The sequence below is a fragment of the Strix aluco genome, chromosome 16 (assembly GCF_031877795.1).
Source record: "Strix aluco isolate bStrAlu1 chromosome 16, bStrAlu1.hap1, whole genome shotgun sequence".
NCBI lineage: Eukaryota > Metazoa > Chordata > Aves > Strigiformes > Strigidae > Strix > Strix aluco.
Window position 1 is genome coordinate 2226914 of NC_133946.1, and position 131645 is coordinate 2358558.

The window sequence follows — 131645 nt, forward strand, 5'->3', positions numbered from 1 at the left end:
TCCTCGAGAAATCTGTAGCACTCAGAGCAAGCCATAACCGTCTGCTTAGACTCTACCATCTGCATTGCCCTGAGCCTGTGAGGCAGCACACACCCCTTATCCATCTGGCAACAATGAACATTTTAGTCATGCTCCCTCCACTCGCTCTGACTGACTCCATGTTCAAGCTCCATTACCACACCTTCAAGAAGCTTCAACAGGACTGACTTAAGAACACCATGAATATTATCCAGACTAGAGCTCCTATTCCCTTCTTTGCCTGTCTCCAAACACATGTTCATGGATAAGTGGATAGGTCTATGCTATGTCTAGATGAACAACAGGTCACTTTCTGATCCCACAGTGTTGAAAGATATCTTTTTGCTGTTCATGGCTGTCCGAGAACCAGTGTTTTTTTCAGAAGTTAAAAGAAAAAATAATTGCTCGCAAAGAATAGAAAAATAATTTATATTAGTAGAAATCATTCTATAAAGGCCCTAATATTCAGGTTTGTGGCCACATATGGAAATAAAAGATGAGATGGATATCAAGGAAGTGCAATATACAATAACAGTTAAAATTTATGCCACTCCCAGTGACATGCACATAATTAATAATCAGATTTCTGAAGTCACTGAAGTGGGTGTGGAGAGGGTGGGACCCATATCAGATGTGGTAGCTTTGCTTCAAGTACAAATTTACTGCAACACAGTAAGGTCAAGACTCATGGCAAACCATTTTATAAGCCTTGCAGACTCAGAAGCACATATTACACACAGTAAAAAGCAAGCTGGAACTCTGGGCTCCCTCTTCAAGATCAGTCAGTCCAGATTGTTCTGGGGCTGCGGTTGTTTGGGCAACTGCAGGAGAAACAAGTGGCCAATGCAAGTCCAGCACGAAAGCGGAGCTGAACGACTGTGTGAACACACTGTGAGTCACATGATGCAGAACCTTCTGGCTACCACTAAAGCTGAAGAAATGGAGATTAAAGTCCCCTTGTTTTCCTTCATTAAATCCCTCCCATTAAAACCCAAGAGATTGTAGCAACAGTCCTGGTGCAAATCCATTTAGTATGACACTGGCGCTTAAGATTTCAACAACCGAGGTCAGCTAAATGTACAAAACACAAGCCAGTTCACTCATGCGAGAAATAAAATGTGCAAAGAAAAGTAGCCTTCTACCTTTCCTAGCCAAGTTTTACTGCTGAGAAAAGAGTCAAATTACCCTTACAGCACCTGAACTCAACAGTGTGACATTCTGGTACCTCCCAGCTTCAGTTCCTGCTCTTCACACACCCCAGTGCGTAGCTCCTGAGTGTGCAGGTCAGGCAACTACATAAGGGCTCAAGGGCTGGTGGGGCCCAGGAATGCTCTGTGAAGATGGGGGAAGACGGGGAAAAGCACTGCAAGATGACTGGACCGATACCTCCACTTCATATTGTGTACAAGGGCCCAATGCCTGCCAAACCTCAAGAGTGCCCATATTTTGTCCTTTCTTCTCATCAATCTTTTTCCCAAGCATCTTCAGGAACAGGAGTCTTTAGCTTCTGTCATGACTATTTTGTCATTTCTTTAGAGCTGACTGGGATTTAAAATCCACCAAGATGGAAAAGACTTTCCTCTTTGCGTGAACAGATAGATGAAGTCCTGGGATTTTATGGCAATAGGCAAACTACTTGATAACTGCTAGATTTTGGAATTAGGTTGCAACTTGGCATCCATTTCATACTTATGCAACGTAAATATTTCCAAGTGAATCTAAATCATATATGTAGCTTGTCTTTGTATATAATTAATTAACACGTACTGTGTTTTCTGTTATTTGTGCTAGTCACTGGAATTTATCCCCAACATATGTTACTATGGATTCCTTTTTGTTGCCTTTTTCAGTCACTGAAATGGCACATCCATTTTATGGCATATGCTGTATATATATATTTTGATTACATCACAGCAAAACATTACTGTCAACTTTAATGCTGTTGATACATTGACCTTGTTTTTAACATGAAATGGACAGAACATGTACATGGGAAAAGACAACACACTAGGATGGAATATGAGTGACTGAGCACAACTATGAGAATAGATTTTACAGGATTATGTTAAGTATCCTTTAGATTGTAAAGATGTCAGCTAACATAAAACTCTAATGTACCAGCTGCTGTCCAAATAGATCACAAAATGAAAGTCCCCATGCTGAGCAGGGCTTAAAATAGAGCAGCTGATGAGTAAGATGGCATCTCTTATATAAACTTCACATTTCATGCACAAAGACTTTTCATTGTCAAATATTCCTGGGGTTGCTATTTTCCATGAAAAATCTGCAGCAGAACAAAAGCAGCAAATCGTTTGACTTTTGAGGCTTTAAAATGCAGTTGTTATTTTCATGCCACACAGAAACTCCCTTCTAGTCTGCTTTGTGATTCATGTGTTTGGCTGAATAACTTTCCTGGAACTCAGAAAGAGGGAAACCTTCCCTAAGTACTTCCTGTCTTTCTACATGTACTAATAACAAGACAGAGTCCTCCCACCTTTCCCGTTTACAATACACCAGGCACACCTACTGGTTGATATACCCATAAACCTCAGAAATAGTCTGCTTTTGCTCTGTTTTAAAAATAGCATGCATTTTCTCTGGCAACAAAAATGTTGTTTGTCGAGCATTAATATGTATTAAAGCAATATTAATAGACTACTTAACCAATTGTAGACCAGGGAGAAATCATAGCTCACTGTGAACATAAAACATGCATTGCTCTTTCTCTTTAAAAGATGGTTCCTTCTAGAGCTCATCACCACTTTGAGAGCATGTTACCTTAGAACACTATCAGGAGTACAGAAACATGTAATCTTGAGGGGAAGTACAACCTATGTCATGTGCTTAACGCTGAAGGCCTTACTCCAAATGCTTAAAGGAATCAGTATGAAATCAGTGCCGAATTTTGACTGTGTAAGAATTAAGTTAAAATTGTAACACTCTCTACAAAGAAAAGGCAGTAAAGATCTATCCTGAATCTTAGTGTCCTCAACAAATCTTGAAGAAAAGCAGCCAACAATTTCAAGAGTCTCTTTGGTGTAATTATCTTTCAACAAAATGGCTTCTCGAATTTTTTATTTTTTTCTGGGACGAAGCAAGAATCTCATGCAAGCTAACTCTAGGTTTATACACAATATGTAAAAAAAAGGAAGTAATATGGTGTTGAATCAAAATTACTCCAAGAATGGATACAGATTTTTTTTTTATTAACAAAAATGGTAAATAAAACTTTAGTAAACGTTTTAGTAACATTTTAGAAAAATGCAAAAAAAAAGTAGGAAGACAAGCCCCTAATGGAAAAATGTTGTTATTTGAAAAGGCTGTAGGCTTCAAGATTTTTAATTTAAAGTATTATATTCACTAAAATTTTATTAACATATTTAAAATTTACCATCTCTCCTTCAAGTTCAGACTTCCACTCTGAAAAACTACTTAAATTCCATATATTTTTAATGAAGTAAAAACTCTGAAAGTGTTTCAACCTCCATTCAGTTTGAATCCAGATAAAAACAGAAATTCTTTATGCTGAGCCTTCCATAAAGATTGAAAAAATATTGCAGAGAATTACTTAGAATTTAACTCCCTGGCTTTAGCCTCATTTTCCTCATTAGATTCTTCTTCCTGTTCTTGTTATCCTGCCAGATATTGGATTGCCAACTCTTGTGAGTTCCTATTGAGTCGCAGAATATTAATTGGTGTTCTTAGAGACCACAGGGCTGAAATCAATGGATTGTATAAGAATCTTCTCCTTTTGTCTGACACAAGCTTCTAGCCCTTGAAATTATGACAAAGGTCAGGAGGATGAAGAATGGATTTTAAGAAGCTCAGAAGGAAGCAAGCACATGAAAAAGTCAACATTTTGTTTTATATTTATGACTTTTAATGCCTAAATTTGGAAATATTTTGGTAGGAAGTACACTCTGTAAAGTAACAAGTGTTTATACAAACAAAAGCAAAACAACCTAATATTCCCGTGGCTTAGGTGCTGTAATAACTCAAGAATTTGAAGAATCGTGAAAAGAACGAGTAAGCAATAGCTCATTAAGACAAAACGTTTGTTTTAGAGGTTTGAGCCAGCCACACATGAGCTTTGACAGGCTATAGTAAATAGACCACCACTGTGAGGTTTTCTGCATCAGTCTGCAAACAGTCCAAGCCATAGTTTCCAGTTTCTTCTGCCCTCGTAACTGGGTTGAAGCACTGGTAAATGATTCCCTGAAACAGTTAAAAAGTGATTGGACTGCTGCAGTATCTGCAGCCGAGGCCAGGTCACCTAGTGGATCCGAGTCTCGGACAGATCCTATAGTTGTGGTTGAGACACCCCCAGAAATTGCTGCTGTAATGTATGAACTAGGACGTCAGCCACATTGGGAAGGGCTTTATTTTTCTGTTAGAGAAGAACTGCAAAGGAGCATTCATGAGGACGGACTTGGGGATTCATTCCCCCCTACCTGCAAGCACGGAGGCGGCGTTCAATGAGGAGCTGCCTGTGTGGTGAAAAAAAATGGCGGCACTCAATGAGGGGCTGCCTGTGTGGTGAAGAAAATGGCGGTGCCCAATGGGGGACTGTCTGGGCGGTGCAGGAAATGGCGGCGCCCAATGGGGGACTGCCTGGGCGGTGCAGAAATGGCGGCGCCCAATGGAGGACTGCCTGGGCGGTGCAGAAAATGGCGGTGCCCAATGGGGGACTGCCTGGGCGGTGCAGAAAATGGCGGCGTCCAATGGGGGACTGCCTGGGCGGTGCAGAAAATGGCGGCGCCCAATGGGGGATTGCCTGGGCGGTGCAGAAAATGGCGGTGCCCAATGGGGGACTGCCTGGGCGATGCAGAAAATGCCGGCGCCCAATGGGGGAGTGCCTGTGTGGTGAATCTGGTAGCCACAGTGTGATGGAGGTGTCCTGCAGCTCAGGTGAGTGTATCCCCATCAGTGGTGCTGGCAGTGATGGCGGTGTGAGAGACTGGCTGGCTGGCTCGGGTGAAGCCAGTTGTCACAGTGTCATTCAGTGCTCTGGACCTGGCAAATTCAAGTGCAGAAGTGGCAAATGCATGGATGTTAATAAAGTGTGTAACCCGCAGAGAGACTGCTTGTGTGACTGTGGAGTGATGAGCCCCTCAAGGAGTTATCTTCCTTATTTTGTAATTGTTTTATGTATATTGTGTTTTCTGAAGTTTGTCTAAACCTTAATTGATAAAACCTTTGCAGGTGCAGTTGTAAAACAAAGCAGGAGGAGATGTGGGAGTGTCAGCCCTGCGCAGCTGTGGGAGATTCAGTAATTTAAGAGCCAAGTCAAGATTGGCTGCAGAGCTCTGCTCAGGTCAGCTCTGTCCTGTGCTGGCTTGGAGAAGCACCAGCTCTGCTCTGGGCAGGCCTGGAGAAGGAGAAAGGCTTTGAGGAGGAACAGGCCTTGGAAGAGAGGTAAGAAACTGCCAGGTTGTGCTAAGGTGGATGGAACTGTCTGAGGGGAGAGAGGCTTGATGACTGTCTAGTTGTTGACTTGCTTATTATGAAGTAAGAGCTTGGATGAGAGCATAAGTATGTATTATTGCATGAGTATGTATTAATGTAAGAAGAGAAAAAGAGAGGTTAAAGAAAATAAATGGCCCCTGCCCTGCAGAAAGAAAGAAGAACACTGTGAGTCGTTTATTTTGGCTGCTACAACTTACTACAACTTACTATAAAGACAGAACAAGAAATCCAGGTATTCAAGTTATTAAATCTTGCTAATCTTCTATGAGCCATGACTTCTGCTGCAGGTAAGATCATAGCTTGTATGTCAAGAGACAGGTGGAGGAAGAGACTGGATAAAAGGGTAAGACAGGCAAGTTAATTTTGCATGTCTGAAAACCTGTAAACAAAAAGCAGCTCTTTCAAATGCTGTAAAGTAGCTGGATCCACAGCTAGGTGCTAAAATACACAGCACATCTTGGACATATTTTGGAAGACATAACAAAATAAACACATAAAATACTATTTCCAAACTATTTTACAAAATCTCATGCTCCAAAGACTCAGAGATCTGTGTTCCTCTTTATCTCTAATTGGGGTCATGAATCGTTTCAGGAAAACATAACTAAAACATTAAAGGACTAATTTGACAGGTTACTTCTGAACATTGGTTGTTGTTCCAGATATATCAGGGTCTCTTTGAAGGCAACCCCTGCCCCCAAAAAACCCAACCAAATCCTATCTGGTTTTGGGTTATTGTTTGAGAAACTAGAGATCTAGATTAAAAAGATTAATGAAAAATTGCAGATGCTAAAGTGAAACCACTGATACATAGCCTTATTACACCTTAGGTAGGCTGCATTTAATGATCGTACCCACTACTCTTCTTGACACAAAATCAAACCAGGAGAGTGGTTACTGTAGTGTTCAAATGTGAATACAGTAAAGAAAATCAATTGGGTGGAACACAGGCTAGTTCATCTAATACTCTATTGATAAAACACAATTTTCACCACAATCACCACACAGCACTCTCTCTTCCTGTTTTTAAACCATAATTTTAAGCCAGAAATTAGTCTAAATTCTGTTGTTTAAACATTGTGTAACCATTAACAGAGAGGCAGCTAAATTTCTGCTGAAGACCTAACTTCCTACCTTCTTTCAAAAAGCATAAAATCTGAAAATTAATCAGGTCAGAGTTGATTGGATGAGGAAATGCTTTTGCTATTGTATCAGACACACCTGCGCACAGTGCCCCGAGCAGAGCACACAAGTGAGCCGGTCTTTCTAGCAGGTTGGACAATTTGGGGTGTGATCTCAGTTTTAAGTGCTCCTTGAAGTACTACCCCTCAAGGAGAAAGTATTCTACCTCTGCTCAAGCCTTACCTCTTCTACTTGCTTTTTGTGTTTAGAAATGTGTGGTAGAAGGGTGATGCAAACTCTTTTCTGGCAACAGTAGCTGAACTCAGGTCTTCTTAAACTTAAAACTCATTTCTTAGCTCTTCAGTGATAAGCTTTGCACCCTTAAAATTTTAAATTACAATAGTCACCTATAAGATGCCATACTAACTGCCAGAGAGAAATTCCCTGAACTGAACTTAGAAAAAATCTGTTTTAAAGAAAGTCACAGAATAGGATTGATATATATCATCATATGCTGAAAATCAGAATTTGATTAACCAGATGCTGTTATTTTCTTTAATATCTCATGAATGGAAACTACAGCATAAAAACAATTCAAAACAATCATTTACTGGGAAATATGACATATGGCCAGCTAAGCTGCTTTCCTACAGAAATAGCTAAAGATCATTACTCTTGGCATTATTCTCTACAACAGTCACTGGGCTCATTAAAACAGTATGTGATGGAGTCCATAAGGAAGATTATTTCTACAGGTGGGTAGAAACAATTATGAAAACTACAAAGACTTGTAGAAAGAAGTAGTCAAGGAGACTTCTCCACCTCCAGAACTTCTGTGCACTAAACTAAATCAAAGCAGCACCACTAAAACAGTTGGAAAAAAAAGGATGCATTTTCTCCTTTTTCTTCACAGTCACCTTTTTCTTCACAGTGTACATTTCCATTTTGTTAATGCACAGTATTTCATTTTGCATGTTCTGCTGGAGGGTTTTTCCTTGAGTAGGCACATCCTGATGTGAACAGGAAGTTTGCATCCAGCAGGGGCCACTTGTTGCCTGTGTTTATTCCCAATTCAATTAGGTGGAAACCAAACCTTAATGCTGTCATAGGATGAGTTCACATTCTGTGATAGTGGATTGGAACAACCACAGCCATGCTGTGATGTGATAATGCTGCAATCCAAGCCTCTCTGATGTTATACTAGTAAATGTAAACCAAACATTTGTGATGTGGCATCACAGGACAGGAAATGTTAAGACAATTACAATGTGGCAATGATAATCTGATGTAGCAATAATACAATCACATTTAGCAAATGTTTGTATTTGAAAGCAGCTATGCTGTGATTATGTTCTTGCGACACATCCCCTTTACATGCCAGCACTGTTGCGTGGATTATCTAAATTTAGACTACAACATGGTGTGGTAGATGGCTTTACTGTATTCTATCACTGGCCTTTTTCATATGCTAAATAAATTAACTGCTGCGTACAGCATTGGCATTATACGGTCACATTGGGAGCTGACAGAGCATTTATGGTAGTGAAACTAATGGCAGCATCACACATGTGCTTCCGAGACATTCTGAAGGGCGCTGTAAGGCAAGCGTGCGAGGACTCACAAAACACGGCGCGTGATGGAACATCAGTTTACTGACATGCTATGGTGTACAGGCACACAGACATACAACACGTGAGGCAGACCCAAGGCCAGGATTTACCAAGGCTGGTTGCCAACATCTGGAGCAACGCCAGCCCGTGGGTGCAGATGAGGCTGTGGTGGGCTAAAAGATGGGTGCCATCACACGGCGACGATGGTGACCCCACAGCAGGGAAGAGCGAGGGCAGAGCGCACACCGAGGGGGCAAGGCCAGGCCCCGGGCCCTCGGAGGGCAGTCCCTGGCTCCTCGCGGCCACCGGGGAGGCTGGCAGGGCTGCGGCCCAGAGCCAGAGGAAAGGCTTTGCCCTGAGGGAGGGCCGGCGAGGAGAGGCCTGGGCGCAGGCTGACCTTAACGCCTCAAGAAGTGACGTCACGGCCCAGGCCGATGTCACAGGAATGACGCAAAGGGCGGGCGAGCCCCAGCGCCGGCACTGAGGCAGGGCAAGGAGCGAGAGGGGGCTGCTGACGGTGCTCTGCCCGCCGCACCACCGAGGGAAGCCCCAGGCAAACCAGCCACCACCGATCCCGCCACATCCGGGGCCCGGGTGCTGATTAACGGCGGCCCCGCCACCGCGCACGCGCCCCTCCCTCAGCCCTCGCCGGGGAGGCGGGACCAAAACTCCCACCCGCCTTTCTGATTGGCTCCCACTCCGGGGGCGCCCGGGGATTAGCTGCTGTTCAGGAGGGCGGGCGTTGCCCGCATGCTGGCCGGCCATTGGGCAAGGCCGCCGGGGAGCCGCTCGCCCGTTGGCGGGCGGGCGCGTCCGGTCTGGGGCCGGAGGAGGGTGCTATTGGCTGGAAAGTAGGTTAGTGGTGCGCCGTTGGGTGGCAAGCCAGGCGGAAAGTAGGTCAGGGACGGGGGCTGCCTGCGCCGGGCGCCGCTCCGGGCGTGCAGCGCGCTGCCGAGGGACGGCGACCCCCTCCCACCCGGGGCGCGGCGCGGCGCGGGGGTGCGCGGAGCTCGCGGTGAGCCGCTAACGGGCAGCGGGCGGCCGTTGGGGGGGGCGCTAACGGGCGGTGGGTTGCTGGGTGAGGGCGGCCCGCGTCCCCGGCTGAGGAGGCGGCGCCCCCCCGGGGGGTGAGGGGAGGCCGGTGAGTGGCCGCCCCGGGCCGCCACCCCGCCGGAGCTGCCTCCTCTGGCAGGCCGTGGGGAGCTGCCTGCCCCGGGAGGGGCTGGGGGCTTGCCGCTTCCGCGGCGGGAGGAGGCTGGACCGGGAGAGAGGGGGACGGTGGGACCCCCCACCACCACCCCGGCACCCGCGGCGGCAGTGCTGGGCTGTGTCTCTCGGAACTGGGGTGGGGGCCGCGAACGGAGCGGCCCCGGTCTGGGCTGTCTCGACGGTGTGACAGGACCCGGAGGTGACGGGGCGGAGGCGAGTCGCGGCCGTTTGCAGCCGGCCCCGGGCCCGCGGCCGCCGCGGCGGCTCGTCCGGACGCCGCGGGCGGAGCTGCGGCCGGGGGTCCCGCTCTCGGTGCATCCTCGGCTCGGTGGAGGGCGAGGAAAGGGGCAAAGCCGGGGGGCCGGGAGCTCAGGGGAGGCAATGCCGGGTCTGAGTTAACCTCCTCGAGGGTGTGGAGGCTGAGGTAAGTCACCGAGCAGAGATGGTGGTGCCCCTTTCCCTGCAACAGGGATGGGTCCCTTCGACCTCTGTCCCGTAGCTGATCCCTTGGACCTTTTTCAGTAAATCAGGTGCCTTGTGATAATTCAGCTTTAGGTGAGGCCCGAGGAGTGTGTTAAACCCCAACGTGACGGTCGGAGTTGGCCGTTTCTGTGGGTTGTGACTCCGCAGCAGGAGGCCGGTCCCACCTGTGGGCAGCCGTGGGCTGCTTCGCCTCTGACCCGCGCAGCTGGGGTCCCCAGGAGGGTTTGGGGGAGCCCCGGGGTGCCGGGGCAGCCCTCCCCGCTGCTCTTACTTCTCGGGCTGTTTCTGACAGCTGTGGGTGCGTCTTCGCTGTCAACAGGAGAATGAACGTTTTTCTTCACCAGTCCATGCGGATTACTGGGAACGTTGAGGTGGCTTCCCAAGAGCAGGATTTTGCGCTTGGGGAGGCAGGGGAATCGGTTTGCATTTTTAATTGCTGAGGTTTCTGTTACTCCAGTGCCTCAATTATAACAGTTGTGGAAAGATTTTAGAACTTGAAAATAACGGTGAAGAAACAAGTGGGTGTGTTTTCTTGCTTTTGAAGCAAATATGCTTACAGCAATTTTTAAGTATTTTCTTAGTACCCAAGGTAGAAGGGGTCAACTGCAGAGAACAATCATCTTTTTAAACAATTTTGAATCTAATCTCTTTGCAAAATTATCCAGTCTTTAAGTAGAATTTTTTTCAAAATGCTGGTTCTTGAACATTCAAAATAAAACTACATTTTTTTTTAATAGGTTAAATTAAAAGTGCCTGTCCTGCCTGTTTAGTATATATTATCAAAAAGACTTTTTAGATGGGAGTGACTGATAATACACAGACTGCAGCTAAGTTTGTAGAGGGAAAAAGAAAGGTTTTTTGTTTTAATTAACTATTAATACTGGCTGTCTCTGTACATGGTCTTGCAGAAGGCTGAGGTTAAACTCTGCCCTAGAGGCTGTTTTGTATGCTCTAGGAATATGCAAATGTAAATAGCTGTTTGAAGTGTCAGAAACTATAGACCTCTCATCTGAATATTCTGAACCACAGTTCCGTATTAAGGGGAAAGTCTTTGCTACTTCTGAGTCGTGTGGGTTTGTATTTCTCATGACCATTCATGGTTTTTTATGCCTACTTGCAGAAATGGAGTGTGTAAAATAACCCAATAAAATACTGTGGTTATAGATTAATATGCTGTGTTATCTCCTATTCTCTTCCACACGGCGCATTTCCATTGTCTGTCTGCATGACAGCTGTGGTGTATGGTGCTGTGTAGACCCAAAGACTGTAAAAGAAGGTATGTTGGGACACTGCCTGGGCAAGAAGGAAGTACCACAGAGAACCTAAGGATAGCTGTTTTGTTTTGTTCTTCCCTACAAGGCCCTTTGTGGGGAACACAGGGGTGTTAGTTTACTCACTTAGCTGTAGTTGGGATTTCACAAAGCCAGAGCTGAAGCTAGGGCCTAGTACCACCTCACTGTTACCCCCTGCTGCTGAGAGACCTGCTGTGTTTGGAGACCATTGCTAAGGATGTGTTAAGAAGGTGATGTTTGTAGGGGGAGTTTATTGAAGACTTTTTTTTTTTTCCCCTTCCAATACCTGCTCCAGAAGATTCTTTTGGGAAACCAAGAATGTGAACAAGTGAACGTTCCTTGGATTTGTTTGGTAGAGCTTAAAGTTACTCACAGTTCCTTAACACTATGCAACACTATGATGACAAAGCTGAGACCTAATGTGATAGGTGCAGCCTGTGTGCTGCAGATGAGTAAGACCATTTCTCAAAATGAATTGATATCAAGCACGCTGGAAATATCAAGAGATGTGTAGGTTAATTAGTTTAGATGAATATAGAAGCACTGTTTTCATGCTCACACTGAATATTTTAAGCTGTTTTCAGTACAGAGCCAATTGTCCGTGTGATTCCACTTTGACAGGAGGTACAGGGAAACCTGCAGGAATACATTGTTAAGTAAAACAAAGTGAATATGGTGCATCCCTTAGTGACTTTCTTCTTTAGTTCTGTAACTTGTATGCTTTTCATTTCTAACCTTTAATACCAGTTTTGTCCATAGTCCTGTTTTTGAAAGACAGCAGAAAAGTAGTAAAAAGCAGCTACCTATATCCCCAAGTATTAGAAAGTTCTCTGGTTAGTTGTCTTAAATAAAAGATGTGTAAAGGCATATAATATGCAAATGACTGCAAAGAGAAGCCCAAAATAAATACATACTTTTAAGCTTGCGTAGCTTCCTTGTTCTCAGTACGTTTACAGAACACAAAGAATGCTTAAGGTTCCTCTATTTACTTTAAGACACTAAACATGGTTTGAAACTTTCATTTTTGGCTTTCATCATACTTAGAAAACTTCAGACTAAAATAATTGGTTTTGTAGTAGCTGATGTAGATGATACTGCTGACTGGAACTCAGCATCAACTTTTGCACTTAGTTGTTGAAAGCTCTGCTTGATCAGCCTATAGAAATTATGGTCTATGTTTTTGGAGGTGCTTGAAGATGTAAATAAGGTGTTTTATGGCATTTTTCAAAAGCAGTGACAGCTTTCAGTCTGGGTCTTTCAGTCTTTTTAAGAGTTGTGGTAGATAGGTTTTAGATGATGGGCTAAAGTAAAGCAGAGGTATACTCTATGTGTTTGTGTGTATATGTATGTATGCATATACATATATGTATGTGGTAGTCTTGCACTGCAGTAGTAAATATGTTCCAGGTTTAGTTAGAGCAATGCAAACTGATGACTTTTGTGTATTCTCGTGGTGTTACATAGGTGAAACTCAAGACACTGAAATGGAGCAAAAAATACGGACTTTAAAAATGAGAATGGTTTTCTTTTTAAGAGTTAGTTTATTGAGTTATTTAGAAAGCATATTTAAGTTTAGGTTATGATTTTTTTTTTTTTTTTGTGGGAGGAAGAGATCCCACTTGTAATTATCAAATTGTTTTTATTTGTATTTAATCACTTTGAATACTGTCAGGTAATCTGTGGTGTATATTTAATTGAACTTTACATTGAATGAGGTGGATATTGAGGTGAATAGCTCGCTGACAAGAACTGCATATTGCACCTGCTTTTTTTACCTCAATTTGCTGGAAAAATGCAGTAAGGCTACTTATCCAAGGCCCAGACTTCATCTCCTTGGAAACCTGATCTTTCACCAGATGTTGAGAAATGTAATTTCTTTTTTAATCCATTCTGCAGAAGAACACAGATCAAAACAGCATCTTCAGGTTTTGTTAGTCTGATATATTCATTAACTAAAAAAAATAGTCTGACATGTCAGTCTTTGTCCCAAAGATTATTGATAGTTTCTGTTGCATTTGATATTATTTCAAATTTATTTTAGCTGTTGCTAAAATCCCTGTAGTGGTTGTAGTTTAATTCAGTTCAAAAACTGGCTGATAATGTCTTCATGTGGTCATGTGGTCCCTGCCACTTCCGTCCCTGCAAGGATTTCTTCTTCTTTCTTCTCTATGTTCAGGTCATCTTTTCTCCTTTGCAGCTGCAAAAAGATATTTCTTAGCCACCGCATACAGAATTTGTAACCTTTTCAGTCTCCTGCCATTTGAGAAGCTGTTATTCAGTGTCTCTTATGTTAGACACACTTCTAGGTCAGCTGCTGGTGTCAGAACAACTTGTGACCCTGAGCTGAAGCCATGCTGTAGTTTAGTAGGTTGGTGTTGTGTAGGAATGGTGCCAGTAGGCTACTTATAGAGCAAGAAATATTGCTGGCAGGATTTTAGAATGGTGAAATAACAAGCCACATTTCTTGTGGTCTAAGGTGTTGATGTTCTCTACTAACTTTAAAGAAATCCTTTCATATGAATATAAGCAGTTGAGGAAGGTAGTTGTAGTTTTCATGTTTGTTTTGACAGTATTTTCCTTGAAAATGTAAGCAGGCTCTATTTTCCGCAGGTACGAGGCAATTTAGTGGCACCTTGTATAAAGGAAGCAGCGAACATATTGCTAAATCCTTAACAGTCCTTACTTGGTGTCGCTGTGATGGAAATACATCTTCCAATGAAGATGTTGCTCTAACGCTGGATAGGATATGTTTGGCAGTTCCCAAGTGGTGTGTGTTGGCATCATGTCTCTCAAATCACTTTAATAGGAAGGCATTTCATAGTAAGTCAGATATGCTTATTCAACTGCAGCCGTTTGCTTTAATTCCTTTCTGTGTCAGCTAAAAATAAGTAATTCCATGTATTTTAAAGATCTGATGTGGTCTTGATACAATACTACTCGGAAAATTCTAAAGTTAGTCTTACCTCTTTGGGATTGGTGTAGGTTTTAGAGGGAGAATGAAATACAACTGTTGGAGAACTCAGAAATGAGTATTATTCTTGATCTGATGTTCTTTTTATCTTGGAAACTTCCTTAAAGTGGCTTTGCCTTTTCTAGTTTGTCTAAGAAAAAAGGACAAGATGAGAAAGACTTTGGTAGAAATTGCTAAGTAATGCTGTACTGCAGAATATTAATGGAGTGAAGTAAGAAGGAAAAGCTACTTCCTAGAACAAACAGAAGAAAATAAAATACTTCTGTTTTGACTTTTTTTTTAAAAACTGTTTTTTCTGTCTTTAAAACTTAGTTTTATAGTTTCCTTGAACTGCTTTGGTTGTTTTTTTATTTTTCTTGACTTGCTATGAATGGATTTCTCTTTGTTATCTATGTTTGTTGTTTTTTCTTGAAGCATTACAAAATTTAGGAAATCTGTTCCAATTTGAAGCATAACTATGTATTAAAAAGTAATAAGACTTTTATCCTTTATGTTGCATGTATGCATTGTAGTTGTGTTGAGAGTGACAGCAAAATGGCTATAATCCGAGTTCTACTTTTATTTTTACCCTTTACTCAAGGACCTCTGATAATTGTATTTTAAATCCCCCTGAGATTTGGGCTTTATGCTGCAGTTTGGCTACTGGCATATTAGTTTTAGTATAACCTTTTAAAATAGTATTTATTTTGCCCATAGACTTGAATGGCCTAGTACTTTTTCAGGGATAAATTCTGGGGTCCAGAATACATTGCAAAAAAATCAATGTTAGTCTTTGAGGTTTATGTTAGAATGTGTTTTCTGACCTTGTCTTGACCATGTTGGGTTTTCCAGTTTGCAGTTCTAGAATTGTTGACTGAGAAATGGGATGCCTATTTATTACTCTGTTCCCTTTCCCAGTGTGTTTTGTTGCCAAGCCATTTCATGTAATCTTTGCATTTGTGTTTACAAATCGGTTTGTTATAAATGAAATGAATTCAATGAGTTAATGAAAAAAAGTCAGTATTAACACTGTGCTGTCAAGATACTTGATAGTATTTTTGTGTTATACTTGGGATAAGGCCCAGATTCATAAATTCAGGAATTTACTTAAGTTTGACCTTAGAAGGCTCTGGTATCTAGATATTTTTTCTTCTTAATGATCAGATAAGGCTTCAGAACATTAGGCAAACTTGCTGTCCTAGAGTAACATTATACTGTAATTTTAATCTATACCCAGTTTACTATGGCTCTGAGTTTTGAAGAGTCTTTATCACCTTAATTTTTAAAATTTAAGTGAAATTTTATGATGTTAGAAGCTGTCAAAAATTTACATTTACAGAACTGTTATTTCAATTGACAGTTTTTACATAGTATTTAATTTCTAGTGATCTTATGTGAAATTAGGAGATTTTAAGTGATGTGTGTTACAGCCCTTCATTCTCACAGTGCCATTTTTAATGAAAAATCATGTGTGAAGTATGTCTATACACTAGAAGTTGTGCATTAACTTGCAAGTTTTTTATTACAAATGGTGTTGTTTCCTCCCTATTTTTTTAGTTTGTCCTGTTTCTCTTATTCGAAAATATTCTTTCATTGCGATGACCAAACTAGCCTCTGAATGTTACAGTTTATTTTAGAAACCTGGCAAGTCAGTTCAGTGATTTCTTAGAAGAACTTGTCACATTAGAGACTTGCTGAAGTGCTCTCTAATAGTTAAAGAATAATCTGTTCAAAATATTCTCTAATGCTTGCTATGCAGTTTGGGTTCAAATTCTAGAAGTTCTAGAAGTTATTTGTATTTTATAAATACAAGGCCAGCAATTGTATATTCCTATGTTTAATAGGAAGAGAGAAATAAGAGCAATGAGTTTATTCTAGTTTGGGGTTATGATGGAATTTTCTGTTTCACCTCTGTAAGAAATTCTTGGGCTTTTTATATAAATACTTTTTTCCACGTCTGAGACATGTGCAACTTGGTCAGCTTGTCTGGCGGGGGAACAGTCTGAAGAAGAATGGGTATTTCCCTATTATAGCATTTAAAAATCTAGTTCAGTCTGTTTAAGATATCCCAGCTGGCAGTAAAGAGTTCTCAATTACTGTACTTGGCATTATTTCTTGAATGAAGTAATTCCTGTCCTAATTTATCTGACTTGACCATGAGACTCTTCCGTAGCAAATGCCTGCTTTATTTTCTTAGCTGGAGTAGCATTTCATTTGTCTTACTCTAATGCTTTTGTCATCATCAAGAATAAGATGATGGGGGGGGGGAATAGAGGAGAACATTACAGCAGTTGGCTGTTGTAGGAACTGATGTTTCTATATTCCCATTCCCAGTAGAGATTATCAACTAACCAGCTCAGAGCAAAGTTTAACAGTTTTATGTACTGCTGATGCCACCCTGAGAGTTTTCTGACTGTCCTATATGTTCCTCCCAAGAATTCTAATCTGAGTGATGAATTTTTGCAGACCTGATGAATTGATGAATTTTTTCACACCTGTGGGGGAAAGGCTACTGTTCAGGCAGTATGCTCAGGTACTTGGACAGGACAAAAAGGAAAAAACCATCTCCGATTTTGGTGCCCAGCAGTTTGTCCTATAGTGATACATGAATCCTTTGCAACATCCATGGGCAGTTGGATGAATTTGGGCAGTTGGATGAATTTGGACAGTAGTTTTCATGATCACTTGAACTGGTCTGCTGTGGACAATGTAGCCCCCATCAACAGTCTAACTCCTTCCTGGCTAACCATTTCCATCCCATGTATCCTGTCCCTCTGCTCTGTGGTGGCATATGTGTTTGGGCAAAGGTACTGGACTGGGGAATCTGCTGTGGCTCAAGGATAACTTATTTTCCCCTGGGGATTGATTTGAGATTACTGAGTTCGCTGATACCATACAACCTGTGGCTTCATAAACATTTTTGCTTTTGTAGGTTAGGAAACAGCACAGCTCACAAAATGAGTAGTCCCGAAGGAGAGGTGGGAGAGGCAGTAAGTGTGAAAAGTGCTGTTTTAAATATGTTACACTGCAGCCTTGACATGGAAGAAGAGGATTTATGGCAGAATATTTTTGGATTAAGCTGTGTTGGGTCATTTCTTTCATAACTCTACATAAAAAATTGTTGAAAAAAATCTGGTTTTGATACTGATATCCAGAAGCTAGAAAAATAAGCAACTCTTTACTTTCATCTCTGGAGCTATACAATGGAGCTTTTCACTATTTATTATGCCATTTTTTAAAAATTCTTTTTCATAACAAGAAAGAGTAACTCAGCTAGACATCTGACTCTCTTTCCCTTACTGGCCCATGTGCTTCGGGGTTTCCAGATGAACAAATACAGAAGTGTGTCAGATACTCAAATCTTTCGGGAGCTCATTCACCATGATCACCTGACTACCAGAGCTGAACACTTACATGTCCAAGTTATTGTCAAACTGATAATTTATCTAAAAATGGCAGAGACCCAGCAAAGTCTCCAGTTAGGTTTGCCAGGAAATCTGGAGGAAATGGAATATAGGAAGGAGACTGAAAGGAAGAAGATGTTCTTTTCCACCAAGACAATACATGGTTTGGACTTCAGTCCACTAGTTGCATCTTGAGTTGCATCTTGAATTGCTGCTTAATGGCATAGGTCTCATCTTGCTGTCAGTTTGTCTACATACTCTGTTTTATGGAAGCAAAACTCCAAAACCTACTCAGGCTTCCCTTTAGAGAAATATTGGCACCCTGGTTTATTCTTGATGTTCTCATCAAATAGCCATTCAGAAGAATTGTCTTTGTGACAGTGACATGAAAATCTGTTTTCTGTATGGCTGTGATGTACTTATTGAAAAAAGATTGACTAAAACTGTTGAACTTAATTTGGAATATAAATGGAAAGTATGAAAAGGTTTAAGTCAGCAGATAACAGGAGAATCTGTGCCTTCTACTTAAAATGTATTAATAAATTTATTTTTTTTTCCTAGAGCATATGAATGCTAGTGAGGACCAAATAGTTGCACATCTCAGAAGCAGGATGAAAAAGAAATTCTCCATGTAACAAAAATCAAGGAAAAAAAGTGCCTATTGGTATCTCATTAGAGAACTAGATAGTGTTGTAGCATATCTACAATCTTTTGTCTCTAGGTGAACTGATCATTATTCAACCTTACAAAGACTTTAGAGTTTCTTTTAAATGCTTAAATTAGTCTAGGAGAGTTCTGGGTGCTTTTTAGGCAAAATTAATGTGCCTTTTAGAACGGGATTTGCTCAGGCAAGTAGTTAAGCCTCCATGGATTCATTGGATTCATTCATGGTGTGCTGTAAAACTTGTGTAATATACTTCCTTTGGCACAGCTTTCAGATGCATGCTTCTTGTTTTTTAACAAATACTTTGTCATGTACTTAAATGATGGCGTCCCTTGAGAAACCTGGAAAAGTACTGGTTTCTGTTATTTGTCAATGAAACATACTTTTCCATTTTTCTACTGAATTTTGTTTGGTGACTTTGGAAAACGTGGTAACTGGTCTCTGACTTTATTTACACACCAAAAAAAAAAGTTTCCCCCTTAAAATTGCTTCTGTGTGGCTTTTTGTTATCCTCTTGTCTCAGTTCTGTGAGTGCTTTGTTTGCTTTTTTTTGTGTGTTTGTGTGTTATGGCAATGTTTTGGAATGATGCTGTGTTGGTAAGAGTTTTGTGCAAATTCTCATGTTTGTCTGTAGGAGCAGCTGGCAGGTGGATTTCAGCGGCTTTCAGGAAGCAGAAAAAGGAACTTTCCAGGACTTCCAACGCCTGGAAGAATCTTGATGGACTAGCAGGTTTCTTCTTAAAGAAGAAACATGAGGGATAAATACAGTTAACTTTAGTTGCCCTTTCTAGCAAACCTAATTTCATGTTGTAGTGAAGTACCGTAGTTTTCCACCTTCAAATGCAACACAGCATATCCTCTCTAACTCCTCCCTGTGATGTAATTTGGCTGAGTCTTTGTTTGGCAACAGCATGCAAGTTTCTCTTCAATTATTCTTTATGGTGTCGTTCTGTATTTTCCACACATCCTTCCAGAAGTGTACTCATCAGAATCATTTCCACATGTGAGCTAATCATTTTCTTCCACTCTTAAAAGGGGCAATCGGTTAGTTCCTGCTGGCTTTCTGTACTGTTTTGTTCTGCTTATCTTCATAGTTCTCACATTCCTTCTTTTCAGTCTGTTTTTATGTATCATTCTAATACAGAACAGTTTTTCTTAAGCCTAACTTACCTGGATGTTGAATACCATTAATTCAGGTCCTTTCTTGACTGTGTTCCTATGTATTGGAGATTGATTTAACTCGGGTGTTGATAAAAAGGCTTTCTATAAAAGGAGTAAATTTATTCAAAGCGGCAGCTCACAAAATAAATAACACTTTTCAGACTGTTTCTTGAATAATTCTATTACACTGGAGGCTTTGTAGGCTTATTCTTGCTATAATATCCCTATAGAAGTTAACCTGTGTGTTCTCATGTTCAGGTATGTGTTTGCTAGGCAAGTTATATGTACACTTAGCATTGAGCTTATCATCTCTTCCCCTTTGTACAGTGCTGGTACTTGTTTGACTCCCTGAATCACCTTACTGTGATCTACTCAGACTTGTAGCAGGATTAGTTTTAATCTAGTTCGTATCTCTGAACAGTTCACTGTGGGGTTAGATAAGTGCCAGTGCTATATGGAAGTACACAGCTGAAAGATGAAGCTAGAAGGTTAACAACTCTTGCAGTCAGGCTTCAGTTACAAAGCGTTAGATGTTTAGATTTACAGCTTCTCTTCTAATAAAAAAATGTAGTAATTCTGTCTCATGAATCTCCCAAAGAGAGGTCTGTGCTGCACTGTAAAAATCCAGGTAGCCCCATATTAGATAAACTAGCCAACTGATTCATACAGTTACTGTTTGTAATCAAAGCAAGGATTGATAGCATTGTTTCTGGCAGTTTCCACTCAGCTTTGTCTCTGTTAGACTAGTCAGGGACTGTATCAATTATATGATGGCAGAAGAGACTCTTACTGGTGAGAGCCAAGTGGTGCAGGTTGGTCTGTTTAGTTATCACTCCAAAAGTCTGTTGCTTGGGAAGATCTTGCTTAAGAAATATACGTGTGCCATTTCTAACTAGCTGCTAAACAGTTGTGTATCTGTGTATCACACTTAACGAAGGTTTGAAGTGACTGAGGGTGGGAGGACTTTATTGACTGGCACTTCCCAGTGCAGTGTTACAGAGAGGTGGACAAATGAATTTTTGGCTTGATGAATAAGGATATCAAGCTGGGTTCAAAGGTAGTTTGATCTATGTATGATGTTAATTATGTAATAACTAAAACTTTCCCAGACTACTTAAAGTGTTTATAGAAAACTGAAAAGAGTTAAAGGAATGAACTATGTTTTGCAAACAACCTGACAGTGTGAGATCAAAGAAATGCAACTAAACTTAGTTAAAGGAGGAAAAAGCAATTCACTGGATTCATCCTTCAGTTAAAGACCTGATAAGGTTGCCTGGTAGGAGAAAATGAAATGAGGTTTAGTAGCTGATAGGTGACCTACTCAAATTCAGACCAGAAAAGTTTGAAGTTTTGAACAAGAGGAACTAAGCTTTGGAACAAAGAAGATAGGAGGAGGGTAATAGATTCTTGCAACATATCAGTTCATCCAGGATATCTTTCCAAAATAAACTTTGGCCTGAATTACAGCATATCTGTTTGTTGTATAAAATAGTAGATGAGGTTGCCTCCTATTGCAGAGGTGATGAGAATACATGATTGTACAAGGGAACAAATCTGAATGAATCTGGGATCAGTATTAAGATTCTTAATAGATCGGTATTTATCTCTCTGCTACCCTGTGCTTGAGTAGAAGGAAGCTGGAGGACATACAGCTTTAACTGCCCTGTGAAGGAGAGGGAGGGCCAGAAAGCCTTGTAGCAGAGAGGAGGGGACCATCTATACAGACTTGCAACCTTTCTTCAAAACAACTTAAAAGCTTAGAAATACTACTGGGGATTCTCATATTGTTTTTCTGTAAGGCATAGACAAAATGTAATACCTAAGTTTTGTTCAGCAATACTAAAAAGGAAAGCAAACCTCGCCTTTGGTCTGTAATCTTACTAATTAAAGGGAGCAAATTACAATGCTTCTCTATTTTGAAATTTCAAGTTTTAATACAGACAATTTGTACAAGAACAAGCACTGTACAAGCACTGATAATGGAGGTAAAAAGAGGGAGAGAAACCTGAGGAGCTGATATTCATATTCAGGAAAACAAAGATGTAGTGATATAACATGAAGATAAAGAAAGGACGCTTACATTTGCCCGTTAAGTTACTCAAGGCAAATATTTTCTCTTTAGTCAGTTATTTCAGAATTTATTGAATGGAAACTTAAGCTTGTACCTCTAGGGACAAAGAATAAATTTGGCACATATGGAATAGGAGACAGAACCCTTGAAGACAGCTGAAGGGGCTTTAGCAGATATCCTTAAAAAACATTTCAGTTGAACACCAGATGAGTGACTGAGGTAAACACACTTACAAAAAGGGTATCTATTTCTCTGTTAAAGACAGGGCAAAATAGTGCATGAGACTCTAGATTATATATTCTGAAGTGAACATTGCAGAAAAATAGGACTCAGAAATATTTATATCTAGTGATTAGTATATGATCCTCTGAAATATGTGATTCTTTTCTATTCTAAGCATGTTTGTCTGGTTGGTATTTTCCCCATGTGTTATCAGTAACAGTTTCCCTGGTTTGCTGGCTCTTTTGGCCTTTTTAAGAGAATTGTGAGCTCTACTTGATTTGAAATTTCATTTCATACTGTAGGCAAGACTTCAGGTGACTGGAGAACGGTGTGCATTAACGTGGTTCCCTGCTCAGTGCTATTGTTTCTAGGCGCTGCATAGGAATTTAGTTGTTTAAACTGGGTTTGAAATTACACTTATGAAAGCAGATACCTAGCTTATAAATCCTATTTCCTGTATTAGACTATTTTTTTCTGATAAGCTAAGCTTTTGTTTGCCTTGCTAAACTCAGTGTAATGTGTACTGACTGAATTTAAATCTTCCACCTGGTGTTAAGTGATGTTATGGTGATAACTGCAGGTTAGTTGACTCAAACCAGAGGTAACCTGGGAAGGTTTTTTTGAGGATGTTGCATACTTTACACTTTCACTATGGGAATTTCATGTATGTCATACTTGTAAGTAGAAGTTACCTCAATTTCTAAGTATTTAAAGGTAGTGTTCTTTTGCTAACACTGAAAGAAGGTCACAGTGACCATTGCATGCTATAACAAAAACCCAGTTCCTGTAGAGTCCTGTCTTGAGCAATGGCTGTAAGTGGCTGCTTGTGAAGAGTAAAATTAGGGCAAGCATATGTCCTCTGATACTGGCCCACAGTTACTTTCAGCTCAGGGACTTTGCAAGCCAGATGTGGTGGTAACCCTCAGCAGAATTCTTTTCCATGAACTGGTCCTACCTCTGTTTGGAAAGCACATGACATTCTAGCCTTCCTGTTATTTGGCAGAGAGTTTCCACAGCCTACCACCTTATGTGTGAAGAGATGTGTTGTTTTCAACCTTTCAACCAAGCTTTGTTTCATGCTCCTGTGACATTTGATGATTCTGTAGACCTTGGTCCTTCCAGTTTTCTGAGCTGAAGAGCACTAGCTTACTTCATTGTTCCTTTTGCAGAACGCATTGCCTGTCTTGTTCCACTGAGTGAAACTAGAAAGTTTTCCATTTTCTAATAAATTTAATTGCTGTGGATTTGTTGAATGTTATCCAAGTCATCCTCCGTACTGTTCAGAAGCTGTAAATAATTACGAGCATTTGTAAGTGGTAACTAAGGGACCGCATTATTAATATTTGGCACAAGTCTGCTACTTGCGGAAATAAGATCATCTAAACCTACTTAAACTTTTTGTGGAGGAATGTGAACTGTCTAGTGATCCTTCCTAGGCCCTTTGGGATTGGACTGCGTAGGTTGTGGAATGTTCTCTTTTGGAATAAAACAATGGGTTGGAAAAACTTCTGCTTGCAACTGTTAGTCAGATGTCCCTTTGCTCTGTATTGTATCTCCTCTTCGTTTGGAGGGGGAGGGTGTTGTTTCATGGGTGGATCTTTGATCCAAGCAAAAAAAAATCATTAAAAAAAAATGCAGCCTTCAGTTTTACCAAGAGTCCTTTTGAGGTGTGTGTGGCTGTGTTTTGTTGTGTTTTTTTTTTTTTTTTTTCTGAACAAGCTTTCGTTCTCTTTTGCCCATGTTTGGTGTTGGCAGGATTTTTTTATCTGTGGGTTTTTTGGTGGTTTTTTTGTGTGAGGATGACACACTGTTCCTCCCCACTTGCTGTATTTTATTTTATTTTTTTTTGTAACAGTCAAGATGTCTGCAAAGCATAAGGGCCCTATTAAGTGAATTGCTGCTGTTCCCTGATCATTCCTCTGCCTTTATTAAGGGCTGTCATGGTTTGGTAATGTGAGATTTTGTTCTAAAATACAACAGCAATTTTAGAACACTTTTTCAGTTTCAGTTGTAATGTAAAAGTACACATTCAAACTTGACTGTTGATTTAAATTAGAAATCATAGATTTAAAAGCCTGTCTGGAAAAATGCAAGTCTGAGGCTTGCATCCAGATCTGTCTCTGGCAGCTCAATGTCACAGGTTTGGAAACTTGGTGGTTCTCAACGTCAGCATTAATGTATAGATGCACAAAAAAGGAATATGTTTATCAGCCATTTCTGTGAAGGGCTTTCGTATTGCTGTAGGCCTTTCTCAAGAAAATAAAGCTTATACTCCCACTGAAGCAATGCGTACAGAGTGGATAGATGTACTCCTATACTGTTCCTGTATATTCATAACTTGTCATTCACAAAAGAACAAACCCCTGAGAAGAGAAAATGTCATGGTGAAGGTGTGGATCAGTAGAAAGGTTTCAGCACACTTTTCCGTGCTCAAACCACGCGGAGATTTGCACATTAGAAACAAATACTGCCAGAGTGCTGTGAATAAGCTGAAGGTGCAGTTAAAGGATGTAACAGCAATATGTTAGCCACTTGCTGCTGTTGAAAGGGACAGTTCTGCGCTTACCCCTCCTCTGGCATGTCTCACCCTCTTGGTTTGCGCTGGTTCTGGGTATCATCTGACCCTTCAGTAAGACGGTTGAGCTTGCTAACCCCCTAGAAGACTGTGCTTTCTCTCAAGTTATTATTATTCAGCCTGATGAGCAGATTGATTCAACACACAGTACAGACAGGCTCTGGGGACTGTATAAAGTCTGTGCTGGAGTACTGGAAGGGAAATCTGGGGGAAGGGTGACAAGGAAGAGAAGAAAAAACAGAGTGAAGCCATCCCTTTGGTGGCACTAAGGGTGTTATATCAGCTGTTCTGTGGAACTTTGCTGTGAGGTTTCAGTATCTCATGCTTATCCTGAGCTAGACAAATATGACTCTTCCCAAGCCATATAGCTGTTATCAAGGTACTTACCACTCTGGACATTAATTCAAAAGACAGGAAATACTCTGCATGGTTTCTCCCTAATCTATCATGTGGTTTGCTCCTCCAAGTCTTACTTAGAATGCTGTGATTTACAAAGCCTCAGAAGCAAAAATTTCCTAGATGCTGGCTTTAGTGAAGTGCACATTGTGTGGTATTTGGGGCTTACCTTGGAGATGTCACACTACATAGAAATTCCAGTTTATCCAAGTAAGAGAGGAAACACAAAGAGTAGATGGTGTTGTGGCAGAAGACGACAAGAGTATGTCACGTACGCATTCAGTACATGGTATGATGACACAACTAGCTTTAGTTTCAGTGTCCTGTTAAAGAATTCTGTTGGTTATCATTTTGGTTTCGCAGTCACTTGAAACTGGTGAAAGGGTGATGTGAGACTGGAAGAAGCTGTACTGTCTTGCTTGCCTTGTCCTGTAGCAGTACTAAGCACTGTTGTTGGTTGGGCGCTGAATGGATAGTCTTCAGCTATAGTAATGCGGCTCATAATTCACTGTATCAATATTAGTGCTGGCCCTAGGGGGTGTTGGGAACTTGCCCTACTTCTCAGTGTTCACTATTGTTGCGGTTCCCAGCTGCTTTATGTGAATCTCTCTGGAGAGCAGAGGATCAGATAATGCCACAGTATGAGCTGTCATAACTCTGAAATGCTGCCTTTCTCAGTGTTAGCAGCAGATCACTCATTTAAACAGGGTTTCAGAAATGGGGAGGTTAGTATTTCTGAAACATTGAACAAGACTGAAAATGGCACGTGTATCTTTTTTTGATGTTTTTGTCTTTGGATGTTTTACGGAAAACATGCAAATGCTAAATTGTTCCGGTGTCTCAGATTTCACTAGTTTCATTGGATTTAAATGGCAAATAGTGTGACTTCAGGAAACCAAACTGCTGAGCTTATTTATGTTAGTGTTTATTGTTACTGCACATATATCAAAGGCACTCCAGGTGCAGAGACAGGTAGCTGAGGCTATTTGCATGAGTGTGTGTGTGGAGGGGTTATTTCCTTAAAACTGGAAATTTGTAAATCTAGGTAGTAATTTCTCCATTTCCACACATAAACTTTGTTAGCTTAATACGTACAGTAGCTATGCCATCATTGTATGTTCTTCTGCAGCTTTTTTTTAACAGACTACCTACTCATATAGTTAACAAAAAGCTGTGATGCTTTCCTATCCAAAAACTAGTGGTACAGTGGGAGAACAAAAATTAAGTTCAGCCTCTAATATAGTACTGAGATAGTCTGAAGGAAGAAATATTGATGTTCATATGGATGTGATACATATGTATTTGACAGCTTATTTCGTGTAAAGTTAAGTCAAAAAGAGCTTTTAAGAAATCGGGGGGAAGAATGAACTTGTCAGGGATATGTGTGCTAGAAGAAACAGTGGAGAGGCAGCTGAGTGGGGAATACCCCAGCTTGTTTCCAGGCAGGCTGTGACTATCTTCCTTTCCCAAGGCTTACTTCAGGGTCCAAGCGAAGCTGACAGCCTGTCAACTTTTCTTTGTCAGGCTGTCAGAGTGGTGAGAGCAGGGACAGCTTCTTCCAGCCAGAGATGGAATTCAGCAGGACCAGAGGGAGTGCACAAAAACTGGAAATGAAAGTGTAAGGTATAAATATAACCCCCTGTGTCTACACTCCTTTTTGTGATATTTTTGCCCTTTTGTTTCTATGCTTTGTTCCCTGAAGATATAAAGTCTTTAGCTATAGTTTGTTGGGCAATAGATCTCTGAATGAAAGGTCTTGCATGCCAAATGCATTTGGGTTTGTTGTAGTAATAATGTGACTGAAAAACAGATTCAACTGTATGCAGTATGTCTAACAATATTTGGACCAGGTGATTCAGCCCAAAGGAAAATGTGGGAAACTAGGTTTGTCACCTTAATAAATGCACTTCAGAGACTAGAAGTGTGTAGTGGTTCAACCTATTAAACTGAAAAATGTCTAACACCCTATAATATATAAACTTTAAAAGTCAAGTGAGGAAATATTACTTGAGGAGTATTAGTCATGCCAGAGCTTGAATGTATTGTCTAGTTTTGATGCCTACAATGCTCCAGTATGAGGACGGGTGAAAAAAATGAAAAGCTGACAAAAGCACAGAAGGATTTGGTGACTGGAAGGTGGAGTAACTAACAGTACTAAAATGGTTCTCTTGTCAGTGAGTGGATTGAGGTAAAGCTTGTTCTCAGTTGAAATCTTTAAAACAAGACATCCTATTGCAAGTTATATTAAAGCACAAGCAGTAGTTACAAGCTTGAGGAATAAATCCTAGAATGGGTTCCATGGTGTGCCAACTCACTGATTAGACTGGATAAGTGTGAGAGTGGGATCTGACATACAGCTTCTACCTTTCAAGTAAATGAGGAAGTGTTTTGCTAGACTGGTATTTCGTATGCATACCTTTTAGAAGATGCATTTGTTAGAACTTCTTGTGAGAGGATTTTGCCTTCCTGCCACTGAAAGACAACTTTAGAGATTATGAACCACAGGAAGAGTATTAGCCAAATTGTGATGATACAGGAGCTTTACTTACCTACAGTAAGGAAATGAAACTTGCCCAGAGCATATCACGGCCATGATACTGACAATGAACAGTTAGGCTTTTGGACATTTGTTCATAAGCTCTAAATTAGAAGATGTATATTTAACTGCATGAAACTTTACTTGTTTGGTTTGGGTAATTGAAGGATTAAGATATCACTAAAACTTGTATCTAAAGCATCTGTCTGCTATAAACTAGTGTTTGTATTTAGGAGTCAGATGAAATCTTGGAACAGAAAGCTGCATCTTTCGGACTGCAAGTGCAAAGGGTAGGCATTCCCAGGTGTGAGTTAAAGCACTGATTTGTAAATTCCCATTGCTTGTGTAAACATGAGGAATGAGTTAACTGGCTACCTACCTGTTATCTGTCTGCTTTTCCTGCTCTGGAAATGTCAGTCCAGGTTGTGTACAGTACTCTTAAGGAGAAATTTCTAATTTTCTAAAAATTTTTGCTTTGAAGTTGACTACAGTGCAGCACAAGATGAGACATCTTATTTTCTTGACAGATCAGAAGCAGCATGTACAACTGGGGAGACTTCACAGAACCACTACCTCCTCAGTTGAGAGGGTTTTTGTGGTTTTTTGGTTTTCTCTTGGTTTTCTTGTTTGTTTGTGTTTTTAAGGTTTCTGATCAAAGCAGTCTGGAAGTACATAAGCTACTAAAGTAGTCAACAATAGCTTTGATTAGGTTTTTACTTAAAGGATATTAATGCTGGATAATTGATTTACCCACACAGTATGATGGATCTCTCTGTCTTTTACACCCCACCTCATACACATCCCCCCCTCTTCCCTCCAAATTGCTTGGATGGCCTAGGGTTGATGAACAAGGATTGCATTCAGTGGTTGTGAAACAGTACATCCTTTACACACTGAAGGCTGGACCTGGCTTGGAAACTCAGTTTGAGAACTTCAACTAAGTATATGTTTCAAAAGTTGAGGGAGTAGATTGTTGTTGTTTACTTTAACTGTGTATGGGTCTGTCATTACGAAAAGATTTTCGTAATGGTGGTTTGCTTCATGTGTAGGTAACAGCCATGTTTGGTAGGTGTGCTGCAGAAATCCCTTGAAACCTGGTCTTCCAAAAAAAAGGAGGTCCATTTCCCTGTGGAAGCAGCTTCTGGATACCTATAAGAAACTGATTTTGTTGTTAAATGAGTAGAGTTAGATATCTGCCCCAAAGAACTTAAAGTTTCTGTTGTCTATTAATTTTAAGTCTTTCCCACCCCCTCTCCAACGTTGAAAAAATAATACTTTGTTCCTTCCCACACAAACAGAGTTTTCTGAAGGGTTGGAATAAATGAATGCTAAATATTACATCTTAACACAGATTTTGTGAACTTACTTTACCAGCATTTAACATTGGTGGACCCTATTTTTAAATGTAAAATATAATTGTTTTGTTGATAACTTACACTACAGAAATTCTGGGGTGCTCTGCTGAACAAAATGTGTGTAGCATTGTCTTTAAGTTGGTTTGGGTTTTTTGTTTGTTTTTTGTTTGTTGGGGTTTTTTTGAAATAAAACACTTATATTAAGCTCAGTCGTCTTCTTACAAGCAGCTGTTCTCAGAATAACTAATTTTTATTCCATTTCAGTTTTATCCATTTCCAGTGAAATCGAACTGGTTGTTTTTGATCAGCAGGACCTGTTGAAAAAAGGTCTCCAAAGGCATGAAGGAGTGTGCTAATTGAGAGTGGATCTTGCATCAATAGTTATACCTGGGTGTAATTTTTAGTGTAATTTCTTACTCTGTAGAGGATCAGCTGTTATCTTACAGATTTTGTATGACAGCTATACTTTTTTGTAAAAGCCTCCTTAAAATATCCATCATCTTGACATTTGAGATGAAATCTGAAAATATGTTCCTAGAATACCTGTGGGGATCTTGGTGTGGTTGTAAAATGTCATAAGGCACCCAGTAAAATGTTTGCGCAGCTCTGAGGCAGAATTCACTGGTTCCTGCTCTAAGTAGAGACATCTGAGCTGGTTACTCTTGTTCTGGCCACTGTGGCTGAGCTTAGGAATTACTTCAGCACTGATATAGTTATACTCAGTATCTAGTGATGTGAGGACTGGTACTTGTTGCTTCCAGAAGTCTATAGAGAGGCTGTGGTTTGCTTCATGTGTAGGTAACAGCCATGTTTGGTAGGTGTGCTGCAGAAATCCCTTGAAACCTGGTCTTCCAAAAAAAGGAGGTCCATTTTGTTTTCCCTGTTGAAGCAGCTTCTGGATACCTATAAGGAGTACTGTACTGGAGGATTGATTATTAAAGCAGGCCAGGTTCCTTTGGTAACAGCAGCATGTTAGTACTGGTTTCCAATAGTGTGCATCACCATCTTTTCACAAGGGCTTCATTAGGTCCCTTGTGATGTTTCCTTTTGATGGCTGCCCAAAGTCATATATCCAAACAGGCCGACATAAGCGTACTTCAAAGAATAAGAGCTCAAAGAGTCTAATCTTGGCTGATGAGAAGCTTATACTAGATCAAGCTTTCAATAATGATTGCAAACTAGCAAACTTTGTTGAAACACTCTTTTAGCTGGGATTCACTAGTAGAGAGGCAAATGGTCTTGAGACATGAGAGGAAATGAAACCTCCTGTGTCTGAGGCCAACCAATCAGTCAGGATGCTGCTTCTGACGATGATACAGTTTCCAGACCCTGTGGCTGTTCTGTAGAACTGTATGATACTTTTAGCTATATCACTAGAGGTATGCACCAGTCCCCTACTAGGGAGGGAAATAATTCATCCATAGCACAGACAGACCCCTTTTGGTCTAAACAGGTTTGGTTCCTGGAAATGGCACGGGTTGGCTTTGTTTGGAGATGGTCCATATCTCCATCCATAAGGCCTTCCCATGGGACTGCACCAGCCTTGAAGCAAAGGTTTGTTTGCTTCACTGAGAGAAGAACATGAGCTAGGATTTTGAGAGGTTGTTAAATCTGTTCAGTTCTCTTTCAAGAACCAGCCTCTTTTCCTTTCTTTCCATGCTGTCTAGAGCTTCATACTTAGAGATGTAGACAATATAAAACACGGAGGAGTGACTGATACACCCCATGGGTGTGCTACCAATCAGAGGAATCTCTAGAGGCCAGAGAAGAGGGTCGACAAGAACCTTATCAAGAACCTTATAAAGTTCAGCAAAGGGAGATTTCAAGTCCTGCACCTGGAGAGAAAAAAACCTCATGCCCCAGTACAGACTAGGGGCTGATCAGCTTGGCAGAAAAGATCTTGGGGGTGCATGAGCCAGTAATGGTGCCCTTGCAGGAAAGAGGGCCAGCAGCCTCCTGGATTGTGTTAGGAGTAACGTTGCCAGCAGGCTGAGGGAAGTGATCCTTCCCGTTTACTGAGCACTGGTGAGACACTGCTGTGTTCCTGGGTCTGATTCTGAGCTCTGCAGTGCAAGAGAAAGTTATTTTAGTTACCACTTATTCTTTTGGTTTTGGAGCCACAGAGAAGTCCTTTGTTAAAATACATGGAAGTAAAGTTTTAAGTACTTACCCTTTTAAGCAAGGAGAGGTGGGCTCTGAGGCCCCTCTTGAACTGGAAGTCTTAAGTGCTCTATGAACAAGATAAAATTCAGAATATTGTCCCCTGGCTCCGTTACTACTATGGCAGTCTGGAAAACTGTGAGGTGACTGTGAGCCATGATATGACTCGTTCTGTCTTTTCTCAGAGACGCTAGTGATGAACAGACTTGGTTTCAGTAGGGGAGTTCATGTGGACAGGATATTAAGAAACTGCCTTTACATTAACTTCCTAGAGCTGAAAGATGTTCTTTGTGCCTGTGGAGCTTTTCTTCTGTTTATTGGAGACTTCTTTTTTTTCGCTATGTCAAAATGATTAATCTTGTAGCTTTGTGGCTGGTTTAAATTCATGGGCTGCTTCCCTCCAGCCTGCTACTTTTTCCTTAGGAAAGATGGGGAGCAGCTGCTGTGGCAGTAAGTCACTTGAGTGGGTGAAGGCTGCGCCTCTGCCCTCCCCAGAGCAGGGGCCACTCGTGCCCTGTTGTGAGGGGCTGGGCAGCCACAGAGGCTGACGTGAGAGGTGCAGGAGGCTGCTGGATCACTGCTGCTCTGTCTGTGTAGTTAAGGACGGGGTCGAAACATGAGCTACTGATGTTGCTAAGAGCTTGGGTGGGGAAGAGTTCCAAAACTCAGACATGGATCACCGGCTGCCAGGGGTTGGCGAACACGCTGATGTGTGAGTGGTAGAAGGATGACCTCAACAAGCAAACCAGGGTAGAATTGCTTCTTTGCTCCAGGGGGTGCGGTGAGATGCATCTGCATGTGAGAGGAAGCCACAGGGCTTTTTATCTTCTGGGAGTACAGAGTGTTCTTGCAAATAATATTAGGGAGTTCAGGGAACACAAATGTGCCATTAAAACAACACAGTATCAATATATCAGGCAAATACGAAGTATTCTGACAGCTGCTCCTTAACTACTGAAGGAAAAGGAAAATACCGCTGCTTTAGTTCAAAGATCTTCCTTTGATTCCTACAGAGTATATCATAGTAAAGATTTTGATGTAGGAACGGCTTGTTTCTTGCAGCAACCATGCCCATGTGTGCCAGTATGCATCTTGAAATCATCTTAGGGATGCTTGCAGTCCTTGTGCTGCTGAGCAGAAATCTCCCACCATTGCTGACTGTGTGCGCACCTGGAGTATCCGTACATCTACACCACCTCTTGGAGAAATACAGATAGTGAAGATACATAATCCTGTTCTGTTTCTTACTAGTTCGTACTGTGACAGTTACCATTGGAGGTGGAATACTGCTGTGAAGGGAAGTAGATGATTTCCATTTTGTAGCTGGTTTTGGTTCAGTCATTACGCATAGGGACAGTGAGTATCTTTTCAATTACTTCTTAGGGAAACCACACCACAGTTTTCCTCTGTCATTGTGAAATAGTGCTTTTAAGATATGAGACACTTCTGATTCATAAAGTTATGAATTGCGTTTCTTTTAGAATAAATATGTATGTATGTTGGAGATAGTTGACTCTTGCCTGGGGGTAACTGAAACTGCTGGTGCTTGTATAAAGAGGTCTTGACTCCCGGATGGGTGCTTGGCAGACATAGTTGACCTACTTTAGCTCTGACCTTGATTTGCTCAGAGGTGTTTATGTACTCGTGATCAGCTTTGCTGCATGATTAAGCCAGTCACGTGTCATCTAACTTTTTTTTTAAGGGATGAACAGTAAGATTTGTTTTTACTGTCTCATTAGCCTTGTTACAGGGGGTTGGAAAAAAATTGAATGCAAGGGAGGGGAAGCCTGAAGGAAGTAGTCCCAAACAGGCTGTGACATGAGACACTGTCATGCGATACAATGATAAAATATTTGATTCTCACCTACAGGAGAATTTAATCAGGAAGTGGACTACATGGCATTTTTTCAAGTAGATCCTTGGAGTACTTTGGCAATAGGCTGGGCATCATAAATGGAAGATTTGAACTTTGCTTATATACATGGGTAACTTTTGTGTTCCTTCTCATAGAGAGGTTTTTTTGAGCCATTAAACAGCTGGCAGCTGGAGCGTGAAAAGATAGTAAAATATTCAGTTTTTCAGAACTTTAAGAAAGCCTTGCAACAAGACATTTCTCTGAACTGTTCACTATTTATTATACGTTTATTATTAAAACATGCTGATTTTTGCTCTGATCATTGGGTTGACATTTTCTTAAATTTAAACCTCATTTCAAGAGACATGCGTGATTCATAACTCATAATGCTAAAATGTAGGACTGTGGTTGTTAGAACTGGGATGAGCATTTGGGACATGATACAGAAGTGGCTGACTTGAAAGGACATTGAGAATTCTGATTTTTATGTAATTTCATTCTGCTTAAATGGTGAAGACACTTAAAATGACTGCTTTGAAACTATCAAATATAGATACTTGGTTATCATTTAAAATAGCAGCACAGTTGAATGGATACTTGATTTCAAGATTTTTTTTTTTTCTCTAAAACTGCTTTGAAATTTTTGTTTTCAGATGAACAACAGAGCAGTTCGGGGTTTTTTTTGCGTTAAAGCATACAAGTGACTTGTACAGCATTCTGATTATGAAGTTCAAATGCTGTTGTAGGCATTCTTAAAGGGAAAGGACAGTGTTAAACTTGTGAACCCTTTTTTTTCCATGTTTGCTTTTTTAAATTCTAGCTCATCCCAACCTTCTGTCTGAGGTCATCATAAGTGGTCCATGAAATTATATTAGGCAGTAAAATATGAGTTCAACAAGTACGCTCACATATAGAGGTGTTCAGGCACTTTTGAAAGTTAATTGTGGGTGGGTTGGGCCAGAAATTTTAGAAAATACTTGTACAGTGCTTGGGTTTTATATTAGGTTCCAAGACTGAATCATGGATGCACACTAATTGGACAGCATGAAAAAGAGGCATTGTAGGTAGTTTGATGTGACAGTACTTTTATCACTGGATCCATAGGGCTTAGCAACAGACCACACAGTTTAGCTGTAACTTCTACACATCAACTGAGGCTGCAGATAGTGTTTTTGGATCTGAACCAAGCACAGAGAAATGGTCAGTGACTGTGGTTTAACTGGTGGCTTGTAAATTAAGCTGCAGTAATCTCATAAACCACAGTAACATAATCGAGTTTGTAGTTGTTGGACTACTTTGAGTAAGAGAAACAGCAGATAACTAGGAAAATGCTGATATAGGAAGAAAATAAGGCCTGATCTACAAGTAACCATAGTAGTGTGAACGAAAGCTTTGTAAAGTAAACTGTGGGTATATTCAATAGCAATTTATAATTTGACTTAAATTTGTACTGATTTTGCTTTGGTCAGTGACCTTTCGATGCCAGCTGGCCTCTTAACTTGCCTGTACCAGTTCATCCACACATTTGCAAATACTTGGCTCCTTTTTCATTTTTGAGAAGGGACCACAGAGAAGTTGTCGTGTGGATGGACAGTGAGCCCTCAGCAGCAGTTTGGAAGCTCTGCTTCTAGAACAATGATCCTCTGTTCAGAAGTTGGTGGTATTAAGGCAATGACTTGCCTGACCTGAGATTTAACAGCTGTGATCCTGACTTATTACTGTAACAGGACCAGCGATTTAGGTTATTTAAACTTCTGAAATAAATTCTGAATTTGATATTCTGGCAGAGCTGATGAAAATTATACCATTGACTTTAGATTTTGTGAGGTTTCTGTTGGCTTATAACTCTTTAACATGTCTATGTATGCAATTTAGTATATCAGTTATAATGTGATCATGTTGACAGAATACTAGTTGGTTGACTTGCGAACTTCTGAGTGTGTTGTGGGAGCTTGCTGATGTGTGTAATTGGGAAGTTTGATGTCATCACAGGTTGGAAAGGCAGTCATGATGTTCACAGATGCATTAACCAGAAAACTGTGTATCCAAAAAACCTTCAGAGATTTTTGCAAGAGGCAGACTTAGAACAGTTTTTAAGTCTTGCGTAATAAGTTTTGCTGGAAAAACATGTTTTGTGTCAGCAGTCTGGAAGGGAAGGACATCCACGTGCAGACCTGCCACTAAGTTTACAGTGTAGTTGAGAGACACAGTTGAGGATCTGAGTTACAGTATGGGGTATGGATTTTATTTAAAACTTGAATCATGCAGGATAGAAAAATGTTTAATTCCCTTTCCTTTGAAATGCCAGTTGCTGTTACAAGGGAAATAAAATAGTAAGCCAAGCCCAAACTGTCTTACTTCTATGGACATGTTAAAAGTGAGGCAGCCAGGAGTGAAGGAATAAATCTGTCTTTTGCACTGTAACAGCAGTTTGACTCATTCTGGTCACATCTGACAGCAAATGTGTTCAGGTCTGATCGTTGTCTGTGAGCAAAGGGGTTGTAGGCAAAGACCAAAGAATGATAAGCAGTGCCCAAAAGGAAGTGATGCTGAAGAGATTCCTTCTGTTCCAAAGCTCGCTCCACTGGAGCTGCACATCCCAACATCTAACCCTTCTGATGATGGATCAAATTTCTATACTTTATAAGGAAATTAAAATTTGATCCTTTTGTAGAAAATATCTATTTGCTGTTGTAAACTGTGTCTGAAGCAATTGTTCTAAACAGAATTGTTTTGAAAGTGTTTTTTAACCTTGCTGGTTTTCTTCCCATTCAGTTTTTTGAAAGTACTTGACTAACAGAATATGAGGCATGGAAGAGTTTTAAGGTGATTAGCTGCCTCAGGCTGAGCATCATCATCTTTCCCCCGGTGGATCTAGGCTTCCAAGACAGACTTTCAGGTAAAAAATCTGTTTCACAGTTGATGCCATCTAGTAATGAATAAACTTTTCACAGGGTTTCTTCCAACAATATAGTTATTTGCAGTCTAGAGGATTAAAATGTGTATGTTTTGGATGAAAAAGCTAATTAGATTTGTTTGTACCTTTATCTAGTAGTCTTAGACCATCACTGGGTTATTAGTTTTTTATTTGTGGGGTCTGCTGTGGTGGAGGTGTTTGTTTAACCTGATTTTCTATGGAAATCTGAATTCTGTTCCATGAAATTCAGTGGAATTAGAACTCTCAAAGCTTATGAACTTTGATAATATGATCTTCAAATGGAGAGACACACTAAAACTACTGTTCCCTGTCAGGGAAAGACAGACAGAACTTGCTCTTTGTGTTAGGTAGAAACAGTTGGCTGGCCAGTTAACATAAGAGTAAACCTGGTTTAGTTAAAGATTGCGCTGACAGTCCTTTAAAACAATTGCATTAGGTGACGTGTTTTGAGAATGGTCATGGTTGGTGTGCAATATTCAACACGCCAGTAATTGGAAAAGGAGATTTTGCCTGTTACATGAAAACACAGAATTGTGATTTTTTTGCAGTTTTTAAGAATATTAAGTTTTGAGATTTGTTTTTTGGTTAAAAATATGTAAGCTTCTGCTTCTATTAACGCAGTGGGGTTTTGGTGGTTTTCTTTTGGTTTTCTTTTTTTCCTAATGTTAGGCAATCCAATGGCAGACCAAAGGATGGACATATCTTCTACAATTAGTGACTTTATGTCACCAGACCCTGCTGACTTGATCTCCAGTTCCCTTAGCACTTCAGGAATGGATTGTAATAGGAAGAGAAAGGGAAGCTCTACTGATTATCAGTAAGTTGGATTTCTCTTGACTTAACACTGCTAAAAAGAGGTTGTTAACACACAATACAGTGGAGGAGATGGTAGAAATCTTTATAGCATTTTTAAAATAACCTTTTCTTGACAACCTGTCGTAAAGGTTTTAATAAAGAAAAAAACTACTATGCATTAATATTTAATAATAAAAATAAAGCCTTCATCTTGGTGCAGCTAGAATTGAGGGCTATCGGATGACGCAGGGCTGAAGAAAGAAACCTTTGGCTGATGGGGGGCGGAAATTAATACTGATGAAGTGTACAGTGTGAAGGTTGAATATATTGCCCATTTAGATATAGAAAATAGAATGTCTGACTAGCGGGAGGGAAGATAATAAAGTCATTAAAAAGCAGAAGTAAAACTGGGAATAGTTCCTTTTCTTCACCTATTTTTTTGCCTTTTTAGTCACTTCCTATCAGTGTGATGCCAACCTTTGCCTGATGAAGCTATTTTAGTCTCCCAGTTGAACATGAATCTGAATAGCCTCTGGTTTGAGGCAGTAGATCTGCCTTTCATTTAATCAACTGATTTAATCTTATATTGGTCCTTGACTGTAGGCTATTATTCCTGACAAAATAAAAACTTCGTTTCTTCTGAATCAGTGCTAGAATGTGATTTTTGTTTCAAGGAAGCTGCTTCTCTTTAAGGGAAGCTTGCTGAATAGTTTCTCTCTTGGGGCAGGTATTTGAAATAGAAAGAAATCACATAGTCATAGTGAAGTTTGCTAAATTTCCAAACGTGTAAGGTCTTCTACACTAGGTACATCAAGACCAACCTACTTACTCTAAGTAACTATGCAAACCTCGTATGTAGTGTAACTTTACAAAGTCTAGCTGCAGGGTAACTCGTGAGTGGGTCCCATCCCTTATTAATACAGCTACATAGTCCATTTTTATGTCACTTAGCACAAACTTTATCATTGTGGGCCTTTGGATTGTTGGCAGTTCTTTTTACAGGGAGGGGTGGAATTTTTAATCCATGCTGAGCATGACAATTAAGAATTAGGTTCCCTGTGCATAGCACTTCTTTTTAGGAGAACTTATGCACAAAACTTTTAAGTACTATTTAAAGACCACAAACATACTGCATACGTACCTTCTCTAATATGCATTTGGTCTTCCCGAAAAGTACATGACCCTCTAGTTGAATTGACTACTACAAAATTCAGTGAACAGCCTCAATCTTACCAACTTCCTCTTCTCTAGAAAGGATTTCTCCATCTTTATTCTTCTGGGTAGGAAGCATTGCTCAAGTCCTCTTTTCCAAAAGACAGCTTGCTCTTGTAAGTTATAATTCTGCCCTTTAGGTTGTGTGTGCATTTTTTTTAAAATATGTGAAAACAGTTTCCTTGAATCCTAAGTAAAATAAGTTTACAACAGCTGTCCACATACCACAGTTCATGTTGTATTGCAAAGGAAATGGTGGCTAGTGAATATTCCTATTTTAAAATAGAACTTAAGGTAGACTTCCTTGATACCTCCTTCTATATGTATGTATTGGTAAATGTTCAGAAATGCTACTGTTCAGCTTTTGCTGCCTGTTAACAATTTGTTTTTTACATAAATTGTCTGAGTGTCCAGTTTTACGCTTCATTTACCAGTGAAGTCAGGGAATAAGGAAGGCAGAACCTGACTGTTTTAGTGTGGTTCTTCGTTCACCTCTCAAGTACAAGCAAGCATACTGATCAGCTGTGCTTTCAGCTCTCCACACCAGCTTCTGTTTAATTCTTTCTGCTGCCACTTCTCCAGGAGATTCCTGTCCAACCTATTGCTGTCACTTCAGCAAAGGTTGTCTGTTCTCCACTACGATCTGTTTTAGTCAAATGCTGGAATCCAAGACTTCATGCACAGGTCTATAAATAGTTCATTTATTTTTTGGGAGTAGTGTTTTCAGTCAAAATAGTGCACGATAAGAAAACGAACGATCCTGAAGCATTTGTAACTTACCTTGTACCTCTTTTAGATTTTTGCTTTCTGGGTTTTTCGAAGGCTAAAATGAATTACGTCACAACAAGCATCGTGTAGCTGAAGGTGGCATCACAAATGGAAAACTGATGCCTTGTTTCTAAGTCTTATTCTAGACCTGCATGCTATTTCTTTGTGAGCATCAGCAGTGCTGTGAGACATTGACTAAGATAGCAACTCAAATGTGCAAATTGAGTCATGAAGAAAACTTTTTTAGCATTATTCAAACTACTTAAAAAAACTAATCACAAAGATAATTGATTTAAAAGTGGAAGGAATAATATATGAAAGACTACCATGTTTATTTTTAAGAAGGCTAATATCCAGTGTTGAACAGGAATAACTAGTATGTTAATAGCTAATATGAGATTTTTCATAAGGCTTTTATAAAATGTAGCCTCTTAACATGTTAAAGCTAAGTGGTGTTTCAGATCACTTTACAGTCTTAAAGTGATGCCAGCAGTTAGCTTGCATGTAGAAATTCTGTTTAATTTCCTTATATGATAAAGTCTGTATAAAGTTAAGAATTAGGACTCTAGTACTGACTACCAGAAAATGCTCATCTGTCCTGCAGGGCAGAATCAAAACCAGAGAAACTTGGGATACAATTTTTTTTATTATTATTACTTCTGGCCTTAAGAGTCCTCTGAAATCCCCTTTATCAAACTACAAGGGCTACATGCATAAAGCACAGATCTTTCATTTCTGAAGATGAAACAGTATCTCAGGGATTTGCATAACATACTTTAGGTTAGTTGTTTTACTAGTTTTTCACATTAAATGTAATGAACTATGCCATCTTTTTTTTAAAAAGCAGAATTATTCTTTGGGGAAGTAGATTAAATTAAGCTTGTTTTCTTAGAATACGTTCACTGCTATTGTCTGGTTTTCATCATGCTTTTCATTTCAAATAGAATATAAATTAGCTTGAGAATTTCAACCGAAAATACAAGACATTATTCTTATTTCCTGTATGTGGTGTACTTTATTTTTCTTTCTTTTCAGACTTGATGGCTTTCCTTTTGAGTAAGTATATGTATTTTAATAATTGGTTTAACTTGAAAAGGCAAGTAAAAACATCTTTTTCCTCCCATTTACTTAAAATTTGCAAGTGAAAATTAAACCAGAATAAGCCAGGCTTAAGAGTGTCTGTTTAAGCACAGTTGTACAGATTTATATATATCAAAACATTCTCGTCCAATTTTTTTTGTCTCACAGTGCTGTAGTCCTAGACTTTCAACTTTTTTTACCAGATACAGCTATGAAAACTTATGCTTTCCTCTCCTCCTTATTTCAGTAGTTATGGTTAGAATATTAAAATGTAATAAGGGGGATCTTTTTTATTCTTCGTGCCTCCTTCCTTTTTTTTTTTTTTTTTTCATGTTGAGACAAAAGTAGGCCATGTATCCATGCTGAAAGTTGTACTAATTCAGAATGTGCCTGGTTAGTTTCATACAGTCTCTCATTCTGCCCATGCATTTGGCCGTCTCCAGTGATTTGTTGGTCTAGATTATTACCATCTCTTACCCCAAAATCAACTATCATAAGGCAAACTAAAGTGTAGAGCACACAGGCATCTGCACAAAGTAATTCAGGGTCATTTGTGAATTTTACGGTGGGCACTTTGATAAGCGCCTCTGGTTGAACTTTATAGTAAATGCAAGTTAGTAGCCCTATTTCTGATGAAGGCATGAAAAATATCTGCTTTGATATGTCCTTTTTTTTTCCTCTAGTTAACTGAAAGACATTTTTATAACAGATGATATCTTTGAACTGCAGCATGTTTTGCTGTCAAACACATCAAACTGTTCCATTTTGTTAGCTCTGAAGGAGACACAACTAATTTAAGAAAATGCTTTAATACTACAAAACCCGTACAACTTCTTTAGTCCTTCCAGGTTCTCACTTTTATATTCTTACTTCTGTATTTCTGATTTAAAGATAACAGGAATACTTAATTCTAATTTTATGGTAGTTTGATAACAGTTTTGCTAATCCTGCTTAATTTGTGATATATTCCTTTATTCTGTTTCTGCAGGGAAGGTATGGATACAGATAAGGATGATCAACATGGAAGGTACTATTGATACAGTCACTAAATGTTAGTTCTGCAGTAGTGACACAGGATCCTGTGTGTAGATACCCGTTTTCAGTGCCACTGTGGTCATGTGTCCCAAATTGTTTATTTGCTGGGACAAAGGCTTAAGACTGTTTAACAAATTAAAACAGACAAACAAAAAACCCCACAGTTTGAGTAGTATAAACAATGGTATTTTCTGAAGAAAAGTTAAATGAATATTCAAATTTTTTAAAAATTATTTTAATGAGGATCAGTAGGTGTGTAAGTTGCATTATAAGAATTGGTTTTACTTTTTTCAACACTGTAACTTTGTGATACCATTTTCCAACAGATTGGAGTATACAGACCAACAAGGCAGAATAAAAAATGCAAGGTAATACTCTAAACAAACATATTGAAAAGAATTGTCTCTTGCCTTTTGCCATATATGAACTATTTGCATGTGTTTCTTATCCTGAAAATAATTTCTAGCTTTGACCTCTTATTTTTCCATATCTTTGCACTGTTAACATTTTTCATGCATAAAATGCATATAGTTTTGTGAAAATACTAATTTGGTAGGTAACTGGGGTTTAGTCACTTCATTAATTGAGTCAATTGAAATTGAAGTCTGCATGTACCTGATAAGGTGTAACATTCTTCTTGTTTCTTTAAAAACTCAATAGTGGGTTGTAAAAGTCTTAACAGTGATTCCTTAATATGAGAAAATACAAAACAAAAATTAAATTATTTAGCGTTTATCATAATTTTTCCTGATTAGGAAGAGTTTAGTTCAGAGGTATCTCAAATACTTCAGGTGGAGAGCTATAAGGATGAGTGGAAGACATTGCCACAGCAAAAGGTAGTTGTAAATACTTAGTACCTTCAAATAGTATACTGATTACAAATTCTTAATTGAATGCTTTATTCAGTATTCATTTGCACTGGAATTTGCTTATCTGTGACCTTTATGATTCTAGATATGTTTCAGGGTACATGCTAAGAACAGAAGTGATGTACAGTAGAAATACCTAGATAATTTTGTACAGTTCAGTGGATTGTTTCAGAACTGAGGATCCAGTACACTATATGGCCAACATTATATGTGTTTTCTGGTAAATTAGGACCATGTGCTGTAGCCTTTCCTATTGCTTATAACTGTTACTCACCCAAATAATGAACATAAAATGTCTGAATAATTCTGTATGTGGATGTCCTTTTCATGAGGGTAGGAAGGTAACAATTACAAGGAGGAGGTTATTTTTTGTGGGGTTTTTTATACTGTATTTGGGGATTTTTTAATATGATTTATTTTCTCATGCTTTTCTGTTTTTTCTTACCACCTTCACTTGTTTAGGGAGGCTCATAGTCAAATTGAAAAAAGGCGTAGAGACAAAATGAACAGTTTCATAGATGAACTGGCATCTTTGGTACCAACGTGCAACGCTATGTCTCGAAAGCTGGATAAGCTCACTGTGCTGAGAATGGCTGTCCAGCATATGAAGACATTACGTGGTAAGTTGATTGGGGGTAGAGGGGGAGAGGGACAGGACAGGACAGGACTGGAGGAGGACGGCAAAATGGAATTTCCCCCAAGCCATACTTTTTCACTCCCTTTCTTGCCCTTTTGCCAAAAAGGAGTAAGTTAATACATTTTGGGAGGACTTCTCCCCTTTATTTAGCATTTGATACTGCGTGTTCCTTTATAGCTTACTTGTTCATAGTCCAGTATCCTGATCCAGCTAGGAAATTTGTGGATGAGAAGAGAAGAATTTTTCATCATCAGACCTGATTGATCATCATTGCTAGATTCAACAAAAGCAAGGCAGCTGAGGCAGGTGGGAGGAGGGAACAAAGGGCTTTAGTGGCTGTGCACAGTTCGATCTTGTGTAGCACTGAGCAGTGATCTTAAGCAGGCAATGTGCAAAACTTGTTGGATAGAGAGGTTAGATTTGAGGTGTAAGTAATATTCCTACAGGACTGCTGAGGTTTTGTGTTCATACCTTTAGCTCTGTGTGAAAGACTGGAGAGTACTTTCAAACTTCAGTTTTAGTCTTTCTAACCAGTTTCTGTTACAAGCCCCTGAAGGGAAGCATGGAGGTTTGGAAGAGTTGGGGTTGTTACAAGTTTCTGTATGTCCTAAAGCTTCATATAAGGGTGAATCAGTGCTTGGGTACAATCAGTGATGATGGTGAAAGCTTGAGCCTTCAAGAAATACGCCCTTGAGAAAAGATAGTGATGCAGCTAACTTAAAGAAAGAGTCACTGTTCAAGTTTTCATAAATCATATTTATCCTAGTGTTTTTGAAATGTTTTTTTCTGCCACTGTCATTTGATTAGGTTAGTCCTTCGTAGCACTTCAGTGGTTACTAATTTGACTCTCTTTTGTCTTTATGAAGCGAATAGAATAAGAAGAATTAATCTTTGATAAATACCTGCTTCATTTGTTGCTAATTTTTGGCTTTTGGCATTGTGAGATGATGTCATTGTAACGCTATGTTTTGTCTTTGGCATGAAATGAGAGAACTGGTTTGTAAGTTCCTAAGTGACAATCTGTTTACATGACCTTGTCATGTTTTACTAAGTTCTAAAGAGAAGAAATAGTTTGAAGGTTTTTATTCTTGAATCTCTTATTTTTCATTTCTGAGATTAGACCATAAATCAAGGGCAGCATTCAGGTTAAAAAATATATGAAGGAACACTTTTATATCTCCGAAGGCATTTAATTTGCATTACTACAAAGTGCAGTATTTGCATTTTAGCAAAAAAGCTTAATCCTTTAAGTTAATACCAACAGAGCTCATATTGATAGTAAAACCAAAAAACGACTTTCGTTTTAAAGGAACACCTGCAATGAGTAACAGTATAAGGAAGAGTCAAAGGAAAATTGCCCCTTTGTGTGTATTGTTAAGTTTGTGATATGGGGATTGTTTATTTGTTTGTTTTCTTTAGGTGCTACAAACCCATATACAGAAGCAAACTATAAGCCTGCTTTTCTATCAGATGATGAATTAAAACATCTTATTCTCAGGGTATGTCTCAACTTTTAATTAAGAGATATTAATGGCTGTGAATGTAAGTCTCCCAAGACAAAACACCAGTATTTTTCTGCCTTGTATCTCAGCTTAAGAATGTTCTGATTATGGAAGATAATGAGGAAATCTGCAAGACTACTGCATGAAGTCAGTGGGTTTTAACGAGGACTAGTGTCTCTTGATTTAAGCAGAAAGATTTAAGAGGGACATCTGACGAAACTGGTATTTTGATGGTAGCCATCAGAATCTTCAGTTATTTCATGGAATGAACCAAAATCGCATAAATTATTTTCTTGCAGACTTTCTGCAATGGGCTACCTTGGCACGATTTTCAGCATACAATGATACAGTGAACACCTTTTTTTGAGGTCACTGGTGTAACATGACTTAGTATGTTTGGCTGCTTGCTGTATACTACTTTTATAGCGTGGAGAGTATATAGCATTTGTCAATAGTTAAGCTCTTCTAGTAGCTTACACAACTGTGTAACTTGTGAAGCACCGCAGTGTCCAGATGCAGCATATGCAGAATTTAATTTCTGCAGCATTTTCACTCTAAAACTATAAAATTAGGGCCTAATCCTGCACGCTTGTATGTGACTGAAAAGGAGTACTGTTGAAATGGGAATTACTTGCCTACAGGCACAAAAATAAATATCCAGGTTATGTTTTGTTTCTAAAAGAGGAACTATGGAATAAATACCATTAAAATAACAGTTTAATTTGAAGGCATTATTAAACATAATCATAATATTATTGGACAAGACATAGATTCTTTCTTCCCATAGAAGTGATTTTACATTCTGGGCATGATGCCCAGAATGATGCCCAAAATGTTTGCAGATGCAAAAAAAAACTTTATTGTAATTTCATATCTTGCCTGTTGACTCAGTTATCTCTGAATGTTAAGAAGGCTCTCCTAGTGTAGAAATTAAACTGTATACGAAGTGTTTTTAAAGGTTATAATGATGCAATGAGGATGTACAACTTAGTAATTTACTTTTTTCCCTCTTTCTTCCTAATTAGGCAGCAGATGGATTTCTTTTTGTTGTGGGCTGTGACAGAGGGAAGATACTGTTTGTTTCAGAATCTGTCTTCAAGATTCTCAACTACAGTCAGGTATTCTTTTCCATTTTAAGTAATGTTAGGCCTTAAAAGATGGGAAAGCTTTATTTATGATTATGCATTTATATGGTGGGGTATTTATGTGAATAGTCTGTCTTGAAAGCTGAGATTTGTTGCAAAGAAAGAAGTTTTCTCTGCCATGTCGTTAAAGAAGATCGTTTCTGGTTTCCATTCAAACTAAGGAGGTGAAAATGAACTAAATTTACTTCACTGATTGATGAATTCTGATCAGGGATTTGCCCTCAGTCTTGCAAAAGTGTAATCTAATTGGGAGTGTAAACAAATATTGAAAAAATCAGTCTGAGGTTCTTCCAATAGCCTCATGTGAATTTTTCAACTTAGCTTTCTTTCTGTCTGTTCTGGTTTTGCTAGCATATGTACTGATGGAAACTGGGAAGCAATTACACCAAAGCCAGGTTTTTGATATATGCGTAACGTGAGGCTTAACTTGCACCATATATTGTGTAAATAATATTCTTCATTCTGTCATCTGCCCTCCGTACCAAATTTAAAAACTGTATTAGCTTCAGAAGTTTTCCTCAGCCAGCCTTTAGTTAAGTATATACTAAATACCTACTCATCATGTAAATATTGAAAGAGAACATTTGCAATTGTGACTTTTTTCCTTCAAATGTGTGGCATATGAAATGAGACTGAAGAGAAACCAGAATATTTGGTGGTGGTGGATTGAGCATGCTATTTCTGCAAAACTCTTACTAAAAATAGTGAAATAAATTACTGTCTTTCTTTTCTTGCGACTACATTACATACCTTCCATTAAATCCAGGATCTTGGGTGTTTGATGTTCCTTGGTGAGACCTAGATGTAGAAGGACTCTTTATAATGGTGGCTAAAATTGAGAAAATATATTAAGCAATTATTTTAATTTTTGACTGAATATTCAATCTCTACAGAATGATTTGATTGGTCAAAGTTTATTTGATTACCTTCATCCTAAAGACATTGCCAAAGTGAAGGAGCAGCTCTCTTCTTCTGACACTGCGCCACGAGAAAGGCTTATAGATGCAAAAAGTAAGTTTTATCACCTTTGAAAAACAGTGCTGTGTAGCCAGATTCACTGCTTCTGAATATTTGCCTAATGTCAAAAGTGTGTGTGTGGGGGTGCTGTTTGGATTGTGTGTCATGCCAAGGAAGTTTTAGCTTAAAGACAGGAGGAAAAAAAAAAAAAACAAACCAAAAAAAGAAAGTGTGAGCAGATACCTGGATGTAGAAGCTAGTAGGTTTAGCATGCACTGCAGTATAGATGCATTAGTTTAACTGGCTTCACCTGTGAGATACCCTCTCTTTTTCCAGGCATCAAAGGTTTAATTTTTCCTGTTAAAACATATGAAACATTTGTTCTAATCTGTCATTCTCAGTGATCGGAACACACTCAGTATTATGTTGGTAATCCTTAGCTGTCAGTCAAGATAGAGGATTCTTTTTATTTATTTATTACTTATTGCCACTTCTATTGATGACCTAACCTTTCTTTTATAAGGTTTTTAACCTGGTCCTTGGAATCATTTCCTACTGTGTCTCTTAGCTCTATTCTACTCTGGTATTTTAAAGTAGTTCTGTTATCTCTGCTGCTTTTGAGGTGAGTGGGTGTTTAATTCACTCTCATAACAGGAGTCTGCATTGCTTAAGTAGAAGGTGTTATCTTACAACTGCAGATTTCCAGGTCATTAAGTCTCATGCTTGTCAGGAGCAGAAATCTCTAGGATCTCATCTTAAAGAAGCCACCAGCTCAACTTCAGAAACTGAAGCCGAGAGAGATCATTCCAGGGCAGTGAGCCTAGAGGCTCCAGCTGGATCAACTGAAGTTTTCCTGGCTCCTGGTTTTGTCTGGTTGTCAAGCATGTGTATCCAGTGCTAGCTCCTTTTTTTGTATGCCTTTGACAAAGTTAGGGCAAAAATAAATACTATGAATTACAGTCTTCCCATCTGCTATGATAGACTGATTGGTAGAATTTCAAGAACTCATATTCTTAAAGAGTACTAGTATGTATGTATGTATGTATTTATTTTTGTGTTGGCATGAGTGACTCAGGCACAGCTTGTACTCTCACCACTGAACAGCAGTTTAGAGTGCATGTGGTGCAGGAGTCTGACCTCCTTGAGGTGACCTCACTCAATTCTAATTTTAAGGGAGGCACTTAGACTAAAACATTATCATCGTTGTTTTCCTCCTTAACTTTAAAAACTTACAGGGCCCTGGGAGTTTTTGTACATGTTTATAGCTGTTTGTTTATACATATCCCCATGCAGAAATGGTTGAAGTGGATAGCAAGCTGTGGAAAAGTTGCAGTGTGATTGAAAACCTCCATCAGCTCTCGGAGCACCGTCCCCTGGAGCTCCAGCTGCATGTGTGGCGTGTGCTCCTGATGCTGCATGCCAGGCATCTTCCCGGAGCTCTCTCTGTACCAGCACCCTGCTGTTGGCTCCCAGAGTTGACCTGTGTGTTGGTACTGTGTTTCACTAGTTACTTTCCACAGAAAAGAATCTAAGAATCTCCTGCAAGAATGTGATAAAGGTCAGGACTTATTGTTAGGGTGTGTTCATGTGCATTTATTTCTGTGAGGCTAGAGAGACTTCTTACACATAACTGGAGGTCTTGGAGATTTGTAGTCCCTGAGTAGGTCACTGCTACATTTTCCTTCCTTCTGTCAGAACAATGAAAAGATCTGATGTCTAGAAACGCACCAGTTGAGATGGACCTGGAATGGCACCGGGCCTCTTCTGCTCTATACGTGCATATGTGCTCTCTGGGTGGGTGTTGTGATAGCAAAGCTGTCCAGTCTGAAGGGTCAGGGGCCTGTTGCAGGATGATGTCTGAAGTACTGCTCTGGTTATGAGTAAATAATCTGTCTATTTTTAATCAGTTGATTAGCGTTCAAAGAAATCACAACATTTATTGCAAAACTTGTGTGGATTTGTACAATCTTTTACTAATCTTTGCTTTTAGAACCCTGTGTTCTCAAGCTTGTGTCAATGTTTTCATGCTGGAAAGTGTAATTGGAAATTCTAATGTTGATATGCTCAGTCGAGTCCTGCACGTATTCACTTACATGAAAATCTCCGAAATAGGACTTCAGCTTCTGAAGAACGATATAAAAGGACTTCTGTGCAAGTCCCAGCAAAGTTGAAACATTGTACAGTTGGGTTGTACGATGTAACATTTGTGTGGTTAACTTTTTACCTGACAAAGAAGGCTTCCTCACTTCCTCTGTTTGCTACAGCTGGACTCCCAGTTAAAACTGATATAACGCCTGGCCCATCCCGACTGTGTTCTGGAGCAAGACGGTCCTTCTTTTGTAGGATGAAGTGCAATAGACCTTCAGTGAAAGTAGAAGACAAGGATTTTCCTTCCACCTGTTCAAAGAAGAAAGGTAACAGTTACTCATTTTATTACCAAATGTAATAGCTGTCAGGTGCTTTTTTGTAAAATTGCTTATTTGCAGTGGTTACATTTTTTTACATTTATTGAACACTGTCAATGTTTCTTAGTAAGATATTGAACTATGTCTAGGTCTGTTACTTCTTCATACTTTTCATACTTCCTTCCTCTCTCCCCCCCCCAGTTTTCACACACTGCTTTAGCATATAAAGTCAAATTCTCCTCTCGGCTTTCTTGAAATTTTTGCAGGCAGTTTGTGCTGACAGTTCCGGTGTGGTTATTGCATTTCTTCACATACTGTTCATATCGCATTCAGTCTTGACCTTCTGGCCAACGTCCCCAACAAAGGGGAGCTGTTACCATTGTGTTTCTCTGCTCCATATTTGACAAGTGATATTTGGATGGATATCCAACTTAAAAAATGAGTTTATTCTGAGTTCATCTGTCTTTTTGATACATTTTGAGTATTGGAAACATAGCATTTCTACACCAGAAGTATTTGGTCATAACATCATCAAAGTTGGTAATACTGTTTTTCCTCTGCAGGGTATTATTCTAGACATGTTGGAATGTGTATTTAGTACAAAATTTGAAAGTTTCTTCTTTGTGTATTTTGGATAATGCATTTGGTATTAGTTGAACTGGAGAGTGTCAATTATAGAACAGAAGGCAATTTCAGTGTTGTGTCTCTGGATGTGACAGCTGCCCCAAGTACTTCCTGATAGGTTCAGACACAGCTTCAACCTTGGATTATGCTTTAGTGCTCATCCCTGAGGAAACCAGCTCGTGCAGTTAGGCATAAGCCTTTTAATCTACCTCTCTATGAAAGTCATCTTCCTTGCAGTTTTAAGGTTTGCTCAGTGCTGAGGAATATGAGTTCTCCTTTTGGATACTGACTGTATTACTTGTCATTGTGACTCCTTCCTCCCTACCTCTGTGTACAGCTATGCTCTGTACTCCCCAAATAGTGTACATTCTGCCAAACAAATTGTTCCTGTTTTTTTTAGGAGCCTCATGTTAAGTTGAAAAGGGCATCTTATTTATTTATTAATATACTAATTTCTTCAAACAATCCTTTAGATTATTTGCATCCTTTGCTGAAATAATAAAATGTGATGCAATTTCTACTTAAAGATTATCAAAAGTAACCTTGGTCTGAACTTTGTGGTGTTTCAGTACAAACAATGGTTTTGGAGAGATAAATTGTTTGTTGAAATATCTCAGATGAGCCGCATTGATGTGGGAGTGCTGAAAAAACCCTTAGTGAACAGTATCCCAAAACTCCTGGATAAGAGAGGAGATGCATTATTAGCAGAACTGAGATCAAGTTCTCCAAAGCAATAGCCATGACCTAACTGCTTTTTTGGTTTTTGTTGTTTTTTTTTTTCTTTTTACAGCAGACCGCAAAAGCTTTTGCACTATTCATAGTACAGGATATTTAAAAAGCTGGCCGCCTACAAAAATGGGACTAGATGAAGATAATGAACCAGATAACGAGGGTTGTAATTTAAGCTGTCTTGTTGCAATTGGACGGCTGCATCCTCATGTAGTACCACAGCCAGTCAACGGTGAGATCAGGGTGAAACCTACAGAATATGTTTCTCGACATGCAATAGATGGGAAATTTGTTTTTGTAGATCAGAGGTAAGAATACTTGTAATCACTTCCACAGTAAGTCACTGTCCAACACTGCTTTACTGACAGCTTTACTAAAAGCAGCGTAAATACTATTGAAAAAAGAAATTACTGTTCTTTTCAGCTTTTTACTAAATCCTGACTGCAGGTTATTTTGGTTTTTGAGACTGACCTCAAAGCTTTTACTGCGTATTTATTCAGCATTACTGATTAAAATAAATAAATTTAAAAAAACCCAACCTCAAAAAACTCAAAAAATATGGTTTACTAGTTGGAATAATCCAGGGATCGCTTCTGCCTATTTCCTATTAAGGAAACGTATATGTGAAATCCTCAGAAGGATACACTGTCCTATTTTGAAACTGGACTTAGAAATTACTACCTCCTTGTTGTTTGAAAACTTTTGCAAACGCTACATAGTTAAATTATTGCACAGTCTGCATTAGGCTTTGAATAGCATATACGTTTAGTTAACTATACTTGGATGCATTCCAATGAATTAATACTTCTGCATGTGATCTTTTGTATTTATAAGAAAGCAAGCTTTTTATAAGCTTTACTTCTTCCTGGAAAAGGTTTGAGAACTTGTACCAGTGTGGTATCTTCTTTCAAACATCAATTTTATTATCTAAAAGCCTAATTCTTTTGAAAAAAGAAATTGCTTGAATTTTCTTAAGTAGCAGAGACACATGACCTGGGTCTTCCTTCAAAATAATTGCCATCATCAAGGGGGAAAAGGTGGTTGAAGGATGTTAATGGCGGGGTTACACTGCGTTGGTTGAAGAGGGCTGGTTTGGTTCCCTTCCTGGTCAGGATGGATTGAGACTGCCCACATGAGGCCGTTTCAGGTTGCCTGTGGCTTAGGCTCAGTTGCTTACAATGTAGAAGAGCCCAGGCTCCAAACTCGACAGAATCTGCCTGCTGGAATTTGTTTCAGGGTTGTGTCGGGTGATTTTTTAGTGGACTTTGAGAGGAAAGAGCTGATAGTCCTGAGAGGAAGTGCAGTAAGGAGAATCTCTTTTTTAATGTTAACCATCTGGTTAGGGTGGTTCGGTTTTTTGGGTTTGCAGGTTTTGGTTGTGCTGTTTGGGGTTCTTTGTTTTTAATTCGATTGAAAGCTTTTAAAAGACCAGCTCTTCAGCAGCCGTGCTTAGAGCTGGTGATCACTCCAGGAGCTATGAGGGTGTTCGTAGCCTTTCTGTTGCTCAGGAAGTGTGCTGTTCTGTCATGCCGAAGTATGGCAGTTTATGAATGAGTTTTATTTTTAAAAGATCAGACATATTCCTCTGATGGATAATTTGAAAGTATTTCTAAAATAAGAGGACTCCGAAAATGTTGACCTGTTGGATTTATACGCATATGCTTTTATTTAATTGTTTTCCAGCTGTTGTTTACAGTCCCTGGAATGCATATACTACTTCAAAGGGCTCTTTAAAAGGGAATTTTTTTAGAAGAAAGCCTCATCTGTAGGCTTAAACTTGGCATTCTGTGATCCATGCTTCCACTCAGGAATGTTTAGGCACCTGTAAAAGTTGAAAACTGTTAATTTATTTCTGTGTTGGGATTTTTTGTTCATATAGACTTGCACTGTTGCTTTGTCATTTGTCCAAGGGAATCCAGGAAAGAAACACTACTTAAACTCTCTGTGACTGTAACTTTTTGTTCTTATGGATTGCATGGTCCTTGGAGAACTGCTGTAGATTACCTAACAGTTCACTGTCAAAGTGGCAGGCTACACTGAACAGCATTTTACAGAGAACCATCCCATCTCTTACTACTTGAGTACTTTTAATGAATCTGGAGGGTGAATTGGAGAGTAAAATTAAGTTTATTATATATGCAGATGACATAGTATACAGCTTCAGAATTCAAAGCTGCCTTGTTAAGTCTGAGAAGCAAGCTAAGGAAAAAAAGTAAATAAAGGATGAAATTCAAGAAGGACAAGAAAAATTTCCTTCCTTGCTTAATAGAATATGGTCAGATATTGAATTCACTAAGTTTTTTGACATCTGCTGCAGTTTGGTGCATCTTTTCCTTTCCAAAAAAGCCTGTTTATCTGGCTGTGAAAGTAAATGTAAGAGGCTTGACAAGTTGCTTACTGATGCCCATGTTGGTTGTTAACCGTCTATGTCAGGTTTCCCACCACTGCGGTGTTGCTAAAAGGCTTGGTTACTGAAGTTCTTGGAAGAATACTGGAATAAGTTTGACTTGGTTCCTTGCTCTTCCTTTTTAAAGACAGACTCTACATTTTGCTGCTTTGTGGTTGTCCACAGGCTCTCAGAGATAATTCATCAAAGCAGACTTGGAGCTGTCAGTGGTTTAAGTGTCCTGGGATAAGGTTCACCAGACAAAAGCCAGTTTGAAGATTTTTCTCATGAATACTTGTAATGTTTCCTTCTCCAAGGCTGAGGTCTTAGAGCTCCCTGTCAATGAGGACTTCAGGTGTAAGCCACCTGATTGGTTTTAGTGTGTCTGGGGAAAACTCCAAAATGCCCTGCATTTAAATACTATGGTTTTTGTGCTTAGAATGACTTCCCGCGGTGGTGGATGTGTTCTCTGCACTATGGTAGCAGTAACTTACTGTCCCTCCCCAGATACCCTCAAAAGTCTGTCTTATGCCATCTTCTGGGGGCTGGAGGCAAGTGTACACATCTCTCATGTATGAGGTGATGGCAGTTCTCTTCTGCCCCCTTTTCCCCACCTCCCCACCCTCCAACTCTTATTTTTCATGTTGGTATGATGAGTTATCCTGATGAAGTTGTTACAGCTTCTAAATCATTAACAACTCAAGAAATAATTCTTGCCATCTTGTTCTAACATGCAGATCTCCAGGGTGTTCAGCATACTGGCCCTGTCAAGAATGACCTTTAAGCTTGCGTTAGGCTGTTGCATAGCTCATTGTCACTTACCTGCAGCGTTGCTTTGCCTTTTCCTCTTGAACTTAGTTTAAAGCTTGGGCTACCAAGTTGATGCACAAAGTCTTTTTTCCTGGTTTCTTGAGATGTCCTCCATCCTTGCCAACAGCTCCTTGAACACTACCTGAGAGTCAGATCAAGAATTCATGTCCTTTCCATGTTGCAGATTGCAGGTCTATTTCGTTCTAAAGTTTTCTGATGAGGAAGAAAATGAGTTGACTTTGTGGCTGGTTCTGATGAAACAAAAAGTGGGTTTATTTGCTTCATGCTCCTGTTAGATTTAAAAGAGACACACAGTAGGTCACTCAGTGTTTATTCAGGAAACTTCTATTTGTTAACCTCTCTTTTTAATGGGTGTGGGTGCAGGGTTTGGTGGGCCATTTTTTTGTCCCACTGTTAAGACTTGTGACTTGAGGAGAGAAAATGCTCCTGAAACACTCATTATGCTACGATTTGGCCTCTGTGCAGCAGCAGCACCGTGGGTACTCAAAGGAACATGGCAGTTCTTCAAACCTTCGATGTCTATTCTTCAGTGACATTTTATGCAGAAAGCTTCCTATTATCTTGTGGCTGCTACAAGGCAGCTTTATTCAGGTTTAAGTTCTCAAAATTACAATGTACCTCCAAAGCTATTTAGAAAGTCTTACATCCTCTCCAGTGTTGATAGGTCAAATATAATACCTGAGGGCTGTTGGTGTTACATACATTTTCTAATTACCTGAGAATTAAAGGGAGTATTCTTAATGAGTTTTTCTACCTTCTAAGCTGAAAATACCTTTCTGCATTACTTGAGCCTTACACAACTTCAGCGTGAGTTTTAGAAATATGTCACTAATACTTCAACTTGAAACGAATTTTATCTCTTATTTTTTTCCTCTACCTCCCTTCCCCAAGGGCAACAGCCATTCTGGCATACTTACCCCAGGAACTTCTAGGTACTTCATGTTATGAATATTTTCATCAAGATGATATAGGACATCTTGCAGAATGTCATAGACAAGGTACGATTACTAATAATTCAGTAAAGAAATTTTGTAAAAATATTGGGAGCAATTATGTAGTAAGAAAACCAAACAAACTTGAAAAGATTTGGATATCTCTGTTTGCAAATGCTTTAGTCAAGAACATTGTGCTGCGTGTGCCAAACAATATGATTATTTCAGATTCCTGTGGATTTTCAGTATTTGTGGTTCGGGTTAGGTGAGGGGGGTTGACTGCAGAAATAGCATGTGTCTTCAGGGGTGAAGGGAGGAATTAACTGAGTGTTCCTTGATAAGGGCTCTGTTTATGTAGTCATGGTGCCTGTTTGACACAGGGTTACTTGCTTTCTGCCTGTCTTTAGTTTTGCAGACAAGAGAAAAAATTACAACTAACTGCTACAAGTTTAAAATAAAAGATGGCTCTTTTATTACATTGCGGAGTCGCTGGTTCAGTTTCATGAACCCTTGGACCAAAGAAGTAGAATACATTGTCTCAACAAATACAGTCGTTTCGTAAGTATTTTTCTCTTAGCAGATGCATGTAAATGCTGATTGCTTTGCCCTGTTTTCAGATGAGATTTCACCTAAATATGTGTACATCTTCTGTATGACAATAGGTATCTTTGCCAGATAACACCCAGAACTGCATACCTGGGGAGAGGGGAGTTAGTTTAATAATTGCAGTAGTTTAATATCTGTTTATGAAAGCCTGCAGAAAAATAAATATTTTCTTTGGGAAAACCTGTGGTTCCAGTCTTTGCTAGGGACTAGTGGGAGATGCACTTTGCTTTAGTAGGGACTTCCCCTTTTTTTTTTTCTTGAGTGTTCTGTACAGGTGCAAAGACATTGCAGCAGAATAACTGCTGTAGAGGAATTCTCTTGTGAGCGAGGCTGTTTAGGTTTTGCATTGTACGCTTTGTGTTGGAACATGGTGGTTTATTTCTGTTGTTTATCTAGCCTGGGTGTCAGTCACAATGCTTCTTTCACTGAGGTGATGGTGACTCACAAACTGCTTAAACCCTGAAGCATTCCATTCTGACACACTGGCAGAGTTGCTGTTTTGCAGGGTTTTCTATCACTGATTCTTCTGATTCTTGAAATCCACAGCACCAACGTACTTGATAGTGGAGATTCAGCCTTTCCACAGCTTGCGGCTTCTCCACACAGCATGGACAGTGTGCTTCAGGCTGGAGAAGGTAACTACTGTACTGTGAGGAGACTATTGGCAGTTATGTCTTCTTAGCATCTAATCCTGCATGCACAAATTTGCCACACTTCTGCATTGAGAATTTTTTAATATCCTAAAAAAGAAGTCAGTTTTAGGGCAGGAAAGTGCTAATGCAGTTCTTGCCCTGTTGAACTTAAATACCAACTTTGGATATAAGCTGGTCAAGAGAAGTGAATAAGCCGGTCAAAAGAAACAAGTATAAACAGGGTTGGAGAAGTGACATAGAGAAGAAATGTTTGCCTTGGTGGATGGTGCTATTTGTACATGGTCCAAGAGTGACTTCAGGTTCTGTGGTCAGTGCAGATGACTCCTCAGAGGGTGAATGGATCATAAATATAGTTTGGCCATTTGGCTTATTGCCCCTTACCTGGCCTTGATTTGACTTTTTGTAAGACGTGAAGACTGACCTCTGGTAATCATCAAGGGCTTGTTATGAATGCTGCAGATCACTGGACCATCTTTTATAACAGGTGGTGTGCAGCATAATGCAGAGCAGAGCTTGATTGAATCCTGAAGTGTTACTGGAGCAGGGTGGAAGCAAGGTAGAATAGAAGGATGCAGCGGCAGGCCATGGATTAAAGATGAGGAAAGAAAGATGGTGATAATACTGAGATTATTTCCAAAGAGTTGTGGACCATTGGTTTTAGAGACCCTGTTTACTAGATACTGCTTTTATCAGCTATGCCTTTACAGCTGTAGAGCAGGGATATTGCACATGTCTGGAACTACTTTGTAAGTTGTACACAATACACTCAGCAGAACAGTGCAAGACTTCAGCGAAGCTGGGCTTTTCAGTTATCTCTGTTGTGAAAAATGAGGTTCAGTAAGTGAAACTATGGAGGAGGAAGAGTGGCAAAGCATGGGATGGCTGACTGTGGTAGGAAGAGCAGCTGCCACGTAGGCATGATGGTTAGTAATTTTGAAGGTATAGCAATGGCAGTAACACGCTGTCTGGGCCGTCTGAGAATGGCAAAAAATATAGAACAAACTGTTCTATAACAAGATAAGCTTATTCTTGCTACAAGACAGCCTTTGAAAAGAAACCAGATGTATAATATCCTCATACTGACAGTTCTTGTCTCCAGAAAAGAAAGTTAATCGAGCGTAGTTTAATTTCAAGTAGTTCTGGCTCTGATAAGGATTTGATGACCTGTTAGATGAACCTTCTCACCTCCTGATGGGTCTGAGCCACAGATACTGTTAAATTATTGTTAAATATGAATTTCTAGAAGGCGGCAGTTATCTGTTACGGATAAGCAATGTTAAGGGCTTTCTTGCCCTTTCAGTACGTGATCTTGTATATCGGGCTCCTTCCTGACTACCTCTCAAGTGTTGTGCAAGTGTCAAATCACATTAAAGTAACAGTGAGCTTCTAACTGTTCAGACCTCACTTTTCCCTCCATTTTTAGATACTTGCAGTTACCTACAGGGGGGTTATTTATGTTCATCAGGTAGCTTGGGCTTATCCCATATTGAATGGAATAGGTGCTGGCACATTCTTCACACAAAGAAAAGAACAAACATGTTTGGAGATGAGCCTGTTCAGGCACAGAATGAAGCAGGTTTGACAACTCTGGACAAGAGGTACTACCAGCTGGTGGTAAGAGTCAGGTTGTGTTGTGTACCTGCTGGCACCGAGGGATGGCTAAGAGACATAGCATAGCTGGCTGCAAGTCAGAGCTTTCCATACGTTTGAAGGTACTCACCAGTTGGTGGAATTGTAAATAAATACAGTTCAGAAGGTCCTGCAGCTTGCCAAAGCATGCCTAAATACAAACGCTTTTTGGAAAAGGTTTGCAAGCTTTTATCTGACCTTAAGGTATCTACTCATTTCAGGTGGCCCAAAAAGGACCCATCCTACTGTGCCTGGAATTCCAGGTGGAACAAGAGCTGGGGCAGGTAAAATAGGGAGGATGATCGCTGAAGAAATCATGGAGATTCACAGGTGAGAGAAAATGGTATGAAGTTAGAGGAAAATCAGTATTGCTCTTTAAGAGGAAATTAAGGAAGTCTTTCTTCAAGCTGAATATGGAATAATACAGTTGTATTTTATAAGTAGACAGCTACAGCTACCTATTCAGAATACCTGAGGCAGAGTCCATTGTGAAGGAACAAGAGTTACAGCCTCGCAGCTTTCTACTGTAAAAGACTAATGGAACTTTTTGTAATGGTGATAATTATCTGTTTACCAGAAACAGTAGTTAAAAAGAATAGCTAACAAGAAACAAATTTGTTTTCAGACTATTATTTTTCCAGTGACTTAAGGGTTATAAGTGGCACAACCTCCAAATGCCAAAGCTATTGACTACATGCCAAAAGAGCAACGTTTGTTTACATGTGATCCACTTCGCTCGGATGCTTTTAGAGTTGTCAGATATGTAAGATCAGCTTGTGCAGTTCTCCCACAGCTCTTCGAGCAAGGACACAATGATTGAGCTAGCTCTGCTCTCCCAGGGGCCGTCTGTCTAAAAGTCAAGATGTACATCTCTGGTTTAAACAAGTCGTCTTGTAGCACCCTTCAGGAAGGGGATGTGGTAATACGTAGCTGCTGCTCAGAACAGCCATCTCGTCTCTCACCTGTGTGAGCAGCTACTTTCAGTGAGTATCACTTAACTTCTGCTGGCTAACAATCACTGTTCTTCATGAATTTCCTCTTGGGAATTACTCCCTTTCCCATAGAAGTGGTCTTATCCAGCAGAAGTTTAGTGGCAGTAATTTAACAATACTGAGCTGCAATTCAGGAAAACATTCAGTCTATTTCAGTTGTGTTTCTGCTGCAGGCCAGAGACTAATTGTCTAAGGGAATGGCAGACCTACCAACTAAGGCTTCTTTCCTGTCTATAAGAATAGGAAGAAGGAGAGAAAATAAAGTGCCACACCGAGGCTGAACCAATGCTTTGAAACCTGACCATCCCTTTTAGTAGCTGTAAAACACTTAATTAGCCTCAGTGAGCGTATACCTCCCCGTGTTTTCATTTCATTTCAAGACCCTGGGTTAGTTCCAGTCCTTTTTCAGCAGCTGTTACTATTTTCCAAAGCTGCCTTCTGTTCAGCTTTCCCAGGGGAACTCTGCCAAGGATAAGATTCCCATTTCCATTGCTCTTCTCTAACTACCCCTCCTCCCTTTAGTCTAGAGATTTGTTGGTTCTACGGTTAATACATTATTCATTAATAATGATATTTGATCAAGCTATGGAAAATTACAGTGAAAAATGCTGCTTCAGACAGTTTAGAAAAAGTATTAACTATATCAAATGTCCAGTGTACTCCTGTAGCAGTGGCTCTCTTAAGGAGTCTAGGTTACTGTGACTGAGGTAGCTCCAATTCTTAGCTGGTCTAAATTGAAGTAAAATACAAAAAATGAGGTTTTCCTCAGTACCCAGGACCTTTTCCTTCTGGCTCTCTGTGAAGGCTGTACAGCAACAAATAAAGGGAGGAGGTAAAGCTTGCAGGTGGAGCTAGCTGGACAATTTACACACAACTGTTTATCTAGCTGCTAACAAAAATGGTGCTACTGCTGATTTGAGTAACACTGAAAAAGTGAGGAAATTACAAAAATTAAGTTCATGCTTATAACACCTTATGTCACCTGATACTAAAGTCAGCACTTGAAACTCTAAGTATCTGGCACCTGAATCCTAAAGTTGCTGGTAAATTCATTTCCTGTTTTACCCATATTTTAGGATAAGAGGATCATCACCTTCTAGCTGTGGTTCAAGTCCACTGAACATTACCAGCACACCACCACCAGACACATCCTCCCCAGGAGGCAAGAAGGTAAGAACAAGCTTTGCAAACAGTCTTGTAGCAGCAGTGGCAAGCAACATGAGATCACGCTTATAAAATTACACATGATATGAACTCCTCCTGGCTGCTGGGCTAAAAGTCTGACAGCAAGTCAAAGTATTCTGGTGGCTGAAATCCCTTTACAGTAGTCCCTAAAGTGCAGAGACCAGTACCTCTTATAAAAAAAGAAAAAATGAAAATCTGAAGAGCCAGGTGGATTTCAAAAGCTACCAGTGTTTAACAGCTGCAAGAAACCTCTCCTCCTATCCAGAAACTCTTTACCACCACATACTGGTGAACACTGGAAGTGCTGGTGCTTGAGCACTGACTGTGCTCGAATGAATCGCAACAGTTTTACTGTACAGCTGTAGCACAAAATGACAATTAGATGCTTTACTGTACCCTGACAGTTTATTTTTAAATCAAGAGCATGTACCATGCCTTGTTCTAAGATTGCTTGAGTAGCACTCACCTACCAACACTGAACCACCTGAACACTTGTACTGGCCGCGTTTAAGTCATCTCATAAATTGCTGCTTATGGTAGTTACATTCAAGGCAAGAGCAGCACTTACCCAAATCCTTACTCTGTGCATTCAACACTGCCTCAGTCTTAATTTTTTTCTTCAGAAATTATGATGACTATATATAAGAATTGCTTGTACTGGAGCATATAGCTGACAGTAAATATTTCTGTCTATTCCTAGCTGTCTTTGTTCTTGAAATAAAACTTGAAGTTGGAACAAACTGAGTTACAATTCTAGGAATAGTTATTCTTTCTCCTTCTGCCCTACAGTAATTCAACACCTACATATAGTAGGGGCTACTGTAATGGAATAAAGGAGGATATACATGGAGAGTGGGGTATTTCTAAGAGGGCACCCTCTCAATATTTCTCCTTGGTTAGAAGACTACATCTGCTAGAAACAACCCAAGTTCCAGCTGATGCTGCCCTCAAGAGGGGGGCTCACAAGTACTTACCTTCCAGTGTACACACAGCTGAGCAGGTCAAAACTCTGGTTCAAGTTGTTCAGCTATTCTCTTGCTATTTAAGAATCCCCAAGAAGGTTCCTCCATTTCTGGTGAGCTCTGGTGTACACAGTACTGCTGTGCTGCTCGTACCAAAAAATGGTTACTTACGCTGTAGGAGTAATGCTGAGCTCAGAGAGTCTGTCTCTGCCTGGGAGGATTATACTCTGAAAATAAAGGTTCACAGTGGACAGTACTTTACATATACTGTATTTGTCAATTCAAAAGCATTCTGTAGTTAGCTGTAATTACTATCACTGGCAGCTGGAACACTTACGAAGATAACCCACAGAAATCCCCTGAGGACTTTTTCTAGTACCTTTTCAGAAGTTACTTTCAGAAGTTTAGCATGTAGTACTGATCTCTTCCTTTCTGATGGTGATACACTGTCCACCTGACAGCTGCTTGATGGGCATAATACAGAGGGAGTAGCTCCTAATTTACAACTAGTATGATTAGCTAGCCTTTAAGTGTGGTGTCTGGGTTTTTTTTTCCCAGAAGCCCATCTTCCCTATATTAAAAATCCCAATATAGGACTATTTAAGCCTTAATGCAATATGCTGGTTTATGGCTTCTGCTTTTTCTTTCAAGATTCTGAATGGTGGCACTCCAGACATTTCTTCAGCTGGGTTACTGTCTGGGCAAATCCAAGATAACTCTGGTTACCCCTATTCTGACAACTCCTCTATTCTTGGTAAGTGAAGTCATATGCTAATGTACTTCAATAAACACATACAGACAACTGTAACAAGATGGTTGTTTTTAGCAGTAATTTGCTTTCACCACCTGCAGGCTATAGCTGAGGCACAAAGCCCATAACCTACCACTCTGCCTAAAGAGTAGCCTGGCAGTCTATTTTGCTATCTTGCTTTATAATTTTTTTTTGATAGTACCTGGAAGCTTCTCTTCTCTTGCTGAATCATGTGAATTAGCTGAACTCCTCACCTGCCTTTTGTGAATGCTTTTAAACTGAAGACACGATGTTGATCTAGACTTATTTTTTGAAGTATGGCATGTAAGGTCATCCTTATTAGGCATACTGGTCATTGCTGAGGAGTGACCTAACCTTTGTCCTCTGACACCCAGGTAGTGGTGGTATCCCTGAAACCAGCAACCTGGGTATCAAACAGATTAATACTCCCAAAATAGTTCAGCCTGTTTAGCAAGTGAACAAAATAAACCTGAACTTCTGATAACTTCCTGCATTTATGCTTACAGGGGAGAACTCTCATATAGGCATTGACATGATTGACAACGATCAAGGATCTAGCAGCCCTAGCAATGACGAAGCAGCAATGGCAGTGATAATGAGCCTTCTTGAAGCAGATGCAGGTCTTGGTGGCCCTGTAGACTTCAGTGATTTGCCATGGCCCTTGTAAATGATGCACCTGGCTTCAACATCCAAATATCAAAGTGCATTTACTGGTGGAGTTCTACAGTCTGTGAAACTTGTTGGACTGAGCAGCTTTTATGTACAAATTTCATAAAAGCTGTATCAGAATGCAACTCATCCTACCATGTGTAACTTCAGACAAAGTGGAATAACCTGCTACAGTGTTCTGTGTTGATTTGGTTAGCTGTGTATAGCTTGCAATACTTGTATATTTTGGATTCTGTTGTTTGAAATTTTTTTTAAATCACTGTGCAACTCACTGGCATCAGTGGTAGCTTTTATATGCAAATGACCATTTCAGATGTATGGTGTGTTTTTACACTGCAAAACAGTCCCCATGTGGATATTTCTTATACTAATTGTACCATAAAGCTGTTTATTCTTTCTTGTAAGAATCCTTTACTATAAATATTGTTAAAGTGTAATGTATTAGACAGTTAAATATTTTTAAAATAAATGTTTCCCTTGTTCTAAGATGGAGCATTTACTTTGATAAATAAATTTGATAAAACCCTGCCGAAGGTGCATGCTAGAAGCAGTTGGTATTTATCATTTCTTTAGCCTTGGGGGAAAAGGGAGGAAAAACAATGCCTTAAAGACAAGATTTTGTCACTACTATAAATTTCTAGAGAAGCTATTACTTACTCCTAGATTCAGGTTTATACTAAGAAAAACACAACAGATAATATTTCCTAAAGAAATCTGGTAATGTCAGAGACTAAGTAGAAAAACAAGTGTTAACCATCCTTCCCTGAGGAAAGAAAAGCAACTACTTTCAAAATTCATCTGTATACTTCATCTCATTCACAGATAATTCAAACCCATTAAAATAATGGAAACTTTATTTGCATGAAAAACTTGTTTACAATCATTAATAAATGAAGAATGAACCATTTGCATTTTCCTATTTCATGACACTTATGAAAAAATGTATTAAATAAATATTTGTGAACAGATTAAGGTAAGGCAGAATTTAAGATAAAGCCCCTATCCCTTGTTCACAATTCTTGAACATGGCTCACGCTGCAAACAAGTGAAAAAATTCACTAAAGAACTTTAACAAGATGTTACATGGGTAATTGAATCATGTCCTCAATCCAAAAACCCAAGAGTAAGTAGTTTTGTGCTCAACCATATACAATAACTTTAAAAGGGTCAATCTATAAATAGTTTTACTCTGCACAGTTAATACTTTTGATAGAAGCACTTTGTTAGTATTGTGCAATACATTTATAAAAAATGGCTTCAAATTCCATTTATCAACCATGTAAAGTGCTACTATCAATCCCAATTCTGCATTCTAACCCTGTGTAACAATACTGATGTACACCTGCCACCAGCATCCCATTGGTTTTGATGGGCTTAAGAATGAGGACAGTCCAGCATACAAATCACCAATGTCACAAACCTACCGGTAAACACATACATGTATGTAACTGTAACCCCAGGATGGTTGATCTGTACTCTTTCAAAAACAATCAGGTACTCCCTTTGGTCTTTCAAAGGTCCTTACTGCAATATCCTAAACACTGTTACACAATGGAAAACACTGGAATTGCAGTGTAGTATGAGTTGAGTACAGAGTCACTTTAAAGTAGCATGCTTTTGTTTTAGTAAGAGTCTAGATCAGAGCGGTGGGTTCTGTCCCTCAGTATCCATCTCACTGTTATTAGGTGGAGGGTGAATAGGCAGAATATCCAGCTCGTCTACTTGGGGGGTAGGATGCATTACCACAAGCTGGTCCTGGGGTATATCTGCTGCTGCTGCTGCTAAATTGGTAATAGATTTGCTTTTCACACACTGAAAGTCAACATGCCGACTCTTTCCTTCCTCCTTCTCCCATGACATCCGAATAAACGGTCTTTGGACGTAGTTGTAAATCACCTCCGGCCTTCCACCCGGTCGCTTTTTCACTTTCTCTTTGTATGTAGGGTAACCTAAGAAACAGAGTACAGCAGAAGTTAACGTTTCCTGTACTGTTTAGTTGAGGGTTTTCTTTTACAAAAAGGCAGCATAGTGAAGAGCAGCAGTTGTCACCATCAACATCCTGAATGGAAACAGATGCCATCGTGTTGTTCTTCATCATCTCTGTGCACAGAGAACACAGTCAGCAGTTCAACTACCAACCAAATCGTAAGGAAAGAGGCTACAGTGCTATCAATAATGAATATATTGTCTCCAGGTAACTCTTCCAAACTTCACAGGCAAAGCTAGTGGCTCCTTTCTCGAGCCGAAAGCAGCCGGCTGTTTCTAAAGCACTATGACCAGGACAGGAGGTCTCAGAAGCAGAGCACAGTGTCCCTCTGATCTGTGTTTAAGTTCCCAAGCAGAAGCCTAGTGCATTCCTCCCAGCTCCCCCAAATGATGAAGATACATCCTTTTAGACCAATTAGCAATTCTGGTTCTGCTGCATACAAGTCACCTCTCCCCCCTGCCTAAGCAATAATTTTCATTACCAGAAAGTTACATGGTATTACGGGGCACTAGGATTGAAGTTTAGTCAAACAGATGTTATTTGTCTAAAATAAGAAGTGCCAGCAGAAATAATCTGGTATTAGCCAGCATTACACACAAACCCAGTTCTTGTTCAGCTGAATGGCATGCCAGTCTGAAGGCTCACACCTTGTTCAGCTGAATTTATTCACTTATTTTAGAAATCACAAGCAGTTAGAAGCATTTGCTTTTGGTTGCATAACTGTAACTGCATAACAGCATAACTGTAATAACTTGGTGAGTGAACGACAGAAATCCTGCAAATTATAAAGGCTGGACTTTTGAATATTTGGGTCAACAATCAGAAGGAAAATGAAATGCAAAGAAACCCAGTTGTTACATTCACGCTAAAAATCAAAGACTACTTAATGTAGTTGTCTCTTGCAAAGCCAGAGCTGAGATTCTATAGATTCACCTCCTAATTTACAAGATGTTTAGTTCAGATTAATATTTCTTTGCACTTCAATGATCCATTTGATAGTTTTGTATTTCCTGAAAGAAAATATCTACCTGCCACTTCACACAGAATTTTTCATTTCAAGCCCTGAAAATGACACCAGACCAAGAACAGAATACACAAAGCTGTAAAAATGCATCATTACTTCAAATAAAGTACAGAGAACATTTTATGTAAAAACTAAAGGGCAAATGGCATGAGATGCAGTCGTAACTCAGTAAAAGCCACCTAAGTTACTCTGCAAACAGTCTAGTGCCTAGATACATCTCGTAGACCAGTCCTGAGCCTATAATGGGGTTTTCTACCTGGACCAGTTGTTTACTGGGTACCACTCCCCCTCTGGCCATCATATGAAAGACAATGCCAACCCTGACTTTTTCAACTGCAGAGACGATCATAAAGGAGAGTTTTTTCCCCAAAGAGTCAGTGTGCAAGCAATGCTTCTCTTACCTTCAATGCCCAGTCGGATCTTCTTGAGCCCTCTTTCCTTCAGAACGGATTTGGCCACATCTCGATTTTCAATGTATTTGAAGAATCTATACAACTTTGTGCTGTAAATAACTAAAAATAGATTTTAATGAGGAAACACTATATTAAAAGATTAAACTTCTAGTCTTAACACACAAAGATTTATTTTTTTCACTGTTTTGCTTTACTTTTGTATTTCTATTTCAGAATATGGTGAAAGACTCGAGCTCCTGAGAAAAATGGCTAAAGGCACTGCGAAATGGGTTGGTTGTACACATCTGTTTCCCTATCAATTTAGTCTGTTTTACACACGAGTTTTTTTGGTAGATTTAGGAATGCAATAGGACAATTCACAGAGCAAACCACATTATATACTCCCAATGCCACCTCCACAAAAAAGACATCTCATTTTTTTTCCTGTTTGATGGAATTCCTGCAGACATTAGAAAATCTTTCCATTCTGCTTGCCATTATATAAGAGAGATCTGCAAATCAGTTTCAAGAAAACCCAGACTTCTGAAGCAGAACAAGAGGGATGCCTTTGAAATTTAGATTGTAGCACCTTAAAAGAAGGGACTGGGTTCCAATCCCATACAGCTGCAGAGATCCAAATCTACTGTTCATGAAAAGTATAAATGTAAAAGGCAGGTGTGTGCCTAACTAATTACTTAGGGTAGGGAGTATTTTTAATTGACATCCTTGAGACATAAAGGTCCTAGAGACCTGAGCCAATTGTGTTACTACATTACAACAGCCACATTTGGTCTATACTCACATCGAGCCTCCCTTCTTTAGGAAGAGCTGCAGGTTTGCATCCTCCAAAAATGTAAGGGTTTTTTTTTTTTTGGCATTTTGTTTTTTTTAATTAAAAAAACCCCAACCAAAACTGTAATACCTTGAAGAGACTTATAAGATTTTATACTACTGGAGTACAAAGAATATCTCAAGCTCCTACATGCCCCCACAAAACCCTGAATTTCAAGTTCACACACTGAAGGAATGTTTTCAGCTACAAGGACAGCACTGATGCTGTCCTTGCAGAGGGCACTCTGCTCACCAAACTGTTACACTTCCAAAATACTAAGACACTTCCCCCCCCACCGAAAAAAAACCCTCTAGTTGTTCTCCCACAGTAAACATGACTCCTACCCATTTTTCTCATCAAGCTCTTGCTGAAAAAGTATTTCCTTCTGCCTCATTGACTGACAATACCTTACTACAAAAAATTGCTTCTTTTTAGGTTAGATTTGAACATAAAATGCAACAGTATTTTGCTTCACAGAAGCATATAAGCAGAACTACCAAAACTAAGGGCTTTTTTGGTGATGCATTAGGGATGTTGTAAAGACTTTGCTTACAGCACTTATGTACAAAATGGTTAAATCGGCACATTTACTGCTACCTCTACCAAAGCATGGCTTGGTGGAAACAAAATAAACTTACTTTGTGAATACTCCTCTCCCATTTGTGGAGGATACTCTTCATCCCAGTCAACAACATCATCGTCTGTCAGCACAACAATGTGGCACTCCCTCTCACCACTCTGGGCACTGGCAACCATCAATGGGAGAATCATTTCTTCTAGATAAAACTCAAATTGTTTGCGAGCACCATCATTTGACAGTTCATGCATGAGAGCACCTGGAACAAAAGTTTAGGCACAGGCATATTTGAAAGCTTAGTAAAAAAATGAAGGCAGGAATAAGAAACAGCAGCAGTTATTTTGTAGTATTTACTGCAGAAAGCTTTGAAGACACTTAGTCTATTAGTTTGTATAAGATTAGAACTTTTTCCAATGTTTACCAGAAGCCACACCCGAAGTTCAAACTACTAGGACTGTCCTGCAGATATTAACATAATGTTGGGCAGACAGAGGAGTGACTTTGAGGAGTCCTCCTTCACATTTTACCACTGCTAAACATTTGGTTATTGTGTGTAAGACTCCCCTCGGGCTTCCTACAAGAAACACTGTTTAAGCCAGTTGCTGGAAGAGTAGAGCATGCAACCCACTTTCCATAAGCAGGAGCTTAATAACAAAGCCTCTCAAAACCCTCACAGCATGAGCTGCTAAATCCTTCTGCTGCGGACAAAGTGCACCAGGAGCGTGACTCAGCAGGTGACAGACCGTGAGGTGGTGGCACTGCTGGTGAAGGCACAGGTGCCCCACACAGGTCTCACAGCTGGAATGCCACCGCTTGGCCCTGCACCAGGAGATCACAGGAACCAAAGGCACAGGCCAGCTCATTTAAACTTTGGCTAAAACTTTGACTGGAAGGAACAAGCTGAAGAGACACGACACACTGGTGTGGGAGATGACCATGATGCACCCTACACCACCAAAGCTGTGCTACTTTTGCTAGCAGCACAGCTTAATTCTCTTAAGCAAGGAGTTGAATAAATGACCCTCCCTGTCCTCTGCAAAAAAGATACCACTTAATGTTACTGTATCTGTACTGCAAATGCATCAGAGTTTAAGTATTCCACAGAGCTGACCACAGCAGCAAAATATGTAATATCAGATATTGAAATATCAGAAACATTATGTTTCAGAAGGTGTACATCCATTGTCTTTGGGGCTTTATTACATAAGAGATAAAAAAGGATGGATTTTGCTCACGTAGTGTCAGACACATTCCTTACCTCAATAAAGGATACAATTTAGAATTGCCCCCCCATATATTTGCTTAAGGTAGTCTGTATAATTCAAACTATTTTAATAAATTCTGTACTTACTGAGATCTCTGCATTTAATAGTACTATACTCAAAAGAGATACAGAGATAGTCACATGCTTCTCTCAATTCAGGAATGGATATCCCATCAGGACAGCGTATCACTCCAGTCTTGTAGTAATCCTACAGTAATGCAGCAAACAAAAAAGACAATGCACTTCAATATTCACTGACAGAAACATTTCATCATTTCATTTATGATGCTTTCTCCACAAGCAAGCTCCCTAAAATGTAAGAGAGCAACATAGGTTAAGCTTTGTGAATTTGATTGTCCTCAAATTTATCAGTTTTCTGAGCCGCTTTCAGAGCAGTGAGCTCTGGTTAAAATTGTTATTTAAGTGACAACTATTAATACTGATCATTTTGGTGCATGTATACTGTCTTTTATCTATACTTCACTCAGCTTTTGCTATTCTGATTCTGCTGACAAAGGTGTATGGCAGCTCTGCTTGCCTGTGTAGATAGGAAATATGTAAGGGGTCATTTTCCTCAGACTGGAGTTTGCTTTGCTCCCCTTACCTGCGGTAAGTTAACTTCCAGTAGTCCGTTTCATTTAATTTCAGCACAAGAAAGGCTGAATATATCTGAACTAGGTGAACTAGATTCATAGAAGATGAACAAATTTCTCCCAGGCAGTATTTTTTTGGTTCATTTCATGTGTGTTTTCTCCCTCCCTGATTGTCACACACACATCTACAAAACCTAGGGGTGTTTTCATATCAAGTGCTTTTCCCCTTTAGAGAACAATATAGAAAAACAACATTTATTCCATCCACAAAGTCCAGATACGCAAGTACCGCTAAATCAAGAAGTTATGCCTCTTAATACTCATAGTGCTTGTCCTAATAGTACTTGCCCTTGAAAACTCACCAGAATAGCACGAAACACAGTGGAACCAATCCCTTCAGCAACTTCATACTCTCCTTTTTCATTAGGACGTGTAAAGTTATGTTCTCGGCCTGATCCAAACATCCTGCTCAAGAATAAAAGTAACCTGGTTAGAATTCCTTACCATTTTTTTTTGGTAAATCTGAAAAGTAAAATGTCAAAAATTGTACTGAAATGGCAGTGAAAAAAGAGTCTATTCTACCTTGTATGTATGTACACTGTTCAGTTGGGTTTATGTTTAGTAAGACTACTAGAAAATAGGAAGCAGTAACTCAGCAAAGTCTAGTTTTACTCTTCAATCTTAACTTGACAGTATCTTTTGATCAAAACAAAAGTTAGACCAGGCCATTTCCTGCCATTGCCAAAGGTGTGGGGGGGAACCCGAAATTAGTCGTCTTTGGCATCTGTGGGGTAAAATAGCAGAAGAACAGGTTTTCTTGTGAAATTCACATTATCTAATGACATTTGAGTTTAAGAAACAGAATTTAGTGTTCAAGTACATGCAACTCACCTCAGTTTCATTTAAAAGACTTAGTTAATTCAAAAGTTAAAATAACATTCTGATAGAAGATACCTGCATTTAGGGGTAGCATGTACAGCGTATTTCTCCCTCCAACAGGATGCAAGGAAAGTTAGACTAAGGAGAAAACTACAAGTCCCAAACAGTATTTGACTTTTTAAAATACACCACTGATACACAATTATTGGGGGCCCCCAATATAAGAAGGGTATAAATCTGCTCAGGCAGGTCCAGAGAAGGCCACAAAGATGATCAGGGGGCTGGAGCACTTTCTCTGTGAGGACAGGCTGAGAGAGTTGGGGGTGTTCAGCTGGAGAAGAGAAGGCTCTGGGGAGACCTTACAGTGGCCTTCCAGTACTTAAAGAGGCTACAGGAAAGATGGGGGGGACTCTGTATCAGGGAGTGTAGGGATAGAATGAGGGGCAATGGCTTTAAACTGAAAGAGGGTAGATTTAGATTAGATACAAGGCAGAAATTCTTCCCTGTGAGGGTGTTGAGGCCCTGGCACAGGTTGCCCAGAGACGCTGTGGCTGCCCCCTCCCTGGAAGGGTTCAAGGCCAGGTTGGACGGGGCTTTGGGCAACCTGGGCTAGTGGGAGGTGTCCCTGCCCATGACAGGGGGGTTGGAACTAGAGGACCTTTAAGGTGCCTTCCAACCCAAACCATTCTAAGAATGTATGAGTTACACCCTATGCTTACAAAAAGTATTGCCATCTAGTCTTTATTTGCAAATATACTCTGATGGCAAAGCTTTGCTCTCATACACACAACCCAAAGAAACAGCATTGGTGTACTGTGTGCATTTATAATGGAGAACAAAGTAACTTCTTCCACTTAATGACTGGACATGTGTTTCCTGACCACTCTTCAAGACAAGAAATAATATTTAGGAAAAAGTCACTCTAACAGGATATAGGCTTAAGGCAAATAATACAGCCTTATTATGGTTACTTTTACCTCCCAGAACATATTAGCTAAGCTGTTCCTGTTCAGTGTCCTGTGAAATGACATTGGGGGAAAGTAGGTTTATAAATAACTTGTGTTTTAGAGCAGTATTTCCGTATCTTTATTAACCTACTTTTGAATTAGCCTAAGATATAATAAGCTTGTTCCTTGAACCAATCCCAAAGGGAGAATAACTCAGCGCATACACACAAAAAAAATGTAGTGCATTGGCCAGCATCACTTACTCTGAGGCTGGGCATGGAAAAGCAAACGATTTCACCACATAACTTCACACTGGTGCACTCCCTGTTTGTTAGTCTGGATATTGACACGTATACATGTATGCATGTACTGTACAAATGCCTTACATCAATGATTTATTTCTATTATTACTTCTATTTATTCCCCTTTACAGTTTACACAGAGAAGCATTTTTTGCTTTCTCTGGAACTCTTCCCTGACTTTTCACAAAATAGGGAACCCAAGATACTATTTATCCCTCACAGCGGTGATCTAAACAAAGCAGAAATTGTTTAATCATATTTATTACCTGTACCTTGGCAAATAGCTTTATATAGATATGTATTTTAAGTATTTTAATGAAAAAGCTGAATCCCAAGTGGCACATTTCTTTCTTGCCACAAGTTCGTAAGTGGTGCTCTCTACATTTGGACAATGTAAAACCTGCCAGCATTTGAGCAAGTATACACTCTCTTCCCACCAAGTCAACATGTTAAATATGTTGCTCACTATAGTTTCTATAGAAAATACTACACACATATTGTGGACTTTCGTTTAACGATTGACCATTTTGAACGTTCAGTCTCTTTGCTGAGAGGCTCTGATCTGTTATACTGATAATCTATTTGACATTGCCCTGTCCAAAAAGCATTTCAGAAGATAAATGTTCTGAGCTTGAGTGTTGTCAGGGTAGGCCCATTAAGCAAAATAAATTCCTTCAAGGTTTTCCTCCTTGCTATTTTCAAAGAGACTATCTATACTCACTACTTTGTTTTATGAAGCAGCTAGCTTTAAAAAAAAAACAACAAGAGATAGAATGAGGCAGATTGAATACAGAAGCAAGGCCCAGCAAGATAGAAGGAAATGAGCACATCATGAAATGTTAATTTACTTATGAACTCTCTTGTCTCTAGGTAATAGACATCTATCGGCATCTCTGCCAAATACAGAGGAGAACTTAGATCTGACTTTTACCTTTGCAAACTGGTAATATTAAATGTTAGCAGATCAGCTGTAGCAATATAAGTTCAATAACTATTTAGACAGTTTTAATATCTACAAAGCAATTATGGCTCTCTTCTACAGTTAGAGATTAAAACAAAAAACAAGATACAAACCTGCCCAACATTGTATTAGGTTGTGCAGTAAAGATAGAAGGATCTACAACAAATCTGGTGTTATCCACTATGAGTGTTACTCGTTCAGAAGTTCTTAAATTTCGAGCTCCCTCTTTTCCATTTTCATATACAAATACCATTTCCCCACCAGCCTTGCAGCTCCCATCTGAACTTGACTGGCTACTGTTTCTGCTGCTGTTCCCCATGCTAACAACAGAACCGTTAGGGGAAGTCTTCTGAGGACGAGGGCTGCTTGGTCGAGATGAACTGTGATCTTTTTCTCGATCTTATGTGGGGACAAGATGGAAGGAGAAAAAAAAACAGGAAAGGAATTATAGATTTACATGAGCTCTATGCACTTTATGCCTTTCCAGGCACAAAACCTGGCAACTTGATACATTAAGTATGAACTCTTTCAATTAAATCTATTCTACTTAAAGAAACCTTCAAAAAATAACTGTCCATATATGAGATTCTGAAGTTTCTACCACTTCGGCAAAGCCATCTCACCTCCCCAAAGCCTTTACAACAAAAATTTAGCATTCTAGTACTGAAAAAGCAACTCAATATAATGTAGAAGCTATGCATCACAGTTGGTGTTTATTGCTGTATTTCAAACAAACAAAGTTTTGTCATCAAAAGAGAAGTGTTTCCTACATTTCTAAATACCTAAACCCTACCAAGTAAAGGGGAAGTGTTTAGTCAATTATGTTATTATAAAAATTAGATTGCTCTTGTGATTTACACTAAATAAGAACATCATGTAGGAATACACACTGCAGACTGAAGAAAGAGTTACGACCTATCACGAAAGGGTAGTCCCAGCCCAGGACACATGCAAAAAATCTGCATGTTGTGACATCAACAAATAATGGTTTTTATTGTACTCTTTTAACATAATGGTAATTAAATTTAAGAATTTTAATCCTGAAATGCTATAGATCTGAACACACCAGAATGATACTGTCTTGTTGGTGAAGTAACATTCCTGATGCATGGAGTGAGCTGAGATTCTGCTCTTTCATGGGATGAGTCACGAGATCTGTCACTCGATCTGCGTCTGTCCCTTGATCTCTCATGTCCACCACTTGCACCATGGAGGCTCATTTTTGTGTAGTCTATTCCTTTAGCAATACGAGATGAGGTGCTGAAAACACAAATAAGAGAAACATTTAGCATTTCAAAATTTCAGAAACGTTATACATTTGAATTTTAAAGGCACTCACACTCCACGCACACATTCTGAAGATTAGTCTTTTCCATACAGCCTGATCAGTTGAGCCTGCCCATGAACCTGTATTCACAGAAATCCCTTCCAGAACAGGTAAGTCAAATAGAACTGAGCATTTAATTTTGATGCTTACTGTTAAATTAAATGTTCTAATCAAACCACAAAATTAAAAGTTAGGGGTCATTTTTCCAGTGAAACCTGTTTTGGAAAACCCTTCTCAGAGCACAGGCTTTTCGTACCGACTGCACTCTTTTCAGCAACTTGTCCTTTACAAAGGTGGTCAGCCTTACACTAATGGATACATCAAGACACACCAGCCAAGGGTTTATTTCTGGGCATTCTTTTTAAAATTTTCAGTTACTCTTAGAAGGAACAATAGTAAGCCACCACAACCCAGACAGCAAACATACAAACTGTATTATTAAAGCCAAGACCTACAACACTGTCAGTAACAAGTAGGATATTTGTTCTAAACTAGCAAATCTTAATGTAACAATTTAAGATTTTTTTTTTTAGATTAAATTATGTTACATTCCTTAAATTAAGTTACTGATTACATTTTGAAATTATTAAACCTAGCAACAAAACCAGTCAGTTTCAAGATCCAGTACTCCCAGAAACTATCTAAAAATTAAATATCAAATTGCAACAGCTACTGTTGAATTTTACTAAAAATACTTATGCTTTTTATTTGTACTCTTTAAAACAGAATTTTTTACATCAGGACAGCACAGACAAATCTGTGTCCTTGCACCCCACTGGTATTCCTAAATCCATTCCTTTGCTATTTGCCTTTCAAGTGTGGGCATGACAACACTCCTTATTTATGGGTTTAACTGAAGAACTTTCCAAAAGCCTCAGGTACTGGATAACTGAGACAGACATCTCCACAGCTACAAGGTCTGACAGACAAAGAAGGGTCATAATTTCCCACAGGAGCCTCAGTGCCCCACTTGCTCGCAGCCTGCAAATCCCACAGCTTTTACCAAGAGACCTTAAATATGACTGCTAGGAATGCCATAGGATTCAGTAACACAAAGAGGTAAGAATAACAGCCTAGCTAAGAAAAGCACAACAAATTTTAAAAGCATGAACTGTACAAGTAAATTGAGCAGAATGTTCTCTTTCTTAGAAGTAACAAGGGAAAAAAAAATTAAAGACTATTCAAAAAAGTAAACATCTAGCATGACATGTTTCAGCTTCAGGTTTCAGTGACTGGTAAGAAGAGCTTCAATCAGGACAAAAAGACTATGATAGATCTTATGCAGTTTACATTGGCACAAAATGAGTATTAGCACAATGCAAAGAATAAGAAATATATCTCTCAGCTAAGGAACACAAGCTTCTCCCCACCCCATTTAAATGAGGGAAGGATCTTGTATCTCAAAGCAGAAGTTTGGTGCAGAGAGAATCTACTGCAATACTGTTTCCTGCCAAGCTTAAAATATGCTGCAATAAGACATGCATCTTTAGGATGTGAAGTCAGCCAAAGGTCTATTGAATAAGGTGAAAGAACTGCAAGCCTTGCTTACAGCTGGAAATGTTCAGATTTATAGTCCAAGAATAAAGATGATCCAACCATTTTCATTAAAAGGAAATAGAATTTTCTTCAGGCCTTCTACTGCAATCTGAACGTATTAAGATATATAGCATTTCAGCATGGCTAACGTGTCTCTTTATTGTTTTACTCCTCTATTAGAGAAAGATAAATTTTGTATTATGAAAGTGAAGTGTGCAAAAGTTTGCAGGAGTGAGATCTGCAAAGCTCCCTTTCAAGAACATCAACAATTTAGGAAAACCTTTGCATCTTTTCTTCCATATATATATATGCACATACAAAACACAATTACTTTATTAGGTACAAAATATGCCCACAAATTATCAGAAATGTGGATTACAGCCTATAATTAAAATCTAACCTGAAACCAAAGTCTGACCCCTGTTTATATATGATATTCATTACTACTACAGCTAAACTTCCCAAGAAATGGTCAAACTTTTAAAAAAAACCCACCTCTATCTCACCTGTGTGTTTACATTTGTGCATCACGGTATAACCAACCATCCCACAAAGGGGGGGTGGGTGTGGGTGTGTATGTGCGTGTGTGTGCGGAGCACTCGAACACATACATAGCAGTCCTGTGACAAAATATCTCAGCAAATCCTAATAAAGCCCCATGTGATCAGGCCTTTGTTAAAACAGTGCCTTGATCCTAGCCCAGATAATATTTCTAACCATGCTGCGAGAAACCAGAGTTTTGCAGGTGCCACATTTTATAGTATTGAAATGTATGACTCACTGTTTCTCAATAGCTAAAGTACTTTAGTTGCTTTAAATAAGGGTAACACAGTAGAAAATGAAACTGAACCACTGTAAGGATATGCAGGCTTATCACGCATTTTGGCAGAGCAGACATGAATTACCCTTTAACAGAGAAGGCAATTAAAATGCGATTCTTAATCCAGAAAACCATCTAGAGCCACATTACCCTCTAAGCAGTGATTCAGAGTTCACACTGAAGTAGGGCAAACCCTAGTTAATAATCTCTTTACAGGAGTTGAGAAAAACAGGTGCTACAGGAAGTAACACTGACTCAGCTGGCATCATACTTCCTCCTTAGTCACGTCTGAATAAAGGACTAAACACGCTGGGCACGACTGTTTCAGCTATACCTTCCCCATATGGGAACTGGGGCTACTTCTGCCTTGGTTCACACAGCCAGCAAGACCAGGAGGAGGGGGCAGCGTGCACGGATTTACGTGCCTCCTGCTGCCAGCCACATCCGTCCCTTCGGAGCACAGGCACACGAGCCATCAATTCAGCATGGCACACTATGAAAGAGGAAGAGGTCGCCAGCTGGAGAAGGACAGGATACTTAAATATTAAAACAATTGTTTCTGAAACAGATAGATTAGTAAATAATCTCAAAGAGCTGTTCAAAGTGCAGCTGGCCACACCATTCATTTGCTTGCTTCCATGTTGTACTTTCCTCCCTGTAATGTACAGATGAATGCTAACTGTGAGACTGGCACGTTACCCATTAGCCAGAAGATGCAAGCCAGAATCGTAAGATTTCTGAGAATTCAAGCAGTTTGGCTTGAGGCAGCACCATCTGAATCATGAATCTTCACTCATCTTAGTAACAGTCATCTAAAATGTCAATCTTAAATCTCATCACTGTTGAGTCACAATACACAAAAAAAATAAATGTATTTCTTTGATCGGTTGCATGTATACCTGACAAAATCTGGAGTTCCATCTGACAGCATGTGTACTCAGATAAATACCCACTGATATACAACTTTGCTCTACAATAAACAAGACAACAAAATTGAGTTCCAATCTGAACAAAGAGAAAATAAAGAGGTGGAATCTAGCACGTGGGAAGAGACGGTCACTGGCTTTACCCTGCAACATTTGGCTAGGAAAAACTGTGTCACAGAGCTACTCTATCAGTTAGTCTGGATAAAGAGCTACATCTGTGGACAGTACATATGAAAGACCACCTGTGGCTTCTATTTTCCTGTAAAGAGGCTTTAGAAGAAGTTGCAAGTGTTCAAAAAAATGAAGACATCAGAACTACCGAATGATTTTGATTTTTTTGATAGAAGGACTTAATAATACCATTTTTTCCCTGCTAACAAAGCCATTGGGGACAGGAGGTTGCTTCCACAGGGAAATGCAAAAACTCTTCACTCCATACCAGCAGTGTGCAGAACTTTAATTACACACCTGTCCCCAGCGACACAGGCAAGCCAAACTGGCATTCACTAGGGAGTTCCTGAGTTGTGTCGATGCAGCTACCTACCTACACCTATGGAAAAAAGCAGCTTTTTTGTCACTGACTGACAAAAGCAGAGCTGCCCCATTTGCAAGAACAGGCAAACTGTTAGGCAGTATAGTGGTTCACAGAAGCATTCTGCAGACCAGATAAAACACCAGTACTTCCCAAACAGCAGAAAACTGCTGATAATTAAAAGTGCCAGGAAGCCGCTGGTCTCATGCGGCACCTGGCTGCCGTACTAGATTAATCTGTAATTTCAGCCTACAACAGTCAGTGGTGCTCTGCACAGTGCATGACTTCAGTCCTCCAAGAAAGTCATTACAGTTTCAGATTTCTATCTCACTCTGAAGAGACCTATTTGCAATGTCAACTTTCAATTAATTTCCCAGTCAAGGACCACCAGCTGCACACCGTACTGTAGAAGCCATGGGCAATGACTGAGGCACAACACCAGCCCATAAGCAAAATTTCCTCCTGTGTGCTTAATAACATAGAGCATTTAATTTAAAACCGTAAAAGAGAAAAAGTACCCCAACATTTTAAACACACAGCCTCAGTCCCGGGTGAGGGGGGGACATGACACCAAACCAACAACCCTATAAATATTGGTATATTTAGACAATCTTCATAAATTCAACATACAGGTTTTCCTGGCTCCAAAGGAACATTGGGACACTAGCACTGCACCCATTCAAGAACTTTAAGTCAGTGATAGATTTTTTTTTTCCCCTCAGTCAGGGATCAAGGAAGGTCTGCCTTTGTAAAGGGAAGAGGCATTTTCTTTAAAAGCAGTTGCCTCACAAAGGAAACCAAATAAGCTCAAGGCTGTACTTAAGCAAACCTATTTAATATAATGTAAAGGAGGAAAGAGAGTACCATCAAAATGGCACACTTGTCATACTGGTATGCTTCCTATTTTTGCAGTAAGGGAAGAGCTGTTTTTAAAAAATATAAATGCTCTTCAATTTAACGATGCTTTGCAGTCATCTGTGGAAGGAGAGCTTCAGTTTGTCTTTATACATAACAACATATTGCTCTGAATATATTACTAATGATTAAAAGAAGTCATTAAACTGAATTAATTGAAGTCATTAAACTGAATTAATTATACTGCCAAAACAATTAGCATGTATTCCAATACAAAAACTTCATGTGCATCCTACTGAATACTGCCAATAAACATATTTGTTTTATAAAACTGGCTCTTGTCTACACAGAATTATGGTGCTAAACTAATATACTTATTACCCCCCAAACCTTATCTAAATGTTAAGGATGCCGCAGTGGAATATTAACCAAGACTTTTACCCTTTTTCTCCCCCTTTATCTTCTAAAACTTATATTAACTAACTCAAAATACAAACTTAGATCCAATCCTTTCCTAGGATAAGTCACATAATCAACACTTGTAGAATAGAGATATAGAGCTTTATCTATACACTAAGTTACAGATACAATGCTATAAGGCTTTAGAAGAAATCAAATCTATTCTGCTCCCATTGCTAGGACTTACACAATGACAATGCTTATGCCCCTCTTCCTCCCCCTGAAGTCTGTTCTTTGTCAGCAGACATTTCAATTGACCAGTGCACACAAAGGACAGTACTTTTCCTCATTCTTCTCCTTAATAATGCCCACAGATTATTCCTGTTAACACATACGCACCTTCCTCTTGTATCTATCAGGGAGGAAACACAAAAGCATGGAAATAATTTTGAAATCAGAGCACAAAGGAATTCTGTTCCTTCCAAGAAAGCAGCTTTGAAAGCCAGATCAGCATCCTTTGGCATTACTTGTTAAGTTCAGCATATTTGATATTTCCATCATTTCTTCAGTAGTTCACTGCACCATCAGCGAGCCTTACTTTTTCCTCCATCATCTTCCCCTCAAGGATAAGAGATTGTGGCTATACAGTCCATTAAGTGTTCAAAGACGCAAACCCCTCTAGATATTAATTCAATTCAATTTCTCACAGTCACTGACTCAGCCATGCGTAGTGCAATACTGACGTCTGACCTCGCAGCCTCCTGTGAGCTGAATTCATACTTGCCGTTTCCCCATCTCTAAGCAGCCATTGGGTACCGCGACTGACAGGCAGGGTGGGGAGCGTGCGAGAGGAGAGCTGCTCGGTACCCTGCCAAGTACCATCTGCGAAGCTATTCTAGTCCTGCCAGCTTGTCAGGTTTCAACACACAAACACCACATCTGAAAAGGGTATTGCTAACTTTCTCTTGTCACATCTCTCATTTGTGTTCGTGATCATTCAAGATAGACAAATCCATGCAAGTTTCAGGGAACAGTTAATTTGTTCCTGTAAAGTCTGCCTGGATTAATACCTAAAAGGAATTCACCTTCGACCGAGTTCATAAGCAGGTACAGCAATAGCCTTTTGAGAACAAGGCAGCACAGCCTCCATTTTTTAACTACAAACATCCCTTTTCCAGCAAGTCTATGCCATGAAAAATGTACTATGCTTTGTGACAATCTAAACACTAGTATATAATTACACTCATCAGTATGTTTACTGATCAGAAATCATTTCGCCAAGTCCTGAGGTAGTGCACCTTCACATCAATAGGTCAGCAAATGCTTGACAACAAGTCAAGCCCACTGAGGACAAAAAGCAACAAAGCCAATTAAGACACATGTCAGGATAACATTTTCTGAAGGTTTTTTCTTTGGGGGAGGATAAGTAAGCGTTATGCTACAGTTTTTTCTAAATCATTCTTTTTAGAATGTCTGTAGGCTGGTTTAAGGAGCCACAATACACTGGAGGAATAGTTTAAAAGCAAGACTTATAATAAATAAAAATCAAGATGTCATAAGCAGTAGAGTGGAAGTTAAAATATGATGAAAGCTGAAGGAATAAGGGAGATTGTTCAGCAAAAGACTGCAGCTATAAAGAGGAAGTCAGTGAGAAAAACAAGAGACTTGCAATTAGAAAGGCAGGAGAGCACTGGCATTCTAGACTGAAGAGTCAGCACTTTAGACATGGAAGGAAAATTTCTGCTCACACAACTACAATTACCCAAGCCAGTGAAGTTTCTCCTAGTTTTAGGGTCTTGTGAGGGTTCACTCAACCACCTTCCCCATGCCCAAAGGGTAGAATAACCATCACAGTCTTCTAAGACTTTTCTTTCCTTCAAAATAAGCCATGGAAGACATGGCTATAATAAGATATACAGAAAACATGCTGGGAAAACCTTAGGCACTTTTTTGCCTCCAATAGAACAGTCCCACAGCAGCAAAAAAAGTACAAGCACACCCAGGTTCTTTCAGCACTGGCTACCTATATGGGGTCTTTTCTCCACAGCATAATTAGCACTTTTTGTTCTCCTTTACTCCTATTTCAGGTAGAAAGAACATGCCATGGACAGATTAGCTCCTGATTTCCACAAAACTACCCCTCAGGCCAGGACATGCACCCATCAAAATCTTGTAGAAGCACAATGCATCAGTCGAACTTAACTTGGGGCTCCACCACCAGTCAGAAAGCCCTCGGAAAGAATTCTCTCTGCTTAATTTGGGGGGTGTTACATGATCTTCCCTCAGCTCAACACAGCAACTCTGTGAACACTTTCCTGCTCCAAAATTCTTAAATAATCACATAATTTTGGTCTTCAGTGAGCTCTCTCCACGATGAGTAATATATTTCTTAGTAATTCAGTTCCATTTCAGGATGGAAAAAACAAAAAATCTCATGAGTGTTTAGCTGCCAAAGGGATTTTTCAAGCAGTGAAAAATTAACCTTTAGATAGGTACACGTTCATACCTTATCACTTCTGCCAAGCTCCCCAAATACACGACCTACATAAAAGAACACTGGTTGCCTTTTATTTGTATAGCAATTCCTATACCATTTTTAAAACAGGATGTTAGGTAAAAATCAAAGTTTAAGAAACTCAGAAGCACATTCTCCTTGGAACTGGAAAGTACCTCCACGTATTAAAAACTAGCTTCAGAGTTCAAAAGAACTGGGTCCAAACAGTTACCAAACCTGTATCTAGCCATTATAGTTTCTTCTCTCAGAGCAGAACAGAGCAGACAGCAATGCAGAAAAGAGTCGTCCATAAAAATTCAAAGGCATAATAGTTCTGAGCATAATCACTTCACCTCTAAAGTACTTTGTGTCTTAATTAAAAGCCAGGGTCTGATTGAGTTTTGCATGATGCCAAAGTCTACCACAAATAATAACTAATGATATTTGGAAAAGGTCATTTGTGCGCTGAAGAAGTTCAAGAGGATTTAGCGTTTGCTTTTGCAGAGAAAGTCACTAAGTTTTCCTTCTCAACGGTGTTCACAAACTGCCATTTCAGAAATGAAGGATGTCAAAAATCAAGAGGAAAAAAAACACCAAAGAACTGTTTAAGATCACTCACTATACTTTAGATACCTTATAAAAAATTGGTAGATTGATGCTTTTAAAAGCCATCACTGAGTGCAGCCCATTTACCTAGATTCCAAGAACACCTCTTCCCAGCCCATCTTAGTTTCTTCTGATGGCTTTACATTCTAGTGCCAACAAAATCTAGATGAAGAGATCCTGATCTGCCAATAACAGGTTGCAATTAAGAGCAGGCATGTTAGCAGTTACCTTAAAGCAGGTGACGCACAGTAATTCATAGACTATGACCTGAGCCCATGACAAAAGTAGGCCTAATTATTTTCACATTATACATCGCGGAGGCCTGCCCCATGCTATAGAGTGTTCAACCACAGAAATCCAATTTACACGAAAAGAAATAAAACCCATCCTGCAGTGCAAAACAGATTATACATTCTGATATCATTCCAGAGATGAGAAAAGGACACTTCTGGGGGATGCTTACAAAACACTGAGGCAAGTGGCATTTCCATTCACAACCCATGAATGCATCCTCCCAGCATGCAAAAAATAATATTACAGAAAAAAAAACTCTCCGCCTTCAGCATCTGCACAATAACTTGTCATCTATGGAAAATTTTTCAAAGAAGTTGAAGATTGCTCAAAGATTCAAGAGGTTCAGGAGTCATGACAACAGAACCACAGCACAGCCCCATTTTGTTCATTAATGCAGTAGGGCAGGCAGGACTCTGAATCTAATGCTATCTAAATAGAATGAACAAACAAGGAACTATCAAATGGGACTAGAACCGAAGCAGATTTAGAAAATTAAATCCAAGAAAAATCTTAAGGAAGAAGCAAATTTAAGCCATGGATTTTTCACCACAACTCCAGAGAAAGCATTTGGTACAACAGAATTAGAATTAAAGTCTTCCAACAACAACAAAAACTATAACTCTATAGAGAAATTACATGCGGGAAGCTAATAATCAATGAAAAATTAAATAGAAAATACAGAACAGCAATACCTAATAATGAAAATACAATTCAGAGACCATTTACTTGAACCTTAGCCACCGTTTAGTCAAGATATGGTTCCCAAAAGTTTTCTTCCATCTTATTTGGGTACTTAAATAAAAAGCATCTCAAAGATTTTTGTAATAGCTTGAACAAACAAGACTGTTAGTATCATTTAGTTACAGTCAGCTTTAACAACATGTAATTTCATCCTGTCAGGCTCTTTAAATTTATACCAACGTCCATTTGCATTATATTTTTGGTCCTTGTTTTCTCAATCTCTCCCTTCTGAGTTTTCCGTTACATTCCCCATCTCAGAAGGAGTAAGAAAAAGGAGGAGAGAAAACAATGGTACAACTTGCCAGAGGTTTCACAAACTGGACACCCATCAAACTAGAGAGAAAAGGTTCTTATGCTAACCTGTGTGTTTAATACATACACCCCCTTAGATATTTTTGCCACACATCCTTTGCCTCAAACAGGTGGCACAGCGAAGGGAGCTGAATCCCATTGCTATCCTTGTTGCCACATAAGCCTTACACACAGAAGGACAGCTCACAGTCCTAGATTACGTTTTCTATGAGTCTAGAAAATTATCTAAGCTATTTTAAGAATGTTAAGACTGCAGGACTAAACACTCCAAAGCATCAAGAAGTGACAAGCTAAGCATCTACCTGAAATATTACTCCGTTGCTGAGATTTATTATCAAGTTCTTATTTCACCATTACACTTTTCAAACCTGAAGTATTTTTTTCCTTATGATAACAAGGCATAAGTGCAAGACAAATAAGACTGCGGTACTCAAACCTTTTAAAAAAACAGTTCTGTTCAAGTCATATATCACTAAAACAGGTCTCCAACAGCATTTTTCCCCTCACACTGTATTTTTCATATAGACTTTCACTTGTCTGGAGAAAGTGTCAATTAAGTCACAAATAATAGTAATATGTCTATATTCAGCCACCCAAAACTCAGTTATTCAAAAGCCTAAACAAAATGAAGTACTCTATTTTCCAATAATTAGATTCGCTGAAGTAATCAAGTATCTCAAAGGAACAAGGTAACAAAGTATTTCTCCTGAATTTATTCCTTATTCTATTACAACCTCAAGCCATTAGTTGGATTCTCATTTTCAAAGATTTCCAAAATGTGTCTATATTATTGGGGGGAGGGGAATCAGATCTTAGCTTGAATACTATATCCCTACCATACACATTACAAACGTCCATAAAACACTGGCTGTTCGGCATTTTGTTGGAAACACAAATAGTGTTTTGCCAGAAATATGTCCAACATAGCTGCCATTATTTTAGAGGCATACATTTCATACCTTCTGATGTGTGAACCTTGAATTCAGATCAACAGCAGCCTTTCTGAAAAGCATAGGCCATAGAGTTCCTTAACTCCTATCTGCATAAAAAAAAAATCTTTCCAGAAAGCTGCACAGCTTTTTATTTAAACATTTCCCCAAAACAGATAATCCACAACAGACCACACATGGTAAGACACGTGCACTGTTTCTCTGGACTGGATTTACCTAGCTTTAGCTTCCAGCTACTACACTTTACTACAAATTTGCCTAGTGACTAAAGCTCATCATCATAATGCTGTGTTTCTGCAAGGATCTTTAGAGATTGATCAAGATGTCAATTTAACTTGTGAGTTTTCCCTGTCTCAGAAGATATTTAATAACTTCTATGTCTTCAGAATCCCCTCTAATCAAAACAGTCCCTGAACTGCTGACTTCCAGTAACTCCACTATACATTTAACAGCTGCATTAGCCCTTTTGACCATATAATGTTATTGGAGACTTATGTTCAATTGCGCACCCACTGAGACACTGTTCTTTACAGTGCCAATGCTACCAACGGTCAGGAGTTGATGTAGTCTACAAAAATGGCCTACATGCTTTGTTCCTGAATGTCTAACTTTGTATTCAGTCATATGAAGAATGCATGGTCATTTGCACCCACTTTATCAAACCACTCAGATCACCTGCTATTAACAAGTCCTTTTCATTATTTAACAGTCCCCATCATGGGTCATCTGCATCAGTATCAGTTTTAGGTTTTATTCCAGATCACCAGTCATGGGAGGTAGCACAGGATCAGAGATGAACTACATCAACTGGACTGAGCAATGAATCACCCATTTACAATCACACTCCGAGGCCTGACAGTGAACAGTCCTCAACTCTATACAACGCTCTGTGATATCTATATTGTTCTTTTGCTGATATTGTGCCACATTTTGATCCTAAATAAGCAGCACAGATCAACCCTTTACCAGACACCATCATCTTAATAAAAACATCAGCTGTACAAAGCTATATTCCATAAGCCTACACCAACCAGTAGCACCGGCCACCCTCTTGGTTCTGTGTTAACCGTTCCATTATTCACATCACTGACAGGCCTATAATTACGTGGGTCTCCCTGTAAGCCTTTTAATTATTGGTGCATTTTTTTTCCTGCTCTCTTGGATGCCTCACAATTAACTAAGATTTAACGACAGGAAAATAACCCACAATATTAATTGCCCACAGACTACTTTGGGCAACACTTGAGTCCAGTTTATCTGGATCTATGCAATAAAAATGTGAATTAAGTTGCTGTTATTGAATGTGCTCCTTAGCTCTTTTCCTATCATCTTGCAAGTGGGAAAGCTTAAATCGCTAACAATTTTAGCGAGCTAACAGAAATGTTTTAGTTATATTTAGCACTTCTAAAAGGGCAAAGTACTTGGAAGATACACACTTATTTGGATGCTTATATATACTTCCAGCAACATGCTTCTTCACATATACTTGCTAGATGACTAATTGCTTTGCTTAGTTCATTTTTGAACACTATACGCTGGAAAAACACTATTTCATGTCATCTTCAAATGAAGAAACATTAAAAAAAACATTCTTACAGTGAGGGATGCAGGTGAAAGCAAGATCTGACACAGCTTTACAAAGTAAGTGCTGTAGAGCGCGATACTTGCATGCAAGCAACTATTAGTTATCACCATGAACAAGCTGCACATATTTTAAGCATGCTACTAACAGAATATCAACTAAAAAGTGATGAACAGAATGTAACTCCTAGTAAGCACCCCCAAAAAATTCATATATTTAGTCATACAACTGGTGTTCTGATATGCACACAAGGGATTTAGTTTTTTAAAAAAGACTAAAATCCCACCCACAGCAAAACAAATCTAAGCACAGATTAGGGAAGCTGACAAATCAGTTAGAAAATATCTTTTAAAAGAATTAAGAAGCATTCCTTTGAGGAAGAACTACAAAATTTATGACAGGACTTGCCACAACCAGATACAGTAGCCTTTAGAATGGAGTTTTTTTTGTAGTTTTTGACACAATAGATGGTACATAGCACCTACCTTGAATGTTTACAAAGTTTACGAGGTCTATTATGCAATTTCCGATCCCAATTCTCTGGATCACTGGAGTTACTGTCATAAGGATGAGGCCGTCCTGCCATTCCACTGCCAGCTTCCTCACACTACTGCTCTGAAAAGCACACATGCAGCACTCACAACCTACATTAAGAGAGCAGTGTTTACCTTTAAATAATGCCACACAAAAAAAAAAAAAGACATGCAGAATTTAGTGTTGTTAGGTTTTGTTTTTTTAAATAAAGATTACAGAAAAAGGATATACTGAAGCACAACTTCTACATTGCATGACAATAATATTCTACACATTTTGCTGATACCTGCACTAAAAAGATTATTTTGTTATAAGAAATACAGTTCTGTAAGCATTGGCAGACTTCAATTTTGCCACAATTAATTTCATCGTGTCCAAACAGAAAAGTCACTGGTTATAAAACACAAGGCAAACACATCACAATTTTCTTTCAAATGTATAAAGTTAATTCAAAGAAATATCCCAACTGTAGAAGAGAGACCAACAGTTTTACAATCTGAATAGCTGCCCAAGAAGAAAACAGAATTAAGATAAACAAACAGTTATATCTGAGTCCTTACTTCAAAATGGAATCAATAGCAATCCTTAGAAACACTTGACGTAGTCCAGTTTCACTGACTTTCACAGGAAAGTCACAAAAATTTAATAGAAAAATAGACATTATAAACCTACCCTTCCTTGACTGGGATCCAATATTATGTTCAACTCTCACTAAAACTCACTCATAGATAAAATGACCTTGTGACAATAAAAATTGCCAATTTTAAATGACCAGTGTTCAAGTCATACCTATAAGTGACACGTGTCAAGAGAGTTGTATAGTTCAGAATAACCTGGTTATAAAAATGAAAAAGAAGCCACAAGTGAACAGCACAGCATCTGGAAAAAAAAAAAAATCGAATTACAGATAGATAAGCCTACTAAGTAATGAAAAGATAAGCCTAGTAAAATTTTGAGCTAAATATTTTAGAAGCATCATATCTCCACCCCACCCCCCTTTATTATATTTGTTACATTCAATGAAACTTATCCCTTTGGAAGAGAGTCCCAAAGGAACTGAAACTTCTTTAATACAAGATAACTTCTCATATAAAACATCCCTCTAGTCATGGAAAATAGAAAAGCTCTTCTGACAAATTTAGATTCTCTTAACTAAATTTAGACCCAAAAATTTTTATCACAGGGGAATGGTAGAGAACAAGCTTCTCAAAAATTTTAGTTGCATATGAGTTTTTCCTTCATGTTCAGTTCTAACAGAGAAAACAGATTTTATACCAAGTATACAATCTCCACCACAGGGTTAGGGGTTTTTTTTCCTGTTACAGTTTCTATAATTAAACACACTTTGATTGGAAGACTCATATGGTCAAGTGTTCGTATAGAGTCAGGAAAGAAAAAATAATTTTATTTAAAATTACAGGAAATACTCAACTTTCTCATGCAAAAAAAAAAAAAAAAAAAAAAAGGCAAAAATCCCCAATAAGCATTTAGTTGTGTATTACCTGGAAATTCAGGTTATCAAAGCATGGTCAATGTGCCACAATACTACACAAATGTAGAAGGTTATAGGATTTACACACATTTATCAGGTGTGTTTAGATGCTTAACAAGGAGAAACCTACAACCTATTTCAGAACAGAAAAAGTATTATTAAGACAAGGCAAAGGAAAGCTGGTTTATAAATCCGGTCACAAGTTACTTCAGCTGCAGTCATTCAGAACTTAGGTGAAATAGGACATACCATTTACGTATATACACAAGCAATACAAAAATAAAGAAACCTTTTATCCTGAATTGAAACAAATTGTGTTCATTACATTGAGTCACTCGAGCAAGATACACAGTGAGTCTTACTACTTGTGGCAGCAACGCGGTTTAGAACAAAAAGCAAACACCAGGAATCTCCCAGCAGAACACCACAGCTCCCATTCTGCAATCACTCCCAGCTACTGACTACCACAAGGTCCTGCTTGGACTCTGTATTTGCTGAAGCACCACGGTCACAGGCTCACTTAGCACCACACATTTCTTTTCAAGCTTTTGTTTGTTTCCACAAATTCTCTCTTCCCTTTAAAACCATCTGAACTACTTATAAGCACCTCATCCTCTCAGGTATGGACCAAAGCAGGTAACTTATCAGAAACAGGTTGTCATCCAGCAACTAGTTTTTATTCATTTCACTGAAGCAAGACATCAGTATTTGAATTTAACTTTCACACTGAAAAGAAGTGGAAAAGCAGCTGCTCATATGAGAACTGCAGATGAAAGGACAATCCAAAGTCCCCTTCTTAAATTGTCTCACATTTTCTGCCTTCTCCCTATCTTTCATTTACTGAAAGTCACAGATTCAACAGGAGAGTATAGGTTCACATACACTTCAAAGAAAAGGACTGGTTTAAGTAGGATCAGTTCCTCAATCTGCTTTGCTATGCAACTACCTGCTTAAGCCATTACAACAATAGATGACACAGAAGGACAGAAACACACAAATGGGACTGCTCCTCCTGAACAACCGTATTCTCTTTTCTCAGCTTAAGGCACATGAGGAATCCCAGCAGTGTCACTGATGAAGTACCAGACTGCACACAGCTCAGGATTAGAGCAGTTATAAAAAGAAGATAGTCTGGAAGTGTCCAAAGCCACATCTTGTGAAACTTCTAATACAGTTCCAAGCACGTCACACTATGAACTTGTGAACAAGGAACAGCCTTCTCTCCATCCTCCACTCAGCAGGATCTTAACAAATATCACTTCTCTAAGAAACAATTTGCTCTAACACAGCCAGTTTTTTTTCTTCTTGACCACTGTTATAGTGCTTTTGTGCAGATTATAAACAAATGTCTTAATTTTATTTCAGGTTTTAACAAACCTGTAAGACTATAAATAAGGAATAGTTTTGATGATCTTCTCTACTGAAAATAGAAATGCTGTATAAATTCTGTAAAGTAACTAACTAGTCCTCCGGATTAATTTTTAAACACTTCTGCAAATCCACTTTTTTTCTGCAATACAAAATAATATGTTTCAACTGTGGTTCAAATGATTCCTTACTGTGGGCAATAAAGAAGCATTTTTTGTGGAACATTCTGGCCTTGCATATAAAACAAAAAAACTGCAAGAGTACATGGCCTCAAATACCATTCAATGCCGCCCATGAAATCAAGGAACTGCATCTGAAATGTTGGTAAAGGCGAAAAGGCACTGGGAGCACATGAAATAAAGAAAAAAAAAGTCAAATTCAAGTATCCTTTGTAGACCACAAAGCACTGTCATACTGGCCAAACTGATTGCCATTCTAATTAGCTAATAAGCAATTCTCTGGGTCTAAGGAATGATTTCTTAGTCCTCTGCAGAAAGCTAATACTCCAGAGAATTATCACAGGGAGTAATTGTGTAAAATAGGTAATCAGGAAGCAGACTTTAAGCTTTCAAGACAGACAGCCAAAACACTTCATATTTGCTAACATCAACTTGAAGCCAGAATCATCACTAATTTATGAAAGTTGAACACTACTGAAATACAAAGGAATTTGTGAAGACAGATGACAGACACCCAGTGGGTTTGGGAAGCTAATAGTTGGTGTAGTAGAGCCACCCCAGGCATTGCAAAATACAGTAATTAATGTGTTTACACCACTACTTGAAGAGCTCATGAAAGGATGTATCACATGCTAACTTGTGATAGCTGTAGAACAGATTATGTTAAATAATATTTAAAGCATATTCAGTTCTGCGCCATGACAAAATACAATGCACAAGAGATGCACAGCAAATGAAGCAAGATTTAGACAACATCAGATGCTGGATAGAAGTGGACATACACTTTTGTGAGATGCAGGACTTGCACTCTTCAAGGTACTGTGGGTGGGGGAAAAAGCGTTCTTTGAAAATCTTTCAGGAAAGAAGTAAAGCTAATCTCAACCAATATCAATATGTTTGAAGCCAGCCAGCCACATTGTATCTATGGAGCATATTTGTAAGGCTGCAAAGCTCTGAAGTCTTACTAAAAAAGATTATTAAAGTAGCCTGAAGTTTTGAGGCAGAGGGCCAGATGTCATCTTCTGGACACCAGCTCATCAGGTGGAACAAAGAACTGATTGCTCCAGCTGTCAGTACAGAAGACAACCTTCAGGTAACTAACAGGTAATACTTCAGGAAGCTACTCAGCTTTAAGCCTTGGTCAGAAGCATTTCCTAAAGTAGGACAGGTTTCAGAAGCTCATCTGCTCTAACCTGCTCCATCAGTGAAATACACTGTAAAGGTGAACCAGGATAATCAGAAAGATCCAACAGACAAGTAACCAGCCAAGACAAAACCCGGCATTTGCTGTGACAGAGAAACTCCAAGATTCAGATTATTTAGACGTTCTGTAAGAGGTGCCAGTCTGCTGTTTGATGCTTCTAGTCATCAAAGCACAAACGCATCAACCACAAAAACTAACTTACAAGTAAGATTTACTGGGAACACAAGCATAGTGACATTACATCTTAATTAAGAAATACAGTTCATAATGCAAAGATGGAAATCCATATCTGCCAAGGGAGTTTCTTGCAAACTAGTGCAGACATCAGCCACAATTCAGCCACATGAAGTCGCTTTAAAAATTATCATCATTGAAATGTTATCAAACTGATGCTACTTAAAGCAGAGCTAAGAAGTATCCTTTGCAATACAGTCTCAACATTAACACAGTAGGTCAGAATTGAAGCATCTCTTAATAAGTAAAAAAAAAAAATTTTAAAAAAGCAAGCAGTCACAGGAAGCTGATGATATTCCTAAAGGGAATATGATGGTAAAACTCTCCCTCTGTATTAGCATGCATTGCATAAAATCAGCCTAAATCTACCCGTAAAAAGCTCAGTGGATCGAGCAACTTCTCCCACACAAAAAGCAGAATCATGGTTATCACTGCAGGAGAAAGGAGCAGAACCTAACTTCTTGCCAGTACTACTAGCCCCATCCGCTGTGGCCCACCAACACAAAACAGAAAGCAGACAGACACAGGGCTTCATAACACTCAGCAATCAGTGACAAGTAGCACAAAACAGAGTATCAGGTAGATTTCTTGAAGAAACAAGAGAGGTCTATAGCCATGGTTGTACCCGGCAGCAAGCAAGAAAATCCCAAATAATTTTTCACATTTTAAATGAATTCTAAATTAGCTTTTGATTTTATACATATTTTAAAGAGATGCATACTTTTATTGATAAGCAACAGCACTGGGCCAAGATTTAAGCAACACTGCTAAAGGAAAGCTGTGTTGAAAGAGCTTAGCACATGAGAAGAGCCCCAGCCTCCAGCATACAGTCTACAGAAAGCATACAGTTGATAACAAAGTGACAGAAAAAACAACTGCGATAACAGTTGTGATTAATTTAATAAGCAGGGTCATCCACACATCAGCAGTTCAGCATTTCCAGTCGCAATGACAACTAAAAGGAAAACTGGCCTTCAAGAACAAATTTAATGTGCAATACAAGAACTGCTTTAACTTGCTGTCTTTCTAAACCCCCAGTTTCCCTGGCTTTAACACACGGGTCAAAAGCACAAACACCTCCTGAAAAAAACACAGTCTCAAATGGCATCATCAGTAGACGACTACGATAACCACAGGTGGGATGTAAGAGACTATGAGTCTTTGGAACAGAAATGGTACAAATTGAGAGATAATATGCAAAGGCTTTTGGCAGGAGATCTGTGTGTCTTAATAAAAAAAAAAAATTCTGTGATGTTTTGCAAGAAGGAGACTTAGTCAAAGACAAATCCACACTGACAGACCTGCAAAACAAATACAATGCAACAGTTTTCCTTAACTATACACAAATGGTTAAAAAAAAAATCAGCCAGTTCCTTTTGACTGTACTGGTGTTCAAGCTATAGGAATTCAAAGTAACCTATACAAGATGATGCAGAGACAGATTTTCAGTTCAAAGAAAACAAGTGTGAACTATCAGCCTATGAACTGTCAATAGCTGAAGTTGATAATTTGAATTGTATTTCTGGATCATGTAATTCAATAGCAAATTGAAGAGAGAAAGAAAAGGTCTTGCAGAGAAAGGATCACCAAAGCTGAAGCAACAACAGATATAAGTACTCTTTAAATGAATCACTGAAGATGATTCATGAAGAAAAAAGGCAAATAAAAGTAAGAACAGAGATGACAGTCAAAAGGCTACTGAGAAGCCAGGTTTTAAGCACGTACTTGAATTTGTAAGAGGCAGCCAACAGTAAAGAACAAAAAGATACAATGCTTAACCACTACTTTGGACAAAGAAGGCAAACAAGTGACAGAAACAAACCTGGAAAAGGCCTATGATGGAGCTGGATCCAAATTCTGAAAGAAAAGAGTTCTAAAGTGATACATTTGATGGGATTAGAGATAAAAGAGAAAAAAAAGCAGAAACAATAGCTAGACAAAAGTGAATTTAAAGAAAAAAGCAGCGATAGGTAACTCCCAACACACAATTGGACTATGACAGATTTATCATACAAGCAATCGATATTTTCTGCAACTAAAATATGGTTATGTGGAAAAACGTTTTAAAAAGATATTGAACGCATTATGAAAACACTGGAGTAGGTAAAACAATGCTCAGGGATTATGCAAAATAAGTATGCTTAGGAATTGTATGATCGCTGTCAGGCAGTCCCAAGCAATAATACTGTTTCTGTACAGCCCTCACAGCAATTGCAGGCTTTACCAGTAAACATTATACGATTAAAACTAGCAATTTAAGTAGTGTTCAGCCTACTCATGACACCACACGTAACAGAGCTATCCAGGCACAGCAACCAGGCGAAGGCAGTCTTTCTACGAGGTTTTTAAAGTGTAAAAGCTTCAGCACACGACCCGTCTGAGGCGGTAGGGCCAGCCAGGGCCAGGCCCGCGGAGAGCTGTCCCGCCTCAGGAGGCCGGCTGAAGCACTCCGAACCGCCGGCGGGCGACTACAGCCCCGCTCCGGTCCCTCACAGGGGCAGCGGCCGCCGCCGCTCGCCCTGGCCGGCAGCACGGCAGAGCCAAGGCCGGGCCGGCCTCCCGCAGCACCTGAGGGGGGACGGGACAGCCCGAGAACCGGGCCGGAGGAGCACGTCGCCGCCTGCACCCTCCGCCGGCTCGGCCGCGGCGGCAACGGCCCTGGCCGCGGGGGAGCGGCCCGGCAGCCCCGGCACGCAGCCTCCGCAGAGCAGCCTTCCGCGGGGCCATGCCCTCAGTCGCCCCGCCGCGCCGCCTCCACCCGCCACTCACCCGCACGGCGCCACGGCCCAGCCGCCGCCTGCCACCGCCTGTCGCCGCCACCGGCCGCTGCACCCAGGCCCGGCAACCGCCGCCGCCACTCTCGCGAGAGCCGCTCCGCGCGCAGGGCAGGAGGAGGCGGTGGCGCCCAGATCTCGCGAGACTCGCGGAGGAGGGGGCGGGACGTGGGGCGACGCCGCTGCTAGGGGCGGGCCGGCGCCGTGCCCGCCGTTGCTAGGGGTGTGGCCGGGCGGCGGCGGGCCCAGCCCGGGGCTGCCGGAGGGCCGCTGCCGCGCCGGGGGCAGCGCCAGGGACAGCCCCGGGGGCAGCGGGCGGGGGGACAGGGGACCGGGGACCAGGTCGCGACCCGCCGGGCGCCGCTGCAGCGTGTGCGGCCGAACGGGCGGAGCCGAGGGTGGAGGTGGCCGGGTTGAAGGGCTGAGAGGCGGCGCTGGGGCGCGAGCGCCGCCCGCCGGCGGGAAGGGCGGGAACGCGCCGCCCGCCTGCCGCAGCCCTGAGGTGATAGGGGAAGAGGAGGCGGGTGAGCGTCCCGTCCCGCTCAGACGAGGGAGACAGCTGACCTAGATTCGTAAATCCCCAACGGAGTGGACAACGGTGAGACAAGTCTCAAAGTCTAGACATTTATTAACTTCCCACAATGTACGAATTAGATGCACGATAATTAGTTAAGTATATAACGAGTTGTGGTAAGCGATATAGTATGCCTTGCATTTCCTGATGATAATAAGGAAAAGGGGAATAAGAAAAGGGTAGAGAGATCACCAGTCTGGGTTCCTGCGTCGGTCCCGCCAACAGGGGTTCAAGGATCCATCCATCTCCTTCGCTTCACTTCTTTTCTCTCGCTCCCCCCCCCCCCCAATTTATACACGCTTTCCTTGGGTCCCTCCCCTAGGCCGACCTACCTATCTCCATATCACCATATGGGGAGCAGTAAGGTGCTTCAGGGGATGATGTAACTATTGTGATCTTGTTACTTTCCCCCACAGAGCTGCACTGAGGGGACGATAACTGGGCAGCTGCCTTTCCTCTGGAGCTCTGTCAGTGTTCACACACAGGTGTTCTGAGGTACAACTGTTACCGGGTTTACATGGCAGCACGTACCCAGCACCCAGATGACTAGTCCAGTCCCATGGTGCTCTGGCACCATCATCTGTCTGTCCCCGCCCGGCACAGAATCAAAACCAAAGAAGGCTATAATACAGTTCAGCTAGACAAGCTGACCTGTCTGCTATCAACGTTCATCCTAAAACTGATTCCTGATTTAAATTTCAACCGTAATTTTTAGGGTCGTACAGCCCTGTAGGTTATATAGAGTCTGTAATCTGCAGTCTATTTAGGGATATAATTAGTGGATATGGCTTTCATTCCATAACACTCCAGCAGAACTACCATGTTCCACATTGTTGGCAACTTCAGTGTACTGAAGTGTCACAGTTGTTAAGATGACACTTAAGGCCTTTACGCTCCTCATGTGGGGAGAATAAAATGATACCAAGCTCTGACTGCATTCAGATCTAAAGACAACATTTGTCTCTTTTCTAAGATACTCTCTAGAGCATCATTATTAAATACAGACAGAGCTTGACTTCCATATCAGCTGAAAGGACTGTAGAACTCTAGGCAATAAGTATATCGAAGCAAATTGGAATTAGTGGAGAGTTTGGGAGGAAAAAGAGAAGGAGCAGGTCTCTGCCCAAACTTTTGAATGTTTATTTGTTCTTTTTTGTGCATAGTGGGATGCCAGTTTGGTGACACAGTAGATATTCTGGAGCAGTCCCACTGTGAAGATCAATCACCATGTATGGGGTTTTCTTGAGGAAGAGAAGGGAGGTGATTCTCCCCTTCTACTCTGCTCTTGTGAGACCGCCCCTGCAGTGCTGTGTCCAGCTTGGGGGCCCCCAACATCAGAAGGACATGGACCTCCTTGAGCAGGTCCAGAGGAGGCCACAAAGATGATCAGGGGGCTGGAGCACTTTCTCTGTGAGGACAGGCTGAGAGAGTTGGGGTTGTTAGCCTGGAGAAGAGAAGGCTCTGGGGAGACCTTACAGCAGCCTTCCACTACTTAAGGGGGCTACAGGAAAGCTGGGAGGGACTCTATCAGGGAGTGTAGGGATAGAATGAGGGGTAATGGTTTTAAACTGACAGAAGGTAGATTCAGATTAGATACAAGGAAGAAATTCTTCCCTGTGAGGGTGGTGAGACACTGGCCCAGGTTGCCCAGAGATGCTGTGGCTGCCCCCTCCCTGTCAGTGTTCAAGGCCAGGTTGGATGGGGCTTTGGGCAACCTGGGCTAGTGGGAGGTGTCCCTGCCCATGGCAGGGGGGTTGGAACTAGATGATCTTTAAGGTCCCTTCCAACCCAAACCATTCTGTGATTCTGTGACTTGCAGAGTCTCATAAAATGCTATTCTAAGCCACTGTTGGACCAAACCTCCCAGGGAAAACATGCAGGTAGGAGGGAACATGAATCTATATCCTATTGATGAGTATATTCACCTTGAGCAGGGGTTCTGATTTAATCTCTGGTGGAGGAAGTTGACAAATTTGCTACCAGATTCCAGAGACTGGAACTCTACAGCCAATGCTTCTCGTGTGCTTCTTACACATCTTACAGAGAATCCTCCTCTTTCAGGGACTCCGAAGTAATCTAAAGATTCAGCGAGTGTACACCTCCGGACTTGCCTGATGCATTAGCTGCTCTGACTGCTTCAGGTAGGGATTATTTGACAGTCAAGTTGTACACCTTATGCACATTGGGGAGAACAGGGAAAGGAGGCAAGGCAGCAAGCATCTGTGTCTTTGCTATAGTGAAATGCCCCATAAAAGACAGAAACTTTGCTACAATATACAGCAAAACATGAATCTGTTAAACGAATTCTCTTCTTCATCCTTTAACAATAACCACAGAGATAAACCACACAGTTCTAGAAATCCACCAGCAGAACAATGATGGCCAAGCAGCCCGCACAAAAGCTGTTAGAATGCGCTAACTAGGCGAGGAGTCAGATGTTATGTGCTGTTCAACAGTGAGCTGAGCAATATTAAACTGCAGTATTTACAGCAGCCAAGGTCAGAAGCAGCTAAGAAAGCCAAATCACTAGCAGTTAAATCACCAGCAGTAGGTTTTACTTTCAGATCTTACAATTTGTCTAGTGTTTATTAGAGTTCTTGTGATTTTGGCTTTGTCACTTTTTCATGGGTTTTCATGGGTTTGTTTTTTTTTCACATGGTACTGTTTTACTTCTGCCGAGAATGGATATTGATATTAGTGCTTCTTGTTTCAAAGAGTCACGAGTGAGAGACATGGTTATATTTCTTTTCTCTGAGAATTTTATAAAAAATGTGTGTGTACAATAGATATCCATCTGCACGGGATAGATCTTTGAGGACAGAGGTCTTAGCAAAATGCCCTTGTCAGATCATAAAGCAAGGTTTTCTGCCTTGAAAGAAAGTATGTACATAGAAACTACTTTCTTCAGGGAGGAAAGAGGCCTTCTAGAGACACCCCATCTTTGGAAGTCTGATCCTGTGGATGTGAAGGCACATGTACCTCACATTTTTCTAACTTTATTTCATTATAACAGGGGACATAGGAAGGCTCCGCTGGCAGTCACATGCATGGCTGAGTCTGTTGTGAAGTGCAGGCTCACTCATTATTTGCGTAGTATACGTGCAAGTACACAACCTGGCATAGACTTAATGCATGTTCCAGTGCCTGTGTGGGAAAAGAACTCAAGCGTACCTAAGAGTCATGCCACTGTCTCCTCCAGTGATGTTGGCTGGAGATGAGATTTTGGCTCACACTAGCTAAAAGCTCCATATTCAGCCATGTGCAAGCTCAATTCTTCACCTCTCTTTCCTAGTTCTCTTAGAAAGACAGGTAGGCAATACCATTTATCTCTCCATACTGTTAACTTGTCATATTTTTATCATACCTCTTTTTATTTATTTATTTTCTGCCTGCTATTGTTAGTATTTATTATCCTAAATAAGTGTTCCAGTGGCCCTACTGTTTCTTACCATTCTATTTCTAGGCCCCTTAATCTGTGAAAGAGAGATGACTAAAATTGCATGTGTTAGTCCAGGTGAAGATGAATCTTTGCAATGTATCATGGTATTAAAATATATTGATAACATCCTCTGCCTCACTCTGAACATTTTGCTGTTTTGACTGCTGCTACACCGATCAGAGGTTTAAGCTGAAAAGCTATAACAAATCTGTTTTCTAGATAATTACCATCAGTAAGTAATTTCATTCAAATTGCATTTTTTTTCTAATGGGCATTACCTTAGCACTAATTCATGTGCCACTGTGTTGTCCTTAGTCCTTCTGAAGACTCATACTGTGTGTGGGCAAAGCAAATTTTAGCCATAAATGAGAGTGCTGAGTGTAGTTTCTCTGTGCTCATATTTCTAGCCAAACAGTGTTCAGTGGTGCATTGTCTGTCTCTGACCCTGAACCCCTTTGTAAGCAACAAGTATTTTTTGAAGTGTATAGAAAGTTTAAATATTTGTGTAAGAATCTTTCATCTACTGAATAGCTGAAGATTAGGAAGAACAAGTTGTTTAGATAACAGAAGATTATATAGTTTCTGCATGTGTGTCAGTATTGTAAGGGGACATAAATAGGTTTGTGCTAGGTAAACACCTTTTGTTTAACCATCAATGCAATTTTGTGTGCATAAAGACAAAAGGAAAAATAAAAATTGCTATCATCATTATTTTTGTATTTACATTGCTGTAATAAAATAAAATGGCTTAATAATCTTGCCCCAAATGCTAGATTAGATCAGAAGAGTTACAGGTCAGTCAGTTATTATGCTTTAAAATAATGTCCAAGAGCTTTTGGTCCACTTTATTTGTAATACATAAGTGAGACATAGGTACAAAAATGCAACTTTATTTCTTTAAGTTAGCACAGATGTCTGATAAAAGAATAAATAGAAAGTGCACTTTAAGGCCTCGATTCTACAAATAGACAAGTGGTATGGAACCCTTGCCTGTGTGTGGGGTGCACCAAATTGCACAGGCAGACCATCTGCTTGCAGCATCGGGGCCTTTACATTACTAAAAGTATAGCCAGGATTATGAACTACAGTTGACTAGTTACAAGTACCTTTCTAGCTTCCAGCAGATTGTATTTATATTTGTAATGATTTATGAGTTTTTTACTAGGTTCCCCAAGGCATGCTAGACATCAAACAAACAAATAAGGAGCAATATGGGAACATACATACAAACACTTTGGCTTAGAGCAGCAACTCTTCTAGGTTTGAGCTCTGTCAATGGCAAATTTGGAGGCAACCACCATTATTCCTACTGAGAAAATGTTATTATTAGTCAGAAATGATTGACGGTCCTAAACACGTGTGTGCATATACCATTCAAAATAATTTTGTATTTGCTGCTTTTTTAAATTATCATTATCATAATTTATTTTTTTCCATCCATATTTATGTCTGGTTCTTTCTGAGTCCTGCTAAGAGTTTGAATGTACTACAGCTAATGGTTCCTCTCCCAGGTTATTTCTGCATGTTTGGGGACTGTCAAACTGAGATCCCAATTCTACAAAAAAATCACATATGAAAATAAGTAATTTTATTTATGAGAGCCACTGGTCTCACAAACAAAAAATACTTACATATGAGGCCTAACACAACGTGCAGAAATTCAGAGATAGTTCTCAGAGAAAATGAGAGACAAAAAATATATATTGCAAGATTTTTGTTTCAGTTGCAATTGTCTGGTATAGAATAATTTCCCAGTTCTATAGTTAGGGCCATGCTTAGATACATGCTACCATCTCTGCTCCCACTCTTTCTGCAGTTAATTACAGGTTATCATCTTTTGGAGGAAGGGAAGGTAATCAAACCTTCCCTTCATTTCAGTATTTTGCAAAATTTCATTCTTCTATTTCATACAGAATTTGTTTTAATTTCATCTCATTGTACTTTAATCTTAATCTTTGCCTTCCCACTTTAAATTTTATGTTTGGACTCTTTAATCCTAAATTATTATTATGCAGCTTTTGCTATGTAATTAATGTTCATCTGATTTTAGGCCTTCCTCTGAAAATAAATGTGGATTTAAATTTACATATTTTCATTAGTACAAAGTTAAGTAGTTAGTACAAAGTTAATTAGTACAAAATTTAACCCTAGGCAAAATGGTGCCCTATTCTGGAGACAGGTTCTACTGCATTTGTTCATTGCTAGTTAACAGTACAAGTAGGCCTAGTGATTACATACAAATGCTGTCCATGTAAGAGTAGTAGAACTGGTCTTAAATGATTTTTCAACTTTCTTACTGTTTTGGATTTCTTTTTATGCTGGAAATTTATAAGATATAATTAATATATTAATATATATATATAATTTATAAGATGTATTTAGAAGATACCCAGAAATTAGCAGCAATGGTCATGCGTGGACTGTAAATATATTTTATTATTTGGTTGTGAAATGTCTAACTGAATGGGGCTACAATCTTGAATGAACTTTTAATCCTTATTGCAGTTTGAATAAATAATAATAAAATGCCCTACTTGATGTACAGACATATGCTTACTTGGACAGACATAAGGCTCTGGCTTTTTTCATTATGGCTTTGTTTTAAAGAGTACATCCATGTAAGCCTTGTCCAGGTCGATGGATTTCTTTTGCATTGCTGCCCGCAAATGCTCAGGGAGCAGCCTCTGACTTCTTATCTCACCCAGGACAATATCATCCTTGTTTCGAGGCCTCTGGGTCCTAGCATCCTCGAGAGCAGTGTGCACATCCTGCAGCTTCATCTGAAGCCAGTCCTGTCTCTCCATGGTGTGTCGATGCTCTCCAAGGTTATGCATTAATTGCATCTCACTCACCGATCTTTTCCTGCATGAAAGCAAAACAGAGGAAGAGATTCATTGTGGCCCTTCTTTAATTCTAGATCATCACTCAAAAACCCAGGTTTGGGAACTTTTGTGAGGTATCACAATACAGAGCCATAGAACCTACCTTTCTAATTTGTAAGGGATAGAATGACATCTGGAGAAGAGAAGGAGGGTGGATGGTGATTTGTTGTTGGTAATGGATATATTAGCGAGAAGGTGTCAAAAATGGGAAGTAGGCCAGTTCTGTGACAATACTGTTTGACTATGCATTTATCATTTATTTTAGCTGTTGTAGATGAGCTTAGGGCTTATACCATAATAGGTAACCAATTAATAAAATTACGGAGTTTATTCAGTGGTAGTTTTCAGTGAACACTAGAGCTAAGGAAGCATGATTTCTTGTGGATTTGTATCTCAATGATGGTTGATGTTAGTACCTAAGTGCGAATTCCAGCTAGATTCTCACACAATAAAAAATATGCTCTCCTTTGTAGACCACCCCTCCCAAAGTCTAATAAGAGATGCAGCTTACCAAATGATATTCCTAAGAGAACACTTCCATGGTTTTTCTCCCTCTACGCAGCTGCCTATTTTCAAAAATGTGTAAGAACTCAGAGTATCTGAGATCTCTACAGCTGTATCTAGTGGACAGAATTTGGCCAGTGTTCAAAAGCAGGGACAGAAAGACTCACATACAGATAAACTTACATACAGACAAACCAACCATGTTCTCAAGAACAGCTAAAGTCATCCTCCAAACTTTGGAAGAGTATAATAATGTACTTACATCATTGGTCTTCCATCAGAGTTTGTAAAAAAGCATATGGCATATAAAATGATTGCAGTCCAGGCCAGATTTTTTATAGAAGTCATTTTGTCTACAAAGATAGAAATGAATATATGTATAAAACTGTATTTCAAGTATTTTCTGTTAATTCTGAAGAAAAAAAGTTGAAGAAAGACATCAGAGAAGTGATCTTGAAAAATATTTTTTTGTGAAATGGATTAGAGCAAGGAATGCAAATGAAGAATTTAGTTCTAATACTAATTTTGTGAACCTACTTACTGTTACTTTGTAGGCAAGTCTAAGAACTTTGGTCAGCCTTAGTTGCCCTGCATCATCATTATCATCTAGGTACCCATCTCTTGGATAATTGAATGAAAACCACCATGTTCTTGCTATACTATTATCATTATTATTATTATCATTATTGTTGTTGTTGTTATTGATAATAACATTGCTATTATTAAAAATAGTTTATACTTTATATGTTCCAAGTATGTTGAAATACTCATATATAGCTATGCAAGTGAAAAGTTTTGTTCTTCTATCAATTTCTTTTACATATTCTTTAAAATGAAGAGGCTGACACTTTTCTTGACAATTTTGCATAGAGGCATAACTACTGAGTTATGTCATTCCCCATTCAATATATAACAGAAATCAGAATTGAGCCCTTCATTTTTTTCAGTGATAATCCTGCATTGCCAGTTTGAATTCCACTCTGCTTTGTACATCATCAGCAAAACTGCCACTTGGGATATATTTGAAAAATATTTGTTACTGATGATGCTACAACAGGCAGAAATGACACAGTCCAAATATCAGTTTCCAGTTTGGATTTTCAGTATTGGCAGCCAGAAAAGGCATCTTTTTGTTAAAGCTTAAGAAATGTGATACAGAGAATTTAAGAAATATAAAACTCCACAATGCCATTTTTGCAATGATTTCTGCAGCTTTACTCTAGGTCAGCAGAGCATTTATTACATGGTATCTTACATGATAGCATGAATGTGGCCCAAGCAGTCCATCTAACCCAATATTTTGAATTCAGGAGTTGGATTCACTTCAAGATATTTCTAACTCACTGTCTCAGATTTTTTCATTTCACAAATCTGGTTTGGATAACAAAACAGTTTGATCTTACTAATATTCACTTTATTTTTAGGGTACTCTGAAAAGAAGCTAATTTAGAAATGAATAAAGAATCAATGATAAAATTTTCTAAATAAGTCTTCCAGAGAGCTTGGAAATAAAATAGAGTATACTTACCAGATAGTATCTTAAACAGATTTCTGGTTTGGGTATGTCGGCAGATGACTGTCTCTTGATGTCAAGTATATTTAAAGACCACTGAATTGGTTTAGTGGACCCCTTAAATGTAACTTTAAAATAGAGCTTCTAAGTAACTTAGAAGCCCTTTTATTGTCTCAGTTGATGTCACTCTCAACACACACCCTCCTGACCCTCATGTACCCACCCTCAGATGCTTTTGTTAATTTGGCATTTACAGGGAAAAGAAAGGTTTCAGCAAAAAGAAAGTATCCTGGGTAGCTGTAAAGAAGTTTGACTTTTAAATTCAGATTCCCTAATATTCATAGATTTGTGCCCAAGATAACATGATCTCTGGAACTGTTGGATGAATTTGCAAAGAAAACTTTGTGTTGTTAAATGCAGGCAGGTAAAACAAATTAGGCAGTGAGGTTAGTGATCTACAAATGCAAGATTAAAAGAAATATTGTAAAGCTGACATCTAAAATACTTATGGGAAATAAGAATAGTCACTTCAGGTCAGATACTAGGTTTCTTTGAGAAAGAATATGCTGGAAAGGAGAAGCCACAAGATAATAGAGGATCTTGTTTTTAATGAGAAGCTGCTGGTACTCAGAAGTTGCTAAAATACAGTGTTAGACCCTCACTGTTCTGTTATAGCTATACCTATGAATATCCTTGAATCTCTCAAATGCACTAGATAAAATAAGAAGTTTTTGAAGAGGCTGCGATATAAATTAGGACTTTATAAATTTTGGAAAAGAAATATAGAACTCTTCGCCTACATTCTAAGAAGTGAAAAGTGTAAATCATCAATACTTTCCCATATGTATGAAGAAAGATTATTTTTGGCTGCAAGATATTTTTCCTACATTAGATGCTTCTAAATTCCAGCATATTTCTCCAGGAAAAAAAAAAAAAAAAAAAGCTGCACATTTTAACACACCATTTAGAAGATAATATTGCTTTTAACATGAGTGCTTTTTCAGTTACTCTATATACCTGTTGTATTTCACAAAGAGGTAAAAAAGATATTTTATAATACTGATTTACATAGATGGTATTCTGATGGGGAAAGGAAGGGAAGAACCAGAAACTCTAAAAAGCTCTAAAGAGATCTCATGGTTCCCTCAGTAAATAGTAAACTGAGAAGTAAAGAAATAATCCACTTAAACAAGTTCAAGAAAACAGGGTGGAGATGGCTTCCAACATGATACTGTCAGTTGTCGATATCCTTCCACGTACGCAAAAAGAAAACACGCAGAGGTTTATGGGGATGATAGGTTTTGTTAGGAGATTTGTATCTGATGTGGCCACTAGGGATGCTAACCTGAAGGCTTTAGTGACTAAAAATGTGTGATGGTCATGACATGCCAGGAAGCGATTTGAAAAATGTCTGCACAGTTGATAAAGAAAGGCTCCATTTTTTAGATTTTACCATAACAAACACATGCAAAACCTTTAACATAAAGCCTCAGGCAGTATTTTTATGGAGGCCTGGCATACATATGGAACCTCTGGCACGACAGCAAAGCCTTAACTGAAGGATGAGCATTAGAAAATCTAGTGTCTGTATACAAAAAAATCATGCTTTCATATAAACCGGCAATAATTGATAGCAAAAATTGGCAATAAGCCATTAGTAACAATTGCAAAATGAGTGTAAGCAGACTTGAATGGCCAACATTATTCTTCTAGTTGCAGCTGCACCCCTTACAACACACATGAAAATCTGGAAGAGACCCCAGGCTGGAGATCTGAATAAAACTGAGACAGAGAAAACACCAGAGTATGATGTTGTAATTGAAAATACTTAATTCACTTCAGACAACTTATAGTATGTTAGTGCAGATGTCCTTAAACAAGATGTAATTTTAGCTGACTTATTTGCTGCATGCCTAGTCTTTAAAACAACTCTGAAATTGGATTTCTTAATCATTTTAATTTTTATTCAAAGGTACTAAATAAGTTGTACTTAAAATCTCAAACAAATATGGTGAAACTTGATACTTTAAAAATATTCATATGTGAAAAAATACACAAATTAGTAATTGCAGTTTTCCTTAGATGAGTGAAGATACAAAAATAATAAAAATATGAGATATATACTCCACCATTTGTAAACCAATAGAGCCTGTGATGGTAATTAAAGAAACTTTAAATTACAGCTTAAAATTGTCGTAGATTTATCTGTATATGCAGAAAAAATAATTTAGTAGATTTGGATTATTATCCCTAATATCCACAAATTATGTTATTTGAAAATACAGCTGCTAATAATTTATCCCATGTCATCTGTGTTTGCTAAACTTGGCATATCAAATGTGGGAATGACAGATAATGGACCAAATGAATGTAGTTCTTTTACAAAATACTGTAATTGTGTACATTTTTGTTTGGACACAGCATATCTACTGTGTAACAATGAGCTGAAAATAGTATTGAGGTCTTTTAATGTTTCATAAAGATGAAGATTCATGTTTAGATTCAAATTTTTCTCTTTCTTAAGTATCCCTTTAAAAAATTCAGATCTCTTTTGGGCACTACTTAATGGAAGAGTAGAAACCAGAAAACCAGGACTAACTAACACCTGCTGAAATGCTGTTCAGTAGGAAGCATAAGACTACCCAAATTTATAGACACTACAGTGAAAAAGAGGTATATAAACTCTCATGACAGAAAGAAAAATAAAATATTATTTCCTCAATGAAAAGGCATTTCATGACCCTTTGTAGGTATAAGACTGTGTATACAAATACAATGGCAAAATATGGGTGAAAAAACCCCCAAGTTTCTTAGGAAACTTCTACTAGTGAGGGTACATTTCTAGTGCCTACAAATGAGGACTGACCTACAGGATACAATTTTTGCCTCTCCTGGAATAAGAGGAGGGAAAACACAGTGGATTCTGAGTTTCCATATTCTGAAAAGAGCAGGCTATGAATGAGCCAATGCAGCAGGTACAACTAAATAGAGCAGTCAAGAAACTGTAAACCATTAAATGTTTCAGGTATCTACCAGACGAGGGCAACCAATTCAAAAATTGCTTGCAAACTATTGGTGTATATTTTGCATTATCAGTACTGGAATTTCTTTTCCTTTGGAAGAGGAAGAAGTGAGAGCAGGTAACTTTTTATGAGACTTAGGCTGAAACACAATAATGCTTAGAAGATTGTAGTTCAAATGTGTGATTATTTCTCCATGTAGGCCAGTGAATTGTCTCAGGCTAGATCTAAGCTTGAACTGAGTGTTCTCTTTTTTCATCATCTAAAACCATAGAATGTTATACTGGAAATGAGACAATATAGCAATATACTCCAGAGTTTATGACAGTAATGGCTTCTCGATGCCATGAGGCATTATAGATGTCAAACAAGGGCATGGCACCTTTGAAGATGAGACCTGACATTCCCTGACCTTCCCGTATAGATTGTACAGATACTTGAATCAACTGTGCATGAAAAAATCTCTGTATTGCTTTGTTTGCAGGTGGCATGCCACTTACGTTGAATTTGTGCCACTGAATGTAATCAGACTCCAGGGTTGAGAACAAGCAGAAAGCAATTAGGCAGATTTTACAGCCAGGTAAGTGAACAATGGCCATATTCTAAAAATTCTGAATTCTTTGTATTCTACTTCATATAATCTATTCATTTTGTCAGGGAAAATATTATACTGCATCTTGAAATTAAACACATCCTGAGGTACATTACTGGAATATGGTTAGAGGACACAAAGCTTTCTAGAATTATACTCTTAAGCAACTAAAGCATATTTTCACAAATCAATTATTGTAATCTGGTGTATTAAACTCCTACAGAATTCTTCATCCTCTAAATTTAAGGCTTAAATACTGCAGTCAGATTATTTCTGTGCTATTCACAAAAGCAAACTTTTTCCACTTTGCTTGTTCCAGTGGGTAGTTCCAGATAAAATGCTTTATAACTGCAACAATGGCTGAGAGAATATTAGTAGATCATTGAGCAAGGGAACAAAGTAATTTGTGACACACTGGATGATTGGTGAGGCAACCTTTCTAAATGTGTCCAAGGAATGTTTCTGCCTTGACACAATGAAAAGCCAAAGTGACAGTCAGTAAACTCTTTAGGAGTTCATTTGATTGACAAGATTTGTGGCTTTTCAAATACCACAGCAGCATGTTTGCTAATTTATGTAAGCAATGTTGGGTATCTTCAGGTGTTTTTTGGGTTCTTGCAGCTAGATGAAGCTTCGACCACATGCCAGTTTCCAATTAGATAAAAAAGAGCAGAGACTTCTGTGAAAATCAAAAGGTGGCCTATCACAGTTTTAGTTTTGTCCAATCTGTTTTATACAATGTGTTTTTAGCAGCTACTGGCAAATGTAAATTTGGAAATAATGGCTCGCAATGGTCCTGAACCTCCCTGATTTCTTTCTGAGGAAAGTATATACTGATGAGGTTTGTTTCTAGGTTATGCATATCTAGGCAAAGACAGATTAAATGCAAACATCACTGAGTAAAAGATCAGAGAGAAAACAGAAGCTGGTAGAGTCTAGTCCCAGTCACCTGACTTTAAGTACACTTGCTTACCTAGGGAGATAAAGTGGACTCTGTAATGATAATTGTGATCCAGATTATTTCTAGAGTTTTCACTGATTCAGTGAAACATATACAATGTCTGAATGGACAACCCCTTTTGCTCTCAATGTAATTTAGCCATGTTATCTAACAGAGCTATCCAGTTTATCATGGAATTTCTCTATTGACCTATCATGGACACACCAGGCTTTGATGATATGATCATGAATGTATGAGTGTTTGCTCTCTGCATGCCACCCTATACCATGGCTGCATAGAATTTCACATAGCATTACATGGCTGTTTTGAAGCCTAAATGGAGACCCCTGCTTACCTCATCTCTCTCTCATGAGAAGAATCTGAAGCTTGATGAAACAGCCCAGAGCAGCCTGGAGGAATGCTAAAATGGCTGTTAAGGAAAGTCATGAAGATGAGGTACCTCTTAGTCTCTAGAGAGACATATTTCAGCCATCAGTAACAAAGATGCTATTCTGCATCATGAACAATGAGAAAAGCCATATTGGCACATTTTTAAAGTATTGTTAGTGAATTGTAAACTAAATATGTAAGTATTTATAGACTAGTGTGTGAAAGTATAGGTTTTACTTTGGATTTAAAAGTTCTGGTAAATTATTTTAGTAAAAAATTACTTAGGATATTAGCCCTCATGACACTGAAATGCCATGCTGTCAATGCTTTGCTGAACTCATTGCTATAAGGAACAATACAATACTTTGTGACCTTTTTCAGTAGATAAAAACTTGGTACAGTACTCAAAACTGCTGTTGGATCATTGGATTTTTGGGATCAATACCGTATTCAATTATGCATATGCATATGCACACAGATATAGAGGCCAGAGGGTTTATTGGCCTGTTACTGGCTCTAAATACCTTGCGCAGGGTTGAGTTCCCTTTTAATGACATGCAATGTGGTTGGAGCTCTAATGAGGGCTTATGTTCTTTTTTGTCATCCTTGAAACCGATGTGGCATCCCTGACAAGCCACACAAGGAGACCAGTTTTGGGAGCGCAAGTAATCCCAGTGGGAAATTCATCTAACACTGAAACAGGGGTGAGTCTAAAATCCACCTCCCCCCTCTTTCCAGTCTGAAGTACCTCACTCAAGACTTCAGGATTCAGGAACCCTCTTTTCAGCATACATCTGCACACACAGGCACATACGTGCACATTCTATAAAACCATCATTTTAAAAGCAATTAAGACATCTACTAAAAAAGGTTTGAGTAATTAAATATCAGTGTCCACTTGATCCTGAAAGTGGGAGGTAGGGAACAGCAGATATCTACAAGTATCAGGTTTGACCTAACAAAACTGTCGTAAGAATGAATGTGCTAGCTCTGCATAAAATGACCATGAAGACTCAGGATGATACAGGATGGAACAATGAAGGTCTGCATGTTTTATGCAGGTAGCCACATATTTTTCTATCCTTTCTACTGAAAAGACATTTCAAGTTCATATTCCCATATTTTTTTCTGCAGATGAGCAGATAGCATCCGAGTAAGCAATCTGGAGCTTGATGAAATCTCATGGGAATGACAAGTACAATTTACAAATGAATGATGACATTTCAGACCTTTCTTTCAATCTAGTGAATGTCCTGAAAAAATCTTAGTCCATAGTCAGCTGAAACACTTGAAAAGAGAGAACTAGCAAAAATCATTGTTTTACTTGGGTTTTGAAAGAAAATATTGTGCTAGATTCTATGCAAACATGCAAGAAGATGCAGACCCTTTAATAATGGTGTTACTAAGGACAAAAAATGTGTTGTATTTTATATGAAGCTTTACATTATTTGAGATATTAATTACAGCAAATACAATGTTTTAAGTTATATATTAAAGACCCTGTCCCAGAAGTAAAGGTCTTTAAATTAAAACTTTTAGGTACAAGACTTATTGAAGATTAACTCAGTAGTTAAATATTTTGACCTGAAGTTTCCTCAATATATTCTCTTAATATATTTGTACATATATTTATACTATTTCCTAAAGGGATAATACTTTTTCCGTACTTTATTTGATCCATCCTTTTCACTAAATTATGACATACTATTAATAGTTATCAAAATCAAATTCTTGAATTAGTAATTTTCTTTTACAGAACTCAAATGACATTTTAAATACATGCATTTTATTTGCATGTTTATTTTAAATCCTTCTATGCTGACCAGTAATTTTCTCAAAACTCATTTTTCTTCTTAGACCATCCTGACATATCAGCACTAACATGAAATTCTTATAGTAATTCTCATAATGTAGTTCATCAAGAAGTCTAGCACCTTATATGCATTTTGAGCATCAGTCACTTCCTGTTCTGCTTTTTACTTCATTTTTTTCTCTGGTTGGATTTGAGAATGTAGTCTACAAGAAAATGCACTTTATGGTAAGATGTATGGGTATCAGTGCTTAACAGTTATTTGTTTTTGTTTCTTTGTTTCTCTATGTTTCAGTCCCTATGTTGAGTCACTGAGATTCAAAAGAAGAAAAAATTGGCTCTGCAGGTCATCACCCTTTTCTACTATGATCTTCAGTAGAGAAGAGCATTATTATTAACTGTAGTGGTAGCTTCAGTGAACTAAAATATACTAGTCAGTATGTCTCTTTTAGATCTTCCTTGCTGACATGCGTATTTCTCCTCTCTCACAAAGCTATACAGACTATCTCAATTTAAAATTATTCTTGTTAAACTGTTTACTTCTCTGCTTAGCCTCTGCTGAAAATCTATTCCTAGGCTTTGTCTCTTTTTCCATATGAAATCCAGATTTTTCATCTTAATTTTCTAGGCTTTTTGTAAAAGTCCTAGATCCCCACTTTTGTCCACTGCACATTCTCATTTTAATCTATGCAGTTTGGGCTAGGATGTGAACAAATCAAAATTTACTTAGCTTGCACTGTGCACGAATAGCAATACAGAATGTTGAGAAGTGAAGGACCTAACCCTATATTTCTGCCCTCATTTTCTGCTACCCTTTGTTTTACATTGTGATCTCCCTATCTGATACAATAGACTAGTGAAGGTAAGAATTAACCAATTCTGCCTAAGCAAGTCACTTCATTTTCCATGCTTCATAGTCCTTATTAAAATGGTCATCCCTATAGAATCCTGTCCCCAACTCGACTTTTTTCTGTGGTAACACCTATGTTAGGAACAGGCTTTTTCTCCATTAGCCAGATAACTTTCCTCCTCTTGTCTCCTTTGCCCTTTTCTTACTGCCCGCTACCAAAACAATTGGCTATTTTTCAATATCTAAGAAAAAAGAACAATGACTATATAAAGACAAATATTTATATATAAAAAAGCAGAATCTATAAGAAGCAGCCCAAACCTACACTATCCTCCTACAAACTGTTCCTGCCCTTCCTGTAAGTTGTACAATTCTGCATGACCTCAAGATTGTGAACTCTTTGAGTATGGACTGTATTTTTTCATTAATTATTATGCACAGTTATCATCCTGCAGCAGTAACAATGGGCTTCATAATTTTACAGTGATCCTACAAATGCATCTTAGAAAAGAGAGAATCATGTAAAAGCAGGATTCTGAGCCATCATCCCTAGCAGCCTTGTGAAATTAAAGAACAGAATAATTTAGGCAATTACTGCATTAGTTTTCTCAAGATTGATGCCCCTTTTCCTCTCTCATACACTGGGAAACTCCTTTAAAAGGAGTCTCTGCATATCTCTGTAATACAAATGACCTGAAAAACACAGGCATGGTCAGAAGTTAACAGGAAACAGGGCATACTAACGTGCAAACAGATGCTGAGGCAATAGTAGCATCCTAGACCCCCAAATCTCTTTGTATCTGAGAGATCTATAAACATTTGTGAGACTATAAATTTACCAAGGTGCACAGAGGAGATGGCTTGAGCTAGCCATTTTTGTTCCATGCTAGCATCTGTGCTGTAACTATAGGAACAGACTCTATAAATAGCCCAACCCAGTTACCTTTTTCAGAACTTCAGGGATGGCTAATCCCGAAAATAGATGAATTACATAACTCTGTTCTCTAAACATACTCGTTCACTCTGCAGATTGGGTTCTTTGCACACCACTGTAATATTAGTGCATCCCTCTAGCTTACATCCAGTACTCACTGGAGCAGTTGTTGAGGATGATGCTAATTTTCAGCATCTGAGGATTTGGACTTTGGCTGCAGATATTTGTTAAAGTGCATTTAAAAAGAAGAGGTATCTGAAATATCAGACTATAACACTGATTCTAATGTTAAATTAGGTAGGGTCAAAAAGACTGATTTTGACACACCAGGCTGGATGCCCATGGTTGAGTTATATGAGGGGAAGCAAATACTCAAACGGAATCATGCACATTTGCAAGACTGTCCTTGAACTTCAGGTTACAACAGAAGCTGGAGAAGTGTTTCTTCCTCTGGAAAACAATAGCATTTAAGAAGCACGGTATACTAAAGGAAAGATCTCATTCTGGAGCTCTGAAATCCATCCTTAAAGGAGCAACTGTACACAAATCCGGACCCAGTGTATTATAAGTGGAAGTGGCATCCTTGGATCAAATGCTAACTCTCCAAAACTCTAAGGGCCTTCTACAGCGAAACTGTGTATTGGAAATATCTGCAAACATAATACCACAGGAATCCTTAATGCATGCAATTTTATGTCCAGTTACTGCCTTCTCAAGCTGAGCAATCACATATGTCACTGCTACAGTGGCCTACCAGCCTAATAATGTAAAGAGAGGACATTGCATTGGAATGAGCACATCTGAAGACACACACACTTAAATATGGCCTCATCACATTAAGGATATACTTAGAGGAATAGTATCCTCCCATGAAAGAGTGCTCTACAGCTGTGTTATCACTAATGCCTGAGCAGGTCTCTTGCTTATGGTAATTCTCATAGCACCTTTGAGGGAAGAGTTACTTCACGCGTTTTACAGACGAACAAACAGAAATAGGAAAAACTATATCCGCAAATCTCTGAGCTGAAATCTACCTAGAATGATAGGAAATATCACCAGAAGCCCCCTGCATCACTGCATGTAAGTGGAGATACGTTCCCAAAAATGTGGTGGACACTGTAAGGTGGTTGCAGAGACCGAAAGCTGAACTTTGTTTGGTATGTGAAGTCCTGCATTCCAGGCAGCAGTACAGACCGCAGGACTGCCAGTCTATTACTGCTCTATTATGTAATGTTTACAAGCTCTTTGCCACAAGTGATCTAACACCTGCAAGAGGCACATACTTCCCACTCCACTGGGGTTGCAATCTCATTTTTTCTTCCCTGTATTGATCTGCACAGAGGAATTATATAAAATCTGCAAAAAAAGCTTCTTGGGTGTTACTAGATTTTCACTCTATGTGTGTGTCATGTTTTGGACTCTCCAGACACACTTATTTTCTTTCCCTCCACCTTCACTGTTTTATCCATCTCTGTTGTGGTTCTCTCCTGGGTTTTTATTCCTAATTTATAATCAGTCATATAGCATGCTACCTACCGTATTTCTGAAGAAATATGAATATGTATTGTTCTGCTTAATTTTCTGCTCCGTTCTTTTGAAGCATGAAGTAAAAGCTCTTTGCAAAAATATGAACACTGAATGGAATGATTGTCATTTTTTGGATTTCTGGGGAGCCTCACACCGACAGCTGTTATTGCTGGTGCCAATCCCACCTCCATGTAATAAAACACTTCTCTGTATTATCTCACTGCACAAGTATGATAAATACTTTGTCACAGGCATTTGCTTACGTCCTAGGCCTTCTGTGATGGTGGAACACAGGTGTTAACAAGTCACTCAGCTTCTGTGGCTGCATTAAATAGCATTGGACTAACCAGGTGATGATATCACATCAATATTCTGCATTTCCAAAAAAATAGCTTGCATTTTTATTTTTTGAGTACAGACCATGAAACAATACAAAGAGCTTTTCAGATCTCAAAGAGCTTTTCAGATCTCTCAATGTTCAGAAGAGATTACTGTCCATGTTTTTAAAAGAAGAGACTTTCCACTATCTCCTGTTTCACAGAATCATTTAGATTCTCAGAGGTCCTGTAGTCCAACTGCCTGCTCAAAGTAGGGTCAACAATGAATTCAGACCAGGTTGCTCAAGGCTTTATCCAGTTGCGTCTTGAAAATCTGCAAGGACAAAGATCCCAGAAGCTCTCTGGGCAACCTGTTTCAATGTTTAATTACCTTTAAGGGGAAACTTTTTTCCTTAGTCAGAATCTGACACATTTCAATTTGTGGCTATTGTTTTGCATTCTCTCACAATGCACTTTGGTAAAAAGGTGCAGATTCTTGGTAATCTCCTCTTTGGTACAGAAAGGCTGTTATTAGGCCCTCCTAAACCTTTTCCAGGCTGAATAAGCTTTTCTCAACTTGTCTTCATAGGGCAGCTGCTTCAAGCCTCTGACCATCGTGGTGGTCCTCTGCTGGATCATCTTTTCCATACTGGTGGCCCCAAAACTGGACACAGTATTCCAGGTGCAGTCTAGTGTGTGCTGAGTAACAGAAGATGATCACACTCTCTGTCTGCTGGCTGTGCTGCAGAGCCACTGGGCTGATAGAGCCCAGTGTGCTGTTAGCCTTCATTGCTGCCAGAGTATACTGCTGAATCGTGCTTAGCTTACTGTCCACCAGGACCCTGAGGTCCCTTTCAGCAGTGTCTAATCCTCTGGGTCATTGATAACGTCATGATAAAAGGTATGTCCCAGAGTAGACCCCTGAGGAACTCTACTTGTACTTGGTCCCCAGGTGAAGTACAAACCATTAACCACTGTTACTTGAGCTTGATCATCCAGACAGTTTTTCATCCATCTAGTAGTCCATCTGTCTAGACTGAGTCCCATCTTGATACAAGAATACTGTGGAAGCTTGTGTCAAAATCTTTGCTAAAGTCAAAGTAGGCAACATCCACTGTTCTCAGCCCATCCCATCCCATCTCCACATGCCCATTATAGAAGGCAATCAGGTTGTTCAATGATATGATGGGTATTCCCTGTCACTTTTCTCCTTATGTGCCCAGAAATGGCTTCCAAGACTCATGCGATGATTGTACAGGAACAAAAGTGAGGCTGACTGACCTGTAGTCACCAGGATCTAAGAAAAAATATGCAAGACAAGCAGACAAGTGAGATCACAGTTTCCACCATGTCTCTGCAGAAATTTTTTTTTAAAAAAAGAATTCTAGGCTGAGGTAGTTACATACAAGTTTCATAAGCAAAATAAAAAGCAATGTATTATATTTAAAGATATATAAAGAGAGGTTGATTGAAAATAATAAAGTTTTAACTGTACAAAGGAAGCTGAACTAGGCATTTCAAATGTCATTCATTTACAATGAAAGTGATACAGTAACTAGAGAAAGAAACAAGCTATGTAAAGTAATTAAAGGTTCTTCAGTATTTAGTTTTGTTTACACTAAGCAAAACATTCAATAGATAGAGCCTCTGTTCTGGAGAACACTGAACCAGTTGTATCAGTCTTTGACAAAGGCTCTTGGGGTGATCTGGTGTATTATACAACAGTAAGCTTTATTTAGGTGCATTGGTTGCCTTAATAATTAAAATGGAATAACAAAAAAAATTGCAGGATTAACCAAAATAACAAAGAAGATCCCTCCTCACATATGTCTCAATTCTTTGAATATGCTGATAAAGTAATAGATAAAGAAGACAAAACGGACCTTGAGTATGACCTAATTTCTGTATTCCTAAGAATATCACAAGTCAAGAGATATCATCCACTGGAGCATGAATTTCCCACAAAGATTTTGTCCCCTCACTTTCTGTTTTCATCAGAAAAAGAATCCAGTTACCAAAAAAGTACTTATGTGAAAGGAAAGAATACTCACGCATTTAAAATTTTTTAAAATCAATGTGTTGGACTACAAGTTAGCTTTGGCAAGTTTCTTAGAAAATTATTGCCTCTCACAGGGTTTCAGGAGCTTTTGCAAATCCAATTCATTTGCAGCATCTTAACAATAAGTGTTCCATTATAATTAAAACTATACCATTAGTCATGAATAATTGTAATCAGGGGTGGATCTGCTGAGATGGATCACAAAGGTCATTCTTTGCTTAGCATGCTTTTTCCTTGGCTCATGTTATCATTACATCTGTACAACAAACTGATTTCTTCAGATATCTTTCTTAGAACCAGAAAAACAAATCAAAGGTACAAATTATGTGGGAGGAGGTGTCATTTGAACTTATACTATCTAAATCATACATGCAACAAGGAGACGCTGCGCTTTATAATGCTTTTCTGTTCACTCAGTGTATGCACACAGAGTATAATATATTCAATACTTTTGTTTCCTGACCAAAAAGAACTTTCAAGAACTTTCAAGAGTTCAGTGGCAGTGGCCTCCTTCAGTGTAAATTAGATGGACCAAATTTTCTTAAGTGGCCCTTGAAACCAGACTGCCAGGATGTTTCTTTTATTTTCATTGGTACAGTTTCACAAGCATAGAACCTCATGGAAGTTTCCTCAGAGAGCACTGCTCTTACAAGTCTAATGTTCTCGCTGGGGAAACTCCCTTCACTTGTGCCAGTGATCCTAAAAGGAGAATTTGGCCCACAGATCAAATGCCCTAGCTTCCAGCTTTCCATTCTGAGAGGCAACTGGGCATTCAGTAACAAAGACAGTCCTTTTACCATGGTAAAGGTAGGGATGCACAGCAGGAACCCTAGTTTCAGTGAAGTCAATTTTGTATTAAATTCTAATATGATGTCAGTTTATTGACATCATCAATGGACTTACATATTATTCAAAAACATGTAAGTTTAAATTTAAAAAAGGCCTGTAAATTGTGCCCCCGCAGAGCTGGTGAAATTTTAGGGAGGCCATGGGTTTCTAAGAGACTTCCTCCAACTTCTAGCATAGGGATAAGTTTTGGAATTTAGGGTTTAACTGATGTTTGACCTGGGGACCTTCTTTTCTATGGCTGTTTCCTGTGTCGACATACACAATAAAAGATTCAAGTGTCCCGTGTACCACCAGCAAGGATAGGTGTTTACTTGCTGGGGAAATGAGAAAAAATGGTAAGAAGCTTGGGTGAAAATTGCTTATTCTTCCGCTCTTGTATATATTAGAAAGCTGAGCAAGGTCACTTTGTATATCAGGGCCTAATTAGTATGCTAGCACACATGTTTTTTCCAGACTTTAGTGCTAGAGGGGACATGATAGGTTGTAAAATACCTATAAAGAGAAAACATTTTCCTCTGTATTTTACTTTAAAGACGTTTCTCTACTACAGACACATAAGTTGCAGAACAAATAGTAACCTACTGACCGACAGCTAAAAAAGCATCGGAGCGCAGGCGGTGGGTGTGCGTGTGCCATTAGCAAGGCTGCCCTCCCGTGGGGAGAGGGGAAAGGGTTTCTTTAACTGCAGCGTGGGGCCATCCAGTTATCAGCAAGAACATAGCCAATGGGTTTGGTTTTGCTACTGAAACCAAAAATATAGAATACCTTATTCATATTAGTGAGAAAGAAATTTCTCACGCCTGTGAAAACAGATACAAAGAAAAAATATCCGAACAATTTGCTATGCAAATAAAACAGAAAACCTTCCACGGTTAACACGGAGAAACAAGGAGAAACTGGGCCAAGTTAACCCTGCAGGAATTCTGATGAAGACAATGACCTGTGGTTGCACAAAGGTTGAATCTGGACTGTGATGTAGCTAATTTCTGTGTTCAGTTTAAGTGTTGACAGATGAACTCTTACAGATTTACAGAGAATGCTTTAGGATGTTACCACCTTATCTGTTGACTCCTCCTCCCAGCTAGATGTCACTACCACAAATATTGAGATGCATGAATTAGGCATATGAGCATTTCTAATCAGCTGCAGAGCAAAGACTGTCAGATTTCTAGCCAGAATAAAACAGAAACTAGGCCTATATGAACAAAATTTGTAGATATTTGAGATAAATCAGGTATAAATAACAAGTAGATGTAGTAATAGTGATTCACACAATATCTTGTTCACACAATAGCACTTGCATCAGCATTCTGATGCAATAATACAATCTTAACGTCCAAAATCATGTATCTCCAAAGATCTGTTCATTACGAGAACAGACTGTGTTAAACTGCTCATTATTCATAAGTCACATGGTTTTAATGGAAATAGAACATTAAATACTTTAAAAACATGTAATTAAGAAGCTTTTGAAAACGTTTATCTTTCACTTTTTTAGGGCTTGGACTGTATCATGTGATCCAACATATAAGAATTGAGTACCATTGATCTATGTTAATTTTCCCACTTTCTACTTAGTTCCTCCAGTACAAAAAGAAATACCCCAAAAAACAAAACACAAAGAAACCAAACACCCCTACAGTTTCTTATTTTCCAATGAAAATAAAATTTTACTTGTATATCTTTTATGCTGATTTCTCTGGGGAGATTCACATATGCTAGAATTACAAGGAGTGGACACAATTGCATTTTGTGACATTTTGTCAAGTGACATTTGTTCCTAGCACAGGAAGCTAAATCCAGTCAAGCTGCAGAGAACATAGGATACATATTCAACCCTTGGCAGGTGCTGTGTGCAGCGCCACATGATTTCCAGACATAAACCTAAAAGAAAAAGTAATCCCTGACCTCTTACATTTTATTCTCCTTAGCAAACACTAAGGAAGCACTAAAAGTACAAAGTGTAAAAAGTATTTTAATAATAAAATTAAGACCTTATCTACCCTAGGAAACTTCATGATGAAGTAAAGGAGATAGTGACATCCCAGAAAAAGTAAGAGACTGAATAATTGAAGAAATTTTTTCACTAAAAGTTCGTAAATTCCTTTTAGTTCCTGTTTAACCACTGCAACCAGTGAATCAACTGGATGAGGAGACAGTTGTTTGAGCTTTGTCATCTCACTGCCCATGTGTACAGTGCATGATCAAGAAAAGGGGACACACCTGCCTCCAGGAAGAGACTGAGCAAGACCTGACAAGGTTGATAAAATTAAGTGAGGGGAAGGGGAGAAAGTGTGAGGAGGAAGGAACTCTTTCACCTGAAAAAAAAATTTCAGTGGGATTACAAGTGGTTTGCCTATGCAAAAAAGCTGTCAAGCCATGTAATACCCAGCAACTCCAACAATCCTCTATCAGATATTAACTATATAAAACACAACCTCACAAATGATCAAAATGGAAACAAATGTTTTTTACTGCATGTGAAAAGATGTCTAAATCTACTCAGGTGGATGCTTGTGGTAGAGTACTCTGATATGGACTGTTGCTTGAAGAAATCCCTGTATTAACACCTGTCTCAGCCTGGGGCACACAAATATCATATGTTTCAGCATGTAAAGCAACATGTAATGATGCTGCCAGAGAACAGGAGGAAAGGCTGCATCATTCTTCAACCATGAGTGTTATGAAATGATTATACTTTTTTGACCGTTGATTTCTCACATCCTGTCTGCAAAAGTCACTGGAGATTTCACACCAGTTTATACCATTTCAGAATAATAAACAGAGTAGGAAAAAAACTATCCCTTAATACACAGAAGTTTGAGATTATTTTCTCAAAGCATTCTCAGATTAAATTCAAAAGCAGTTTGTCAGTTTATTATGATCCTGGGCGCACTTAGCCTTGTACAGGGCATGTTATTTGCCTCTAGATGGTGCTCTCACGTTGAGATTAGAGAGTTCCATCAGCTTTTCATTACAACTTTCATAATTCTCTCAAAATCAACATAAATCCTCTCAAAAGAGCAAGGAAAAAAACTTGCTAAAATGCATACGAGTGTACCGTATGTTAGTTTCAGATAACTGATATCCCCCAGATTGTATAAGGAAGTGATTTTAATTCTAGGAAAATCAGCACTGAAACCATGTAATACTCTAATATAAAGGTGCAAATTCTATAAAACTTTAAACCATGTAATGAACACCGGTTAAATACCTTCACGGTTAAATAATATCAGTTTCAAACAGGTAATAGTCCAGCATTACAAACTGGAAAGCAAAGTCAAAGGGATTACTTGTTTTGCTCAAAGTCTTGAAAAGAGTGTGTGTAGATGATTTAACACTTGCTCTTTTAAATAGAGACCACAGCTATTGATTTCCGCTTTGCTAAAGTGTCCTTCCTTGAGGTCTTTCTATGGAGGCAGTATGACTAGGCTGTGCTTTGTAGCAGAGAATAAGCGTCATAAAAATAAGCACAGCAAGCCTTCCAGTTGAGAAGCCGAATTCTTTCTGGTGAAGCAGGAGAGCTACATATTGTCACAGTAATGCCAACTTGTACAGCTGTGCAACATGTCCAGTTTCAGTCTCTTTGTGTCTACAACTGCTCTGGCGCTGGAATTGCTCCCTCACAACTACCACCACTACTGGCTGCCCAAGTGCAATCTTTGAATGTCTCAAACTAGTACAGGACTCGGGTCATAACTTTGGCATTTTAGCAATGAAGCTCAATACTTTCTTCTAAAAACAAATTCCACTGCTGGCTGTGTGGTTTCTGTGGTTCTATACTTGGATATTTCTACTCAGCATTCTCCTTCACATTGGTGCAAATATCACGGCACAAGGTAGAGGCGATTCATGTGTCTCAGAGATTCCTGACAATGTCCATTGTCTTTGAGCAGAAGGCAAGCTTTTACATCACTTATAAATGCTGTGCATTCTTTTGGGGTTCGTTTTTATTTTCAACAAGCAACTCTTGCATGTTCCTTCCCAGGGAGAGCTCTAACTGAGGTGGCATTCATCAGTAAGAGGCTCTCATGGTCCTACCATTTGCTTCCTGTTTCTTCTGCCACACATAGCTGCACACAGGAACATTTTGGTTTAAAATGAAACAAACTGTCTTGCTGATAACTCTAAAATTTAGGTTTACTTTTAGGAAATAAGTAGCTTTGCCTACTTTTTGTAGCAACTTAATATGCATCCTAAACTCTTTTTCTATCCTCTCTCCCCTGTAGTGACAACTATGCAGGGTGTATCTTGTTCCTTTCATTCTAGGCTCACATTAGAGTAAGCCCTGTTGTGACATACCATTCTTTAGCCTTTCTCTTCCTTCTCCTGAGGTTAAATCTCTGTTCATACCAGCTGTTCTAGTTCTAGATAAGTGGAACACCCAATTGTTCATGATGAAGATCATCATGTCAAATTCTTTTTTGACAGAGTCAGTGTTCCCACATGTAAAGAGTCTATTTGTTTTCAGATAACACAAGATCAAAGCTGTAAATTATCTGAAGCTGGCATTTAGTGTGCCCTTTACCTTTAACTTCCAAATGCATTGAACAAAAGCAACTGAGACTCTAGTTTGTGCTAACCCCAGTTAGCAAAGAAAAGAAAGCTGAAACTTGGATATTGCAACATGAGAGATTCTAGAAAATACTGTATGAAGCACTGTTTCATGGCAGGAATGACTCAACAGCTGCTTTTATATCCTTAATGTGACACTGTTAGTGAATAAAGCTATACAGAGAGAACACCCAAGAATATTTGTTCAGTGAGGTTCTAGTATTGGATTTTTTCCCTGTGATACCTGATATTAGGAGTAGCTTAGCTTCTGTTCTCTAGGATCTGCTCCATTAACCATTTTTAAAACAGACCACTTTTGCTCTAAATTTTTCTGCCTGCAATAATTTGAAATACTAAATCATTTAAACATAGTAAAATTGTAAAAGCATTCCCAGCAAAGTCCCAGACAAAGTTACTGGTGCATTAAAAATTCTATGATTCTTACGAGCATGATAGACATCTCTTTAACCCAACATACACAAATTGTTTCATTGTTCAGGATTTGAACACATCAGGAAATCAGGGCACATAGAATTGTGAAAGTCCATGCTCCAATATTAATATTTCCTCCAGTAGTGACTTTGATGTCAGAGGAGCTATTACCCTGAATTCTCTGTTTGAAAAGAAAAATCAAACAGAAGGCACAAATCTTTTGAATTATTTCCACCTCTCATAGTTTTATATGTAGAACTACAGATTTAAATAACCAAGGAGTACTTTTTAGAAAACTTTATGAAGAGTGAGGGGTACAGATTAGATTATTTTTAACAAACAGTAGTATCTTTAGCATGACATCAATATATTGCAGTATCCTCCATAAGAGTAATTTTATTAATCATCTTTCAGAAAGACTTCCATAGTTTTCTCTACATGAAAAACTAAGATGGCAGATACCACGTAGATGACTGAAATGCTGATGCCACTTTCTCACCATGCTGCTTCCCAGTTTTGCCTCCAAACTTCTCCTCAGAATATTATCCCAGGGTACCCATTGGCATAGCTGTTCTTGTGTACCAGGTTGGAGTTTGTCCAGCATTATGGCTTCTCTGATGGCGGCTTCTGTTTTATTAACCCCACTGTTTTCTCTGTCCTCGTGTCCTCTGTCCTCCTAGTTGCAGCAGACAACCACACAGACATCATGGGGTGAAAGGGTTAAATGTCAGTCACATATTTCTAATCTAGCAAGTAGACTGTGTGCAGAGGGAGCAAATAGGAAGAAAGGGAGTAGAGGTGAGAAGTGAAATGGCACTAGAAGACTGACTGCAGAGCTGCACGTGCACTCAAAACTGGTAGGTCAGAGCCCATCATACAGCAGCTGTAAGCCATTTCCCTAGCTGGGAAAGAGAGCACAGCTCTGAAGCAAGTATAAAGCTCATACATAGATGCCAGATGGATGGAAGCAAATTAATGACTTCAAGGTTTAAATTACTGTAAACACAGACTCCTTGTGTCTCTCTGCCCACATACGGACATAACGCATTAATGCATGAACTTCACACTAGAGTTGCTCCTGTAGCTTCTTGCCTTAAGGTATCACATTGTGCAAAATATATAAACTTATCTAGGTAAAGGCAGTGTGGTTTGCATTGTCAGAGGCAGTTTCTTGCAGTTAACTACTGTTAGACTAACAAGTTAATTTAAAGTTATTGGGAATGAAGGAGCTGAGGCCTATAAACCATGTCAAGGATTGTATGAATGTGCTTTATGATTTGCACAGCCATTTTCTGAGTTATCATTGTGAATAGAAAGATGTTTCTTTTTGCACTTCTAAGAATAAGGTTCATAATTTCCTCGAGAAAGATAACATTAGTACTCAGCATTTAGCATGACTGATACAGCTACTGAGGTAGCCATTTCATTGGATTCTTTTCCTATCATCTGTACATAGTACAGAGCATCATTTACTGTCATTAGTATTGAATTTTGTCATCAGTAACAATTCACAACATAAACTTTGCTCTACGTGTGACTGGCCCATTCATTAATATGATTTCCAGTATTCCTTTATGTGGATGGCTCTAGCAGGTATACAACTTCTTATCAATAAATTGGACACAGCAAAATGAATTAATGAAAACTGCCATTCCAGCTACTTTTCTGCTCTCTGGACAAAACCTGCCCAGCACGCTCTCTGTTTGCTGGGAGAAAGCAAATGTTTTCAAAAAAGAATCACCTTTCAGACTGAGGTAAACAAAAGAATACCTGTCTTGTGTGAGAGGACATGCAGGGTCAGTTTTCAACATAGAGAGCAGAACCAACTCAGATGCTGCACCATCCCTATGGAAGAGTCCTTTAAAGTCATACTGTTAAAATGCTTGAATGTGCACTCAGCACACAATAAGTTCAGTGTGACAAAGATATTCAATTAAGTTACTATGCTTCATATTAATCTTAATCTTGTATAATTTTAGGGGCAGGTTTGATCAACAAAATTAACGTTTAAAGCTATCACTGTAGATGCATCCATTTTGCTTGCAGAGCTCCTCTAATGTAATTAGGTCTACTGCTGGGCCATGTGCTAACCCTAAATATGGGAGAACTAAGATAAGTGTACAGCAAACTACGTCCTCACAATCCCAGTTGTGCATCAGAAGAAATATAACTGAAATGTAGACCAATATTTCAACAGCAGGTGCACTCTAACATCTGCAGGGCACAACAGAATGCACAAGACCCAGAGTCGCTCTATCTGGGACGATTCATAAGTATGCAATACATACTTCTTTTTCCTACATGCATCTTCAAGGCTGTAGAACTTGCAGCAGCAGCCTTTCCATGTACTCAGCTTTTCAGTAGTCATGGCTATGCTTACTGAAGCCATTAGATAAACCTAATGCTATAATATTTTTATATGTATGTAGGGAAGAGTTGCATGCAGTTTGGCTTAGAAAGAAGAGCAGCAACTCTGGATTTAGGAGGCTGAATCTTATTCTTAACCTTGGCTGGCTGTTTAGCCTTTAGCAAGTCAGTTAACCTTTCTGTGCCTCAGTTTCACCATCAGTAAAACTGAAGTAGTAACCTAATTTCTTTATAAATGTTGTTGAGTCCAAGGAATGAAATATACTATAGCAAGGATTCATGAGTAGATATGTCCTGGCCATTGGAATGAAGTGCACTCTCCTCAACATGTGATCTTGTCTCAGGCTTGTAGAGTGCACCCCATTTGCACAGCAACTGGATCAGCTCTGCTTTCCTGCCTGTGATGCAGGCATTGGAGAGAGAACCATAAAAACACTACAGGAGCCTGTGCTTTTACAAGCCCAAATAATTATCACATACCTACAGTCACTACAGTCACTGAAACTACAGTCACTGCATGCCATTTACCTTCATGCAGAATGGATGAGTTAATAGAATAGAAGCTATAGCCCCGTTTATGTGTCATTCTTCATGTAACACCAATTTCCCCAAGTTCTTTTTTTTCTTAATGGCTAGAGGAAATATTTCATCCTTGTATAAACATCCACAATGAAATTGGTTTAGAGATCCACAATGAAACCGAAGTTTGCAATGTTGCAAACCAACACACTCTAAAAATGAATCTCATGCTTTTTCTCATAGGTACTATTTAATGAGTAGAGATGGCAAGTGTGATTATACATAGACACAAACACACATATGTATCTGTGACTGTGGCCTTGTTTGTATTAGCAAGTGCCATGGCACAGCAGGAATGGATCTCTAAAGTAAAGCAGTTGATTCTGTGGGCCTGATTTCACTCTGTATGTGTCTTGGGAGGGGGTTACTCCAGACTAACTCTAGTGCTGTCAACAGAATTTGTTGTTGGGGCACATTAGGAGGACTCCCAGGGTAAATTTCTAGTTTCAGGTTACTCCACTGTTTTAACCAAAGCATGATAACTGGAGAGGATCAGGAGATTTACTTCGGAAGTACAAGCCTCATCTGAAGTAAAATGCTAATGTAGATGCACCCTAAATCATCACAACTCTTACTGCTTCTAAATGAACATCTGAAGGCTGAGCTGAACAAGGTTGGTTTTGATCTACACTCTCCAGAGGAAACCTAAATGTCATATGCCATCATCCTTCAAGTTATGAAATTACGCCCTCAGCTCTTCATAAGAAAATATGTTCCCAGATACCGGAAGGGTAAGTGCTCAGTTCTAGCATGCAATAAACAAATCTTACTCAGTGGAGTGCCAAATATTCAGTTGGCTTTCTCTGTTATCTTCAGTTTGGACTCTGAACATGGCTTTGGATGTGGCATATAGGATCCTTTCTGAATCAGTTTTTCTATTTAATTTTTCTTCCTCCTGGCAGAAGTAGTCAGCTTACTCTTATTTTCTTACATTTTAAGCCTGCCAGGAAAAACAAGAATCTGAGTCCTCCCTAACTTTGTCACTTCTTCCATCACAGAAGGATTTAAACAACTTTAGCTAAAGAGGAAATATTCTGTGAACCAAAAACCCTCCTTATCCTCATGCAATAACTTAAATATCTAAGAAAATAACAAGTTCCAGAAATTTTCTAGGCTCTTCTATTGTTTAGAGCTTCCTGTATCAATTGTCCTCCCCAGGGTACTCTGTGCCAAAGTTACATGTGTATACCTTCCCTTTGTACCCGGCAACACTGAGAATGTCTCTGTGAGGGGGAAGTTTTCTTCCTTTCATGTAGAATCAGCCTTAACTTCTTTATACTTCCTTCAGTGTGGATTATGCCAATTCCATCACACATCCATGAGCAAGAAAATATGTACTGATCTATGACATTTTTCTAACTTTCCTTAACAAAAAGATCCATGGATTTTACAAGAAGATTAGATCAAATGTTTTATTGAGCCATTTTTTTTAGAAAAATGTTTTCCTTCTAGACAACTCCAATCTTTTTCTGTTTTATGAATATTTCTATAAACAATTACTGGTTTCACCCAAGATTATGTCTTTAATATTTATCAAAAGTGTGGCAAGTAACAGCAATCTGAGAGATCTATCACACTCAAAGAACAATATCCTCTGTTTCAAGGGAGGAGTGCTTTATTTAACATGAACAACCATCTGAAGTATTTCAACAATAGTCATATATTTTCAAATCAAATCATCATTTTCAGAACACAGCATTTTCTGTTCTCCTGTTCATCTCACACAGGTGGGCCATCACTGTGAAATATTAAAAGAAGCCATCAGATTAAGTATGATCCAGATGTGAGTTTTCTAAACACAAGCTTTAACAAATGGGAAAATCAGTATAAATGCTTCTTTAATGTGTTTTTAAATGTCAGTGGGAGCAAATGAATATTTTATTACTTGAAAGATGAACTCTTCAGCATTCAGTTGGGATTATATAACTTTAAACTGCATCTGAGCACAAGTCTTCCACCACTGTCTAGGCAGTAGAAATAGCCGAATTTGGGAATAAAAATGACAAGACCCTGAATTCCAGAAGCGTTGTATTGCCTGTCACAAGGAAACCCCAATCAGAAAGGGTTCAGAAGCTGCAAATGAAGTGGCTTTACAAACAATAAAGTATTCTGGAGAAAACTCAACGGTATGGTAAATGTGAGGAGTGTGTCTGGAATAATCAGCCTGCAGCACTTACTAAAATAAAGTATGTAAGAAACTATGAAATTCAGACAGAAAGACACAACTCCTAAATAATATAACATCCTGACAAAACTGAAGATAGCTTAGGAAAGGACAATGCTCATGTATTTGGCAAGATTCCGCCAGAAACTGGAGTAAATTAAGGTGTAAGGGATGGTAATTTGGGTAATCTGGTAAATTTTGCGAAGTGAGGCTGACCCTCTGCTAAAGATTAAGGTTGAACAAATCAAATATGGTAGCCTTGACCACTGCAGTATAAAAAGCTAGCCACTAATGTACCAGCGACTAACAAAAAGGGTTATTGCAGCTAGGACAAGCAAAGCAGTCCTTGTAAAATGAATGCCCTGCTATAGGATAAATCCTTGCAGAACCCCAAAACCATATGCATTTGGTGAAGAATTAGGATATGGCTCCGGACATAAATTATAAGCAAGATTAACCTGCCAAAAAGTAACACAAAACCAACAAGCAGTAACACCTTTGACTCAGGGAAACAGAGAATACTCATGAAGAAATACTGTGATGGCTGGGACAAAGAGTAACTGCGAGCTGCCCCAAAAGAAGATTAAAGAGGTAGATCAAAAAGAAGATGGGTGAAAACCATATGTTGCATATGATATGTGAAAGCCAAAATGAAAAACAAATGGAAGTCCAACTGTTTCTCAGCCTGGAAAAGCTCAAGGCTTGTAACAGAAACTCAAAGCCTTTTGCATTAGAGTAGGGCTAAAAATACGTTCTTTCATATTGAAGAGATGGTCCATAAAAGCAGATTTTCCATTTACATCTTCAGACAACTTTTGGGTGCATGAAGACTGGAAATAGGGTTTCATAACTATTCTGGAAAACAGTAAAAAATTCTAGAAAGGAGCTTCTCTGTAAGAAGAAAAATTTTAAAAGAAATGTGAGGGAAAAGCCACAGAGACTGTTTCAGAAGTCCATTTTGAAGATGAGAACTGTGGTGGACCTCAGAGTCCCTGTCCCCTGACCACACAGACAGAGAAGTTAACAAGTGCTGCAGACTCTTTCTAATGCACAGCCCCTGGTTTTATTCCCATGTAAATGAAGACATGAGAGAAAAGGACAGAAGTGATGATGTATAGTCAAGTCACACCCTGATGTGGAATCAAAACAGAGCTAGAGCTCACATCTGTATTTGTGAGCCCAACGGCATTCCCACACCATCATGGATAGAAAGACTGAGAATCAGCCAAACCTCCTGTATGTCCAGAAGGCAGCAAGTTTGATGGGTGGTGAAAGCCTAGCCCTGTTTCTGAGTTCCAGTATGACTAAACAGCTGTCACGTAATTTTTTCTAGATTCTGTCATATTGAAGAAAATATGTGACTTCGTCCAGAGCATAGGCTTTTGGGAGTATAACTCGATTATTTCTGCTGCATCATTTACAATTAAAAGATGGCCCAAAGTGGCTTTTTTCAGACTTTCAGATAAAAGGTACTACTTTGATGAGTAAAAAATTGTGAAGAGAGATAATTAGGTCAGCGTCCCTTATAAGGTAACTATATGTGTGTCTATTCCAGACTACTGAGATATCAGATAGCCCAGCTGGCTGTGCTAACCCAGAACTGGAATCAGTATCACTGCATCCTCATGGCACTGCACTCAAACTAATTAGCTGGGTGATGAGAGATAGGGCTTTTTCATCTTGCCATGTGGCTTATAATGTACTATAGCTTAAGCTAAATGTCTCCACTCTGCTTGCTCTGGGACATGTGTCTCTGTTAGCCTGCTGAGAGTTTGCTTAGAGGTCTTCACATGCAGCGGGGTGCAGTCAGGCCCTGAGTAGACAACCCGAGATGATTGCGTAGGGCCTTGGAATGGAAAAAGCCCTATAAGAGGGAGTGCAAGAAGAGCACAAGGTTGCCTTCACCTTCAACTGGAGGCATAGCTCCATGTAATGACATTTCTAAGGTGAAGAAGTAGATATTGATCTGTGTGTAGCTCTCAGCATAGCTGGCTACTAGTCTCCTAATTCACTGACAAGCATCTGATCCTGGTAAAAAAGCCACTGGGTCAGTGCTGTTGCTATGCTTTGAGAACTGTCTGTATCCTTGCCTTCCCCCCATCAGTGATGTAACAGACAAGCAGAGGCATTTCATGCTACTACATGAAATTTAACTGGAGATCACAAACCCTAAAATGTCTTTACCTGCCACTCCCATAATTTCTGCCTGGTATCACCACTGAGTGCCGGAGCTGTGTTGCTCTATCCTGACATAGTTTGATTTTCTTTTCAAGGTAAGCTTCATTCTGAATTTTCTTGTTTTCTAATACTTGGATCAAGTACTAATTTCAAGATCTCTGTAGGGTATTTTGTCCTAAATTACTGCTATGTGTACTTAACTGCATTGTAATTTAGGGTTTGGAAATTATAGAGCCCTATAGTGGTGTGGTTATACATGATCCTTTGTTCAAGGATGCATGGCAGAACTCACCATCTACACACTATGGTGAAGAACAACATGAAACTCACAAGCACTATGCTCATAGTATGTCTAGGTTAATTCCCAAACAGCTACAGCTCCTTTATCATGCATAAGCATTTACAGAAACAATAGAGATGCGAGAATCACTGTGAGAATGGATTATTGGATAAAAAGGCAAATGCAGGCAGAGAAACAAAGGTGTATATTGGTAAATGCATTTAGAGTGCAAATTAAGGGACAATTAAGGTTAGAAGCAGCGAAGTTCAACTGTGTTAAAAATGTAAAACAATCATTTTACAAAGGGACTTCTGTGACACAGTGCCTGTGACAGCTGGGCACCAGAGTCACAAGCCCATTAGGCTCCCTTTAATCCTATGTTCATAACAGGGCTACCTGTTCTAGAACTTTTTCAGCCAGTCTGCTGTTCCTAATTGAGCAACAACTTTCACATCTTTAATATCTAGTTCCTTTCAACAAGTCTTTTCAGTATAAAATTTGTTCTTAACTGAGCTGTTTTATTTTAGTCATATGATCCAGACAGCCACATTTCCTAAATGGTGTGATGACCTAAGCCTCACATGATCAAATTGTAACTAAGCCTCTGTCCTTCCTCCTAAAGGATCGGTTCCCCTTCGGCACTCCTCACAGATACCAGCCATTTCTAGCAACTATCACCCACAGGTCTATCAGTATACTCAATGTACTAAAACGCAGTTAAATGCATTGATATGCCAAAATGCAATTATGTTAGAAAATTTCAATAACAAAGAAGAGAGAAGATACCAAATACAAATATCACTATTACCGAGCTAACAGGACTCAGCATGGTAGCCAGTACAGTTAAGAGGCATTTTAAGCAGTTTTTTCAAAATAAGGACTATGAAATTAAGTTTTGATCTCACAATGGGTATTTCTGCTGCTTTTAAGTGACACAGCAAGAACGCAAAAGGAGAAATGTTTGTGTGTAGTCATGCAGCAAAAGATAAGAATCAGCCGACAGGAACCTTCTAAAGTTCAACAAAGGGAAATGCAAAGCCTTGCACTGGGGAGGAATAATCCAATGCACCAGTACAGACTGGGGACCAACCAGGTGGAAAACAGTTTTGTAGGAAAGGCCCTGAAGATCCAGGTGGACAGCACATTGACCATGAACCAGCAATGTGCCCCCATGGCAAAGGTGGCCAACAGCCTCCCGGACTGCATCAGGAAGAATGTTGCCAGCAGGTCGGGGGAGTTGATCCTTCCCCTCTACTCAACAATGGTGAGACATTTCTGGGGTCCCAGTACAAGAGAGACCGGACATACTGGAGTGAGTCCAGCAAAGGGCCACGAAGGTGATCAAGTGACTGGAGCATCTGTGGTGCAAGGACAGGCTGGGAGAGCTGGGACTGTTCAGCCCGGAGGACAGAAGGCTCAGGGGGATCTTACCAGTGTGTGTAAGTATCTGGTCAGGGGCGTGAAGAAGGTGGAGCCAGACTCTTCTCAGTGGTGTCCAGTGATAAGACAAGAGGCCACAAACAGAAATACAGGAAATTCCATTTAAACAAAAGAAAAAAAAAAGCTTTTTTTTATTGTGAAGGTGGTCAAACAGTGGCACATTGCCCAGAGAGGGTGTAGAGTCTCTGTCCTTGGATACTCAAAACCCAACTGGACACAGCCCTGATGAACCTGCTCTGTGTGGCTTTGCTTTGAGCAGGGGGGTGGACTAGACAATCTCCAGAGGTCTCTTCCATTCTATGATTTAGTGATTCAGTAATCTTTACTGAATATACATTGTAATCCTAACAGTTGCTACCAAAAACCAAAGAATTAGCATAGTAGAGAAGGCAGCAGAATGCATTCAATTGCAAACAATATATTTGTTACCCATGCAGTTTGTACACCAAGACCTAATATGCATTTATCAGGATTAAATTTTAAAACCACTCAGAACACTGAATAAGTATGCTATATCAGTTAATTTATTAGTAAAAGACAAAAGCAGCACTTGACCAAAAACTGTATTAGTTCTTTGGAAAGTAAAATTGGTAAGTTTCCTTTCATGGGGTGTTTGCCGGTTTTGAATCCAAAGATATCTTCAAATATTCTAACTAGTTTGAATACACAGCTGAAAATAAGTTTCTGGACTTTTCCTAAACTGGTTTATCTAGTTTTGATCAGACCCTTATCTTTCAACCATAGTACCTCCAACTAGAAAACACATAGTTTTAACTGTATTAGTTACTGGTCATACAAATCCCCGGTTTTGAGCTTCTGTAGAATGGCATCTTTCGTACCATGTCACGTACAGAAGTAAGTTTGCAAATTCCAGCCTATATTACTGTGGCTGGAATGCACTGTAGCTCGAGGGTAAGAGCTGTTAATGCTTGTAACATCATAAATACACCCTCTATAAACACCTTCTTTAGGTGTAGCTGTTAACTCCTATCAGCACAAGCACAAATGAAATATTACGAGAGTGTAAGTTTGCTGAACAGAAACTGCCTGTGCACACACTTCTGGCAGGACAGCAAGTAAAACTTTTGTTGACTAATCTTTTCATTAAATGGATTGCATTTAGCAAGAAATAGAAGTGAGCATCCATACAGCCCTCACAAGTAGCTAGCTTGTAGTAAATACATGCTTTAGTTTATGCAAAAACCCCCTTATAATATGTTCGCAGCTGACTGAAATAAAGATACAAGACTATTGTTTGCATAAAACCAGTTCTGTTTCTGAGGTATATAGTGATGAAGTTACGCACGGAGAAACTAGGTTTCTATATGAACACTGTGTTCCTGTAACATGGCTGTCTTTTCTAGGGATACTTCATGTTTTTGGTCTGGCACTTGTCCTCTCTCACTTCTGCCCATGACCCCTTTTTCAGTTTCCAAAGCAGGGAGACTGGGGAACCTAGTCCAGGCAGTGGATGCAAAATTAAAGATTTCTATGAGTTGGTTAATAAAAGGCACAAACTTCTTAGAACTGTTGGCCTTGCTTAAAATTGGAGAGACGCAATGAAGTAATCTCTGGCAGATACCTGTGAATGAAATAACTTGCTAGTATTGCTTAGAAACATGGACCAATTTAAGATATGAACTGAATCTTTTTTCTTTGGTTTTTTTTTTTTTTTTTTTTTCTGAGTGTGAGTATGTGGGCGTTTGTTTTGTACTCTCACAGATCAAGATTTGGCCCTGCAGGCACTTGTAGTTATTTACCTATCAATTTCTATAACCTTATGTCCACTACCTTTGTGTTAGGTAATAGGGTTTCAAATACTTCTTTTTAATATTAGTTAATGCAAGTCTATGGTGGTTTATTTTATAATTTATTCAGCATTCTCAGACTAGAGCATGTTTGTGTTGATATCTTCTCAGTTTTTCCTATGAGGAAAAATTCACAATGATACCTTGAATAACCAGTTTGGTAGGTTCTTTGAGAAGCAACCCTATGTCACTACATTAAAATGTAAATTCATCGTGATACTATGCCACTATGAATTTTTCCTGCTGATAAATAATCTAGGAGGGATAAATTAATTGTGTCTTTGAAATAGTAATCTGGAGAAAAATCAGATCATTATGTCTCACAGTATCCCCAGATTTCTGAGGGTCTTCATTGTGATACTCCGCTTTATCAAGACATTTTGCCCTAATGCAGTTGTAAGACTGATTCAGACAGATTAGAGTACAACATGTTGGCATTTTGAGTCCACTGAACAGATCTGTATACTGCACCAACGATCAACACAAACCGACGACAGCGTACTCTGAATAATCTATATTTATTTTATGTTCTGATGGCATCTGAAATAATTTTGTTATACTGTGCTCTGCTGTGTTGCCATTAAGTCAGCCTGTGGTGATGCACATATGTGATGTATGATGATGGCACAGTGATCTTTTCACCAGAGGTATGGAGGTCATAGAACCCTCAAAAATGAAGAAAATGTGTTACTTTCATGCTGTACTTTGCCACTCAGTTAGAGACCGCATTGATTAGGTATTTTCACCCTACAGAATACATGCTTGACAACTTTTACATGTATTTTTCTGTCTTTTCCCTATTCTGCCAAGAAAGTGGGTTTAAAATTCTGATACCAAAGCTTAATTATTATTATCAACAACAATTTATATTGAATGCATCAGTTAATGCACTGTCATTGTATCATAAATTATCATTAATGAGCTATGACCATCATCAGATGATATGGTATTTATTATAGACAAGGTTTAAAGCCCCACCATTTTTTAGCTGTTTTCAAAAAAGAGACTGGGCAGAATACACTGCTGTGCCCACATTGCAATATTACTAGTTTCTTCCCCATTACTTCCATTTGGTGTCACAGACACATTTTACAAAGCGACTTCTGAAAAATGCACCCAAATTTAACTTCTGTAATAATTTGAGAAACTTTAATTTGTGTATACTGAATAGAGGTTTTTTAAAAATAAATTTTCTGAAGAGTTCATGTGCACTGACTGCAACTCTGCATCTGCATCCCTCTGCGGCAATGGACTCTTCCATACTATGGAATCTGAAACGAAAAAGCTTCATCCCTATAGTCAGTAAGGCTGCCCTCCATATGTCACGATTTCACTACAATGAAAAAGGAAGCATTGGTGCAGTAATAGTGTACAACAAAGTAGTACAACCTTTCAGCAGGAATGTGGGAGATTTGGACTCAGATCTTTGCACTGCCTGAGTTGGTTTTCCTATACAGCAGATGAGCGGGTAACGGTTCAGCTTCAATGAGCAGGTATTTTCTGAGGAATAGTGTCTTTGAAAAGTTGTCCACTAACAGTTATGATAAAGAGTTTAGAGTATGTGGTTCTAAGTTCTCTGTCAAGAAGTACTTAGGTACTAGGTTTAACTAGTATGGAGTAAATAAATCATGAGAGTACACATCTATAAATATTATTATAACATTATTGAATTGCTGTGGATGATGTGAGCACAGCTCCCATTCTCACGGTCTGGATCAGGCAGAAGCCATTCTGAAAAATCAACATCCAGTTACATAAGCAAAGACTGTGTTTACAATTCTCTTACTTTATATGCACTGTAATCTGAATTAATATGGGTTGTGCAATCTTATATAGGGTGTTTCCTAACTTTTGAATGCTTTTT

General features: G+C 39.1%; 3 protein-coding genes and 1 long non-coding RNA gene across 27 annotated transcripts; 2 read left to right on the forward strand and 2 right to left on the reverse strand.

Annotated features, from left to right (window-relative positions):
* The first annotated feature begins 9022 nt into the window (after positions 1-9022).
* Positions 9023-61348, forward strand: BMAL1 (basic helix-loop-helix ARNT like 1). Of its 11 annotated transcripts, none has more exons than XM_074842389.1 (19): positions 9023-9071; positions 35325-35448; positions 36157-36304; positions 39298-39318; positions 40331-40369; positions 40704-40745; positions 41709-41866; positions 43303-43382; positions 44411-44503; positions 45424-45541; positions 47752-47901; positions 49307-49553; positions 53354-53460; positions 53802-53952; positions 54547-54635; positions 56504-56612; positions 58351-58444; positions 60073-60175; positions 60700-61348. In XM_074842389.1, exons 3-19 carry the CDS (start codon positions 36165-36167, stop codon positions 60858-60860), a joined length of 1902 nt encoding a protein of 633 aa, XP_074698490.1. In that variant the 5' UTR covers positions 9023-9071; positions 35325-35448; positions 36157-36164; the 3' UTR covers positions 60861-61348. The 11 variants fall into 11 exon arrangements, with proteins under 11 accessions (XP_074698490.1, XP_074698494.1, XP_074698489.1 ...); XM_074842393.1 differs by lacking the exon at positions 9023-9071 and adding an exon at positions 9093-9109; XM_074842388.1 differs by lacking the exon at positions 9023-9071 and adding an exon at positions 9102-9231.
* A 350-nt stretch (positions 61349-61698) lies between these two features.
* On the reverse strand, positions 61699-91862 carry BTBD10 (BTB domain containing 10). 14 transcript variants are annotated; one of them, XM_074842406.1, is made up of 11 exons: positions 91775-91860; positions 90828-90862; positions 85318-85361; positions 84480-84638; positions 71687-71880; positions 70734-71019; positions 67894-67996; positions 67026-67146; positions 65736-65933; positions 64275-64385; positions 61699-62811 (listed from the first exon to the last, which is right to left on the reverse strand). In XM_074842406.1, exons 4-11 carry the CDS (start codon positions 84578-84580, stop codon positions 62501-62503), a joined length of 1425 nt encoding a protein of 474 aa, XP_074698507.1. In that variant the 5' UTR covers positions 84581-84638; positions 85318-85361; positions 90828-90862; positions 91775-91860; the 3' UTR covers positions 61699-62500. The 14 variants fall into 14 exon arrangements, with proteins under 14 accessions (XP_074698507.1, XP_074698508.1, XP_074698502.1 ...); XM_074842407.1 differs by having other exon boundaries at positions 84480-84609; positions 85318-85407; XM_074842401.1 differs by having other exon boundaries at positions 85318-85407.
* Positions 91863-92162: 300 nt separating this feature from the next.
* On the forward strand, positions 92163-109350 carry LOC141930766 (uncharacterized). The gene is made up of 4 exons (XR_012625391.1): positions 92163-92377; positions 94415-94494; positions 104196-104291; positions 107739-109350. It is a non-coding gene; the product is annotated as an uncharacterized LOC141930766 (long non-coding RNA).
* PTH (parathyroid hormone) lies at positions 98381-99535 on the reverse strand. Its single transcript, XM_074842635.1, has 2 exons — positions 99441-99535; positions 98381-98654 (listed from the first exon to the last, which is right to left on the reverse strand). The coding sequence occupies exons 1-2, from the start codon at positions 99524-99526 to the stop codon at positions 98381-98383; spliced, it is 360 nt and encodes a 119-aa protein (XP_074698736.1). The 5' UTR covers positions 99527-99535.
* Positions 109351-131645: the final 22295 nt, after the last annotated feature.

Bases quoted from the DNA above. Each gene is read 5' to 3' on its own strand.
- PTH (XM_074842635.1), bottom strand. From the start codon at position 99,526: ATGACTTCTATAAAAAATCTGGCCTGGACTGCAATCATTTTATATGCC. The intron at 98,655-99,440 runs GTAAGTACATTA...GCTTTCATGCAG, and splicing joins TCTGATGGAAGACCAATGAT to GAAAAGATCGGTGAGTGAGA.
- BTBD10 (XM_074842400.1), bottom strand. From the start codon at position 77,539: ATGCCAAAGGATGCTGATCTGGCTTTCAAAGCTGCTTTCTTGGAAGGA. The intron at 67,147-67,893 runs GTGAGTTTTCAA...GCATTACTGTAG, and splicing joins CTGTGTTTCGTGCTATTCTG to GATTACTACAAGACTGGAGT. The intron at 64,386-65,735 runs GTAAGTTTATTT...ATCTATTTTTAG, and splicing joins GGGAGAGGAGTATTCACAAA to TTATTTACAGCACAAAGTTG.
- BMAL1 (XM_074842389.1), top strand. From the start codon at position 36,165: ATGGCAGACCAAAGGATGGACATATCTTCTACAATTAGTGACTTTATG. The intron at 39,319-40,330 runs GTAAGTATATGT...CTGTTTCTGCAG, and splicing joins CTTGATGGCTTTCCTTTTGA to GGAAGGTATGGATACAGATA. The intron at 40,370-40,703 runs GTACTATTGATA...ATTTTCCAACAG, and splicing joins AAGGATGATCAACATGGAAG to ATTGGAGTATACAGACCAAC.